Source organism: Oryctolagus cuniculus, chromosome 12 (assembly GCF_964237555.1).
Source record: "Oryctolagus cuniculus chromosome 12, mOryCun1.1, whole genome shotgun sequence".
In the NCBI taxonomy this organism is placed as follows: Eukaryota; Metazoa; Chordata; class Mammalia; order Lagomorpha; family Leporidae; genus Oryctolagus; species Oryctolagus cuniculus.
In genome coordinates this window covers 100,034,020-100,172,946 of record NC_091443.1, presented here as the reverse complement: position 1 = coordinate 100,172,946, position 138,927 = coordinate 100,034,020, and the positions used below count along the sequence as shown (strand labels likewise).

At 56.7% G+C, this 138,927-nt stretch overlaps 2 protein-coding genes across 6 annotated transcripts; one reads left to right on the top strand and one right to left on the bottom strand.

Moving 5' to 3' along the window:
* The first annotated feature begins 50,647 nt into the window (after nucleotides 1–50,647).
* On the top strand, nucleotides 50,648–64,254 carry IDH2 (isocitrate dehydrogenase (NADP(+)) 2). 2 transcript variants are annotated; one of them, XM_002721491.5, is made up of 11 exons: nucleotides 50,648–50,874; nucleotides 57,535–57,626; nucleotides 58,330–58,495; nucleotides 60,659–60,819; nucleotides 60,914–61,057; nucleotides 61,483–61,619; nucleotides 61,787–61,938; nucleotides 63,187–63,299; nucleotides 63,433–63,530; nucleotides 63,657–63,749; nucleotides 63,995–64,254. In XM_002721491.5, the coding sequence occupies exons 1-11, from the start codon at nucleotides 50,760–50,762 to the stop codon at nucleotides 64,080–64,082; spliced, it is 1,359 nt and encodes a 452-aa protein (XP_002721537.1). In that variant the 5' UTR covers nucleotides 50,648–50,759; the 3' UTR covers nucleotides 64,083–64,254. The 2 variants fall into 2 exon arrangements, with proteins under 2 accessions (XP_002721537.1, XP_069910648.1); XM_070054547.1 differs by lacking the exon at nucleotides 57,535–57,626 and having other exon boundaries at nucleotides 50,670–50,915; nucleotides 58,282–58,495.
* On the bottom strand, nucleotides 63,991–127,499 carry ZNF710 (zinc finger protein 710). Of its 4 annotated transcripts, none has more exons than XM_051834308.2 (6): nucleotides 126,750–127,450; nucleotides 125,307–125,390; nucleotides 74,297–75,785; nucleotides 72,516–72,707; nucleotides 71,967–72,141; nucleotides 63,991–69,168 (listed from the first exon to the last, which is right to left on the bottom strand). In XM_051834308.2, the coding sequence occupies exons 3-6, from the start codon at nucleotides 75,755–75,757 to the stop codon at nucleotides 68,999–69,001; spliced, it is 1,998 nt and encodes a 665-aa protein (XP_051690268.1). In that variant the 5' UTR covers nucleotides 75,758–75,785; nucleotides 125,307–125,390; nucleotides 126,750–127,450; the 3' UTR covers nucleotides 63,991–68,998. The 4 variants fall into 4 exon arrangements, with proteins under 4 accessions (XP_051690268.1, XP_051690269.1, XP_051690267.1 ...); XM_051834309.2 differs by lacking the exon at nucleotides 126,750–127,450 and adding an exon at nucleotides 125,745–126,360; XM_051834307.2 differs by lacking the exon at nucleotides 125,307–125,390 and having other exon boundaries at nucleotides 126,750–127,499.
* Nucleotides 127,500–138,927: the final 11,428 nt, after the last annotated feature.

Sequence of the window (138,927 nt, the reverse complement as noted above, 5' to 3'; positions counted from 1 at the left end):
GTTAGCCCAGTGAAATGAGAGGGAAAGAGAGGGACAGGTGTCCCTGCTGGAAGTGTCCTGTGGGGGGATGTCCCGGGGGGGGTGTCCATGGGGCGATCACACACTGGACTCGGCCCCCATGAGCCCCACTGGGGGTGAAGCTCAGGCAGGAAGTCCACTCGTGCTGGTCTAAGCCTCGGAGGTTTGAGATGTCTGTTAGCCCAGCATAACTTAGGCTGCCCTGCCTAGTGGTGTGCCGATGGGGGCGTTTTGTGTCTCCTGCTGAACGTCTCTGTATTTTTCACCTTTTCACAATGAGAAAATGTGCAGTTATAAATTCTTTAAAAAATATTCATCTATTTATTTGAGAAGCAGGAGGAGGGGAGAGCAAGCGAGCTCATTCATTGCTGGTTTACTCCCCAAATGCCCACAATGGCCGCTCCTTGGGGCTGGAACGCAATCCGGGTCTCCTATGTGGGTGCAGGGGCCCATCACTGCCACCTCCCAGGATCTACATTAGCAGGAAGCTGGAGTCAGGAGCTGAGGACTCGAACCCAGACACTTCAATGTGGCAGGCGGGCATTTAAACCAGCACCCTTCCTACTAGGTCATGTGCCTACTCATTTGTAATTTTTAAAATGAGAGTAAGGGGCTGGCGCCATGGCGCAGTAGGTTAATCCTCCGCCTGCAGCGCTGGCATCCCATATGGGTGACGATTCTAGCCCCGGCTGCTCCTCTTCCAGTCCAGCTCTCTCCTGTGGCCTGGGAAAGCAGTAGAAGATGGCCCAAGTCCTTGGGCCCCTGCACCCACATGGGAGACCCGGAAGAAGCTCCTGGCTCCTGGCTTTGACCTGGCCCAGTTCCAGCCACTCAGGCCATTTGGGGGGCGTGAACCAGCAGATGGAAGATCTCTCACTCTCTCTGTGTCTCTCCTCTTCTCTCTGTAACACTGCTTTTCAAATTAAAGACAAATCTTAAAATAAGAGTTATAATAGACATTCACAGAAACAGGAGGGGAGCACACCCACTGCTCTGCAACTTTTCTCTTACCTTTAGGCCTGACTGTTTCCTTCATCACCTTCTGTCGGTCTGACTCACTGTTTCAGCTGTCTCCTATTTTCTCCTCTGGCTCTACCACGATGCCTGAGAACAGACACGTGTGTTGCTTCCGATTCTTCTCTAAGCACTACTTACTGCTAAGCTACAGCCTGCCCGCTGCACCATGTGCGAGACGATGTTTATTTTCCCTTCTTCGGTTCCTATCTGCCAGCTGCAGCCTGATCTTGGCACCCAGGAGGGCCGTGTGCACCCCCCACCCCGCAGCCAGAGCGCCTCCCAGGATCTACGGATGAGGAGGCTGCTAAGGGCCTGGGCTGTGGCTGGGCCGGGCAGGAGCAGGGCTGGGACGCATGTGTACACACAGCCGGCGCTGACTGGGCCTGACTCACGAGCGCGGGCAGGTTAAGTTCACAGTCTGGAAACTCCAGAGCCGTGAGCGCGGGTGACTCTGACTCAGGCACAGTCACCCCTTAAACAAGCATTTTCGCTCTCAATTTCCCTTAAGGGCTTGTGACATCAATCACTGGGGGATCGAAGGAAGCTGAGGCTTGTTTGAAGGGAGTGCCGGGGGCGGGGCGGGGGGATTAGGGTGTCTGTGCCTCACACAGGGGGAGACATCCGCTTGATCCTCATTCATGCCTGGAGTGTGCCCCACGTGCAGGGTCCACGGCAGCTGGCACAGAGTTCCAGCTGCCAACCATCCCAGAGCTCCTGGACCTGGACCGCGAACCCCATCACGTGAGGGTCACAACCTCTCCTCCTCCCTTCTTCCAGTCAGTGGCATTTTCACTTTCTTTTCAAAATGAACTTGGCTTTATTCTCTTTTTTTTTTTCTCTTGGTTATAAAGGAAATGCTTGCTCATTGTATAATAAAGTTTTAGACAATACCGAAAAGAATTAAGAAGAGTGAAAAGTCACCCACAAGTTTATATTTGGAGATGTCCCATGGGCATTTTCCTTTAAAAGATTTATTTATTTATTTAAAGATTTTATTTATTTATTTATTTGACAGGTAGAGTTACAGACAGTGAGAGAGAGAGAGAAAGGTCTTCCTTCCGTTGGTTCACCCCTCAAATGGCTGCCGCGGCCAATGCTGCACCGATCCGAAGCCAGGAGCCAGGTGCTTCCTCCCGATCTTCCATGCGGGTGCAGAGCCCAACCACTTGGGCCATCCTCCACTGCCCTCCCGGGCCACAGCAGAGAGCTGGACTGGAAGAGGAGCAACCAGGACAGAATCCGGTGCCCATATGGGATGCGGGTGCCACCACAGGTGGAGGATTAACCAAGTGAGCCAAGGTGCCAGCCCCGATTTATTTATTTATTTGAAAGGCAGAGTTAGAGACAGAAACATCTTCCATCCATTGGTTGACTCAGCAAGTGGCTGCAATGGCCAGAACTGGACCAAGCCAAAACCAGGAGCCTGGAGCTCCATCTGGGTCTCCCACGTGGGTGGCAGGGGCCCAAGCACTTGGGGGGCATCGCTGGCTGCTTTCCCAGGAGCATTAGCAAGGAGCTGGATCAGAAGTGGAGCAGCTGGGACTCGAACCCACGCTCAAATGGGATGTTGGTGTTGCAGATGGTGGTTTATCCCTCCGTACCACAATGCCAGCCCATACTATTAGCATTTTTTTAAAAAAATATTATTTAGGGGCCGGCACTGTGGCGTAGCTGGTAAAGCCACTGCCTGCAGTGCCAGCATCCCATATGAGAGTCAGTCTGAGACCCACTTGCTTCACTTCTGATCCAGCTCTCTGCTGTGGCCTGGGAAAGCAGTAGAAGATGGCCCAAGTCCTTAGGCCCCTGAACCCACAAGGGAGACCTGGAAGAAGCTCCTGGCTCCTGCCTTTGGATTGGCACAGTTCTGGCCATTGCAGCCAGTTGGGGAGTGAACCAGTGGATAGAAGACCTCTCTCTCTCTCTCTCTCTCTCAGCCTCTCCTTTTCTCTCTGTGTAACTCTGACTTTTTTTAAAAAACAGGTTTATTTTATTTATTTGAAAGACAGAGTTATAGAGTGAGGTAGAGACAGAGACAGAGAGAGAGAGAGAGAGAGAGAAGTCTTCCATCCGCTGGTTCACTCCCAAGATGGCCACAAAGGCCAGAGCTGCGCCAATCTGAAGCCAGGAGCCAGGAGTTTCGTTCAGATCTCCCACGTGGGTGCAGGGGCCCAAGGACCTGGGCCATCTTCTACTGCCTTCCCAGGCCACAGCAGAGAGCTGGATGGAGTTTCATGTCAATCCCTTCCTGACCCCTTTGTGAATTCCCTCGTGGGTTTCTTAGTGGAACCTTTGTGTGTGGGTCCCTCTTGTGCATGGATCCCCTCCTGTGTGGGTCCCTTCATTATCACCAGAAATGTCACAGAAGAAAAGGCCGTGGAAGTCGTGGGGTTCTTGTCTTCATGCAAGAAAGAATTCAGACAGAGAGCGGAGTGAAAAGGCTTTATTGGGGATAGGGCATCCATCAGAATGGAAGAGAGAGAGAGAGCGCCCAGTCGCTGGGACGGGGGGAGGGTGAGGTAACATGGCTGAGTGGAGAGAATACACCTGGGCAGGCCGGGCGGGCGGCTCAGCAGAGAGGCAGAGGGCTGAGCGCAGACTTTCAAATACATAAATAAATCTTTAAAAAGAATCATTATTTCAAACTCAGAGAAAGAGACAAAGAGATAGGTGGAGGGAGATCTACCATCCACTGGTTCATTCCCCCAGTGCCTACAACAGCTGGGCTGGGCTAGGCTGAAGCCAAGAGCCTGGCACTCCATCCAGGTCTCCCATGTGGGTGGCAGATACCAAGCACCCGAACCATCACCGTTATCTTCCAGGGTGTGCATTAGCAGGAAGCTGGATTGGGGGCTGAGTAGCTGGGACTGGAACAAAGCATTCCGATACGGGATGTAGGCATCCCAAGCAATGCCCTTCCCCCTGCGCCACACACCCGCCCCTACCTTTGGCATTTTGAATACTTTCTGGAGACTTCCAAACTTTCCGTGTGCACCTGCACCTCACATAGGAACATATTTACAAACTTCTAATATGCATCAGTTTCTTTTTTTAATTTTAATTTACTTTCATTTCATTTGAAAGAGAGACACAGAGAGACTAAAAGATCTTCCATCCGTTGCTTCACTCCCCAATGCCTGCAACAGTTAGGGCTGGGCCAGGCTGAAGTTAGGAGCCTGGAACTCCATCCAGGCCTCCACGTGGGTGGCAGGGGCCCAACTACTTGGGCCATCCTCTGCCGCTCCCCTGGTGCGTTAGCAGGGAGCTGGATGCAAAGTGGAGCAGCTGGGACTGGAACCTGTGGTGTCTCAACCTCTGTGCCCTCCTGTGCCCCATGCATCGATTTCTGCCCTGTGATCCATCAAGTAGGTGTGGCCAGGAGTCTCTGGTCCCCTCCCTCCCTCACCAAAAGACCTAGCAGAAGGCCATCCAAAGACTCTCTAAGCCCTTAATGAGCATAACACGGTGATCCAAAGGCTGTGTGATGACTTTAACAATTTAGCCAGGAAAAACTTCATTTTCCACGCAGCTGGGAGTGAGTTCACGCCCGCTTGGAGTCAAACTGGCTGGGTTCTAGACCTGCCTCTCTGCCATCACCGTGTGAGGGCAGGCCCCTCTGAACTGCACGTGCAGCTGGTATGTGGGAAGGGGGCGGAGCACACGCTGGCACTGCTGGGATTCCAAGGCAGGAGAACGGGGAACAAAATGGGACTTCGCAGCCCCGGAAGAGGGCAAGAATTTTAGGGAACATTTGTGCAGTCCACCCTCCACATCCACCAGCTTTGCTTCCAAGGATTTAGCTAATCTCAGATCCAGAAGGTAGTTAGCCCTACTGTGGTTACATCTGAACAGGCCCACTTCTTTTCCTGTCATTATCCCCTGAATGATACAATGTAACAACTATTTATACAGCATTGACATTGCGTCAGGTGCTACAAGTAATCTAGAGAGGATTGACAAGAGGAGACTGACAGGACTGAGGAGGAGAGGGTGTTGTGGCACAGCGGGTTAAGTACAGCTTGGGACCTCTACATCCCATATCAGTGCCTGCATCCCATATCCCACATGGTTGAGTCGTGGATACTGGTTCTGATCCAGCACCTGCTAAGGTGCCTGGGAAGCACTGGGCCGGTGCCATCCGTGTGGGAGACCAGGATGGAGTTCCTGGCTCTTGGCTTCAGCATGGCCCAGCTCCAGCTGTTGCAGTCATCTGGAGAGTGAACCAGTGGGTGGAAGATCTCTCTCTCTGTCTCTGTCACTCTGTTCTCTGTTCAAATAAATAAATCATTAAAAAAGATAACAAAGTCTGTGGGAGGAGGAGCAGAGCTTTTTTGCAAACACCACACCATTTTGTGTAAGAGACTTGCGCTTCTGAGGATTTGGGTGACTGCTGGGGTCCTGGGGTGGGGGGCGAAGGCATCCTAGAATCCTAGAAAAATCTGGAGCAAGAAAGAACCTCAGTGACCAGAGGACGCCACCCCCCACCATACAGTGATTCTAAACGTGTTGCATGTCTAAGTCATCACCCACAGAAAGGTGTGGCTTCTGTCCTCGAAGGCAGTCCCCCGTCTGGCTCGGGTCCTGCAAAGAGCTGTCTGACACGGCACCGTCATCCCATAGACGAGTGGGGGTCCCGGCTGCTCCACTTCCAGTCCAGCTCTCTGCTGATAGGCCTGGGAAAACAGCAGAAGATGGCCCAAGTGCTTGGGCTCCTGCACCCACATGGGAGACCCAGATGGAGTTCTAGGCTCTTGGCTTCAGCCTGGCCCAACCCTGCCGGTGGTGGGCATTTGGGAAGTGCACCAGTGAATGGAAGATCTCTCTCCTCTCTTCCTTGCAAATAAATAAATAGATCTCAAAAGCAAGCGAGCCGCCTGAGACGGGCATTCGAGTCTTGGTGTGGCACTGGAGAAGGCAGATGGTGCAAGACAGGCGCTTAAGCCTCTGATGCCTCCACTTGCTTCTCCATGAAGTCGGGTTTATGATCCTGCTCGACTTGTCCCTTGGAGCTGCGAGGTGCAGCGAGGCGCCACACGGGAGAGTGTTTGGGGAACCTCTGGAGCTGCTCCCCCACTCAGAACTGCCCCGTCACAACTGTATCCACTGCAGGGGACAGAGAGGACCCCCGTTCACAGGGGTCACAGGGCCGGCGCCGTGGGGTAGCAGGTGAAGCTGCCATCTGCAGTGCCAGCATCCCATATGGGCACCAGTTCAAGTCCCGGCTGCTCCACTTCTGATCCAGCTCCCTGCTGATGGCCTGGGAAAGCAGTGAAAGGTGGCTCAAGTAGTGGGTCACTGCACTTACGTGGGAGACCCGGATGGAATTCTACGGTTCCTGGCTTCAGCCAGGCTGTTATAACCATTTGGGGAGTGAACCAGCGGATGGGAGATATCTCTCTGTCCCCTGACCCCCACCCCACCTGCAACTCTGCCTTTCAAATAAATAAAATAAAATAAAAAAATAGATCTTAGAAAAAAGAGAGAGATGGGTTGCACAGGGAGGGACACCACCAGGGAGTTTTGGGGGGCACTGCTCTGGACCCTTCGGGCAGCAGGAGCAAAGTCCCTGTCCTCACTCAGCTTAGGATCTGGTGGACGGAGGCAGTACCCCCAAAATGGGGAGCTGTGGGGAGGGGGTTCCTAGGCATGAAACGAAACAGGGATAGGAACACGGGTCAGGGGGTCACCAAGGAAGGCTTCTCTGAGGAGGGGGCACCTGAAGGCAGGGCCTGAGTGACAAGGACATGCAAAGACCTGGAGCGCCAAGTGTTCCGGGACAAGGGGACAGAGAGCTCAAACGCCCCAGACAGGCGCAAACTGCACAAGGAGGGCAAACAGGGCAGGGGGCCGGGAGCAGCGGGGCTGGGGGAGAGGCATGCAGGGGGGCAGGGCTGCTGTTGGGCAAACACGCTCTCAGCTGGGTCTGAAGCTTTGGGTCCTTTAGGTCGTGGCCGGGGGCTTGCCAAGGCTTCATCCGTGGCCAGCACAGGGTTTGCAGCCCAGCACTAGACAGCGACGTGCAGAGACAGCAGGCTTGCCCCAGGCCACCTGCTGCTCCCTTCTGCAACACCAGGTCTTGGGCCCCAGCCTCTGTGCCCTAGCCAAGGCTCTAGGCATGGGTGGGGGTGCTCGGAAGGGGGTTTACAAGGCTACGGGGCAGGAAGGAGGGCCCAGAACGGACCCTCCCCCATATCTCAGGGCTTTCTGCTGCAACAGTGGGCTCCCAAAGGGAAGTGTGTCGCCCAGGCCGGGCCCAACCCTCAGCGCTCAGCTGCCAGGGGCAGGGAGGAGGAGGGGTCAGTTCCAGGAGCCCAGCCAGCCAGGAGCAACCTGAGCCAGCAGGAAACTGGCCCCCCGCCAGGCCAGGCATGACCCAGCACCTGGAGCCTTTGTTCCCTGTGTTGGCCTTGTAGACTTTCCCAGGCACCTGCACTGGGCCCCGGGAGCACCTGGGCCGGGAAGGGGCTCCCACGGGATCTGGTTCTCCTGTCGCAGGGAGTGGCCAACTCGTGACCCTGAGCGAGGCCCCGTGCTGTCATTACAATAGCGTCCACTTACAGATCTGCTGCTGCCGCCAGGGGTGTCATTTCACTTAGCCCTGGGGACCAGCCCGGGAGGCACGTACCACTGTGGTCCCTGTGTCACAGATTACGAAACAGACAGACATGCAGATTTAGGAGAAAACCCCTCCCCCACAGCCGCAGAGAGAAGCCGTGAAGCCCAGGGCCTCCTGTGTTCCGGGGTCCGCAATCCCAGACTGCTTGCCTCTGTGCCGTGGGACATCAGCTTTCCCCAAGCCTGCCCTAAGGGGACCCATGGAGAGCCGCAGGCAACACAGAGATTTCATCTGTATTTATTTGCATTTTATTTGAAAAGCAGAGATCTTCCATCGGCTGGCTGGCTCCCTGAATGCCTGCCAGTCAATAGCCAGGGCTAGACCAGGCCAAAGCCCAGAGCCCGGAACTCCATCTGAGTCTCATATGGTCTCCCATATGAACGCCGGTTCATGTCCTGGCTGTTCCACTTCCAAACCAGCTCTCTGCTGTGGCCTGGGAAAGCAGTAGAAGATGGCCCAAGTCCTTGGGCCCCTGCACTCACATGGGAGATCCCGAAGAAGCACCTGGCTCCTGGCTTTGGATCAGCCCAGATCTGGCCTTTGCAGCCAATTAGGGAGTGAACCAGCAGATGGAAGACCTCTCTCTCTGTGTAACTCTGACTTTCAAATAGCTAAATAATTATTTTTTAAAAAAGTGGAGCTGGGAATTGAACCAGGCACCCTGATGTGGGATGTGTGATGTGGGTACCCCAGCCAGCGGCTCCACTGCTGGGCCAAATACTCAGCCCAGTGCATGGGTCTTGAAGTGGGCTCACTGCTTCCCAAAGCTCTGTGCCTTGGCACGGCCCCACCCCCGAGCCTCAGTTTCCCTGTCTGATAAACAGGTATAGCAGGATCCCCTAACAGGGCTGCGGGAAGCCTGGAGCTCTCTGAGCTGGTCTCAGGAAAGGGGCCGTGCGCCGGAGCCCATCGGAGGGAGATGCCTTTCTTTACAAAGGCGCCCTCTTTGCTTTCTCTACCGAGACAAAGAAGAAACACAAGTAGGAAATCCAGTCTTGGCGCCATTCCCCGTGCCAGCGGCCGGGCTCGGAAGATTTTCCCAGAAGGAAAACCAGCAGTGGCAGCTCAGGTTGAGCACGTCTGCCTGTTTGTAGTGGCAGCGGAGCGGCCGAGAGTCCCGCCTCCTGCCCCCCTGGGCTGTGATATCAGAGATGGACACGACCACCTCGCTCATTCAGTCAACAAACACCAAGTGGGTCCCTACGGGGACTGGGAGGGCCCAGGGACCTGGAGCGTTTCCTATAAAGGGGAACGAGTATGAAGAAGGTGACGGTGACCAGGTCTACATCCATGAGGGCGCTTCCACCCCAGTGCTGGCTGCACCAGGTATTCAGTAGGTGCTCCATGTGTGCCCGAAGAAGCCGACGAATAAAGCACACCGCTCATGTTGTCTTAGGGAAGAGTGGGTCCCGGTCTCACAGTGGCTCCTGCTGAGGTGGGAACACTGAGGCTGACCGTAGACACAGGAGACTGGACTTTGCCTTGACCACGTCACACGGTCCCCACCCCTGCAGGGCTGCTGGCCAGGCTCTGCGTGGCGGCCGCACCCACACACACTCTCTCTCTCGGCCTCACCAGCCAGGCTCCACCCAGCACCCTACCCAGTACCACCGTCTCCCAGGGTCATGCCCCAGACACTCCCACCCTGCTGGCTCCTGGTACAGCCATCAGCACAGCTCTCCCTCCCTGTTTGTCACTTGAACCTGACCTCCCCCAGAGCCTGACCACTGCACTCACGGCCCTCAGCTCTCTTGAGCCCACTGGGAACAGGTCCGTTGTCGCTCCCCCTCTTCGTGGAGGAACGACACAGGACCCTGCGCTGTTCTTTTGTCTGCTCGGCCCTCCCCGGGTTTGCTGCTGGTTCTTCCTGGGTTGGCTACCGACACTTCCACCTCCGTGGAGGGGCGGGACCCCCTGCCACTTTCCCCACTTCCGCGGGGGAGCGGCACACCGCTGGCCGGCTCTCTCGGGGGCTGCTCAGGTGTTCCCCTTAGATGTTCCCCTTAGATGTTCCTGGTGCATGCCGTCTCTCTCCTCCTTTATAGTCCTCTTCCACCAATCCCAACTCTGCTACCCACACGCCGAGTACGCTGCTCTCCTCCAATCAGGAGCAAGTCCTACAGTTTATTGGTTGAACTGGAGGCAGCTGTGTAAAAGCTGTTTTCTCCTCTCCCAGCGCCATATTGTGGGAGAGCAGATGCATAGAATAAGTCTTAATTCCAGTAACTTAGTCTAGTCCCAGTTGCTCCCCACAGTCCGTGGCCTGCTGGTCATAGCTTCAGGGTTGTCCTCCTGGCCCTGCTGTTCTGAGACTGGGGACCGCTGGAGTCCCCAGGCAGCGCCTTCGCCCAGGCCTGGGGAGAACCCGCCCCCTGGTGGCCAGGAGCTGCCCAGCACCTTGGGTGCCTGCAGAGAGAGAATTCGCCTTGGTCATGATTGTTTTAAAAGAAAATCCATTTCTAAAAAGCTGACCAGGTGCATCTCCCAGGGGATCCCATGCCCTTGGAGAAAGCCGTGTTGGATTTTGCAAAGTCAGAGGCACTCTGGATTCTCTTAGCACTGCTGAGTGGGGGAGGGGTGCCTGAAAATGGTGGCTTCAGTGATTGGCAGCTCTGCAAGGCTCTCCCTGGGCACAGTTTCTGTACGTGTGCAACCTGCCTTCTTCCACTCTTTAAATGGATCTAACAGCCCTGTCAGGGCGAATATCGGGCTACTTTGAGCAGGAGGCGGAAAAATGGAATTAAGTTTATTTTAGTCCAAAAAAATTCTAAAACCATGTATTTTCTATGAGCTTTTGGAAGACCCCCCCATATGCACAGGTTCCAAGTTTTTTTTTTTTAATATATATAAAAGCGCTAAATTTTATTCCAGGAATGACTTTGTTACCCTGAACTGGTAATTTAAGATTTCCATCAGCAGCAAGACTGCTTGCTCAGATATTAGGTCAGTCATAATCAAGTCTAAAAGTTGGATTTCAAAAGTTTCTGCGCCAAAATAAGGTTATCTTTTCTTAAGGAAAATATTTATTTATTTATTTGAAATGTAATTGCAGAGAAAGAGTGAGTAAGTGAGAGAGAGAGAGAGAGAGAGAGAGAGAGAATCTTCCATCCACCAGTTCATTCTGCAAATGTCTGCAACAGCTGAGACTGGGCCAGGCCAAAGCCAGGAGCCTGGAACTCCCATGGGGGTGGCTGGAGCCCAAGCCCTTGGGCCGTCTTTTGCTGCTTTCCCAGGCGCATTAGTGGGGGAGCTGGATCGGAAGCAGGGTGGTGAGGATTCGAACTGGCGCTCCGATACGGGATGTCAGAGTTGCAGGTGGCGGCTGTGCTACGATGCTGGCCCCTAACCTCGTCTTTGAGTTCCGTTTTCCATGCATGTTTGGAGTCTCCTCGTGAGCACGTCATCTACTAAATGAATTGTAAACGCAGCGCGCCCGTACTCGCATTCCTCAGCTTTCAGCCCGCACGGTGTTTATTTGTAGTGGGAGCAGAGCTCTGAGTGTCTGCCATGAACTCATTTACAAGCATTTTTGTCCCTGTTATGTAATGCCCTGGATCGGGTGCTGGCTGTTTGGGTGTTACTGGGGGCAGGGGGTGGTTGTGGAGGAGGAGGAAGAAGACTGGAAAAAGACCTGAACCTCCCCGGGAGCCTCTCTCCCGTTCAGACGCAACATACACAGATGACACAACCAGCAAACAATTGCAAAACAGAAAGAGAGTGTAACGAAACAGCCATGTGTTGAGAGCCGCAAGCAGCGTGGGCGGCCGCGGATGGCAGCAAACCGGGTTTGCCAGGAGTCTGGAGGGTCGCCAGGCCCACCGACTTCTAGGGGCTGGGGGTGGGGTGGGGAATGTCAAGGAAGGGGCCGGCATCCGCACCTCCTTGCGGGTACAGCCAGCGTGCCTCCTGCGACGCTGAGACACGTCTGGCAATGACCCTCATGGTGGCAGAGACCCCACTTCTTGTTGCTACCGTGTGGCTGCCACACACCATCACATATAAGCCACGTCCAGGTCCCCCACCTCCCCCGGCCCACTGATGCCTCTTCCTGCCCAAACAGACCTATGTCTTCACCAGGAACCCTTAGGGCATCCCCCACTGGCACAGCCCTGGCTAGGTTCTGCTGGGTAAGTCCTTGTCCTGCCTCTGCCTTTGTCCCCGAAGGGAGAAAGCTGAGCCCTTGGGTCCCTGCAGCCTTGAGGGCTCCGAGTGCCGGAAGCCAGGCGCGCCGTGCAGAGAACGCGGGTGGCTGGTGCAGTTCCTGCCTGCACAGGCTCTGGCCAACTCCAGGGGGCAGCTGTCCACTCGGGATGTGCTGTCCTGCAGGGTTGTTCGTCCTGGTCACTGGGCTGGTTACCGAATGTAGCACCCAAAGCCGGGGGGGTGGGGTGGGGAGGGCTTGAGGGCAGGAGCCGGTTGCTTAGGACAACGAGCGAGGTTCAGAGGGAGGTCCAAGCGGGCCTGTCCATTGCTGGTAATTTTTCAAAAGACAAACAGAACGCAAGCACATTTATTCACAACGGGGTAATGCGATTGCCACACAATCTGGAAATGTTCCGGGATCAGAGAGTTGCTGAGTGAGGGAGAAACGCAGCTGAAGACAACCAGGTGAGTAAAATACCTAGAGAGTTCAGGTTCCAGCTCCCGGGAGCCGCTGTCAGCCGGCTCGCGGCCCCAGGGAGGGCTTCTGCTCTCGGCGCCGTCCTCAGCCTTTGGACTTGAACCTGGCTGTGCGCCGGATGGCCCAGCTACACTCTGTCGTGTGGGCTCGGTGCAGAACCACTGAGCTCCTGGGGCTCGGGCTGGGGCAGCAGGGGCATCCTTTGGATGCTTTGTCTCCCAGGTAAGAGAACCCCGAGCCACAGACGTGCTCAGTGGCGACAGTCCCTGTGTCGCTTGACAGGCGGTGAAGGCGGGCCCCAGGAGCAGCTCCTCAGTGAGGGCTGCAGACCCCAGATCCTGTGTCCATCTGTCCACCCCTTCCCCTTGCTGGGTGTGTGTGTGTGTGTGTGTGTGTGCATGCCCTTCTTTTGAAAAAAAAAAAAAAGTTGACTTATTTATTGATAATTACTTGAAAGGCAGAAAGAGAGGGAGGGAGAGAGAGAGAGAGATCTTCCATTTGCTGGTTCACTCCTCTCCAAATGCCTGCATCAGCCAGGGCTGGGCCGGGCCCAAAGCCAGGAGCCCAGAACTCCATCCAGGTCTCCCACGTCGGTGGCAGGGGCCCAAGGACTTGCGCCATCACCTGCTGTTTTCCGGAGTGTGCATTAGCAGGGAGCTGGATTAGAAGCAGAGCAGGAGGCCGGCACCGCAGCTCACTAGGCTAATCCTCCACCTAGCAGCACCGGCACACCGGGTTCTAGTCCCGGTCAGGGTGCCGGATTCTGTCCTGGTTGCCCCTCTTCCAGGCCAGCTCTCTGCTGTGGCCCGGGAGTACAGTGGAGGATGGCCCAAGTGCTTGCACCCGTTTGTCACTAACCAGGTCCCGGGCCCCTCTCCCTCCCCTGTCTCTTCTAGGGACAGGAAGAGCTCACTTTCCCAGCCTGCCTTGCAGCTAGGAGCAGCCCTGGGACGCGGCCGCGACCAGGGAGATCTAAGGGGACTCTGGGGAAGCTCCAGGTGCCCTAAAGCATCAGGTGTTCTTTCCTCCTGCTCTGTGCGGACAGGTCCCTTGGCACCACGTGACGAAGGCCAGGAGAGTCACAGAGACGCCATCTCACGTGATCCCAGCCACCGACCACGCAGGAACTTGCTCTGACATCACTGAATACCTCTACACCGTGGACGGTGGCTTTCTCCTGGGAGGGAGAAGACTTCTCCCAGGAGTAGCCCTACCCCTGCCCTGGACTTCTCCCCAGGATACGCATGAGATGGGTCCCTGCCCTGGACTTCTCCCCAGGATACGCATGAGATGGGTCCCGAACCCTTTCCTCATTCCCTCACTCTCCAGGGGCAAAGGAGCACCCGTAGGCCAATTACTCAGCTAGACACCTGCTCGGCAACACAGGCAGGTGTTGGTCTGTGCCGGGGGCTGAGGCACCTGTTTTGGTTCCCATGGATTAGTGTTTTTCCGGGGGTTCCCAAATCACCCCTTCCTTCTTGCTCAACCTCACGTCCAATGTTTGCTGTTTCTGTGTGTGTGTTTGTGTGTGTTAAAGACTTATTTATTTTAAAGACAGAGTGACAGAGAGAGGGAGATCTCCCACCTGTTGGTTCATGCCCCAGATGGCTACAATAGACAGGGTTGGGCCAAGCTGAAGCCAGGGGGGCCAGGAACTGCATCTGGGTCTTCCGTGTGGGTGGCAGGGGCCTGCGTACTTGGGTCATCTGCCGCTGCTTTCCCAGGCGCGTTGGCGGGGGCTGGACTAAAGCAGCGAGCCCGGGACTTGCACAGACACTGTGATATGGGGTGCGGGTAGCTCAGCTCCCCGCACCGTGGCCCAGCCTCAGGCCGGTGTTGCAGCTCCTATTTTCTCCTTTCAGAAACTGGAATGGCCTTTAATAGTCTTGTCTTCTGCTCTCTCTCTTTTTAAAGATTTATTTGAAAGTCAGAGTTACACAAAGAGAGAAGGAGAGGCAGAGAGAGAGCGAGAGAGAGAGAGGAGAGGTCTTCCATCCACTGGTTCACTCCCCAGTTGGCTGCAATGACCGGAGCTGCACCGATCCGAGGCCAGGAGCCAGGAGCTTCCTCCGGGTCTCCCACGTGCGTGCAGGGGCCCAAGGACTTGGGCCATCCTTTACTGCTTTCCTAGGCCACAGCAGGGAGCTGGATTGGAAGTTGAGCAGCCGGGACTTGAACCGGTGCCCATATGGGATGCCAGCACTGCAGGTGGCAGCTTTACCCACTATGCCACAGCACCGGCCCCATCACTCTCTCTTTTTTATGATTTGTTTGTTTGACAGGCAGAATGACAGGGGGAGAGAGAGAGAGAAATCTTCCATCTGCTTGTTCACTCCCCAAATGGTCACAACAACCAGGACCAGGCCAGGCCAATGCCAGGAGCCTGGAACTCCATCCCGGACTCCCACATGGGTGGCAGGGCCCCAGTCACTCAGGCCATCTTCTGCTGCTTTCCCAGGAGCACTAGCAGGGAGCTGGATCAGAAGTGGAGCAGCCAGGACTCAAACCCACACCCATATGGGATGCCTGCACTGCAGGTGGCAGCTTTACCCACTACACCACAGTGCGGCCCCCACCCTATTTTTTTTTTTTTTTTTTTGACAGGCAGAGTGGACAGTGAGAGAGAGAGACAGAGAGAAAGGTCTTCCTTTGCTGTTGGTTCACCCTCCAATGGCCGCCGCGGCCGGCGCGCTGCGGCCGGCACACCGCGCTGATCCGATGGCAGGAGCCAGGTGCTTCTCCTGGTCTCCCATGGGGTGCAGGGTCCAAGCACTTGGGCCATCCTCCATTGCACTCCCGGGCCACAGCAGAGAGCTGGCCTGGAAGAGGGGCAACCAGGACAGAATCCGGCGCCCTAACCGGGACTAGAACCCGGTGTGCCGGCGCCGCAAGGCGGAGGATTAGCCTAGTGAGCCGCGGCGCCGGCCCCCCACCCTAGTATTCTGACAGCTGCTTATGTCCCCCACCATACAAGGTAACAGAAGCCCATGAAGGAAGAGGCAGGGGCTCCAGCTAGGCAGGAAGATACAGCAGGAGCAGCAGCCACCAGCCCAGGACCTCAAGTGCGCTTGGCTCTCACGCCTCCCAGGAAGCGGTGCTAACTGTCTCCGTGTCTTTATGTACTTCGCTTCTCACGTTTCCTTTTAGAGCGGGGCTCTGATCATTAACATTTTCTAGAGGCTTCAGCAAAACAGTCCTATGGAATCCTTGTGAACGTGCCCAAAGGTGCCACGCACCAACAGCCCCAGCACCAGGAGCCTGTTTTGTAGGGCATCCGCGTGAACAGGTGCAGGGACAAGGCTGCTCCTGGTAGTAGCTTGTATGGTGGAGGGAGGGGCTTCAGACAATTTCTTAAAAATGTGTATTATTGGGGCCTGCACTGTGGCATGGCAAGTTAGGCCTCTGCCTGCGACACTAGCATCCCATATGGGCACCAGTTCAAGACCTGGCTGCTCCACTTCCAATCCAGCTCCCTGCTAGTGCACCTGGGAAAGCAGTGGAAGATGGCCCCAGTGCTTGGGCCCCTCCACCCACATAGGAGACTCGGAAGAAGCTCCTGGATCCTGGCTTTGGCCTGGCCCAGCCCCAGCTGTTGTGGCCATTTGGGGAGTGAACCAGTGGATGGAAGACCTCTCTCTTCTCTCCCTGTCTCTGTCTCTCTCTCTGTAACTTTGTCTTTCAAATAAATAAATCTTTTTTTAAAAATGTGTATTATCAAAAATTATGCATAGATTCCAAAATCTTATTTTTGCAGCAAAATGAACTTTATTTATTTATTTGAGAAGGACACAGACACATGGGGAGAGAGGGAAAGGGAGAGAGATTCCATTCACTGGTTCACGCCCCAAATATCTGCAAGGGCCAGGGCTGGCCCAGGCTGATGCTGGGAGCTGAGGACTCCATCCAAGTCTCCCACGCGGGTGGCAGAGACCCAAGTACTTGAGCCATCATCTGTTGCCTCCAAGGGACTGTGTTTGCAAGAAGCTGGAATCAGGAGCAGAACTGGGAGTCCCAAGTGGGATGAGAGTGTCCCAGACAGTCTTATCCTCTGCACACAGGCGGGGCATTTGTGTCTTCCTGTCTCCAGCATATCACACACTCATTAAAAACCTGTGCACTCTGGGGCCGGCGCCATGGCTTACTTGGTTAATCCTCCGCCTGCGGTGGCGCCCGCATCCCATATGGGCACTGGGTTCTAGTCCCGGTTGCTCCTCTTCCAGTCCAGCTCTCTGCTGTGGCCCGGGAGAACCAACGGAAGGAAGACCTTTCTCTCTGTCTCTCTCTCTCACTGTCTAACTCTATCTGTCAAATTAAAAAAAAAAAAAAGCCTGTGCACTTATTCATAATATAAAATAAAGCAGCAAGTGATGGACCTGTTTCAGCTGGGCTCCTGCCAGTGCAGAGACTGCCCAGAGAGCAGGAGACAAGGCCAGGCTGGGAGGTGACAGGAAGGCGGGGATCCCTGCACAAGCATCGCCACGACACGGATGCCGGCAAGCAGGGAAGGTGTCCCGGGGGCGGAGGGAGAACAGAGGACCTGGGAGATGAATGTCCTGTGTCCTGTGCTGATGGGAGAGCCCCCCGCAGTCCCTGTGGCCCCAGCACAGCTCCCTTTGGAGCTGAAGCTCATCAAAGTGCAAGAGGGCTGGACCCATGTCTAGCACGGATGAGACTGGCCGGTGTGATGAGAAGACGGAATTGTGGGCGTGTTTGGTACCTGTCCTGGGGTTTTGTTCTTTTCTTAAGATTTATTTATTTATTCGAAAGGCTGAGTGATAGAGATAGAGGGAGACACACACACACACACACACAGAGAGAGAGAGAGAGAGAGAGAGAGAGAGAGAGAGAGATCTTCCAGCTGCTGGTTCACTGCCCAAATGGCTGTAACAAAGTTAAGTTTAGGGACTGGCATTGTAGCAGGGTGGTTTAAGCCACCGCCTGCAGTGTCAGCATCTCATATGAGAGCTGGTCCCTGTCCCCTGCTCCACTTCCGATCCAGCTCCCTGCTGATGCACCTGGGGAGGCAGCAGAAGACGGCCCAGGTGCTTGGGCCCCTGCCACCCACGTGGGAGCCTGGATGGAGTTCCCGGATCCAGGCTTCAGTCTGGCCCATCCCTGGCTGTTGCAGCCTTTTTTTGGGAAGGGAACCAGCAGACGGAACATCTCTATCTCTGTCTCTTCCACCCTCTTTGTCACTCTGCCTCTCAAGTACAAATTTTGAAATCTAGGCTGGCGCCGCGGCTCACTAGGCTAATCCTCCACCTGCGGCGCCGGCACACCGGGTTCTAGTCCCGGTTGGGGCGCCGGATTCTGTCCCGGTTGCCCCTCTTCCAGGCCAGCTCTCTGCTGTGGCCAGGGAGTGCAGTGGAGGATGGCCCAAGTGCTTGGCCCTGCACCCCATGGGAGACCAGGAGAAGCACCTGGCTCCTGCCATTGGATCAGCGCAGCGCACCGGCCGCGGCGGCCATTGGAGGGTGAACCAACGGCAAAGGAAGACCTTTCTCTCTCTCTCTCTCACTCACTGTCCACTCTGCCTGTCAAAAAAAAATTTTTTTGAAATCTATGCAGTTTTCTTTTTTCATAGTGCACAGTTTTGTGAACTTTTTGAAGATGCCTGGGACTCTGTATTTCAGACAATTAAGCAATGGAGAATTAGAGGGTCTTGCCTGCACGTTGAGTTACTAGAAAAAAATAATTTCTGAGAATGTTCATTGCAGGGCAGTTGGTGTTAGTGAAAAGCTGTCCCCACTAGAAGACTGATGAAAGGAATGATGCGGGGCATTTGGCCAAGTGGTTGAGACGGTGGAGAAGGTGCTCATATCCAAAATCGCAGTGCCTGGGGGCCATACTGGGCTCTGGCTCCTGGCTACAGCTTCCTGCTGGTGCAGACCACCGGAGGCAGAGGTGGGGGCTGCCGTGGTCGGACCCCCGACACCCACGCTGGAGACCGCGACTGAGTCTCTGCCTCCCGACTTGGGCCCTGCTCCAGTTCTGGCTGTTGCAGGCATTGGAGAAATAAACCACTGGCTGGGGCTCTCTCTCTCTCTCAAATAAAAATGAAACCACAGGTAATTTTAAAAATGAGAAAAGAGAGAGATGGTATATAAAATGGTGCAGAGAAAGGGAGAGACACACAGAGAGAGACAGAGAGAGAGAAAGATCTTCCATCTGCTGCTTCACTCCCTTAAATGACCACAATGACCAGGGTGGGGCCAGGTCAAAGCCAGGAGCCAGGAGCTCCATCCGGGTTTCCCACATGGGTGCAGGGGTCCAAGAAACGGGGCCGTCTGCTGCTGCTTTCCCAGGTGCATTAGCAGGGAGCTGGATCAGAAGTGGAGCAGCTGGGTCTTGGGACTCAAACCGTTACTCATACGGGGTGCCAACATCACCAGTGGCAGCTCCGCCCACTGCATCACGATGGCGGCCCTTCCTTAAGTGTGGGACACAGGTCGCCACGCCCAGCCTCTTCCTCCCTGGCACACACTTCAGGCAGAAAACGTCACCGATGCTGTCTCCCAAATTTCCACTCCATCTGGATTCAAACCCAGCTGGGCAAACAGCCTTTCGTCTCCCTTCCACAGGCATCGTATGAGCCAGCCGGCAGCCGAGGATTGTGACGGTGATGGCAGGACACAGTGGTCAGCTCCGTGGTTCAGCTCCAGCTTGGCCGTTGCCCTTCTAGGTGATGCTGGGCAAAGTGCTTGAGCCCTGCGGTTCCAATGACCTCGTCCGTAACATGAGGAGGACTGCGGGGTGGCTGTGAGCCCTGAGTGAGCTCACGAACCCGACATGCGTAGCTTGCCTGGTCCGGTGCTGGCGGCCCTCAGTCACAGGTGCCCACGGAGCACTTGGAATGTGAGTTCTTCAAATTGAGATGTAAGTGTGGTTTCACATAGGATTTTGAAGGTTTAATACAAAACCAGGTAAAATAACTCACTGTTAATTTCTTAGAGTGATGACGTGTTGAAATGATGATATTTTGCATCTATTGGGTTATATAAAATATACAAATGGGCACTGATTTGAGTCTCGGATGCTCTACTTCCAATCCAGCTCTCTGCTGTGGCCTGGGAAAGCAGTGGAAGATGGCCCAAGTCCTTAGGCCCCCACACCCACATGGGAGACCCAGAAGAAGCTCCTGGCTCCTGGCTTCCGATTGGTGCAGCTCCAGCCATTGCAACCATTTGAGGAGTGAACCATCAGATGGAAGACCTCTCTCTCTCTCTCTCTCTCTCTCTGCCTCTTGTAACTTTGCCTTTCAAATAAATAAATAAATCTTTAAAAAAGAGAGAGAGATAATTTCAGGGGTGGGTGTTCTGTGCAACTGTTGAGACACCACTTGGGACATCTGCACCCCAGATCGGAGCCTGGTTTGAGCCCTGGTTCTCCTTCCCATCCCAGCTGTCAGCTAACATGCGCTCTGCGAGGCACAAGGCGCTGGCTCTAGTGGCCGAGTCCCTGCCGGCATGTGGGAGATTGGATCGAGTTCCAGGCTCCTGGTTTAACCTGGCCCAGCTATGGCTGTTATGAGCAGGTAGGGAAATAAACCAGAAGGTCTTGTCTCTGCCATTGATATAAAGTGAAAATGGATAAAAATGTAAAAACATATAAGATAAAAGTTGACATGTGGGCATTTGTCCTAGTCGTTCAGGTACCACGGAGCTGCCTGCGTCCCATATTACAGCGCCTGGATTTGGGCACCAGTTCTGCTCCTGCTTCCTGCTTGCTGCTAACGCAATCCCTGGCTGTTGGCTCAATTTCTTGGGTGCCCACCACCCACACGGGAAATCCAGGACGAATCCCCAGCTCCTGTCTTTGCCCTCAGCCCAGCCCCCACCATCATGGAATTAGGAGTTATAAACAAAATAAATAAATAAATTTATAACAAGACAATGTTGGGGACCGATGTTGTGGCATAGTGGGTAAAGCTGCTGCCTGCAGTACCAGCACCCCACCTGGGTACCGGTTCAAGTCCTGGCTGCTCCACTTCCGATCCAGCTTCCTGCTAATGGCCTGGGAAAGCAGTGGAAGAGGGCCCAAGTCCTCGGGCCCCAGAAGAAGCTTCTGTCTCCTGGCTTGGGATCGGCTCAGCTCTGGCCGTTGCGGCTATTTGGAGAGTGAACCAGCGGATAGAAGACCTCTCTCTGTTTCTCTCTCTCATCTCTCTCTCTGCCTCTGCCTTTCCATCTCTGTAACTTTCAAATACGTAAATACACGTTTTAAAAAAATGAAAAAAGAAACTAGGTTCTAAAAAAAACCAAAAAAGTGTATTTTTAAAAAATGGTAACTGTTTTTGTATCAGAGAAAATTAAATTCCATATATTTTTGGTAATATTCATTTTCTGTGAATTTTGTAAAGACTTCTTGAATTATTATAGCTAATTCCCTGTAGGGTTTGTATTAGCTTTTTAAAGCACAGCTACTGGACAGCTTGAAACTCCATCTGTGGCTCGCACCCTGGGCTTATTGGACAGCGGCTGCCTGGAGCGAGGCCTGGCATGGGGCGACGGCCGAGACCGGCAGCTGCCATCGGTGTGGAGCCCCTGGCGTGCGGTGAGCCCTTAGCAAAGGGCAGCCCTGGGTCCTGAGGTCTCCTGGCCACTCCCCTCCACTGCCTACAGGCCTGGTTCACTGTACTCGCCCACGAGAGCCCTCGCTCTTGCCCTTCCCCTCCCTGTCCCCGGAGACCTCTGGGCACTTCCCCACTGTACCCCGACAGATGCAGTATGGGCCCCGGCTGTCCCCTCAGCCTGGCAGGTGCTGGCGAGGAGACCCCAGCCCCAGCGGGGCGTGAGGTCCCATCCATTGCTCAGGAGTCAGCCGTGTGCACCCCAGGCTGCAAGTCGTCCATGCGTCAGGTGGTGGAGGGGGGGCAGTTTTTGTCCAGGAAAACGTCTCGCCAGCTACTTGGGTAGAAGAAGGGCAGGGGCCAAGGGCCTGGGGAGGGGAGATGGTTGAACACACAGGAACTGAACAGTTTCACAGAGAGGGGCAGCCAGACCGGGAACTCGGGGACCCCCAAAGAGAGGAGAAGGCGGGAGAAGATGGTAGAGGTGAAGGCTGGGAAGACCAACGGGCAGGGCCTGAGCCTCGGTGGGGCTGGGGGCCAGGAGAAAACCCGTGGTAATGGCGGGGCCTGGGATGGCTGTTTTATTGTAATAAAACACACATGAGCCAGCGCCGCGGCTCACTAGGCTAATCCTCCACCTTGCGGCGCCGGCACACCGGGTTCTAGTCCCGGTCAGGGCGCAGGATTCTGTCCCGGTTGCCCCTCTTCCAGGCCGGCTCTCTGCTGTGGCCAGGGAGTGCAGTGGAGGATGACCCAGGTGCTTGGACCCTGCACCCCATGGGAGACCAGGAGAAGCACCTGGCTCCTGCCTTTGGATCAGCGCGGTGCACCGGCCGCAGCGCGCCAGCCATTGGAGGGTGAACCAACAGCAAAAGGAAGACTTTTCTCTCTCTCTCTCTCTCTCTCACTGTCCACTCTGCCTGTCAAAAAAAAAAAAAACCCACATGAAATTTACTATCTGCATCATTTTTAAATGTTTATGTTCATCTACTTGAAAAGCAGGAAGAGAGAGAGAGAGAGTCTTCCATCCATTGGTCCACTCCCCAGAGGCCAGACATGAGCTTGAAGTCAGGAGCCTGGAGCTCCATCAGGAGCTGGATCAAAGCAGAGCCAGGACTGCACCAGGCGTCCTTAGCGGCAGCTTGACCCACACAGTCCGACGGTGTTAAGCGCAGCCGTCACCACCATCCACCCCCAGACACCATCTTCCTGGCTTCTCAAACCAAAGCTGTCCGCATCAAAGGCTGGCTCCCCCTCGCCCCCTGCCCAGCCCCTGGCCACCCCGTCCCGGCACTTCTCAGAAGTGGAAGCCTCCAGCGTTTGTCCTTCCTTGCCCGGCCTGTTTTGCTGAATCGGATGCCCGCAAGGTTTGTCCGTGTTGTAGCAGGTGTCGGGATTTCCTTCCTGTCTGAGACAAGGAGGTCTCATTGTATGTGCCGTTGTGGTTTGGCTGTTGGGCGCTGCGCTGCTAAGAGCATAGAACAAAAGCCTTTTCAGGGCCCTGCTTCTGGGTCATTTAGGTACCCTGGAAGAGGCGTGTCTGCGTTGGAGGTAGCTCTGTTTTGGATTTTGTGAGCAGCTTCCAGATTTTTCCACGGGACTGTGTTACTTTTCCTGCCAGCAGTGCACAGGGTTCCAGTTTCTCCACATCCTTCCCAACCCTGATTTTCTGTTTATTTTGTTCTGTGGCTTAGCCAAGGTTCTCCAAAGAAACAGACTCAGTAGGCTCTCCATAGTGTGCGGGCGGTGATGGTGGTGATGGTGGTGGTGGTGGTGGTGGTGGTGGAGAGAATGGGGCTTTATTATAAAGAATTATAAAAGGGAGGTGTTTGGGGGCCAGCACGGTGGCATAGTGTATAAAGCTGTTGCCTACAGTGCCACCATCCCATATGGGCACCAGTTCGAGTCCCAGCTGCTCCACTTCTGATCCAGCTCTCTTCTATGGCCTGAGAAAACAGTGGAAGATGGCTCAAGGGCTTGGGCTCTTGCACCCAAGTGGGAGACTCAGAAGAGGCTTCTGGCTCCTGGCTTCAGATTGGCCCAGCTCTGACCATTGCAGCCAACTGGGGAGTGAACCAGTGGATAGAAGACCTCTCTCTCTCTCTCATTCTGCCTCTGCCTTTCAAATAAACAAATAAATAAATCTTTGGGGCCGGCGCTGTGGCAAAGTGGCTTAACACCCGGCCTGAAGCGCTGGCATCCCATATGGGCACAGGTTCGAGACCTGGCTGCTCTGCTTCCAATCCAGCTCTCTGCTGTGGCCTGGGAAAGCAGTAGAAGATGGCCCAAGTGCTTGGGCCCCTGCACCTGTGTGGGAGACCTTCAGGAAGCTCCTGGCTCCTGGCTTTGGGTTAGCGCAGCTCTGACCATTGTAGCCAACTGGGGAATGAATCAGCAGATGGAAGACCTCTCTCTCTCTCTTGCTCTTGCTCTCTCTCTCTTTGCCTCTCCTCTCTCTGTGTAACTCTGACTTTCAAATAAATAAATAAATCTTTTAAAAATAAATCTTAAGAAAAAAATCAAGGGGAGGTGTTTGGTGCAGAAGGCTTCACCTGGGATGCCGCACCCCTATCAGCGCCCCTGGTTCTGAGTCTGGGCTCCGTTCTTATTCCCCGCTTCCTGCTGAGGTGCACCCTGGGAGGAGCAGGGCATGGCTGCAGGGGCTGGGTGCCTGCCACCCACTGGGGAGACCTGGCTGATAAGGGCATCTGGGGGAACGAACCAGTGGATAGACCATCTCTCTCACTCTCTGTCTCTCAAATTAGAAAGAAAGAAAATTTTAAAAAGATGTGAGGTATGGCACTGGCTTAACAATTATGTTACAAAGAACAGCAGCAAAGAGACCCGGAGGAAGCTCCTGGCTCCTGGCTTTGGAGTGGTGCAGCTCTGTCTGTTGCAGTCATCTGGGGAGTGAACCAGCAGATGGAGGACCCCCCCCCCCCTCTGCCTCTGGCTCTCTGTGCCTTTCAAATATATAAATAAATATTTTTTTAAAAAAAAAGAAGGAAAAAAGATATTTATTTATTTGTAAGGCACAGTTAGAGAGAAAGAGAGAGAGAGAGAGAGAGAGATCTTCCATCTGCTGATTTACTCCCCAGATGGCCACACCTACTGTGTCACAACGCCAGTCGCTCTTGTCTTCTTCTTCTTCTTCTTCTTCTTCTTCTTTTTTTTTTTTTTTTGACAGGCAGAGTGGAGAGTGAGAGAAAGAGAGAGACAGAGAGAAAGGTCTTCCTTTTCCATTGGTTCACCCCACAATGGCCGCCGCGGCCGGTGTGCTGCGGTCAGCGCATCACGCTGATCTGAAGGCAGGAACCAGGTGCTTCTCCTGGTCTCCCATGGGGTGCAGGGCCCAAGCACTTGGGCCATCCTCCACTGCACTCCTGGGCCACAGCAGAGAGCTGGCCTGGAAGAGGGGCAACCGGGACAGAATCCGGTGCCGGCGCCGCAGGCGGAGGATTTGCTCTTGTCTTCTAACATTAAAAAATATCTATTTTTAAAATTTGTGAGTGTGTGTGTATGTGTGTGTGTGTGAGAGAGAGAGAGAGAGAGAGAGAGAGAGAGAGAGAGAGAGAATGTTCCTACCTGTCCCCAGATGCCCACAGTGGCCGGGCTAAGCCAGGTAGAAGCAGGGAGCCAGGCACCCAGTCCAGGTCTCTCGCATGGGTGGAGCCGGGGACGGAGCCCAGCCACTCTTTGGTGAGGGATGTGGGTATCTAAAGCTGCATCTTAACTATTGGCCAAACGCCTGCCCCTGACACTTGTTTTGTCTCTATTTCTGGACTCCTTGATTTGTCAAAAGTCATCAATGAGTGGACAGAAATGAGTATTCATAAAGGAGAAATGGTTAGGGGGTCATGGATCATCATTCAGTGAACTCCCATGGGGCTGGTGCTGTGGCCTAGTGTGACACCAGGATCCCTAGTGTGACACCAGGATTCCTAGTGTGACACCAGGTACCAGTTCAAGTCCCGGCTGCTCTACTTCCGATCCAGCTCCCTGCTAGTGTGCCTGGGAAAGCAGCCGAAGATGGCCCAAGTGCTTGGGCCTCTGCACTCACATGGGGGACCCGGAAGAAGCTCCTGGCTTCAGCCTGGCCCAGCTCCGGCTGTTGTGGCCATCTGGGGAGTGAGCCAGCAGATGGAAGCTGTCTCTCTGTGTCTCTCCCTCTTTCTCTGTAATTGGCAAATCAATGAATCTTTAAAACAAGGGGAACACTCATTTAATCCCACGCAGCTTGGGCTGGGGCACGATGTTCCTGGCGTGGAGATCTGTGTGACATTTTGGGCGTGGTGTCAGGAGGGTCCCTTTTCATTCTCTCTCGAGCGGGACGCCCAGCCAGAAGGTGTGACTCCTGCCCTCTGGCTGTCTCTCAAGACCCTCCTGGTCATGCGGGATCCCTGGAGCTGCCGTGTGAATCCTGGGACAGTTTTCTTTGTGAGGAGGAGCAGGTGGGGGTGGGGGCTGCATGGGGCAGGCAGGGGGGCTCAGGAGGGCAGCAGTGGGGGTCTGGGGCCAGGGGAGGGCGGCTGGGCGGCGGGGGTGGGGGGTCTCCCTGCCGGCGGGGTGGGGGCGGGAGGAGCTTCTGTTTAGAACGCCGTGGTCATCCCCGCAGCTGGGCAGGTGGCCCAGCCTGGGCAGTTGTCACTCTCAGGCCCCGTGTCCCTGCCTGGCCTCACCCAACGGGCAGACCAGCGTGAAGACCAGGCCTGGGGGAAGGGCAGCCGGGCTCTGGCTGTGGGAGGGACGGTGTCCCAGCCTGGGGCCCTGCCTGCTGCCCCTCCCTGGGGAGACACTGCCCCCTTCTGGCTCTTTGTCAACCGACTCCTCCCACCTGCGACAGGCATTCCGGAGAAGGAAACCATGAATGGGACGAGGCTTCCTGTCCCTGCTAACATCCCTGTCTTGTATTTTTTTGTCTGTTTGTTTTCGAGAGGCAGAGAGAGAGAGAGAGAGAGAGAGCACCAGCAGGCACCCATCTGCTGGTTTTGGGGCCAGACTGAAGCCAGACTGGCCTGTTGCTTGTAGCTCAATCCAGGTCTCCAGTGTGGGTGGCAGGAATCCAGTTATTTTCGTCTCCCAGAGTCCACATTAGCAGGGAGCTGAAGCAGGGAATTGAACCCAGGTCTGATGTGGCCAAACTGCTAGGCCAAACACCTGTCCCACGAGTGGATATATTTTCATTTTTCTTTTCCTTTTTTTTTTTAGATTTATTTATTTATTTATTTGAGGGGTAGAATTATAGACAGAGAGAGGGAGAGACAGAGAGAGAGGTCTTCCATCTGCTGATTCACTCCCCGATGGCTGCAACAGCCAGAGATGTGCCGATCCAAAGCCAGGATCCAGGAGCTTCTTCCAGGTCTCCCGGGTGCCCAAGCACTTGGGCCATCTTCTACTGCTTTCCCCGGCCATAGCAGAGAGCTGGATTGGAAGAGGAGCAGCCGGGCTAGAACTGGCACCCATACGGGATGCCGGAGTCACAGGCGGAAGATTAACCTACTGCGCCGGCCCCTATATTTTCATTTTTCCAAAGATTTATTTATTTATTTGAAAGGCTGAGTTACACACACACACACACTCAGAGCTCCCAAGATCTTCCATCCATTGGTTCACTCCCCAAAATGGCTGCAATGGCTGGGACTGGGTCAAACCGAAGCCAGGAACCAGGAGCTTCTTTCGGGTCTCCTACATGGATGGCAGGGGCCCAAGTACTTGGGTCATCTTCTACTGCTTTCCCAGGCCATTCGCAGGGAGTTGGCTGAGAAGTGGAGCAGCCGGGACAGGAATGGGCACCCATATAGGATGTTGGCATTGCACATGGTGGCTTTACTTGCTACACCACAATGCTGGGCCACATATATTTCTTAAATGTTTATTTTTTAAAATCATTTTCATCTGGCCGGCGCCGTGGCTCACTAGGCTAATCCTCTGCCTTGCGGCGCCGGCACACTGGATTCTAGTCCCGGTCGGGGCGCCGGATTCTGTCCCGGTTGCCCCTCTTCCAGGCCAGCTCTCTGCTGTGGCCAGGCAGTGCAGTGGAGGATGGCCCAAGTACTTGGGCCCTGCACCCCATGGGAGACCAGGAGAAGCACCTGGCTCCTGCCATCGGATCAGCGCGATGCGCCAGCCACAGTGCGCTGGCCACGGCGGCCATTGGAGGGTGAACCAATGGCAAAGGAAGACCTTTCTCTCTGTCTCTCTCTCTCACTGTCCACTCTGCCTGACAAAAAATTTTTAAAGATCATTTTCATCTACTTGAAAGGCAGAACACACACACACACGTACACACTCATATGTTCCCCAAATTGCCACAGCAACAGGGTTGGGTCAGAAGCCAGGGGCCAGGAGCAAGGAATTCTATCTGGGTCTCCCATGTGGGAGGCAGGGGCCTGAGCAGGGAGCTGGATAGTAAGCGGAGCAGCCAGGACTCAGCTGGTGCTCCAGTAGCGGGGGCAGCATTACCAGGACAAGAGAACCTGCTGGGCCACATCTCCAGGGTAGCTCTTTTTTTTTTTTTTTTATGATTTATGTATTTGAAAGTCAGAGTTACACAGAGAGGAGAGGCAGAGAGAGAGAAAGAGAGAGAGAGCGAGTGAGAGAGAGAGGTCTTCCATCCGCTGGTTCATTCTCCAGATAGCCACAACGGCTGGAGCTGTGCCGATCCAAAGCCAGGAGCCAGGAGTTTCTTCCAGCAAGGGCTTGGGCCATCTTCCACTGCTTTCCCAGGCCACAGGAGAGAGCTGGATTGGAAGAGGGAGGAGCCGGGACTCGAACTGGTGCCCATATGGGATGCTGGCATTGTCGGTGGCGTCTTTACCCGCTACGCAACAGTGCCAGCCCCCAAGAGTAGCTCTCAAGTAGTCTCAACAACAACAGAAAAGGAGGTGTTGGATGTGATCATTAACTTGATTGTGGTAATTATGTCACAATGTATAATGCATGTATCAAACCGTCACATGGTGTAGACTTCAATAAAGCTGGAAAAAAAAAAAAAAAAAACCCACCCCAGTCTTTTGCCCTCCTGCCACTGGGGTCTTCCCAGGACCATCACTGTTGTAATTCTGAGGGAGCTTTGCCGGTTGGTTCTGGGCAGGGCTCGCTGTGGGCTCCCACTCCCCCAGGACTGTCACTGTGGCTGGTGAGGGAGCATGAAGGGTTAAGCTGCCACTTGCAACACAGACACCACACACCCCTTATGGGAGCACAGGTTCGAGTCCCGGCTGCTGCGCTTCTGATCCAGCTCCCTGCTAACACACCTGGGAAAGCAGTGGAAGATGGCCCAAGTCACCCTGGCCCAGCCTCAGCCATTGTGACCATCTGGGGAGTGAACCAGCAGATGGAAGATCTCTCCGCCTCTCCCTGTCTCTCTCTCTGACTTCCAAATAAATAATGTATCTTTAAAAATAAAGTCATTTGTAAAATCAGGGAGAAAGAGAGAGAAGCTCTCATCCATTGGTTCATTCCCCAAATACCTGCAGTGGCTGGGGCTGGGCCAAGCTGCAGGCAGGAGCTGGGAACTCCATCCAGGTCTCCCACGTGGTGATTTGTTATCTCTCTCTCTCTGAACTGTGGACAGTTTCCAGCCTGGCCTCTGTGAGTCATGAGCCTGAGGGGCTGGGGTTTGGGGTGGGCAGGTGGCGTGGCTCCTTGCCTGCCCACACCCCGCCCCTATAGAAGGCCAGTGGAGCATGCTGAGTTAGTCCCGGTGGGAGCCTACAGCACCAGGCCCTCAAGCCCCAGGCAGGTTTTTGAGCTTGGGTTTGATGAGGAAGAGGTGGCGGAAAGCGAGTGCCCAGGGGGAGGTTGGCCTTAAGGCTTGGAGGGGCACCTGTGCAAGGGCTCTCTGTGTGCCCCCCACCCCCGTACGGGGCTGCATCCCTCTGAAGGGGGGGGGGGTTGTCTCAGGATCTCCCAGCAGACGAGGAAGGCTGAAAATTTCTTCCTTTTCCCTCCTCCCTCCCTCCCTTCCTTTCTTCCTAAGATTTATTTATTTATTTGAGAGTTACAGCAAGAGAGAGAGAGAGGAGAGATCTTCCATCTGCTGCTCTAACTGCCCGCAACACCTCCATCCGGCTCTCCAGGGTGGGTGCAGGGGCCCAGGCACTTGGGCCATGGCCTGCTGGTTTCCCATGCATGTTAGCAGGGAGCTGGATTAAAAGTGGAGCAGCTGTCAGCCGGCACCGCGGCTCACTAGGCTAATCCTCCGCCTTGCAGCACTGGCACACCGGGTTCTAGTCCTGGTCGGGGCACCGGATTCTGTCCCGGTTGCCCCTCTTCCAGGCCAGCTCTCTGCTGTGGCCCGGGAGTGCAGTGGAGGATGGCCCAAGTACTTGGGCCCTGCACCCCATGGGAGACCAGGAGAAGCACCTGGCTCCTGCCATCGGATTAGCGCGGTGCGCCGGCCGCGGCGGCCATTGGAGGGTGAACCAACAGCAAAGGAAGACCTTTCTCTCTGTCTCTCTCTCACTGTCCACTCTGCCTGTTTAAAAAAAAAAAAAAGTGGAGCAGCTGTGTCGCCACAAGCAGTGTCTTTATCCCCTGGGCCACAGCATCTGTTCCCTCCCCCCACCCTGCCCCCACCCCCAGCCAAGAGTTTCTTTGCCACCAGCTCTTGCACCCGGAGAGAGGGAAGGTGAGCGCAGTATTTGCAGGTGTTATGGGTGTGTGTGGGGGCAGGAGGTTCTAGCTTCCAGCACCCACGTGAGGGAAAGGCATTGCAGGGTGTGGCTGGCCTCCTGGGAGAGGAAGGGCAGGGGACGGTCACCCTGAGACTTTACTTCTGAGGCCCCTCCCTTGTCGCAGCAGCAAGCACTCGGCACGCCAGTACTGACTGGGGTACTGATTTCTGAGCCCCCAGCAGGCACCCTGGGGAGACTCAGCTGTTCAGCTCCCCTCCCCACGCGCCAGTCTGGGAGGGCACTGGCTGACCACACTGACTGGCGTCCTGCCTGAGACTCTGGGATCTGTGAGGACAGTGCTCTGCCCTTGTCTGGGGAGGCCCAGGACCCTGCAGGCTCTGCCGGGGTGGGTGGGGTTCCCGGGCGCCCCTGAGACACCGGTCACCCCGTGCTGCTGCTCACCATCCACCCCACGCTGCCCCCTTCCCTGGCTTGAGACCCCCTGATCTGTCGCTGTTCCCTTCCCAGGAAGCTCCCCTCCCACTCCACACAGCAGGCTGACTCCAACATCCGGGTCCTGGGTCCCCACCCCAGCCAACCGTGGCACACGTCTGACCTCCGGCCAGACACCTCAAAGATTACCCTGACCCAGTCGTGGGCTGGCTGAGCAGAGGGCCAGCTCCCCCTCCCACCCCAGCCGTGGCTGTCAGATGTCCTCCTGGAGGCAGGGGGCATCCTCCTGGGGTCCCTGGGGAACCCTTGAACGTGCCTCTTTCCCCTGGATTTTGACCCGGGACTTCCGAAGCTGCTCAGACCCAAGCTTAGCCGTACTGACTCAGGTTCACTTCTTTGCTCCTCTGTGGGGTCCACGTGGGGCCTGGGTGGGGCTTACCAGAGGGTCCTTCATGGGAGAACTTCTATACCCATGGAGCTGGGTGTGCTAGCACCCAGCACACACCCGGAAGTGCTCCCAACCACGTCCTAAGTGAAGCTGAGGCTATCTGCCCACGCCGCTCTCCCATCCCATCCTAAACCCACCTGCTATTCAGAGGCCACGCGGGAGCCCCCAGCCTCCCGCCAGCTCAAGTGTGTACAAGAAGGCAGTGGTCACCTTAGAGACTGCAAGCATTGAGACAGGCACAAAGACCAGATACGGATTTTGGATCTGAACCACAGCGTCAGTCCCATTCAGCCTCAGTTTTCTGGGGGATCTTGGAGGATCTTGGGGATCCCAGGGATCCTGGAGGAGGTGCCCTGAGCACTTCTCGGCTCACCACCCTCTGCACACATCTTCTCCGATCCTGGATTCCAAGCCTGGTTCAGCCCCAGGGCCTTTGCACATCTCCTGTTCTTTCTGCTCAGCACACCCTCCCCCTGGACAAGGGCTGGGGGGGTGGGTTCGGCTCCTTTGTTCTTTGGTTTGCAACTCAAAGGTCACCTCCTGGGGCCCTCATTGGTCCTCCAGCCTGGAGCAGCCTTTAGGGTCCATTCCCAGCTCGATTTTCCCCCTGGAGCCAACAGTTTGGGGTCCTCCACTTGCACAGGCCCCCATCCCGGGGCTCAGGACTGAATTCTGAAACATCCTCTCAGAAAGTGTTAGGTAGGAAGTCAGTTCTGAGCGTATGTGCGTGTGACATAAAGGCCTAAAGAGAAGACGTCTACGTCCAGCACATGCATCTGCTGACAATGTTTCAGGGGCAGCCCGGTATTCACATCCTGCCCTGCCCCCTTCTACCTGATCACCTGCCAGGTGGGGGGTCCCCGCCCCTTCTGCCTGACAAATCTTCCACAATCTCCCAGGTGCAGCCCAGTATCTGCATCTCAAACACCCTGCTCCCGATGCCCATTCTCCAGGGGGTCCTGCTCACCCTTCCTCTGAACCCAGGATGGCGCCAGCTAGGCTTCCTCCTGTCTGATACCTTCAGGGGAAAACTCAGGAGCTTCTTAATATTTACAGCCATAAAATCCTTTGTTTCAGGAGATGTGTGAAGACAGAGACCCATCTCCTTAAAAACCCCCGGCCTCAACCGGACTGCGCGCTCAGCCCTCTGCCTCTCTGCTGAGCCGCCCGCCTGGTCTGGCCAGGTGTACTCTCTCCACTCAACCATGTAACCTTGCTCCTTCCTCCCCCCACCCCCCGAGTCCGAGCAACTGCACTCTTTCCCAGGTCCTGTCTAGAGAGGTGCTCATCCATCCTGATGGATGCCCCTTCCCTAATTTTATTTTTTTATTTTTGACAGGCAGAGTGGACAGTGAGAGAGAGAGACAGAGAGAAAGATCTTCCTTTGCCGTTGGTTCACCTTCCAATGGCCGCCACGGTGCATTGCGCTGATCTGAAGGCAGGAGCCAGGTGCTTCTCCTGGTCTCCCATGTGGGTGCAGGGCCCAAGCACTTCAGCCATCCTCCACTGCACTCCTGGGCCACAGCAGAGAGCTGGCCTGGAAGAGGGGCAACCGGGACAGAATCCGGCGCCCCGACTGGGACTAGAACCCAGTGTGCCAGCACCACAAGGTGGAGGATTAGCCTAGTGAGCCACGGCGCCGGCCGTCCCTTCCCTAATAAACCTTGCTATTTTACCTCCCACTACTCTGTCTCACGCCTGAATTCTTTCTTGCACGAAGACAAGAACCCTGCAATTTCTCCGGTAACAAAAGGACGTCCCTGCCCCACACGGGCCCGCAGAATCCAAATCCACAGGGACCCAGAGCCGCGTTCGGTACACGGTGTGCCTGCCCCTGGCAGGGATACAGACCCAGCATTCTTCCCGCCAGTCCCCTGGCTGCCCCAGCTCCTGGGGTCTGGGTGCCAGGAGGCGGCCTTGCCAGGGAGTCGTGCCCACGGCTGCCGGCGCCTGGCGGGAGGGGACGCGCCACCTGCAGGAGCTCTGCTGAGTGGCTGCTCTCTGGAGCCCACCAAATGGGTACACACAAGCTCAGTGTGAATTGCTCCGCAGGGAGCCCGTAGACCTCATCCCTTTGAAGACTCCAAGGCCAAGTTTCTGTCACCAGCCTGAGCAGAGGGCACACAGGCCCTGGCTCCCCGCGGCCGCTGATCACGGAACTCGCTGCAGGTGGCGTCAGAGGCGGCAGACCAGGGGGCGCACCTGTTAGCTAAGGAGACTCCGGCCCGAACGACTGGAGAGGCAGACCTGCTTCCAGCAGAAAGGGCCGCTGCTGGCAATGAGCTCTTCGGCACAGGCTGGGTGTGGGAGCCCTGATTCCAAGGACGTGGCTTTTATTTGACCAAGCAAGGGGCGGGCTCGGGAGACTTTGTGCGACATCTCGTGACACTGGAAAAAATCACTCACCTGGAACCAGAGGTCAGGCTTGTGTTCTGGCAGAAACAAGAACTTGCTCATCCTGCACGGGGTGGGGGTGGGGGTGGGGGTGGGGGGTGGGGGTGGGTGGGAGGGGGGCAGGTGACTATGAGGCCGCAACTCTCACGAGGAAGGGAAAAAAAAAAAATCCAGACTTGTGGTCTCACAGAGGGCCAGGGTGAGCTGTCCCCAGGGCCTGGGGGGAGGGGAGCGGAGCGCGTCACCCCCAAGGGCGAAGGAAGCAAGAGAGGAGGTGAGGAACAGGCTTGAGGGCTGGAGACACAGTGAATGCAGGGGCGGCTGACCCGGGCGCCCGACCCGGGCGCCCGCATCACTTCCCACCCCTGCTGCTTCTGCAGTTCCAGGGCTCGCTTACTGCTCCCTGCTCCACGCCCCTCTCTGCCTCCTACGCCTAAGAGAAAGCAGAGGCCTCGGGCTTGGCCTTCCTGGGAGAGACACCTGCTCTGGTGTCACCTCCCAGCCTCTCCTGCCCCGGCTGCCAGCGGCTCCCCCCGCCTAGCTCAGCCGCCTCGGCTGTCGTGGCCGCCGACTGCCTCTTGGTCCGTGGCACGTTTGGTGCTCCTTTTCTTGAACTCCTCACAGCCTCCCTGTGGTGGGCCGGCCCCTGCCAGCGTCTCCCCAGGGACATTCTGCGCCTTCTGTGCCAGCATCTTCTGTGCCAGTGGCAGAGTGGCTCCTCTGCCACTCCCTCCCCTGTGGTCCCCTCACAGCCCTCGCGCTCTCTCTCTCTCTCTCTCTCTCTCTCTGTCTCTCTCAGAGCCATGTATGCCGAGACCCTTTGCAGTAAGCGGCACAGTGAGGAATGCAAGACCATCGTGTCTGAGCTGAGCACACCATGTGGCGGAAGTCCCTGGGGGGCGGGACTCAGCATTGGTGTTGTGGCGTGGCTGGGCCACGGCCTCTGATGCCCGCATCTCTCTCTCTCTCTCTCTCTTTTTTTTTTTTTTTTTTTTTTTTGACAGGCAGAGTGGACAGTGTGAGAGAGAGACAGAGAGAAAGGTCTTCCTTTGCCGTTGGTTCACCCTCCAATGGCCGCCGCGGCCGGCGCGCTGTGGCCAGCACACTGCGCTGGTCCGAAGGCAGGAGCCAGGTGCTTCTCCTGGTCTCCCATGGGGTGCAGGGCCCAAGCACTTGGGCCATCCTCCACTGCACTGCCTGGCCACAGCAGAGAGCTGGCCTGGAAGAGGGGCAACCGGGACAGAATCCGGCTCCCCGACCGGGACTAGAACCCGGTGTGCCAGTGTCACAAGGTGGAAGATTAACCTAGTGAGCCGCAGTGCCAGCTGCCCGCATCTCTTATGAGCTCCGATTTGAGACCCGGCTGCTCCACTTCCCATCCAGCTCCCTGCTAATGCACCTGGGAAAGCAGCAGAAGATACCTCAAGTGCTTGAGCCCCTGCCACCCACATGGGAGACCCAGATGGAGCTCCAGGTTCCCTGGCTTCCAACCAGGTCATTTAGGGAGTGAACCAGCAGATAAAAGATCTCTCTCTCTCTCTCTCTGTCCCTATCTCTCTGTAACTCCACATTTTTTTTTTCAAGATTTATTTATTTATTTTAAAGCAGAATTACACACAGAGAGAAGGAAAGGCAGAGAGAGAGAGGTCTTCCATCTGCTGGATCGCTCCTCAGTTGGCAGCAAAGGCCAGAGCTGGGCTGATTTGGAGCCAGGAGCCTCTTCCGGGTCTCCCATGCAGGTGCAGGGGCCCAAGGACTTGGGCCGTCTTCTACTGCTTTCCCAGGCCATAGCAGAGAGCTGGATCAGAAGTGGAGCAGCTGGGATTTGAACCAGCACCTATATGGGATGCCGGCATTGCAGACTTTGGCCATACCCACTATGCCACAGTGCCCCCTCTGTAACTCCACTTTTCAAATAAATAGATACATCTTAAAACAAAACAAAACAAAAAGATAAAGTACTTGGATTTCACAGACCAGGGTTTGGGGTGAGTTGGAGCCCTATCCTGTGCCCCGAGGCTCTCAGCACGGGGGGGGGGGGGGGGGGATGGGGGGGTTGGATAAGAATAGTGCTGGCTTCACAGGCTTGTTAGGAGGATCCGGCGGGGTCATTCCAGAGCGAGCACCTGGTGCAGGCAGCTGTCAACACGGGGCCTGCCCCTGTTCTGATGTGCAGGGGAGAGATACAGTGGAATGAGATTAACCGGAGAACTGGCCTTTGGGACTCCCAAGGGCAGTGGGTGACCTGCTGGGGTCTGGTGCCAAGGGCCTTGCTAACCCAGGAGTGCAGATGGGGCGGGGCTGAGGGTCGAGAAGTCTGGATGACCTTGGGAGCACCTGACGGCCAGGCGGGCGGGCTAGCCGGCCAGCCAGTGGCCACAATGCCCTCTGTGCATGGCCCAGGCGTTCCTGAGGCAGAGGGGGAGGGGCAGAGGGATCACAGTGTTAACGAGCTTGGAGCCCGGAAGGAAAAGGTGACCTTCGGGGCTGTGCCCTGGGGGAGGGGATCCAACCGCCAGGGGAACGCACACCAGCCCTGGTTGCTATGTACCCGTAATTACAGGCTCCAGGAAACTGGTTGTGGCTGGAGCCGGGAGCCGGGAGCTGCTGTTAAGTTGTCAGGAATTTTGCAAGCCTCTGGTTAAACACAGCCATTATGAGAGGATGACTTACACGAGGGTACTTTAAAAGGTTGGGGGTGGGGGGAGTGGAATTCAAGGCTTATTTCGGTGCAGAATAATTTGACATTGGGGTCTTCCAGAACTTTGTGGCGGGATGGGTGTTTGACACAGTGGCTAATACGCTGGTGAAGATGCCCGTATCCCATGCTGGAGTAGCTGGGTTTGATACCCGTGACCAGTTCCTGGCTCCAGCAGGCCCAGGGAGGCAGCGATGATGGCCGAAGTACTCGGGTCCCTGCCTCCCATGTGGGCGACCTGGATGGAGTCCCTGGTTCCCAGCTCTGTCCCCGATCCAGCCCCATCGTGGCAGGCATCTGGGGAGTGAATTAGCAGATGAGAGCTCTCACTCTCTATCTTCTTCTCTTTTTGCCTCTCAAATAAGTAATAAAAATTTAAAAATTTTTAAAGAGAAAAATCTCATGGAAAACCTATGCACAGCCCGACGCAGCGGCTCACTAGGCTAATCCTCCGCCTGTGGTGCCAGCACACCGGGTTCTAGTCCCCGTCAGGGCACCGGATTCTGTCCCAGTTGCCCCTCTTCCAGGTCAGCTCTCTGCTGTGGCCCAGGAGTGCAGTGGAGGATGGCCCAAGTGCTTGGGTCCTGCACCCGCATGGGAGACCAGGAGAGGCACCTGGCTCCTGCCTTCGGATCAGCGCGGTGCGCCGGCCGCAGCACGGTAGCCACGGCGGCCATTGGAGGGTGAACCAACGGCAAAGGAAGACCTTTCTCTCTGTCTCTCTCTCTCTGACTGTCCACTCTGCCTGTCAAAAAAATAAAAAATACAAATAATTAAAAAAGGAAAACCTATGCACAAATTTCAAAATTTTGTTGCACCAAAATAAAATTTTTGGGTCTCCATTTTTCTGTGAACTCTCTCTCTCTCTCTCTCTCTGCCTCTGCCTCTCTATAACTCTGCCTTTCAAATAAAAACAAACAAAAAGAATCAGTTAATGCTGCAAATCAATACACAAAACACACACATGCACCCCCCCACGCACACACACACACGCACACACACACTTGCGTAGGTACAAGCGCTCGTTGTTAAATATTCAGCAGCACTTGGTTGGGTAAACTGACTCTAGCAAGCTTGTCTTTAGCCATTTCTCATGAGTTCCAGTTTCCCCCACCTGCTCCATGGCCCAGTCCAGCCTTGGGTGTCCCCAGTCCAACATCTGGGAAAGCTGCCTCGGAGGGGGGGTCCCAATGTCCCACCAGAGGTGATCATGGCTGATCACTCACCACCTGCTGAGTTCTGGTCTGAAGAAGTGCTCCTCATGCCCTCACAACGTCACCACGGGGTCCCCTGCCTGTTTGCTGATGAACAAGCGCCCTGCAGTGAAGTTGGGCAGCCCTGCCTGCTGGGACAAGGCTGGCACCCTCCCTGCACCACCAGCCCCAGGAGAGGCTGCTAATCTGATAAGGGAGTCAGATTAAGTGGCCACTGGTAGCCATCGTGCCAATGCCGCAGCTGTTGGGTTTTATTGTCTTGGTCACGTGGGCTCACAGAGCCCAACCCAGGTCTTTAGGGGCCTTTCATGGGTGTGTGAGACTGTTCTATGGAGTTAATGATCCACTGTTTCCGTTGATGTAGTGTTTTAGGTCAATCAATTATTAATTAGGAATTGAGATCCCACTGTGTAACCAACTCAGCTCAGGACCTGGCCACCATCCCTGAAGACCAAAGCCGAGAGACTTTTATTTTTTTTTTTTTTAATTTTTATCTTTATTATCTGAAAGGCACACAGAGAGAAAGAGATCTTCCATCTGCTGGTTCACTCCCCAGATGTCCACAATAACTGGCGTGGGGCAGAAGCCAGGGGCCTGGAACTCCACTCGGGTCTCCCATGCCGGGGGCAGAAGGGGATTTAACTCACTGTAGGTCCTTGTCTCACACAAAAACGAACATTCTCAGGGCAGGCATTTATAAGGTACATGACCAGTGAGAGAGAAAATGGCCAAGAGAGCGAGCGAGCGCGCACACCCCAGAGAGCACCCCAGGTCTGCAGTGAAAGACAGCTCTCCTCCCCCAGCTGCTGGGGAGGTAGGAGGTGGCACCTCTGCATTACAAGTGAAGCCACCTGGTGATCTTATGACAATCCCCCACAAATTCCACGTGGAGCATAATACCCGTATTTTCAAAGCGTGTCCCCTCAGGTCCCGGATGTAGCAGGTGCACCCTGGGAAAGGGGGAGTTTTGATTGACCGAAGTAGGAGGATAGAATTACGTTTGGGGCTTTCAGAGGCCTCCAGCTCACGCAGACCCATCTAGCGACCTGGTTTCTGCAAATTCACAAGCACCTGGTGCCGCCCAGAGTGCAAATGAGGGGGAAGCTGTACCCAGGACCTGCGCCCAGGCCCTCTGCCGTTGGATGCAGGCGTTCTAAGCAGTGTCGCAAAACCACCCCAACTGCTGTACTAAGTGCTTGTCCGCATCCAGGAAGTCTAAGTTGCTTGTTGGGGCAGCCAGTGATTGGTGCAATGGTTAAGATGCCCCCCGGGACTCCTGCAGCCTGTATCGGTGTGCCTGGGGTTGAGTCTCAGCTTTGTTCCAGATTCTAGCTTCCTGCTGATGTACACCCCGGGAGACACTGGTGATGGCTTGGGTGCTTGAGTGTCTGCCACCCACACAGAAGACCCGGCTTGAACTCTAGGCTCTTGACTTCGCCATGACCCAGGCCTAGCTGTTGCACATATTTGAGGGAGTGACCCAGCGTCTGGAAAAGTTCTGTCTGTGTTTCTGCCTTTTAAATAAGTAAAAATCAGGGCAGGCATTGCGGTACAGCCGATGAAACTGCTGCTTGGGATGCCCATGTTCCGTATCAAAGTAGCCAGGATTAGGGCCCACGATTTGGTGTAGTGGGTTAGGCTGCTGCCTGCAAAGCCAGCACCCCATATGGGCACTGGTTCGAGTCCCAGCTGCTCTGCTTCTAATCCAGCTCCCTGCTAATGCATCTGAAAGGGCAGAAGAAGATAAGATGGCCCAAGTCCTTGGGCCCCTGCGCCTATGTGGGAGACCTGGAAGAAGCTCCTAGCTCCTGCCTTTGGCCTGGCCCTGCCCTGGCTGTTGTGGTCATTTGGGGAGTAAACCAGTGGATAGAAGACCTGTCTTTCTTTCTCCCTCTCCCTCTCTTCCTCCTGACCTCTGCCCTACAAATAAATAAATCTTTTTTTTTTTTTAATATGTGGGATTGAATCTCCTATCTGCGTCCAGTCCAGCATTTTGCTGGAAAAATGAGGAAAAGTCTTGCAACAGGCAAAAGAGAATAGATAGCAAGCAAATGGAAAGGAATGCGATCCACTGGCCCCCAGGGAAATGCAATCTAAAACCACACTGGGATACCACTGTACCCACCAGCATGACTAAAACTGAAAAGAATGACAACGTCATCTGTTACTGAAGCCATAGCGGAACTGGAAGTCTCACACAGTGCACGTAGACTTATCAATAGACAATCACGTTGGGAGACTGGAATCTTTTTTTTTTTTTTTTTTTTTTTTTTTTGACAGGCAGACTGGACAGTGAGAGAGAGAGACAGAGAGAAAGATCTTCCTTTACCATTAGTTCACCCTCCAACGGCCGCTGCGGCTGGAGGGCTGCGGCCGGTGCACTGAGCTGATCTGAAGCCAGGAGCCAGGTGCCTCTCCTGGTATCCCATGGGGTACAGGGCCCATGGACCTGGGCCATCCTCCACTGCACTCCCGGGCCATAGCAGAGAGCTGGCTTGGAAGAGGGGCAACCGGGACAGAATCTGGGCCCCCAACCGGGACTACTGTGGCGGCCATTGGAGTGTGAACCAATGGCAAAGGAAGACCTTTCTCTCTGTCTCTCTCTCTCTCTCACTGTCCACTCTGCCTGTAAAAGAGAGAGAGAGAGAGAGAGAGAGAGAGAGAGAGAGAGAGAAAGAGAGGCTAGGCTAGGCCCAAGCCAGAAGCCAGGAAGAGGATCTAGGTCTCCCATGCTTCCAAGTAGACATCAGAGATCCAAGTACTTGAGCCACCAACTGCCACCTCCTAGGGTCTGAATTAGCAGAATCTGGAGCTAGAGCCAGGAGTTGAATGTAGACATTTGGATGTGGGACAAGGTGTCCTAACCAACCTCTTAGCTACTGGGTCAAAGGCCCACCCCTACAAACAGATGTTTGTTGAGAGGACTTGGGGGGGGGGGGTCAGTGCTAGGGCATAGTGGAGGGTAAGTTGCCCCCTGCAGCACTGGCATCCTATATGGCTGCTGGTTCAGGTTCTGGCTGCTGCGTTTCCCATCCAGCTCCCTGCCAATGCACCTGGGAAAGCAGTGGAGGATGACCCAAGTGCTTGGGCCCCTAGATCTATGTGGGGGATCTGGATGAAGCTCCTGGCTCCCACTTTGGCCTACCCTAGCTCTGGCTGTTGCAGTCATTTGGGTATTGAACCAGCTGATGGAAGATTCTCAGTCTCTCTCTGAAACTCTGTTTTTCAAATAAAGAAAATAATTTTAAAAAATAAAGACCTGTTCAATGGTGTCCTCCAGTTATTAATCAGAAAATTGAGCAAAAAATTTTTAAAGATTTATTTATTTATTTTAAGGTAGTGTTATAGAGAGGGAGAGATAGAGGTAGAGGTAGAGGTAGAGATAGAGGTAGAGGTAGAGATACAGAGAGAGAGAGAGACCTCTCATCTGCTGGTTCACTCCCTAAACGGCCACAGTGCCCATAGCTGGGCTGATCCAAAGCTAGGAACCAGGAGCTTCCTCCAAATCTCCAATGTGGGTGCAGGGGCCCAAGGACTTGGCCCATCTTCTGCTGCTTTCCCAGGCCACAGCAGAGAGCTGGATCAGAAGTGGAGCAGCCGGAATTCGAACTGGCGCCCGTGTAAGATGCTGGCACTGCAGGCGGTGGCTTTACTTGCTACCCCACAGCACCTCCCCTGCACCGTTTTATAACAGGACCTGGAGTATCCTTGGATTTGGGTATCCATGGGAAGCCCTGGGTATGACTCCCTATCTGGTCTCTAGGGATGATGGGATAGAATAAAATGCTGGAAGTAGACATGTCCATGACCACATTGGGAGACTGCACTTTTTTATTTATTTTTATTTTATTTTATTTTATTTTGACAGGCAGAGTTAGACAGTGAGAAAGAGAGAGACAGAGAGAAAGGTCTTCCTTTTCCATTGGTTCACCCTCCAAATGGATGCTATGGCTGGCGCGCTGCGCCAATCCGAAGCCAGGAGCCAGGTGCCTCCTCCTGGTCTCCCATGTGGGTGCAGGGCCCAAGCACCTGGGCCATCCTCCACTGCACTCCCAGGCCACAGCAGAGAGCTGGACTGGAAGAGGGGCAACCAGGACAGAATCCGGCGCCCCGACCGGGACTAGAACCCGGGGTGCCGGCGCCACAGGTGGAGGATGAGCCTAGTGAGCTGCGGCACCGGCCGAGACTGCACATTTTAAAAATTATTTGTTATGGGCTGGTGCCGTGGCTCACTAGGCTAATCCTCCACCTAGCAGCACCGGCACACTGGGTTCTAGTCCCGGTCGGGGTGCCGGATTCTGTCCCGGTTGCCCCTCTTCCAGGCCAGCTCTCTGCTGTGGCCAGGGAGTGCAGTGGAGGATGGTCCAAGTGCTTGGGTCCTGCACCCCATGGGAGACCAGGATAAGTACCTGGCTCCTGCCATCGGATCAGCGCGGTGCGCCAGCCACAGTGCGCCGGCCACGGCGGCCATTGGAGGGTGAACCAACGGCAAAAGGAAGACCTTTCTCTCTGTCTCTCTCTCTCTCTCTCTCTCTCTTTCTCACTATCCACTCTGCCTGTCAAAAAAAAAAAAAGTTATTTGTTACTTTTCATTTTATTGGAAAGACACACACAAAGAGTGATCTTCCCTCAATTTTTTCATTCCCCAGGTGCCCACAACATCCAAGGTCAGGCCAGGCCAAAGTCGAGAGCCTAGCTTTCCATCTGGGTCTCTCACATGGGTGACTGGGACCCAAGTACTTGAACCCATCACCTGCTGCCTCCCACGGTGCACGTCAGCAGGAAGCCGGATGGGACGGGGAGTAGCCAGGACTCAAGCCAGGTACTCTGAATGGGTTTCCGGCATCTCAAGTGGCGACTTAGCAACTGCACCTGAGACCCTCCGCACTTGGGGTATGGTAACAGCGCCCTCAGAACTTGAGACCAAGCCTGTGGAAGTTCATGAGAGTTTATGAGCGCACGGGTTTGAAGAACTGATTGAAAAGAGGGACTCAAAGGGCGGCAGCGGAGCTCTGCAGCTTTTGCTTCGGGAGCTACCTCTTGTTTTCCTACTTTTTGTGTATTTTGCTTTTAAAGATTTATTTTATTTGTGGAGTGACAGAGAGACAGAGAGACAGGTGGTTCACTCCCCAAATGACTGCAGCAGCAGGGGCTGGGCCATTCAGAGGCCACGAGCCCGGCACTGCATCTGGGTCTCCCACATGGCTGGCAGGAGTCTTGGGCCATCTGCTGCTGCTTGCCCAGGTGCATTAGCAGGGAGCTGGAGGGGCATGGAGCAGCCGGGACTCGGAACTGATACTCTGATAAGAGATGCCGGCGGCCCAGGCAGCAGCTTAACCTGCTACGCCAGAACACTGGGCTCTGCCCTCTTGTTTTCAGGAACACCTGGAACTTACAAGTTCGACCCCGTGTTGGACCGCAGGTGCCAAAGAAGACACATCACAGAGACCGACCAAGACTCTGCCTTGGCCTCGACTCTGGCAGGGCTACTCTGGGTCCTCGACTTCGCTATACCTGACCTTGAACTTCCCTTTCTGGCCTCACAGAGTCCCGGGTGGGTGAGAATCTTGCCGAGTCAGGTGAGTGAAACTCCCCCCGTCTCCGCGTCCTGTCTTCCGCTCAGCCGAAGCCCCTGTATCCAGGAAAGCTCTGTTCCAGGAGCTTTCTGATCACTGCTCCTTGTTTATTTATTTATATTTTTTAAAAGATTTATTTATTTATTTATTTAAAAGGCAGAGTTATAGAGAGGCAGAGGCAGAGAGAGGTCTTCCATCCACTGATTCACTCCCCACATGACTGCAACTGCCAGAGCTACGCCGATCTGAAGCCAGGAGCCAGGAGCTGCTTCCGGGTCTCCCACGCAGGTGCAGGGGCCCAAGGACTCGGGCCATCTTCCACTGCTTTCCCAGGCCACAGCAGAGAGCTGGATCAGAAATGAAGCAGCCAGGACTAGAACCGGTGCCCATGTGGGATGCTGGCACTGCAGGAGGTGGCTTTCCCCGCTATGCTGCAGTGCCGGCCCCTACTCCTTATTTATTAGTTTCCGCTGGCCCTTGCTGGAATCGGAGTTCAATTCAGTCTCTCTCTCCCCAGTTGTAAGACCCCGTGAGCAGCGTCTTTATACCTATTGCCAGGAGCCACCATGATCACAACCCCCTAGGCTGGTGCTGGCTGTAGCGGGTTAAGTCACCACTTGGGACGCCAGCATCCCATACTGGCATCCATCCCAGGCTGGTTTGGTCATCTGGCAAGTGAACCAGTGAATAGGAAGATGTTTCTCTGTCATTCCTCCTTTAAATTTGTAAGTAATATTTTATTTTTATGATTTACTTATTTTATTATTTGAAAAGCAATGTTCAGAGTGAGGAGAGAGAGAGAGAGAGATGTTCCATCCACTGCTTCACTCCCCCATATGACAGGGGCCTGGAACCCCACCCAGGTCTCCCATGTGGGTGGCAGGGACACAGGTACTCAGGCCATCTTCTGCTGCTTTCCCAGGTGCATTAACAGGGAGCTGGATCTTTCCCAAGTACATTAGCATGGAACTGGATCAGAAGTGGAGCAGCAGGGACTAGAATCAGCACTTATGGGATGCCGGCGTCTGCAGGTGGCAGGCTCAAACTACTGTGCTACAAAGCCACCCCCCACCACCCTGCCTTTGCATTTTAAAAAAGGCTGCCTTCCCTTCTTCAACAAGTGCCTTGAATGATTTTTCCTCAACAAGACCTATTGCAATACAATATAAAAGCACTATCAAAAAGGGAGTCCCTAAACCCTATGTGTTTGCAATTTAAAGATATGTTCCTGGGGCCGGCGCTGTGGCATAGCAGGTAAAGCCGCAGCCTGCAGCACCAGTATCCCATATGGGCAGCTGTTCGAGTCCTGGCTTCTTCACTTCTGATCCAGCTCTCTGCTATGGCCTGGGAAAGCAGTAGAAGATGGCCCAAGTCCTTGGGCCCTGCACTCATATGGGAGATCTGGAAGAAGCTCCTGGCTCCTAGCTTCGGATTGGCCCAGCTCTGGCTGTTGTGGTCATTTAGGGAGTGAACCAGCAGATGGAAGACTTCACTCTCTCTCTGTGTCTCCTTCTCTCTCTGTGTAACTCTGACTTTCAAATAAAAACAAAAAAAATCTAAAAAATTTAAAAAATATTTATTATCTTAAAAAGAACTACAGTTTGCAAAATTAAAAAATTCATGGAAAAGTTGCATTGTTTACATTCTTAAAAAGATTTACTTACTTATTTGAAAGTTAGAGAGAGAGAGAGAGAGAGAAAGTTCTCTTGCATCTGTTGGTTCACATGGCTGCTATGGTTGGGGCTAGGCCAAGCTAGGAGCCTGGAGCCCCATCTGGGTCCCCTACATGGATAGCAGGGTTCCAGTCACTTGGGGCACCTTCCACTGTTTTCCTAGATGCATCAGTGAGGAGCTGGATCGGAAGTGAAACAGCCGGGACTCGAACTGGAACTCAGTAGAAGATGGCCCAAGTCCTTGGCATTGCAGGTGGTGGCTTTTAACCCACTGTGCCACAACACCAGACCTATTGTTTACATTTCTGCAAATCTCTTACTAACTGACAATACAAGTAGCAGGATTATTTTTTAAGAAATATATTTATTTATTTGAAAGGTAGAGTTACAGAGAGAAGGGAGAGACAGAGAGAGATCTTCCATCTGCTGGTTCACTCCCCAAATGGCTGCAACAGCCCAGATTGGGCCAGGCCAAAGCCAGGAGCCAGGAGCTTCATGTGGGTCTCCCATGTGAGCAGCAGGGACCCAAGCACTTGGGCTATCTTCTTCTGCTTTCCCAGGTGCATTAGGAGGGAGTGGGATCAGAAGTGGAGCAGCTGGGACTCGAACCAGCACCATATGGGCTGCCTATGTTGTAAGCGGAGGGTTAACCTGCTGTGACACAGCACCAACCCCAAGCGGGATTCTCATATCTGCTTCTGCACGCAGTCTGCAGATATGAAGGTGCTTAATTCCATGGAAAATGGAATAAAAAGATAAGTTTACTTATGGCCAAAAAGTATTGAAATCCACGCATAGCTTTTGCATCACACGTGTTTGGGGGAACTTTTTGAAGACCCCTGGTACACTCTGGGCGGGTGCTAACTTCCCCACCCCCGCCTTTGCACCACCCGTACCAACAGTAGCCCAGCGAGAAGGGAAACGACAGCTCAGCATTGGTGCGACAGCGGCTCTGATTCCAGGATACCGAAGCTCTCACGATCCCACTCCACCAGCGGCTGAGACCCGGTGCCCTCGGTGGAAGCACCTGTCCGGACCTCCGCCCAACTTCTCTTGCTCCTGTCTTCTGTCCTCCTGAGCTGGCTGCAGCACCTGGGGGCTCCCTCTGGCCGGCAGCCCCCGCTCTTGGGAGTGACTGCTCCCGGCAGGTGCAATTCTGGGCGGCAACCACTGGGGTTTGGTGTGGGCCCCTCACCCTCCTTTCCGGTTTTTCCTTTCCTCCTCCGTGTTTCCCCCAGGGATGGAGGTGGTGTGAGGGAGGGGCCTTAAATAGGACAGGCAGGGGGTAAATTGTGCCCCTGGAGGGCTCTGAAAATTTTTAATCAAATTTTACAATTTTATTTTCACTTGTATTTGAAAAGCGGAAAGACAGAGAGAGACACACACACAGAATGACAGATGGAGGAGATCTCGCATTTGCTGGTTTACTCCCTAAATTCCTGCAACAGCCAAGGAGCTTGGAACTCCACTGGGCAGCAGTGGGCCACCATCCCCCGTGGGCCACCATCTGCTGCCTTTCCAGGCAGATTGGCAGGAAGCTGGATCTGAAGTGGACCAGCTCTGATACCGGGTGTGAGCTCCCCAAGCAGTGGCTCAAGCAGCTGTGCTAAATGCCCACTTCTTTTCTTTTCTTTTCTTTTCTTTTCTTTTCTTTTCTTTTCTTTTCTTTTCTTTTCTTTTCTTTTCTTTTCTTTTCTTTTCTCTCTTCTCTTCTCTTCTCTTCTCTTCTCTTCTCTTCTCTTCTCTTCTCTTCTTTTCTAAATTTATTTAACAGAGTTAGTGAGAAAGAGAGACAGAGAGAAAGGTCTTCCTTCCGTTGGTTCACCCCCCAAATGGCCACCGATCCAAAGCCAGGAGCCAGGTACTTCTCCTGGTCTCCCATGCGGGTACAGGGGCCCAAGCACTTGGGCCATCCTCCACTGCACTCCTGGGCCACAGCAGAAAGCTGGCCTGGAAGAGGAGCAACCAGGACTAGAACCCGGCGCCCATATGGGATGCCAGCACTGCAGGTGGAGGATTAACCAAGTGAGCCACAGTGCCGGCCCCAGCCCTTTCTTTTCTTAAAAAAATTGTTTTGGGTGAGCAGTACTGTGGCATAGCAGGTAAAGTCACCGCCTGCAGTGCTGGCATCCATATGGGGCACTGGTTTGGGTCCCGGCTGCTCCACTTCTGATCCAGCTCTCTGCTATGGCCTGGGAAATTAGTAGAAGATGGCCCAACTCCTTGGGACCCCTGCACCCATGTGGGAGACCCAGAGGAAGCTCCTGGCTCCTGGCTCCTGGCTTTGGATTCATGCAGCTTCAGCCGTTGCAGCCAATTTGGGAGTGACCAATGGATGGAAGACCTCTCTCACTGCTTCTCCTTCTCTCTGTGTGACTTTCAAATAAATAAATCTTAACTTTTTTTTTTTTCCATTTTATTTGAAGGACAGAGTGACCAAGTCAGAGGGAGACAGATGAAGAGAGCTCTTTCAACTGTTGATTCCCTTCCCCAAATGCCTACCACAGCCAGAGCTGGACCAGGCTGAAACCGGAAGCCTGGAACTCAGTCCAAATCTCGCATGTGGGTGGCAGGGACCCAAGTCCTTGAGCCATCACCTGCTCCCTTCTAGAGTGTGAAGGAGCACTGGATTGGAAGCGAAGGAGCTAGGACCTGAACCAGGCCCTCTGATATGGAACGTGGGTGTCCCCAGCAGGGACTAGCAGCTATGCCAAACGCCCACCCGCACAGAACACTTTCCCATATCAGTAAATATACAGAAGCTCTATCTCAATATAGCCGACAATGGATGTTTGGGTCGTTCTCAATGCTTATCTATTACAAGCAAAGCCTCAGTAAACACCTTGTACCTCTCTTTCTGCACAATTAGGTGCGTATTTCTGTGATGTTGGTCCCTCAAAGTGAAAGGCCTGAGGCTGCCTCCAACAGTGCATGGATGCCTCAGCATCTCCCTGCAGGGACCAGACTCACCCAACTGTTCCTCAACCACACTCACTGGATTTTAGAATGACCCGATCACACCTCCAGCCCTTCCACATCCCCCATCGGATCCAGGCCCTCTCAGGAAGGGAGTGGACCCTCTTGTCCACCCCAGGACATGCCTGGTGTGTGACCGAGGCTCAGCGAGCTGGTGTGGAGTGCCAGGAATGATGCGACAATATTGCCACTGCCAGCAGCAGGGCCCCCGTGTGTGCACCAGGCTCCGTTCCAAGCATTTTATCAGCATGGGCTTAATCCTCAGAACTACCCTAGGAGTAGACACCGTTATTATCCATGCCCACTTTGCAGAAGCAGAAAGCAAGGCTCAGAGAGTGACAAGCCCAGGCCACGAGATCCTTATGCACACAATGACTTCCACAGACTGGGAGAAACCTCCGTGCCCTGGGAACCGGCTGCCAGTGCGCTAGTGTTGCACATGGTTGTTTTCATGGCTTTGCCGTTTCTCCACGCCTTGCCTCTAGTTCCCTGGCTTTATTTGGAATTTTCAGGATTAACATAAGCTGCATGAGGAAAATTTCTTAAAAAGAAAAAAAAGATTTATTGGGGCCGGCGCTGTGGCGTAGCGGGTAAAGTCGCTGCCTGCAGTGCCAGCATCCCATATGGGGTGCTGGTTTGGGTCCCAGCTGCTTCACTTCCAATCCAGCTCTCTGCTATGGCCTGGGAAAGCGGTGAGGATGGCCCAAGTGCTTGGGACCCTTGCACCCATGTGGGAGACCCAGAAGAAGCTCCTGGCTCTTGGCTTCGGATTGGCGCAGCTCCAGCTGTTGCAGCCAACTGGGGAGTGAACCAGCAGATGGAAGACCCCCCCCCCCCCCGCCTTTCCTTCTCTGTGTAACTGTACTGATCCAAAGCCAGGAGCCAGGAGCTTCTTCCAGGTCTCCTACATGGGTGCAGGGCCCCAAAGACTTGGGCCATCCTCACTGCTTTCCCAGGCACATTTGCAGGGAGCTGGATCAGAAGTGGGGCAGCCAGTACTCGAACCGGCATCCTATAGGATGCTGGTACTGCAGGACAGGGCTTTACCTTGCTAAGCCACAGCGCCGGCCCTGGGGAAAATTTCATGAAATTAAATAGTATTTTAAAACCATACAAATTTGCTTCTGAATCCCCTCGTTGTCAACCTGACAAGGTTAGAATCAGACTGGTATTGTGCTTTTATTGGGGGCTTAGAGGTTGAGTGCCTCACATGCTGTCTCCCCCACCCCTGCCCGGGGAGGCTTGGGACGTCAGTACTTGGACTTGGCCATGGTCTTCATCAGCTTGGGCTGCTTTAGCAGAAATGTCATAGACCGGGTGGTTTAAGCAACCACTCAGAAACTGCTTCCCTTACAGGGCTGGAGTCTGTGGGGTCCGAGGGCAAGGTGCCAGTGAACTTCGTTCCTGGGGAGGGCCTCGTGGTGGAGAGACAAATCGTCTCTCTCAGGTCTCTTCTTTTAAAATCTATTCATTTGTATATATTAGAAAGGCAGAGCGAGAGCGAGATATGTATCTCTCATTGACGGGTTCCCTGTCCAAATGCCTGCACCCAGGCCAAAGCCGGGAACTCCATCTGGGTCTCCCACGTGGGTGGCAGGGACCCAAGTCCTGAGCCATCACCTGCTGCCTCCCAGCATTAGCAGGACGCTGGACCGGAAGTGGGGGTGGGGCTTGATCTCGTGCCCTCTGATATGGGAGGCTTAACCCACGCCTGGCGCCTCACCTCTCTTCTCATATGGGGGCCAACCCCACCTCGAGGGCTCCTCCTTCTGCCCTAAATACCGCCCACGGACCCGCCTCCAAAAACCACCATATCAGGGGCCAGGGCTTCAACATGCGGATTTGGGGTACACACCCATTCGGTTCAGAGCAGCCACCACCAGCGAGTGCAGTCTGGCTGTGGGGGGGGGGCACCTCGTGAGAGGAAGGGACAGTGGCAGGGCCTCCTCCCAGGAATGTGGGGTTCTTGGGGAGAGGGAATAGTGGAAGAGAGGGGTGGTGGGGGAGGAGAAGGCCATGGAATGTTCCTAGTAGTTCTGATTGTGTTGCCCCAGGCAGTAGGGAGCTACTACAGGTGCAGAGCGACTGCCCAGGGCACTGCCCAGGGCCTGTGTGCCCGGCGTCAGCGGGCGGGGGAGGGGAGGTGCGCGGGCTGCTGGCCGGGAAATCACTTTGGAGGTGACCATAAATAGCTCTGTTGTCATCACATCCCCCACGGCCCTCTCCTCCTCCTCTGTTCCCACTTCTAATCATGGCATTGCCGAGGGATGGGCGCCTGCGTCATCGACCCCTCCCCTCGCCCCGCCCCGTGCCCGGGCGGCTGAGCTCCTGAAGATTCCATCCCCTCCACGCCCCTCTCTGAAGTCCTGCCCCTCGGGAGGGTCCCGGGAGGCCAGCGCAGGGCCAATACCATGCCGCGTGTCCCCACATCCCCTCTGCGCTGTCGCCTGGCTGAAGCTCCGCCTGGCAGGTCTCTCCCCTCCCAGCCTGCTGTCTGCGTGTCCCCACGGAGAACTTACTAGACTCGGCGCCGAGCAGATCGGGACTCTGGGCGGCGCTGCCTCTTGCCACGACTCTGAGACTGGGGTCCCCCATGGAGAGGAACTGGGGAGCCCACACGGGCAGCGGCAGAGCCTGCTGCAACCGCAAAACTGAATCTGCCTCTTCGAACCCGAAGGGTCCTCAGCCCCATTCTCCAAGTGTAGGGGTGTGGACCCTGAATTCCAGGGATACCTGGCTGGCCTGAGAGCCAAATGCCAGATGCTTCCACCGTCTCTGTTAGTGTTTTATCCGGCGACCCAGTGTAGGGGTCGATCTGGAACAGGCTGGCCCCCTGGAGGGTTTTGACTGAGGCACCGGGTTTGGGGGGGGGGTGTGTGTGTGTGTGCTGGCACAGCTTGCCGCATCCCAGGGCTCTGCAGGGCTGGTGCTGGGGAGGGAACCGTCAACATCAATAGTTCAAGGTGGCTTTCCTGGCGCAGCTCCACCTGGCAACGCTGACCACGGAGCCGCGGAGGGGGACAGCTGGGCTCCTGGGCCCGGACGCCTGCTCGCGGTTGCAGGGAACTGGTGATTGGGAAAGTGAGAGTGGCGGAAGGGGGCAGGAGGTCAGCGATTTCCAAGGAAAACCCAGCCCTGCTCTGGTATCTCATTTCAAGAAAAATGGGCGAAGAGAGAGGCTTTGTTTGTGGCAAAACCAATCCCCACGATCCTTTGCACGCAAATAGACAAAAATGGACCCGTGGATCCGTGGCTGTGCTGCGCGCTGCCCTGTGGAATGCAGGGAACACCTGCAGTGGCCATGGGCACCGAGTGCGCCCCCGGCCCTGGATTTCCGTAATCTCCTAGCAGCCCTGTTATTGCTCCAATTCCCGTTGGTCCACTCGGTTCAGGCTCCCCGAGGTGGATTCCAGGGTGAGCCTGCCGGGAGCCTGGGTGCCGGCGCTCCGAACGCAAGGACGCAGACCCCACGCTGGGCTGCTGCGCCTCGGGTCCAGGGCCTTGCTCAGGTTTGCCACTGGGTTTAGATGGATGGGTGGGCAGCCGACGCCTGGTTGATACAGGGCATCCCGGAGCGGCTGGCCTCTCGCAGGCCGGGGCCGGCCTCACACTCTCTCGGAGGAGAGCAGGCCGCGGTGCGCTAGGAGGCACCGGCCCGGCCCGGCGGCGGCGGCGGCGGCGGGGCCGGGTTCCCGCGAGGCCCTCAGTGGGGTCGGGCGCGCCAGGCTCCGCCCCTGCCCCGCCGAGGCCCAATGGGGCGGCGGGCGCCGGCAGCCCCGCCCCGGCGGTGTGCGGCGGACCGCGGCGGCAGCGGGAGGCTTGGTGCGCGCTTGGAGCTCGCCGGTTCCCACCGTGCGCTCGCCTGCTCGGGATGGCCGGCTACCTGCGGGTCGTGCGCTCGCTCTGCAGAGCCCAGGGCTCCGGGCCGACCTGGGCACCGGCGGCCCTGGCGACCCCCACCTTGCAAGAGCAGCCACGGCGCCACTGTGAGTGCCGCGCGGGGGGTCCGGGCGGGCGCGCGCCTGGAGTCGCGACGTGGCGACTGGGCCGGAGGCGGGGGCTGGGGAGCGCGGCACGCGAGCCCGGGGGCGGCTGGGGTGAGCGGAAGCCTGGGGGGCAGCCTCGCTGAACGCGCCCCACGCCGGGCGCTTCCGGGCCGCCCCGGGAGCAGGGGGTGGCGAATTGAAGGACAGGGGCAACTGGTGGCCCGGGTGTTTGCTGGCCCAGCAGAGGCGCGGGCTCGGGGCTGCCCTGCGCCCGCGGGGATTCCGGGAGTGGGGTCTCTGGAGTGTCCCGGGCTCGCCCGGCGGGAGGCGCGCAGCCGAGGGGGCCGGAGCGCCCCGCTGGCTCCCGGGGCAAGAGGAGGGTCGCGGCGCGGCCTCGCATAGACAAAGGCGGGCGCGGGAGGCGTCGACTTCCCCTTCCTTTTCTGGCGCGCTCTGAGCCCTCCTCGCCGCCACCAGGCCCACGTCAGCTATTTTTGGAGCCCTTGCTCGACAGCTGGAGGAGAGAGCTTTGCGTTTTCCCCTTTGTTTGGCCGCCACCCCCTTTTCGCCTCGCTGGCTGCACTGGCGGCTCTATCCAGAGCTGTTGCCGCCGGCTCTAGCCCGCCCCCGCCCCCGCCCCCCGCCCCCCGCCCCGGCCCCTGCCCCGGCCCCGCCGCGGAGACCTGGCAGCCCGCGCGCCAATGCTATTTTCTCCAGTGGTTCCCACAGTCTCTGGGGGAATTTTAGGTCCCTGTTGGGCGGGAAGACGTGGTCGGGGCATCCCCAGTGGGACGTAGGCCGAGCTCCCCTTCCCAGGGCGAGTTGCCCTTCTGCGTGTGGGCATCCAGCTGCTCCTGGCCCGGGCTGCCCAATGCCAGGCACAAAAGGCGGGGGACACTGTGGGACTCTTGGCACCCGTCTGATGCCTGTTGCTGGGGAAACTCCCATTCAGACCCTGGCAGGAGTCCTTGGGGTGCGCCCTGGGGGGTGGGCAAGGGAGAGGGGGTAGGGCCCAGGCCTGGCCTGGCTCCGGTAGGGGTAATCTTTAACAACCAAGCGTGGGAGCAGCTGACCAGAGCAGTGGGTGGAGAGGAGGGGAGGGGCTTGGCCCCCAGCCCGGCGCCCCCCTCCCTCCACACCCCTGCCTGCCAAGGAGAAAGGGTGATTTCTGCTTTTGTACTCCTGGGATCTGCCTCAAAGGAAACCGGGCCTTCAAGATCCCAGCATGTTCAGCAAAGTATGAGAGAGGCTAGTTACTGCCTCCAGCTCTCCCTGTTCACAAGAGAAAAAGGAAAGCGAACAGAAAACAAGAAAGCAGAGCCCCTTTGGGGCCTGAGCTTGGATGCCCTGGAAGACAGCAGTCCCTGCGTGAGCTGGTTTATTAATGGAGAGAATGCCCGGTGTTGGAGCTGGACACGGGGCCATACAGTCGACAGCCCTGCCAGCACGTCACCCAGCAACACTGCTGGAAACAGAGTTCTTGGCATTCCCCCCATGACAAGGACAAAATACTTTTTGGCTAAAATAGCCTTGCATCTCTGCTGCCTGGTGATTCCCGCCTGCGCCTCCAACTGCAGCCCCGCAGGCCTGTAGCGACTGCTGCTGGCGGATCTGCCGAGTTGCATCCTGGAGGAGGGAGGGCGCGGGAATGGCTCCTCTAGCCTGCCTGTCTTCCACGGCCAGCCCAGCTCTGCATTTCTTTGCCAGCCTGGCCCCTTAAGTTTTCAGATCTTGGTAGCTTGCTTGTGTGCTGCGCTCTCCAAGTTCAAAGTTTTGCAGACTCACCAGGAGAAAGTTTTTATCTGTTCCCTGCTGAGTCTTGTTCAAGCCTGTCAGATAAGACACCCCCCACCCCACCCTTGCTTTCCCCAGAGCTGTTCTGGGTGCCTCTGTTTGGGTTCAGTTGGTATTGAAGGCAGATCTCTCTGGAAAGCCTGGGGCTGCTCCCCAATCTCTCTGAGGTTGAGGCCTCTTAGGCCAAGTCGGTTCAGGGCAGCAGGTGCTGCTAGCAGCTCTCTGGTGTGCCCTGAGGATTATTCTCTATAAAGCCACCTTACAAGTGCTAGCAGAGGGCCAGGGCTTTGAGGCAGCTGTTTTAGGATGCTCGCGTCCTACGTTGGAGAGCCTGGGTTCCAGTCCCAGCGCCACACTCTGATTCCAGCTTTCTGCCAGCGCACACCCTGAGAGGCAGTGGCGATGGCTCAAGGTGTTGGGTCCCTGCCCACCGTGTGGGAGACCCAGATTGAGTTCCAGGCTCCTGGCTTTAGCCTGGCCCAGCCCTGGCTGTTGTGGGTATTTGAGGGGTGAACCAGCAGATGTGAGCTCTCCGGGGCAGGTGCGTGTGGCCTGGCTGGGACGCGCCCTGTGCCTCTGGTGCAGTATGCCAGTAAGAACACACCGCCAGAGAGTGGGCCAGGAGGGCAGCCCTGACCGCAGACCCATTTGTCCTTCATACGACCTTTATCCATGCCTAAGACAAACCCTGTGCTCCTACAGTGTGCCAAACACCTTGCAGGGTGTGAGGACTGAGCTGGGGCCAGGCCAGCAAAGATTCCTGACCTTAGGGCTCTGACATCCCAGTGCAGGAGGGGCAGGTGATAAGCAGGAGGTGGTACTGGGCTCTGTGGGCTGGGAGCGGGAGAAGGAACCAGCAGGGAAGGGGTGTGAGTGAGTGCTGGGACAGGGCTGTCAGCCAGCCAGGGCCCCAGGGAATGAACTGCTGAGGGGCAGAGGCAAGGGAAGAGGGACCTACAGGTTTTCAAGGTGTGCACCGTGGAGAGTGACGGGAGAGGGGGTGAGCGGGTGCGGTTCCGAGGCCGTGTTTGGGCACCTGGAGCGCCTGGCCTCACCCTGAGTGGAAGGGGCAGTGCTGGGTTGTGAGATGACTGCTGGGATCCTGTCACTTGTTCCCAAGGGCACCCTGACCTCAGGGACCTGGGGAAGAGGGTGGCTCTAGCCTGGGTGGTGGCGCTCCGGGTCCTGAACCCTGGTTGGGTTCGAAGTGTTTTGCAGCAAGAGCCAGTAGGGTTTTTTGATGGCTTGGATGTGGGTGTGGGAGAAAGGGGGGACCAAGGGTGCTGCCAAGGAGCATCCTGGAGTCGCTAACAGCACTGCTGCCCCGAGAACTGGGGGCTTCCTCACCGGGCCGTGCTGGCCGGGCAGGCCCTCTCGGAGAGCAGCGGGGCTGGCACGCGGCTTCTGCTTAGACCACTGCCTCCCTCTGGGAGCCGCGTGCAGATCCTGAAAGCAGGGGTGGGCTCAGAACCCTTCCTCAGAGTGGGGGCGGGGAGGCGCTGCCCGGTGGCCCTCCTGGGCTGCACTGATTCTGTCCCACCCTCTGGCCAGGAGGGCTGTGCTGGTCATCTCCGTAGACGCGTGGTGGCCGCTGCTCCCGCATCTCAGGTCCCTTGTCCCCACTTGTCTCCCTGGAGAGGGGCAGGTGGTGGCTGCCCCATACAGGAACAACGGGCAAGGCTCTCATACTCTGGGTCAGTCCAGGGGGCACACGGTGGGTGGGCGTGAAGGAGGAGGTGCCCCCAACCCCCCGGGGAGGGGGTGGTGGTTATACGGGCAGCTTCTTCTTTAAGAAGCAGTACAGCCGGAGTCTTATGTTCCTGCTTTCTTTCTTGTTTGGCTCGTTGATTTTTTTTTTTTTTTGGTAACCTAAAAAGGTAACCTACAATTGACCCAGTAGTGCTAAGCACTGGTGGGCAGCCATGGCTCCCTCCCTCTCATCTTGCAGAGGGGAGCCCCTGAGGCTGTTAACCGCAGCTTCCTCCTCCCTGGGAACACCCCTCCCCCCCATCGCCTTCACCTACTCTGGGCGCCCCGTGAGTAGAATCCTCTGGTGTTTGTCGGTTCATCCTCTGATGGGCACACAGGTAGCTTCCAACCTTTGGGCTGTCACGAAGCCCGCCGCCTGTGGACAGCGGGATAGATCCCCGAAGTGGCTCTGCCGGCCCACTGGGCGTTTTCTGTATTTACTTGTTCCCACCAGCAGAGTCCCAGTTTCTCCACATCCTTGCTGGCACTTGCTGGCTTCTGATTCTTTTTCTTTTTCTTTTTTTTTTTTTATAAACAGTGCCATTCGAAATGCGTGTGAGGACAAGGCGAGGAGTTATCTCATTTTTGCTTTTGATTTGCGTTTCCCTAATGAGGAGCAGTGTTGTGCATCTTTTCATGGCTTTCTTAGCCCTTTGGAGAGGCGTCGATTCAAGTGTTTCGCTCGTTTATTGGGTGTATTGAGGTTTTTTTTTTTTTTTTTTTAATCTAATTTTTAAACTTTGGTCATCAGTGAAGATTTTTTTTTTAAGTGACTACCTGGGCCCCACCAAATGAGCCTGCAGTTGGCTGGGCTCCCGTGGCTGTGAGCTTTTCTGCTTTGGGTGCTTTGCTGGGATTGGGGGGTGGGCGCAGCACCCTGGCTTGGACCCCTGGGCTTTCCCTTCCACACTCACTCCCCCATGGTGCTTAACACCTGGCTGTTGAGTAAATAAGTAGGCCCTGTGATCTTGACCTTGAAACTCCCCAGAGAAGAGGTGTGGTGTCCCCAGTCTACAGGTGGCTGTGCCTGGCTCAAGGGACCGATGGGGTGCCCAGGTGGAGGCTGGAACCTGTGGAACCAGCCCCGGCCGGTCTCTCCTTAGGCTTCCTGATGAGGCTGATTCTGGCCTTGATTCGATTCCTAGATGCACCTGAAAAGCAGAAAGCCAGCTCCGCAGCTCAAGGTCAAGGCCAGAAAAATTTGCAATTTGGGGAAGGGTGGAGGTCCAGCAGTGTCCACCTTTTGTTCCCCAGGGGATGGGACATTTCCAGTCCGGGTCTGCTCTGACCCAGGGCTTCCCGGGGCTGCACTGGAGCCGGGGACCTGTGTGCTTCGGGTCCTGCCTCCGACATCGCCATCGCCCTGGGTCTCATTTTCCTTCCTGAGTGATCTCCACACTCCTGATGGATTAAAAAAAGAAATCTGTTTGCCTTTGTGTGGGAAGTAGTTTTGCTACACGTGATTTAATGTTTGTCTTAGCGGTCAGAGATGTCCCTGTGAGTCATGGCTTGGGGTGTCGTAGGAAGATGACATGTTTGAGATATGTTAGGCTTTGGTTGCTTTTTGTTTTTAGTGTGCCTAGGAGATCATGCCGAGTTTCTGTCTCTCGCTGTCAGGTGCTCAGTTGTCACTTCCTGTGACTGTTTTCTCTCTCTTTGTTTCCAAGATTTATTTGTTTATTTGAAAGGCAGAGTTACAGAGAAGAAGGGAAAGAGAGAGATGAGACAGAGAGGTCTCCCTCTGCTGGTTCATTCCCCAACCAGCCACAACGGCTGGGGCTGGGCCAGGCTGAATCAGGAGCCAGGAGCTTCTTCCTGGTCTCCCATGAGGGTGCAGGGGCCCAAGCTCGCGGGCCATCTTCCGATGCTTCCTCATCAGCAGGGAGCTGGATTGGAAGTGGAGCAGCCGGGGTGGGGGTCTTGAATAGGTGCAGGTGTTACCTGCTCCACCACAGCACCGACCCCCGACTCGGTTTTCAAGTGGGCATCTTGCCTGTCTCTGATGTGCTGCGTATTGGGGTGGGAAGACGCGTAGCCACACCTGTGAGGACCCGGCATAGCCTGAGCGCTCAGGGGCTCTGAGAGCCAGAGGAGTGCCCTGGCCTTCCTGCCCCGGCTGCGCTGCCGGCTGGTGAGGGTCGTGATGGCCCAGGCTCTGTTTTATTTCCTACCTTCCGTGCTGCTGTGTCTCAGGTTTGGGTACTCGGGCTCCACCTGCTGCAGGCCAGGGTCCAGCAACCTTGTCCCACGCAACCTGCACACTGATTAACTAGACCTTGAGCTTTCTTTGGAGTTCACGTCCCAGAACCTTGGTTTTCCCCATGCACTGAGACTTTTCCCTAAAGAACTCCCTCCGTTTCCCATCACTGTCTCCCTGGACCCTGGTTAGCCACTGGTCCAGTCCTCTGATGCTTCTTCGGGGTGGGAGGGCTGACCTTCCCGAGCCGGTGTGGCCTGGGGACTCCGACCCCCCCACCCACAGGGGCCGTCTCCTGGCCTTCATGGCTGAGGTCCGGGTCAACCTGGCTCTGCTGATTTCAAGGGGGGGGGGGTAAAACCGAGCCTCAGTTTTCCTACCTTTAAAATGGGGATGATGATCCCTCCCTTGGGGGTAGTTCTGGGAATTCAGTGGAATCGCAGGTGATGGGTGCTCAGGCACATAGCGGGCCCTCGCTCTGGTTGGGGCGCTCGGGTTGCAAGCAACAAAGTTTGTGACTGAAGGACCTTGGAAGGATTTTGTTGGAAAGGCAAAAGGTCACTCAGAGTCCCGGGGGACACGAGAGAGTTGAGTCTGGGACAGCTGGCTGGCAGGAGCCCATGGGCAAGGCGGCCCCAGCTGCTGTCACTCATCTCTGTGCTGCTCTCTGCCTTCAGATTCCAGGCGAGAGGATCAGACGGGTGAGGCTGGCCTCAGCCCCCTGGCCAGGGGTGGGATGTGCCTCCTCCTGGCTGGGCCTACCTGGCCATACCCACAGGGCCCCGGGCAGGCAGGACACCGCTTCTGTGGAAGGCAGAGGGGACGCCGAGCAGCCGGAGCCCTGGCTGTCCTCCACTCCCTCCCTGGTGAGCGGTGGGGCTGGCCGGGAGGCTGATGGCGCTGGCTGTGCCTGGTTCCAGATGCCGACAAGAGGATCAAGGTGTCAAAGCCGGTGGTGGAGATGGACGGGGATGAGATGACGCGGATCATCTGGCAGTTCATCAAGGAGAAGGTAGAGCCCCCTCCCGTGGCAGCTGGCGCTCAGCTCCACAGGGTCCCAGGGTCACCTGTCACCCTGGCGCGCCTGTCTCTCCTCTTCCGTCCAACCTTGGTTCACGCCTGCACTGGTAGGGGTGAAGTCCTCGGGCCAGTGCCTGCTCGCTTTCCTGGACGTGGGCAGTTGCAAAGCTCAGCCTGAGTCACAACATCTCGCTCCCTCTGCATCTGCTGTGTTTCCTCGAGAACACACGAAAGGGACCGGGGCTGGTGTGCAGGGAGGTCCCCCGGGGTGGCTGCGTGGCCTTTCCCGAGTAGCCGTGGCGTGGGTGTGCCCGAGGGAGTGTGCTGTCCACGTGAAGCCACCGCCCTGCGTTGTGTGTGCCTCCAGCAGGGAAAGGTTGGGATTGGCCACTTCCACCTGTGAAGGTCTCAGCACAGTTGGAGGACAAAGCGGGAGCCCATTGTGTAGAGAAATCCGGGTGGTCTTGGAGTTGCTGGGCCGCGGCCTGCTCTGCCTACCCCTCCCCAGAGCCCCGGCCTCCTGTGGGCCTTGGCCAGGTCGCACTGACGAAGGACTGACCCTAACCCTGCGGGGCGCCCCCTCCGCCGGCTTCCCTGCCCCTGCCCTGGCTGCCGAGCCCTGCCATGGTCTAGAGACTTCTGCTCAGTCACCGCCTTCTGGGCCGGCTGGCGCCTCACTCTGGCTCCGTCCCCAGCTCATCCTGCCCCACGTGGACGTCCAGCTCAAGTATTTTGACCTCGGGCTCCCGAACCGTGACAAGACGGATGACCAGGTCACCATCGACTCCGCCTTGGCCACCCAGAAGTACAGCGTGGCTGTCAAGTGTGCCACCATCACCCCCGACGAGGCCCGCGTGGAAGGTGCGAGGTGTGGGGGCAGCACTGGGGAGGCGTACGGGCACTGCCGGCTCCCCACGTCGGGGTGGGAGGCGGTTTGGTTGTCCTCTGGCTCATCTTGGGACCGAGAGGTAGGGAGTGCTTGGAGCTGGGGCTTTCCTGGGGCTGGCAGCACGTGGGGCTGGGGTGGTGGGGACAGGCAGGGGACCCCAGTCTCCCCGGGAGGGCCTGGAGGTCAGTGGGACTCTGAGGTTTCTGGAGGAGAGACTGGCAGAGGCGTGGTAAGGGGTTGGCCTTCGGGTTCGTGTCTGGAAGCAGCCGAGCTCCACGTGCCCTGGCTCTGGGCCACTGCTCCGTGGCTGTGGCAGGTGTTACACGGAGGGACGGCGAGGACAGTGCTGGCCGATACTTGAGGCTGTTTTGCAGGCAGTTTCCGGAGAGAGCTGGGAGTCAGGAGCCCCCAGGAATCTGGGGACTTGCGGGGGCCCTCCCATCAGACTCACACTTGGGTGTCCCCGCCCCGTGCTCCCCCAGTCCCCTCAATGAGGTGTCCCCCCCCCAGCCTGACTGCCTGTCCTTGCCTCTCAAGGGTGCCAGGAAATGGCCTCAGTGATAGTTCAAGAAAGGGTGGTGTAGGGTGGGCACTGTGGCCCGGTGGGCATATCCCAGGGACTGGCGTTGTGGTGTAGCAGCTGACATCCCATATGGGTGTGGGTTCGAGTCCCGGCTGCTCCACTTCCAATCCAGCTCCCTACTAATGTGCCTGGGAAAGCAGTGAGAAGATGGCCCAAGTGCTTGGGCCCCCGTAGCCCAGCCCCATGGGAGACCCGGAAGAAGCTCCTGGCTCCTGGCTTTGGCTTGGCCTAGTCCTGGCCATTTGGGAGAGTGAACCAGTGGATGGAAGATCTCTCTCTCTCTGTAACTCTGCCTTTCAAATAAACAAATAAATATTTAAAAAAAAAATACACATATCCCATATCAAAGTGCCATGTGAGTCCTGGCTGTTCCGCTTCTGGTCCAGCTCCCTGCTGATGCATCCTGGGAGGCAGCAGATGAGGGCCCAAGTGCCCAGGCCCCTTCTACCCAAGGGGAACCCCGCTGGAGTTCCCACCCCCTGGCTTTGGCCTTTCCCAAGCAGCTGGGGAGTAAACCTGTGGATGGAAGATCTCTCGTTCTGTTTCTGTCTCTCTTGCTCTACATTTCAAGTAAATGGGGAAAAAGAAATAAAGGGTGGTTTTGGAGCTTCCGGGTTCTTTCTCCCTGTCCCTGCAGCTGGGCTGGCTGGAAGGATGCAAGCTCTCTAGGGCCCTGGTTCGACCTGGCCATGCAGGATTGTGGTCGTGTGGCGCTGGGCTCTTTTGGGGGTGTTTGAGTCCTCTTGAACTCTGGAAACTTATGGATCTCCACCATAAGGGCAGTGGTCATGTGATCACCCCTGAGCCAATCACTGAGAGCAGGGTGGGATGAGGGCTCTGATTGGCTAAACCGGGATACACACAGCCAATCACAGTGACTTGGGCAGTGGCAGTGCCGGTGCCCGCGCTGGGGCTCTGGCGGGAGGCAGTGTGCAGTCGGGGTTCAGAGACAAGCCTTACTTCCACATAGTACACAGGAATGAAAATGGCCTTGGGCGCGCACCACGGGCCAGGTACGGAAATCATTTAGCCCTCACGATGAGCCAGGAGGCTGGGCGTGTTATCCACCCTTTGACTTCACAGCTCAGCCCGAGCCTCTTGTATAAGCCTCACCGACTGGGCAGCGGGTTGAGCCACTGAACTTGCTGGCAGCCCGCGTCAGAGCAGTGGTTCAAGTCCCAGCTGCTCTGCTTCTGACCCAGCTCCCTGCATGTGCACCTGAAAGGCGTGGGTGAGGGACCAAGTGCTTGGGGTCTCTGCTGCTTGCTTGAGACAGCCCCAGATGGAGTCTGCACTCCTGCTTTGTAGCTGTTTGGGGAGTGGCCCAGCGGATGGAAGCTCTCTCTGTCTCTGTCTCACCAGTAAATAGATAAATCTTAAAAAAAAAAAAAAAAAATAGTGATCGGCGGAGTCCAGAGCCCACGCATTTGCACTCTGGGTGCTGCTGTCCCTCCGATGACTTTCAGGGCCCCTGCCTGGCCGCGTGTTCGCCTGAGCATTCTGGTTGGCAGCTGGGGGCTGGAGAGAGCCCACTTCCTCTCCGTCCTCACAGAGTTCAAGCTGAAGAAGATGTGGAAGAGTCCCAATGGGACCATCCGGAACATCCTCGGGGGCACCGTCTTCCGCGAGCCCATCATCTGCAAAAACATCCCCCGCCTCGTCCCCGGCTGGACCAAGCCCATCACCATTGGCAGGCACGCCCACGGCGACCAGGTAGGGCTGGCCTGGAGACGGAGCCCGCCACCTGGGTGCCCCCCTGCCCGCTGCCACCAGAGCCCCGGGCCTGAGCCACCTCTTGTCCCTGCAGTACAAAGCCACAGACTTCGTGGTGGACCGGGCGGGCACCTTCAAGTTGGTCTTCAGCCCGAAGGATGGCAGCAGCGCCAAGGAGTGGGAGGTGTACAACTTCCCTGGAGGCGGCGTGGGCATGGGCATGTACAACACCGACGAGGTGCGTCCCGTTCGGGGTTCTGGGCTCCCACTCCAGCCTCCAGTCTCGGGCCGGGAAGCGGCAGGGATGGCCGCTGGCGGCTCCAGGCTCCGCCCTGCCAGCCTTGCGGGTCACATGATCACCTCTGAGCCAATTACTGAGAGCAGGGTGGGGGTGGGGGCCTCTGATTGGCTAAACCGGGATACACACAGCCAATCCTAGAAGAAGGAAGAATTAGCCCCACCCAGCCGCTTGGTCTAGGAATTGGGGATGGGGCAGTGGCTTTGCAAAGCGACGTTGGGTGGGAGGTGCAGTGTCGCTAGGGCTAGTAGTGTGGTGGAGGCCGGGATGCTGTTGCTGGAGGTCTGGGCCTGCTGGCCCGGGAGCCACGGCCGAGCTGGCAGTCCCCAGGCCGGGGACCCAGCCAGGCCTTCTCTCCCCTGCAGTCCATCTCGGGTTTCGCGCACAGCTGCTTCCAGTACGCCATCCAGAAGAAGTGGCCGCTGTACATGAGCACCAAGAACACCATCCTGAAGGCCTACGACGGGCGCTTCAAGGACATCTTCCAGGAGATCTTTGACAAGTAACAGCCTCCCGGGGACCCCGCTGCCTTCTGTGTTGCCTTAATATGGAGGCGGGGGTGGGGGAGTGTGGTCCCAGGACCTCTGGCTCAGCCCTGGTGCTCAGGGAGAGGCACCCAGGCCTGCCAGCCTCCCGCCTTGCCCCCGCAACGCACCCTTGCTCTCCCAGGCACTATAAAACTGACTTCGACAAGAACAAGATCTGGTACGAACACCGGCTCATTGACGACATGGTGGCTCAGGTCCTCAAGTCTTCCGGCGGATTCGTGTGGGCCTGCAAGAACTACGATGGCGATGTGCAGTCGGACATCCTGGCGCAGGGTGCGCTGGCCGGGCCCTGCTCCCTGACGGGGGGTGGGGCGGCACGGGCTGGGTGGGTGGGCTCTGCAGTCCCCTTAGGTAGAACGGAGAGACTGTAGTGGCGTGGGACTCGCTGCAGCCCCCCTGTGGACAGCAGGGCCAGGTGCTCCCTTGGCATCCACGGGAGAGAGGATCACAAACGAGGCTTGTACTGGTGCATCGCCAAGGCTGCCCTTACAGGGAGTCACGTCCCAAAGACCTGGGGTCCTTCCTGTCTGTGGTGGGCGGGGCCAGGGGACCCAGGCGGGACGGGATCAGGCAGGACCGCCTTCCTCTTCCCATCACGGGGAGGACTTTTTGTACAGCAAACATTAGCAAACTCCCCATATTCAGCTGCGCACCCCCATCAGAGTGCCTGGGCTCCACCCCAGCTTTGCCCCTGGCCCCCAGCCATTATGGGCATTTGGGGACTGAACCAATAGATGGGAATGCTCTCTTCCTCTCAAATAGAGAATAAGAGTGTAAAAAAAAAAAGGCAAGAGCAGGGAAGATGGTGAGAGGGGCCCCCGTGCAAGGCCCAGACAGGGAGGAGCAGCTGGGAGTGGGGAGGTGGGCGAGGCTTAGCCTGTGCAGAGGAGGCAGGGGGCTCAGCGCGTTGTGACGCGTCGGGCTTTGCTGGGCAAAGTTCGCCAGAGCAGTGCCCCTGGGCCGTGCAGGGACCAGTGAGGCTGGAGTTGGCCTTGAGTGCATGGGCAGTGGTGAGGGTAAAGGCCCCCCGCTCCGGAGGGGCACTGCCCCAGCGGAAGTGAAGCAGCCGCTTCCCTTTGGAGCCGTCACCACTCTTGCCTTGGCAGAGGTGGGGGGTGCATCTGAAGCCCCCCCCCCGAGTCCTTGACGCCAGAACAGGTCACCCAGGTGGACCTCGGCCTTTGGGAACATTTGGAAGTAGATCTGAAAGCTTGAAAGGGGCTGAAAAAGCCCAGCAGAGAGAGCGGTGATTGGGAAAGCGCTCACAGCGGGGTTCTCTGCTTGGATGAGCGTTCTGGCCCTGAGCCAGGCGGGGTGGGCAGCCTTGGGGGACGCAGCCTGGAGGCAGGATGCTGATGGGTGTTGACATGCTCACGAGTGGCCCCTGGAGACCCACAAGGGGTGAGGGGCTGGGCTGTCCGCACAGTTACAGCCAGGGAGGGCGGGTGGAGACAGCTGCAGACTGCCCAGGGGGCAGGGCTGAGGCGCTGACACTGAGTGGAGGGTCTTTCTGCCCTCCAGGCTTTGGCTCTCTGGGCCTGATGACCTCTGTGCTGGTCTGCCCGGACGGGAAGACCATCGAGGCCGAGGCTGCCCACGGCACGGTCACCCGTCACTACCGGGAGCACCAGAAGGTGAGTTAGGGCCAGGTGTATGTGTGCTGCCCGTCTCCGCCAGGGGCCCACACCTGCTGATGGCCCCAAGGGCCGGGGCGAGGGGAGGAGGGCTGAGCCTCGCTTCCTCATCGCCTGCGACCCCTGCGCACAGGGCCGGCCTACCAGTACCAACCCTATCGCCAGCATCTTTGCCTGGACTCGGGGCCTGGAGCACCGGGGGAAGCTGGATGGTAACCAGGACCTCATCAGGTGTGTGCAGAGGGCGGGGCCTCAGCTGCTCCCCCCCACCCCCCGCTAATTCGCCTCCGGGTGGGCTCTGGATCTTGGCCAGGGGTGGGGGCCCAGCCAGGGCCTCATTCTGCCTGTGCCCTGCAGGTTTGCCCAGACCCTGGAGAAGGTGTGCGTGGAGACGGTAGAGAGCGGTGCCATGACGAAGGACCTGGCCGGCTGCATCCACGGCCTTAGCAAGTAGGAGATGGGGTTGGGGGTGGATGGGGGCCAGTGGGTGGCAATGGAGGGGCCCCCTGCAGCTCCCCTGTGGGCTGGCTGGGGCGGGTCCGCAGCCATGAGGGGCGGCTCCGGCCCAGCCCCTGTCCCGGCCCCTCCCGCCCCACCTGCCCCGGTCTCCCCGCGCCGGCCTGGGGCGCCTGTGCCCAGCTCCCTGTGCCTCAGGGAGCCGCGCAGGCCTGACGAGGGCGCTGTTCTCTCGGCAGCGTGAAGCTGAACGAGCACTTCCTGAACACCACGGATTTTCTGGACACCATCAAGAGCAACCTGGACAGAGCCCTGGGCAAGCAGTAGGGGCGCCCCCGGGGGGACGCTCTTCTAACGGGCGTGCGTGTGCGTCTCCCTCACGGCGACGTGCGCGGGAGCAGCGTGTCTTACCTCAGCCAGCCGTCTTTGGCACACTGTAATTTATATCACCCTGGGGACACTTGGTGCCACATTTAGCTACTAAAGCGCTCTTCGTAAAGCCGTCTGCGTGTGTGTCCCTGCTGGTGGCGGTGGCCCTCCTCCCGGCACCGGGGGCGGGGCGGCGATCTGACCTGTGCCATTCCCTGGCACCACCGTGGCGTTCCTCTGCCTGTTGTCGGGGTCAGGGTCTGCTGTTTTTCTGGGTCACTTGTGTTTTGGTTTTACCCTAAACAGCTCCAGGCCTTTCTTTGCTTTCTCTCTACCAAGCACGGGGTTTAGAAGGGGTGTGTGTGTGTGTGTGAGTGGGGCTCCCTCGTGGTCTTGCTCGGTGGTTCCCACACTTGGGCCCGTTTCGGCCACATGAAGGCAAAACTGAAAAGTCAGGTTGTAGAGCGTTGCTCTAACACTACTTCTGCGTCCAACGCCATCCTCTACGCAGCGACTGAATTTCTACTCCGAATCTAAATGACCTGGGGGAGCGTTGCGTAACCCTTAGAAAATGGTTCGTTTTCTCATTTACTTTATTTGAAAAGCAGAGGCAGACAGCGCCCAGCTGCTGGGTCAGTCCCCAAATGTGCAACAGCCAGGGCTGGGCCAGGCCAAAGCCAGGGGCCCAGGACTCAGTCCAGGTCTCCCACGTGCGCCGCAGAGCCATCGCCACCGCCTCCCTGGTGCACGTCAGCAGAGTGCTGGATCACAAGCAGAAGCTGCGGCTCCAGCCCGGGCCCCGTGATACGGCACACGGGCGTCCCGAGTGGCGTCTTAAGCTGTGGGCCGAACACCTGCCGCATCCGTCTCTGATAAACGAGGTCGGCCCTCTGGGTCTGCAAGCTTTGCCTCCGTGGACTCCACCAGCTGCAGACTGCGACTGACTGCAGCCCAGCCAGGGCAGGCATGTGAAGACGGCACGTGGGACAGCTGCATCCCACATCAAAGGGCTCCGCTTCCTGCTGCTGCGCGGTCTGGAAGGTGGCAGGTGCCGGCTCACACACTTGGGCCCCTGCCACCCACGTGGGAGACCCACATGGAGTTGTTGGCTCTTGGCTTTGACCTGGCCTCGTCCAGGCTGCTGTGGGCATTTGAGGAATGAACCAGAAGATGGAAAGTTTGTCTCTACCTTTCAAATAAAAGAACCGCCCGCCCCCAACTGTGTATGCACTTAACATGGACAGACTTTTTCCTGTCTCTCTTCCCTAAATAATATAACTGCTTGTTAGCACTCACACTGTGCGAGGTGTTACTGAGGTTTGTAGGTGATTCGATGCACACGAGATGTGTGTAGGTGACGCAGGGACACTACGGGAACGCTGGAGGGAAGAGAGCTCAAAGGTGAGTTTGTTCTGGTGCAAATACATTTTAAATCCACGCAGAAAGTTCATGGAAAAAAACTGCATGTGGATTTCAAATATTTTATATTTTTTATACCAAAACAAACTTACCTTTCGGTTCCATTTATTCATGAACTTTTTTTAAAAAGAAAGATGTATTTATTTGAAAGGCAGAGTCACAGAGGAAGGGAGAGACCGAGAGGTCCTCCGTCTGCTGGTTCGCTCCCCAGATGCACTGCAGTGGCTGGGGCCGGGGCGGGGCCAGGCTGAAACCAGAGCCAGGAGCCGCCTCCAGGTCTCCCACATGGGTGCAGGGGCCCAAACACTTGGGCCGTCCTCTGCTGCTTTCCCAGGTACATTAGCAATGAGCTAGATCAGAAGTAGAACAGGGGCCGGCACTGTGGCATAGCAGGTAAAGCCAACACCTGCAGTGCTGGCATCCCATATAGGCACTGGTTCAAGTCCCAGCTGCTCCACTTCGATCCAGCTCTCTGATGTGGCCTGAGAAAGCAGCAGAAGATGGCTCAAGTCCTTGGGCCCCTGCACTCACATGGGAGACCCAGAAGGAGCTCCTGGCTCCTGGCTTCGGATCAGCCCAGCTCTGACCATTGAGGCCATTTAGGGAGTGAACCAGTGAATGGAAGACCTCTCTCTCTGCCTCTCTGTAACTCTACCTTTCAAATAAATTAATAAATCTTTAACCAAAAAAAAAAAAAAAAAAAAAAAGTAGAACAGCCAGGACTTGAACTGGTACCCTCATGGGATGCTGGTGCTGCAGGCGGTAGCTTAAGCCAGCACGCCCTGCTGCCGGCCCCTATCCATGACCTTCCTGAAGTGCCCTCCTCTGAAAATGACAGCACCACTGAGCATCCGCGGACTTTGGGATCCAGGGTACGACTGTACCAGCGTCTTCAGTACGAGGGGCTTCAAACAGTCCGTGGAAAAATGTGTGTCAGGACAACAGCGTTGTCCAATTTCCAAATGTTTCTGCAGCAAAATGAGCTTCCCTTTTAATTCTGCTTTTCCCATGACCTAGTTGAAGCGCCCTCATTTCCATGGGGCTCTTAATTGGTTGGCTCCTGAACCCCAGTGGCTGGGAACCACTGCCATCCACGCTCTGTGGCTTGGAGGTGGGCTGGCCCTGCCCCGCCCCCGCCCTCCCTGCCCCCACCACGGGCAAGGGCCCTGGCTCCTGGTGGAGAGCAGCCCAGCTCCTGCGAGGAAGCCCGAGGCTGCAGGCCTCTGCTTTTCCTTTTTAAAGATTTATTCTATTTACTTGAAAGGCAGAGTTAGAGAGCGAGCACGCACTTCCATTTGCTGGCTCACTCCCCAAGGGCTAGGCGGGCCAGAGCTAGGAGCCCAGAACCACAACCAGCTGGGCCAGGTGGGCGGCAGGGGTCAAGTACCTGGGTCAGGCCAAAACAGTCCCTGAGGCCCAGGCTGGTGTCCACCGTGGGGCCCCTCTGCACGTGGTGGGAATCGTGGGGTGGTGGCCCACACCCCTCCCCCCGGGCTTGGAGCTGGAGGTCCTAGCCAAGAGGACGGCCCCCTCCCCACCAGTGCCAGTGCAAGGGCCCTGCTGGGGGCCCCTCCCAGGGGAGTGGGGCGTGGCTGGTGAGGGGGGCAGGTTCCCAAGAGCTGTGGAAAGAACTCTGCAGTCGCCTTGCTAAAGAATATCCATTTATTTATAATTATTGCTAAGTAAACTCTCTGAAACAGGAACATAGAAACACAGTAGGGCTCTGCACACGTGAGTGTCTAAACGGTTGGTTTGTACACACGGCAAAATAAGTTAGAGTGGGTTCGCCAGGAGCTGCCCGGTCACCCGAGTCGTCCGGAGGGGGCTGGGAAGGGGTGGGGGGAGTGTTGCCGAGGCCGCCGCGGTGCGCGGGGGTCGTGCGCATCCTCCTCCTAGTTTTTCCCGGGGAGGGGGCGTTCAAGTATCCCATCTTGCAGAGGGCGGTGCCGCTGGGGGCGGGGCGGGGGCGGGGGAGGAGACCCCGGCCTGGGGCGAGTCCAAGACCAAGGCCACTGCGCTGGCAGCAGGAGGAGGAGGAAGAGGAGGAGGAGGTACAGGGTTCTTTTTTGGTACCAGGGGGAAAGATGTGGGAAGAGGTAGTTTGCAGGGGATGGTGCCTTCTGCCCAGCAGGAGAAGTGTCTTCTGCAGCGACAGGCTCACTGCCACCTGACGGTCCGCATGGCAGGCACCTGGGAGGCCACCCTTGGGCCACCTTGTCCACCCCTCCGTCCTGATCGCGGTCGCCCTGAGGCCCGGCCGTGGGGGTCGCTGCCTTACAGACGGGTTCCCCCCACGCCGGCTGCTTTCCCCTCCTGGTTTCTGGCTGAAGCTGCCGGCTCCACCTGTGCCTGCCGGGGCCGGCCCTGCCCGTCTCTCCCCACCAAGGCCTCAGGAGGTGAGAGGTGGAGGCCGTGGGCCCGGGCGTTCCTGAATGTGCTAGCTCAGTGCCCCGAGCCACAGGCCCGGGGCTGGGGCCAGGAACCGTGGGCCGAGCTGGGCGAGGGGCTGGGCGGGAGGGCAGGCCCCGCTGAGCGCGAGCCCTGTCCAGCCAGGCTGCCGCAGGGTCGGGGGGCGCACAGCACGCGCGGCACACGAGAAAGCTCACGTCTGGAAAAGGAACGGCGTCTCCATCCGACAAGGTAACAGGCGACACGGAGTTGGAAAGAAAAAATAATAAATTACCTTCAAAACACCCCCGTGTGCGCGCCAAGATTTGTTTGCCCGTGCAGTCTTCGTCTTCGGTTTCACTCTGGTGCTCGGTGGGGAGCCCGCGCCTCCCGTCCTGCAGCGCGTCCTTGCTCAGCCCCTCCCACCCCGCCCTGGTGCTGGGGCCGCCATCTCCAGGTGTCCTGCCTGGGTCATGCTGGGGGCAGGACGGGTGGGGGACCCTGGGGAGCCCATGTTGGGGGCTGGGGGCCGGGGGCCTTCCGGGGGCGGGCCCTGGTTGTGCTCCCGCTTCCGTGCACTCCTGGCTGCAGCACCAGGGAGCCCCAGGAGGTAGAAGGCAGGGGGCCCTGCCTGGCTGGCGGCGACTCTCGGGCCTGGTGGGCTGGGGGTGGACTGTGCAGAGCAGCAGGCGCTCAGCGGTCCCTGGAGGCAGCGGCTGGTCAGAGAGGACCGAGGCCTGCAGGGTCAGGAGCCCTGAAGAGCAATGCCGGGCCTGGGGAGGCCACTGGGCCCGGGCCTTGTGCTTCCTCGGCCTTCCTGCACTCCTCCCACGGCAGCAGGCCGACGAGACCCAGGCCTGGGCCTCCTGCGCTACGCTTCCCTGGCCACAACGCCAGGGGCCGGCGCCTGGCTCTGACCAGGCCAGTAGTACTGAATCCATTTGGTCTACAGGTCCCTAGTGGTGCAAACGCCTGGGGCGGGGGGTGGGGTGGGGCCGGTGGGGCAGTAGTTTGCTTCTCAGCTGCGGGGTGGGGTGGGGGGGCGGCCGCAGCCCCGCCCCTCCTCGCTATAGCACGTTGTAGTAGGCCATCTCTTTCATGGCCTGCTCCGTGAGCACGCTGGCCTCGGCGCCGCCGTCCACGCCCGCGTAGGGGTAAGCATTGTCCTCGAAGTCCTCCAGCTCCTGCTGGCCGTCCAGCTCCGAGGGCTCGGGGCCTGTCAGCTCCATCATGGGGTCTGCAAGAGAGGGGCGTGTCTGTCACCAGGCCGGCCTTGCCCGCTCGCTGCCGGGAGCGTCCCCCCGTTAGGATAACCAAAGATGTCTGCGGGGGCCGGTGCTCTGGCACAGCGGGTTAGGCCACGCCTGCGTCCCATGTGGGCTCCGGTTCAGGTCCCCGCTGCCGCACCTCTGAGCCCAGCCTGATGCGCCTGGGAAAGCAGCGGTGATGGCTCGAGTAGTTGGGCCCCTGCACCCCTGTGCGAGGCCCACATGGAGTTCCTGGCTCCAGGCTTTGGCCTGGCCCAGCCATGGTGGTTGTAGGTATTTGGGGAGTGAACCAGCGGATGGAAGATTCCCTCTGTCTCTGTCTCCCTATCTATTGCTCTGCCTTCCAAATAAGTAAATCCTAGAAATAAAGTGAAATCTTTGTCATTAAAAAACACATCTGCAGACATGTCCAGATGTCCGCTGACAGCAGACCCCGCCCCTCCCCCCGCCCCACTGACACCGCTTGGGTAGGGGTAATCCCATTCCTTGCCAACAGGGGTTCAGAAACATGACCCTCCCACGAGATGTGAATAAGGAAGCATAGTGCCTGGCTGGGCACCGGCAGCCATCTTGTGGCCACAAGGAGAATCCCAGCCGATGCTGTGGCAGGGGCACAGGGAGCCTGACCCTGGTGTCATCAACAAGGAGCTGAATCAGCCAGCTCTGAAGGCCACCTGGACTTCAAGTCAGCTCTTTAACCCGCTCCCTTCTTATCGAAGCCAGGCTGAGTGGGCGTGTTACACCCCACACACTGCTCCCAATCCTGGAGCCACAGCCTTGCATGGTACGGCTGGCTGTAGGAACAGGCTAAAAACAGCACCCTGGGAAATCGGCACCTCCACGCCCCAGACGTCCCCATGTTACCAAACTGCTGCCCTGTCCAGCGGGCCCCCGGGAACAGTCTGGGCTTCTAGTTACGGGGATGTGCGCCCACCTCCCCGGATCCCGGCCCCTTAGGTTTCTGGGTAGAACCACCCAGGATGTATGGGAGCCATGGCAGGTGCATAGCAGCCCCCGGCCTCTGGGGCCAGGCTCGGCCGCCATCTGTCACCCGCCGGAGTCGGGAGGAAGTTCGGACGCCCCTGGATCCCAACCCCACAGGGAAGGCGCCCGCCCCCGCACCGTGCCTGGGTCGGGGTCTGCAGGCCCCTCTGATGGCCCCAGTTACTTCCCAGAGGCCTGGTCAGCCAGCCACAGGGCAGGGCTCTGGAGTGGCAGCCCTGAAAGCAGTGCGCACGGAACCACCCGGCCACTTCCCGGGTCAATGACATTTGAGCTGCTGCTGTCCCTGGAAAAAACAGGCTCAGGTGACTCCCGCAGCTGCCCTGAGAACACGGCCCCGGCGGGGCTGGACGGAAGGTTCTCAGGGAGGTCCTGAGCCCCAGCTGGCTGGGGAGGGCCAATCCCCTGACTGCCCCCACCCCCGACCTGCTGAACCCCAGGCTCTGGGGGAGGGTCCTGTGGTTTAACAAGCCCCTCCCCACCCAGGTGATCCCCGGCCCTGCCCTGGGGATCTGTGAATGGCAGATTCCGGCCTGCAGGGCAGGGCTGTGGGCTGAGAGCCTGTGTCCGGCAAGGTGCAGGTGCTGCCCAGGCTGCTGGCCTCATTTGGCTGGCACAAGGCCCCAGGGCTCTCCTGGCCGCAGCTGGCACTTGCGGAAGCAGCTGTGACAGACAACTGAGAGTCAACAGCCCAAGCGAGACACCAGGCCGGGCACTGGGCGGCGGCTCGCAGGGCCCCCTCTGCAGACTCGTGCCCGCCGCGGCTGTCCCGCAACGCCCGGCCGGCTTCCAGGGAATCATCACACGCAGCCATCTCACCGGGAGAGCGCAGAGGCCCAGGCCCGGTTAGTTTGCCCTGGGAGGACTAGAAGAAGCTCGGAGCTGTGTCGGGAGGCTTCCTGAAGTCCCCGGCTCCCTCTCCCCTGCTCAAAGACCCTCTCTGTGTGGGACTGGAAAGCCTGGCAATCCTGCTGGGGCCCAGAAGTGCTGTCACTCAGGAGCAGCTAGTGCTGAGAGTAGGGGATGATTTCTAGCCAGTGGCCTTTGAAAGTCTAACTCAATCCAGATTGGTGTGGGATCCTCTCTGGAAATTTCTCCCGGATCCTAACGGTGGGACCATGTGGCCCTCTCCTGAGTGTGTGGGTTGCAGTCTCTTGGGCAGCCCCTGTGAAGAGTGACCGATTGGGTTTCACTCTTTGCGTTGGCTGCCAGGAAGCTCATCGCTCTCCTCTGCATATCCACAGGCTCTCCCCCAGTGTACCTAGAGTTGTGACCCGCCCTGGCTCTTCCTTATCTTTCCAGCTGCCATTTCTCCTCTTGTTTCTTAATTCCCCATGCACTTATGCTAACGGCTGTCTCGTGGTGATGAGATCAACTGTCCGTCACCTCCTAAGCGTTGTGATCCTGTGTGCAGTGCCAGTGTCTCTGCCCTCCAGTGGCTGCGTCTGTGTGGAATGGGGATGGTCTCCCAGCCAACCTCGCTGTGCGGATCTCGGGAGATAATAAAGGCCTGGCACACGGCACTCAGCGAAGGTCACTCATTGCCTTTATTAGCGTTTACGTGAGCGCATTTAAGTCCTTTGAAGGAGACATAAGTGCCCATCACCACGGCCACGATGACTCTCCAGGGTTCCCCCTCTGCAGACCTGAGCCCTCTCCAGGGGCGTCACGGCCTTGGCCAGTGCCCCCGCCGCCCTCACGGAAGCTCCTGTGTGCGCCACGCCGGCATCGCTCCCGCTCTGTCTGCTGCGCACAGCCCACCCACCTTGGCTGTCCAGGCCGATGTCCATGACGCCGTGCTTGACCTTCATGTGCCGGCTCAGGTTGCCCTTGAGGTTGAACTTGCTGGAGCAGTAGGGGCACTTGAAGGGCTTGCTGCCCGCGTGCAGGTGCATGTGGCCCAGCAGGTTGTACATGCGGTTGAAGGACTTCCCGCACACCTAGGACACACCCATGCGCCCCGTCAGCCGGGGGAGCCCGCTGCACAGCGCCAGCCTGCTCCCACCTCCACGGCTGGGCCAGAACTCCCGCCCCGTGCCCCCGGAGGCCGAGAAGCAAGCCAGAGCTTCCGGTCACTTCCAGGGGCTCTGCCGCGCCCTCCCCCCCCCGACTGAGCTGGCACCCTCAAGGCACCCAGTACCGAGCCTGGGCCTTTCTCGTGGCCACACCTTGACCTGCGTGCGGCTCACAAGAAACACGACTGCCCAGCTCCTAGGCTCCGGGCCGCACCTGCCCGTCTCAACCCTGAGCCCCAGCAAGGCCTCGGGCAGCCAGGCCGCGACCCCCCCGCCCCGCCCCGCGCCCCAGGCGGTACCTTGCACTTGAATGGCTTCACGGGCGAGTGTACAATCATGTGGGTCTTGAGGGTCTGCTTCTGCACGAAGGTCTTGAAGCAGATGTGGCACTGGTAGGGCCGGACGCTGGTGTGGATCAGCATGTGTCGCTTCATGTTCGCCTGCAGGGTGAACTCCCGGCCACACACCTCGCACTTGAACTCCTTCACGCCCTGGGGTGGGGGAAGGGCAGCGGTCAGGGCCACACAACGTCCGGGCACAGCGTCCGGGCGGAACCCAGTGGGGCAGGTGTCAGAGCTGTGGCATCACACAGGCCCCGCCTCTGGGGGTATCCAACCAGGTACCGCCTCTTACTCCAGGAAGTCCTCCAGTGATGGCAGAAATCATGTCTTCCTGTTGCTATCCGGTGTGCACTGAGGCCAATGTGTGTGCATTCATTCAATCAGTCATTCATTCCTTCACTCAGCAACACTTCCCAGGCACCCGCTACAGGCCAGTACCACGCTGGGTCTGTGATCAGGATCCGAGGTCGGGGGCCCGTCCTTCTCCTCGGTGCTAACTCTTGGGGTCTCCGTGAATATGATCATGGCTGTGGCCCCCCGAGGAAAATGGCTGACGCTCACCAGCCCTGTGAGAGGGTGTTTTCCAAGAGCCGCCTGCACTTGTTGGACCACACGCGGTTTCTCAGTGGGGCCCAGGAGGGACCCTGGGACACGGATTCCCCCCAGGCCTCCCTGGCAGCTCTTGTCTCAGCCCCGGGAGACAGGTCGGGGGCGCCCTGGTCGTCTCCGGTCTGGAGCTGACTTCTGGAGTGGTTCAGGGTGCTGGGTGCACAGGGGGTCCCAGGTGTTGCCCGTGGAGGCAACTCAGGCTACCAGGTTTGTAAATCACTTAGGAGGGACCCGGATGGACAGCCGCGTGCTGGGCTGGTGCAAAGTTTCCTCTTGGAATTCCCCACTTCCCTGTGTGTGTCACGGCTGACGCGTGGGGCGGAGCCTGCAGAGGTGCAGCCCAGGGACGCGCCGCAGGGGCGTGTGGCCAGCAGGGGGCCCTGCTTATAAACCCATTCATGCCACATTCTAGAACCCTTTGCACTCTCTACAGCAAATACTCTTCCTTCCATTTCCTTCCCGTTTACAACTAAATACACTCAGCCTCTGCCTACAGGGAGGTCGCCCACTTGGATCCACCGCCTCCGCGGCCCTGGCCTCTGTCCAAAAAGCAGGAGGCCAGACTCCCTCGGCAGTGCTCAAATTCGGTCTTGTGGGGCCCTGCAGGGTTCGAGTCCCAGCTGCTCCACTTCCCATCCAGCTCTCTGCTATGGCCTGGGAAAGCAGCAGAGGACAACCCAAGTCCTTGGGCCCCTGCACCCGCATGGGAGACCCAGAGAAAGCTCCTGGCTTTGGATTGGCACAGCTCCAGCCGCTGCGGCCATTTGGGGAGTGAACCAGCAGGTAAAAGACCTGTCTCTCTCTCTTTGTAATTCTGCCCTTCAAATAAATAAATATTTTTTTAAAGTTTCATTCCATTTAAATAAGAAAGGTTTTCTGGTGAAGAATATGAATTGCAACTCTATTTCTTCCTAGATCTCGTCCAAAACAAATACACAAGTATAAAGGTAAGAGGGGTGTCTGTCTGTCCAGCCCCTGCATGACGTCATCCAGGGGTGGGGGGGCGGGAAGTGAGGAGGACAAGGGCTCCGGGGCGGGGGCCAGGGGGCGGGGCCATGGGCTGGGGGCGGGGCCGGGGCCATGGGCCGGGGGCGGGGCCATGGGCCGGGGGCGGGGCGGGGCGGCCTTACCTTGTGGGTGAGTGAGTGCTGCTTCAGGTGGTGGATCTGGCTGAACTCCATGCCGCACTCGGTGCACACGAAGGGCCGCACGTTCTGGTGCTTGAGCATGTGGTTCTGCAGCTGGCTGCGGTAGTGGAAGGACTTGTCGCACTCCAGGCACTGGTAGAGGGTGGGGCCCTGGTGGGAGGCCAGGTGGCGCTTGAGCTGCGTCAGGGTGGAGAAGTCCAGGCCGCACTCGACGCACACGTGGCAGCGGCCGCTCTCGTGCTTCACCTCGTGGGCCTTGAGCTCGCTGGGGTAGGCGAAGCCGCGGCCGCAGAAGTGGCAGCTGTAGGGCTTGACCTCCGAGTGCAGCAGCATGTGGCGCTTCAGGTGGCTGGTCTGCGTGAAGGCCTTGTGGCACACCTGGCACTTGTGGGGCCGCGTGCCCTGGTGCGTGAGCAGGTGCGTCTGCAGGTGGCTGGGCTGCTTGAAGAGCTTGCTGCAGTGCGGGCACGAGTGCGGCTTGATGCCGTTGTGGCCCAGGATGTGCGTCACCAGGTTGTACTTGGACGTGTAGGACTTCTCGCACATGCGGCACTGCCAGCGCTTCTGCCGGTCGCCCGCCTCCACCAGGTATGAGTCGTCGATCTGCACGTTGATGTCCAGCCGGTCCAGCTGCGCCTTCTTGTGCCGCTCCGCCGTGGAGCCGGCCGCGTCCGCCTCGAACTCGCCCGCCTCCTGCCACACAAAGCCCTGCTCCGGCTTCACGGGCTCCGGTGACGCCAGGGCGGGCGGCTCGGGGTCACTCAGGGGGGCCAGGTGTGCCGGTGGCTCGAAGCCACACTCGGCGGGCAAGGCCTCCGGCCCGGGCAGCGCCAGGCTGGGCTCGGGGAAGCCGTCCCGGGCCGGCTCCGGGAAGTGAGGCTCGTAGGGGGCCACGTCCAGCTCGGGCCTGGGGGTCCGCGGCAGGTGCCGGAGCGTCCGGGGCTTGCGGCTGAAGGCGCTGAGGTCGATCATCTTGACGGCACTGCTCTGCACCAGGGTCTCGCAGCCGCCACCTGCTGCCTCGGCAGGGGCCTCGGCCGGGCCTGCATCCTTGTCCCCAGGCACAGAGACCTCGTACACCTCCTGCTCCTCCTCCTCCTCCACCTTCTCGAACTTGACCTTGGGCACCAGCCGCACCGGGGGCCGCGTCTTCCGCCGGGTGTGCTTCTCGCAGGCCGCCTCCACCTCCAGCACCTCCTCCTCGGCTGGTTCCTCCAGGGCCCGCCCGTTGCAGGCCAGCTGGTAGACCTCGGGGCCCGGCGGCCCCGGCTCGCCCAGGGCCGTCCCCGGCAGCTCAGGGCCCAGGTCCTGGTAGAAGGCCTGGGCGCTTATGGTGGCTCCGAAGAGCTCATTTTCCGAGACCAGGCCCAGCACGGCGGCCTGTGCCAAGGACAGCACCACCACAGCGTCCGTCTGTGTCCCTGAGTCCATGAAGCCCTCCATCCCGCGGCGGCCGGCTAGGCGGGCATGGCTGTGGGAGGGAGAGAAACGTGAGTGTCCGCGGCTCAGGGCAGCACAGACACAGCTGAGGGCCGCAGCTACCGCTGGGTGTGTCTGGCCCTGACGTCTGTCTCCTGCTTTGGAGACAGCACACACTAGTAATTAATTATGGAGTGCAATGATACCCTCTGTGTATCAATCCATCTCCTCCATCTCCCTGTGGCACCCTGGGTGAGCCCTGCCCGCCCCCGGCCGGCCTCAGTCTTCCCATCTGTAAAACGGGGTGGTTGGATTTTCTCAAACCGTGCCCTGCAGGTCCTTGCATACTTCCTCAAAAATCTGACTGGAACTGAAGACTATTCTCAGAACGGACTTTCCAAATTCCCCTTCTCCAATGCAGTGCGTGCTGCACGCCCACACACTGCACGCCCCGCTGGCTTGGCTGCCAGGGTGATTAATTGTGCAGACTCTGAGACTGCCTGGTGGGTGCGGTGCCAGACAGCTCTTTCTCTCTCTCTCTCTCTTTTTCTTTTTTTTTATTGGGCTGGTGCTGTGGTGCAGCCGCCTGCAGTGCTGGCATCCCATGTGGGCACTGGTTCCTGTCCCGGCTGCTCCACTTCCGATCCAGCTCCCTGCTAAGGCACCTTCGAAAGCAGTGGAAGATGGCCCTCCATCCATACGAGAGACCTGGATAAAGTTCCTTGCTCCTGGCTTCTGCCTGTCCCAGCCCTGGCCATTGTAGTCATTTGGGGAGCGAATCAGGGGATGGAAGATCTCTCTCTGTCTCTCATTCTCTAACTCTGCCTTTAAAATAAATAAGTAAATTTTTAAAAATGTATTTATTTATTTGAAAGGCAGAGGGAGAGACAGAGACATATGTTGGTTCACTCCCCCAAATGGCCACCATGGCCAGGGCTAAAGCCAGGAACTTCTTCCGGCTCCTCTTGTGGGTGCAGGGACCCAAGCACTTGAGCCATCTTCTGCGGCTTTCCCAGATACGTTAGCAGGGAGCTGGGCCGGGAAGCGGAGCAGAACAGCTGGAACATGAACCAGTGCCCATAAGGGATGCCGGCACCGTGGCTGGTGGCCAGCTGTCACCATTTGTAATGGCGTGGCTGTAGGAATGAAGGAACTTTAAAGAGGTTGTGCAAAGTGGAATTAAAAGCTAAGTTTGTTTATCTTGGTGTTAGAAACAAAAATCTATAGGGGGCTGGCGCTGTGGTGAGTAGATTAAGCCTTTGCCTGCAGCGCCGGCATCCCATATGGGTGTAACTCTGCCTCTCAAATAAATCAATCTTTTAAAAAAAAATAAATCTAGGCGAGGTTTTTCACAATATGCATTTTCCATGAACTTTCTGAAGGCCCCCATAGACAAGGCACCGGCAGCCTGGACACCCAGCGCCTCCGACATCACTACGGCCCCCTGCGTCCCTTGATTCTAAAGGTTCCATACATAAATACGTGAATGGATACGGGTACAAGTATGGCTTTTATCTGGCTTCCATGCTGGGGTTCCCCGGCAGACCTGGTGTGAGACAAGGGCACCCTGACCGCCTCCCACGACGGCGCCCATGGTTGGCCCTGAACGCCAAAACCAGCTGCGGGGCTCGAGGTCAAGGTTTCGGTTTTAATATGTTCTTCTGTTGGACCCCTGGGCGCCCACATGCCCAGGTGCCCATGGCTGCAGTGCTTCCTCCCTCCCCAGGGGCCCTGCCCCCTCCTCTGGACAACCAGGAGGTCCTCAAGGTCCCCCTCCCCCGGCCCAGACTCTCCAGGCTCCCCCAGGACTGTGCAGCGCCCAGCTGCGCCCGTGGGGGCCTGGCGCTGCCTCTGGGCCTCGGAAGCTCCTGCCTGTCCCCCTGGCCCTGGCTCAGTGCCCAGCCCGTCAGAGGAAGGGGCTGGCATTCCTGGGGCGACTCCTGCCTGTCCCTCGGGCTCTCCTCCCAGGCCAGGGCCAGGGCCTGCTGGACGTTCCTCAGGAAATGGCCTGGCCTGGTTCCGCCCTCCCCCAGCGCCCAGTGGAGCTTCCCTTTCCTGAGGCTAAAAATACCCCAGACAGGAATTCGGCCTCCTTGAAGCGGACAGTACAGATTAAATTATTAAGCCGGGAGTGAGCTCTCGTGGATGGGAGCAATAGGAGGAAACCTGCGGTGGGGGCTGGGGACTCAGCGTGCCCCTGGGAAGCCTGGGGGTGGGGGCTGTTTCAGAACCTGCCCCCTCCCCACACACAAGCATCAGTCACTGCCACGTCATTCAGATGCACCCAGGAGCCTGGCCCCTGGCCTGGAGCCTTGGCTTGATCACTGAGAAGGGATTAAGTCAAGTCACGTCACAGTCCCATGTGCCCCCTAAAGGGACGATGGGTGAGAGACAAACCCCACGGGCCCAGGAGGCCTCAGGCCAGGGTGCAGCCGACTCCTGCAGGGTGCACAGCTGGGAGATTTCCCCAACCTCGGGCCCCACTTCGTGCGACGCTTCTGCGAGTCTAAGGCTGGCCGCCTGGGACTGATAACTCATCCGTTCACCTGTGCAGCCAAGATTTGCCAAATGCGGGGGCTGGAGGCACCAGGTGAGGGGTGAGGCCCGGTCCCAACCTTCTGGGCCTGGCCCAGCCACGCTGGGAGCCTCCCCTCCCCCGCCTCCCCCAAGCTGGCCCCCGCCGCCTCCTGCTTCGGCAGCCCCCATGTCTGCGGGCTGGCAGTGGGCTGATCCACTCAGCGGTTTTTCCCCCGGACTTTCCCAAGGCAGGGCCCGCGGGAGCAAGTGCTGACAAGCAGGGGTACAGCGAGGGCACGGCCCACGCCTCCGTGTCCTCTTCTTGCGTGGGGATGAGGTGCCCATCCCAGGCCCCGCCTCCTCTCGGAACAGGTGCAGAGATGCAAACAGGCCAAGCAACACCTGCCCGGGGAGCAGGTGCATGGGTCCGTGGGCCCTGACTGTCCACTCATGGTCACCAGCTACAGACCACACCTGCCAGGCGTGGGCGGGTGGTTTGATGTGAGAGTCCCAAAGCCCTGGGCTCCTGTGGCCACAGAGGGGTGCAAACAACGAAACACAAATACGGAGGCGGAGCCATGGCTCTCGTGTGGGACAGGTCCCAGGTGAGCCGGATCATCCCCAGATCAACCCCATGGGGTGTGTGTATGTTGTGAGCGCGCGACAGTCTGTTCCCCCATTTCTCAGCCTTGCTCGGCGTGGGGGAGGGGGCGTGAGCTGGGTCTGCACCCAGGCCTCTTGGGCCTCACCTGGGCCCAGGGCCAGCTCTGAGGGTGACCAGAGCCCCTCCTGGGGTATCCGCTTCTGCCAGAAGCCTTCTCCCGCCCACTGGGTGGGACTTGCCTGGACAGAACGAAGGCCACCGGGCAGGGCCGATCAGTGGGGCTCCTGGGGCTCCTGGGGCAGGCTGTGTGGGTACGAAGAGGCTCACTGGCCCGCTGCCTGCTCGTCATCTGAGTCGGGGCCGGGGACTCTGACCCTGTCCACTCCCCTCCACCCCACCCTTGGCTTTCCGATTCACTTCTCCCAGGCCTGGGCCTGCTCCTTCCCACAGGCCACGCCCTCTGCTTTATGCCCTGCAGGCCAGGTGCATGGCACCTGTCTGCCAGGGTCCCCTCCCCACCCCACCGTAGAGCCCTCTGTCCCTGTTGGGGTGAGGGGCACCCCCATTCTCAGGCTTCTCCCCTCCACTCGTGCAGAGGACTTAACAAAAGCTCTGGGCTCTCGCAGGGCCTGGCTCAGGAGACTAGGGGTGGCCAGAGGGGCTGCAGTGTGGCCTCCTCCCAGGGCACCCCCGGTCCCCAGAGCGGGCAGAAGGCAAGGACGAGAGAAACGGAGCAGCTGCCAGACTGTAGTTGTGCTGGGAGTGGGGGAGGGGAGGCAGGGAGGGAGAGAAAGAGAGAGAGAGGGAGGAATGGAGACACAAGGAAGAGGAGGAGCCTGGGGGAGGGTGAGAAAGAGGCTGTGCAGGCCTAGACACAAAGCAGGGGAGGAGGAGGGGCAGGGACCCTGCCCTGTTTCCCAGGGTGCAGCGCTTCCCCACCACCTCCCAGCCTGAGGGCCAGGCCAGGCCAGGCCAGCCCCTAAGCAGGGCGGGAATGAAGTCTCATCCCCAGGCCAGGCCAGCAGGAGTCCTTCCCCACCCAAGCAGGGACCCAGGCCCCCAGGCCCCCAGCGTCTCTCACTGCTGCTCCGTCTACTGCCAGGCGACTGGGCCAGTCACCAGGTCCTTCAGGGTCTCTGCTCATCTCTAAGATGGGCACGGCGGCGGGGGAGGCTGTCTACAGTGTGGGTTCGAGTCCCGGGTGCTCCACTTCTGATCCAGCTCCCTGCTGATGCGCCTGGGAAAGCAAGTGCTTGGGCCCCTGCACCCACGTGGGAGACCCGGAAGAAGCTCCTGGCTTCAGTCCTGGCTGCTGCAGCCATTAGGGGAGCAACAAGCAGATGGAAGATCTCTCTCTCTCTGCATCTTCCCTCCTCTCTGTAACTCTGCCTTGCAATAACTAACTAAATACATATATATTTTTTAAAGACGGGCACTGGGTAGACAGGGAACCCCGAGGGCAGGTTCATCCTTGGTCTACCTGTCTGTCACACAGGGTCCCCTCCCCAAGATGTGATGGCATGTCCTGTCAAATCCACACTGCTCTCAGATCTTTTCCTCTCGGGACAGCCCCTTCCCACACCCCTCCTCTGAGGGCAGGGGAGATGTGGGCGGGATCAGGGTGGCCAGTGACCCCTGGGGCAGAGCACAGAGGAGGAAGGCACCCAAGGCCTGGTTTTGCTTAAACCACAGGACCCGCTGACCATCTGAGTCCCATCTCCACACTCTGCGGCTCCTGCCAGCCCAGGCGTGCACATCACCTGTGACCAACTCGATGGCCATTCCTGAGGGCCTAGTAGGTCCCCACTCCCCGGTACAACCTCAGCAAGGACCAGTGCTTATGCTGTGAGCACAGCTCTGCCCCTTGGCCTCCAATGGCCACTGAATCACTGACCCAACACCCACGCACTGAGTGCCTAGCAGGTGTCAGCTGCTGTCCTTGGTGGCGGGGACACAGCAGGGAGCTGCCCCAGCAGTTGAAGCGCCGAGATCTTGGGAGAGAGCAGGTGCTGTGCCAGGGTCCACTGGAGGGGAGAGTCTTGCTCCCCCTTCTCGGCACCTGCCCCTCACTGGGCCCTCTGCCCCAGGGGAGGGGAGGGGCAAGGAAGTGGCAGGCAGGTATGCAGCTATAGACAGCCTCCTGGGACTTCACCTCCTGGTGAAACAGCCCTGTTCGCATCCCCTTCCTTCCTCCTGCTCTGCACACAGCCCCAGGAAGGAAGAGGAAGTGAAAGCCGGGGCTTGTGCAAGGCTCGGGGATCCCGGCTGCAGTCTCACTTCTGCCCAGCCCACAAGGCCTTGACTCAGCAGCGAGCGGCCAGCAGGTGCTGGGGCGGCTGGGGGGCGGGGAGAGCATGGGGAAGTGTGCGCCCCTTCCTTCTGGGATCCTCTCTCTGCCTCAGCTTCCCCTTTCCTCTGCAGACAGACGGGCAGAGCCCCGCGTCTAGGGTCAGAGCAGCGGGGTCACTGACCCAGAGACCACCAAGGCTAGGACGTGAGTCTCCAGCCCAGAAGCCGGACCTTGGCCACGTGGCCTGCGGCCTCAGTGTGTGTCCCCAGTCAGGCTCTACCACGCTGATGTGTCTACCCCAGGGCCTTTGCACAGGCCGTCTCCTCTGCACTGGCTGAAGTTCCCCTCAGTCTTTAGGATTCGGTACGGGCCCTGGCCCTGGGGAAGGGTTCTAGGGGCAGGACAAGGGCCTGAGAATGTCACTTTGCCATGTCACCGTGGCTAAACCTGGTTTGGGAGGTCAGACGCGAGGGCAGACGCTGCCGTCCAAGTATCCTGCAGGTGTGATGAGTGTTTGCAAGTGGTCGGCTGACAGCCAGCACGGAGCTTCCCGAGGACACACAGGCCTCAGGTCTCCGAGCCCCCCTCTCCTTGGAAGAAATCTGCTCAGATGCAACCATGCTGACTCAGAACTGGGTCTGTCCCCGGTCATCTTCCCCTGCAAATGGCCCGGCCCCAGGGGACAATGGCGGCGGGGGCACAGAGAGAGCCTGGGAAGGGAGTGTTCTGCAAGACCACAGCGGAGGGAAAGAAGTCAACAGTCAGGCCCAAGAACGAAAGAATGAACGGGGCCTGCGGCTACGCTCTGGGGTGGCCGTGCTGCCTCCAAGCTGAAGTCCCCGGGCCCTGGAGCTGGCCTGACAGCCCCACACCTGCTGGGCAGGCACATTCCTACAGCAGAGGAGGGACGCCAGGTGCTCCCACGTCTCTGGTTGTCCCCCCTGTCCCCCCATGCCTTGGCCACCTCGGCTGTGCAACCTCAAGGCAGGTCTTGGAATCTTCACCGGCAAGGCTGGAAGAAACTAAGGGACTCTCCAGGCAAGCCAGGCCCTACCCCACCACGGAGACTAGACCGACACAGCACCCCTCCCCGATAGGGGACCTCTGCCTGGGCCCCTGCCTTCCAAGGTCTGGGGGCATGGTGGGAGCAAGCATTTCCCCCATTCCACCCCGCTGCAGGAGTGGCTTTAGCTCTCACGAGTTCTGCCACGTGGCTGGCTCTGGCCCTCAAAGGCTCCAACAGTCGGTCAAGGGACAGAGAACCGAAACAAGCCTCGTGCTGGTACCCGTCAGCCACCACAGCCCGCCCGCCACAGAACCCCAGTCACTTCCCGACGTCTCGCAACCCAGGCCAAACCCCACCGAGGACCCATGAAACTGGCCTGTCTGGTTCCTGCCTTGTGCTTGAAAGTCACAGTTTCTATCTCTCTCTCTCTCTCTCTCTCTCTCTCACACACACACACACACACACACACACAGATCTTCCATCCTCTGGTTCACTCTCCAGATGGCTGCAACAACCAGGGCTGGGCCAGACCGAAGCCAGGAGCCAGGAACTCCATCCGGGCCTCCCACGCAGGTGGCAGGGACCCAAAGACCTGAGCCGCCTCCCACGGCTCTCCCAGGGGCATTAGCAGGGAACTGGATCGGAAGTGGAGCAGCTGGGACTCGAACCAGCGCTCTGACACTGCTGCATCCTGAAGTCTGCCCCCATTCATTTTCCCGTCAGAGACCTTGTCTGCACTCTGCCTCCTCATGTATGCTGTTCCCAGTGCCTGGAATGTGCTTCCTCACTCCTCATCCTCCCCTGACCCCCAAACCAGGCTGGGTCCCCGTGTCCTCAGCAGCTCCTTGGTGGACTTGAGCATCATTGTTAAGCTGTGTTAACAACTCAATCACTTACAAGTAGCTGGCATCTCAGCTCCATTCCAGACCCCTTCCCACCCCGAGGGCTGAGCCCTGGCTGCCCCCTCTGCACCCCTAGCCCGGGACACACACAGGATGCAGCTGCCCTTCTGAGACCACCATGTTCAAGTGACAAACAAGCCGACTTTGAAACCAAGCCGCGTGCTGAGCCCAGCTCTGGATGGGAACCCGGGTGTGTGTGGGGGTCTGGACTGCCTGTGCCTGGCTGGGCTTCTGGTCCAGTGCCTGACCGCCCTCCAATTCCAGAAGAAAACAGCACCTCCGCCTCCTCCAACAGGCACACTCTGCTGGACCCGAACACGGCCGGCTTGGGGCAACGGGGGAAAACACTCCCAGAACCATGGCTCCCAGGTTCAAGGCACAAAGACAAGAGTCGTGTGAGCGCCATTTTTGTCACACGGAGGCGGAAACTGAGGCAGGCTCGGGCAGGCAGGGAGGAGCAGGCGCCCGCTCTCCCCGCCCGTGGGGCGCTCGGCAGGGCTGGGCTTCCTGCGCCAAGTCTTCCTCTCTGGCCAGCCTCGGTGTCCTCACACACAACCTGATCCAGACCTGGGGGCCCCAGTGGGCCCCCTCCCCCCTCCTCAGCCGGCTCTGCGCCTTCTCCATTCCCTCTTCCTCTCCCTCCGTTCCTCCTCTTCCGTTTCCGTGGCAACCCCACCCTGCGCTCTGCCACTTGGTCCTGCGTTCCCATCTCATCTCTCTCTTTCCTTTCATCCCCCGCTCATGGCGGCGCTGGGGCCACATCCCCTCTGTCCTTAGCGTCTGGTCTCTCGCTCCCTTTTACTCTCCTTTTATCTCCCTCAGTGTTCTTGGAGTCATCTCAGGGCGGCATTTATTTATCTCTTGCTCAAAAATAAAGAAAAAAGGAAGGAGAGAGAGCGAGCGAGCAGTGGTCCCGGCGGCTCTCTGAGGGCTGCGCTCTCTCCCCGCCTCACCTGTGGAGGGAAGGTGGGCAGCAGGCGAGGCCCCAGGGGAGGAGAAGCCCAGGGAGCCGGGCCTGCTGCGGACCAAGCAGGGTCAGCACCTGGAACCTGGGGCGACCCAGGCCCAGAACCCCTCGACGAGGGCGCTGCCCAGGGACCTCCACCCCTGCCCACGGTGCTCCCCTCCCCCCAGGCCGAGGCACCAAGCAGATGCTCAATGCACGAGGCTGCCCTGCATCCCAAACAGGGCGGGGCTTCCGGACCCGCTCATGCCTGCGCTCCTGCCGCCTCTTAGAGGCCGCAGGCAGGGACTCGTCCACCCCCACACACCCCACTTCCTGGGCGTCAGGGAGAACCCACTGCGGTCCACGCACACCGCGGTCCTCTCAGCCGCCCTGTCCTGAGCTCCCACGAGGGCAGGTCAAAAAGTCCGTGGAAAGCGGAACCACAAGACGCTTCTTCGGGTGCGCGACATTCGGAGATACGCGCAGTTCCGGTGTAACACAGGGAGTCCCGTGCGGAACCGCCGGGGCACGCGGGCCAGGCTGTGCGGGGAGAAGGCTGTTTAACAGTCACCGAGGCTCAGGGAAGGCGCCGTGCCCTGCCTACAAGGCACAGCAGACCGCGTCTCTCCTCCTGTGCTCCCAGGAAGGGCCGGGTCTCCGCCATCCCGGCTTCTCCGCGGCAGTGGTGCGCGTGGAGTGATGGGAAATGAGGGGGCCAGCCAAAGTTCCGGAAGAGAGATCGGCCCCAGAAGAAAAGAGCAAGCCGATTACAGCGTGGCCCCTGCGTCTGGAAGGCACAGAGAGAGCAAGGCCCCAGGTCTCCAGGAGGCCCCAGGCGGCTCCAGGCTACCTGAGCCTCTGGTCCTGGGCTCCACAGGCCCAGCGAGAGTGGCTGCCCGGCCTGTGCCCATGGCAAGGCCCTGCCGCGGGATGCAGCAAGTCCTGGGGTCTGTGACCCACAGAGGTGACAATGACGGGTCAGCGGCGCTCGTCCCCTCCCAGGCTGGCCCCAGGAGGAAGTGAGGGCAAGCGGAAGGAGCCCAGGAAGTCGGCCTTCCCTCTGCAGACGGCGGAAGGCAGCCCAGCCCTGTGTCCCACCCCCAGCTCTGCACACTTGGACAGGTTCCTTAGCCTCCTCGGGATTTGGGCTCCTTGTCTGTAATGGGGACAGTGACAACAGAGAGCCCTTCCGGCAGGCCAGGCCTTGTTGCCTGGTATGATCATGTGACAAGACCCATTTCACAGAGGAGGAGAGCAAGGCTCAGAAGAGCTGAGAGACAGCCAAGGTCACCGGTCTCATCAGAGGTGGAGATTAGGCCCACCTTCAGTGCCTGTGCTTTGAGAACCAGAGAGATAAGGGAAATAAATCAATGTCTGGGAACCAGGCCAGTGTGTGTCGGGACTCAGTGGGAGCCACAGCTACTGGCCTCGGGGGCCTCAGAGTTTGGTGAGAGATGAGACAGGTGCAAAACAGACAGGAGACGGGCACTTCTGTGTTGTCCCTCCACAGCCCCCAACTTAAGGAATCAGGAATGTTTTCCATGGAAACTGGCACTCTGGGAGCTGTCAGCCCCTGGCTGGGCCGAGGGGTCTGGGGAGGTCTCAAGGTGGCGGAGCCAATCGGGCAGGCGGATCCGGCGAGCGATGCCGAGGGGCTTGCCCAGACGGTGGGCATGGGGGAGGAGCACGAGAACAGAAGAGCAGGGGGCAGGGGAGTTGCACACCTGTAGGGGGCAGGCGAGCGAGGTCTGGCCCCGAGCCCTTTCCTCCCTCCCAGCCAGCCAGCCACGTGGCTCCTCTGTGGCCTTCGGCCCGGCAGAGCCCCTGGCAGTGCTGCCTCCGAAGCTGGCGGCGCAGTCCCCGTTTATTTTGCAGTCACCCACGCACCCGACTCGAGCCCGGACTCGTGCCAGGAGAGGAGTGGAGAATGGCACTCTCATTCACGTAATGCCTCTCTGGCTCTCCGAGGGGAGGGACGGCTGGCGGAACATTTTGGCTGGCAGTGCACGAGTGCGCGCGCACACACACACACACACACAGGCGGCCGTGCACACAGGATGTCACCATCGCCTGGCAAGGAGGACCTACACGCAGTGAGCGCAGGGGCAGGACCTGCAGACGGGGTGGAAACTGCGCATCCACACACGACTCTCGGTGTAGCTGGGAAGGGCAGATGCGTGCCTGAGATACGAGGTTCGGACAAGGCAGGAGCCGCAGACGGGGGCAGCCCAGCCAGGCGCCTGGGGTCTGTTATCAGGGACCTGCGGGGGGGGGGGGCATTTGAGGAGAGGCAGATCCCTGGACGGCAGAGGGGATGGCGCCCAAGGTGGCTGCGGCTGTATCCTCTTCAATCTGGGTCCCAAGGGCCGGCCTCCAGGGCTTCAGAAGTGCCGGCGGGTAGGGGGCTTTCATGCAACCCAAGGGTTAAAAGGTGACCCTCGCACAGCAAGCCAGTGCCGGGGGCTTCTCCCTGCGGTGGGTCCCTGGAGGCAGCGGGCTGCTTCCTGACTGCCCAGGTGACTTCTCAGAGCCTCAGTTTTTTCACCTGTAACGTAGGGACTTCAGCCCCCTCTGCCCCGGAACGCTGGAGAAGATGAAAGACGGCAACGAGACGGACACCCCTGGCACGCGGGCTGGCGGGTGGTAAATGGCCATGGCCAGCCTTCACTGTGGCAGCCCACGTGTGTCTTCTGTGTTGGGCACGTTCTGATCGCTACTAAACATATCTGAACCCCGAGAAGGAGCGGGGAGAGGATGCGCCCGTGAAAAAGCCACCAAATGAGGCCCAGGGAGGGAGTGAGATGCTAGCAGCCTCCACTTCCAGTTTTTTTGCCCGTGGGACTGGCAGGGTCCCTTGTGCCCCAGGAGCCAGAGGGGACCCTAGTGAGCCGGAACCCCTTATCATGGACGCCGACTCTTTTCCCAAATCCCCCAACTCAACGAGGCAGAGCAAAGGATCCACTGCTGCCTGAATTTCCAAGCCCACTTCCCCTCCTCTCCCGTCTGCGTCTGAGCCCTGCTGTGCTGTGGGGCGGGATCGCCCAGATCCCCTGGGCCAAGGAAACGCAAGCTCTTCTGTGACTCAGAGCGAGCGCCGGCCTCTGGCCGGGCGCAGCACTTCTCACGCATGACATCACCGAGCCTCCTGCCAGGCTCCGTGTGGGTTCTTCTCCCAGGGCAAAATCCGTGTCAGCAGGCTGGCCAGGAACCCTGTGTTATGGTGCCAGCCTGGGCCACCTCTGAGCTCCTTATCTCACTCCTGTGGCTGGCATGAGTCCTATCACCCCGTTTTGCAACTATGGAAACTGAGGTACAGAAACCTCACGAACTGGGTCAGAGCATTGGTCTTCAAAGCTAGAGAGTTGAGGGGGCCTCCGGCTGCCTGCATAGTGGGGAAGGCATTTGGTGCAATGGGTAAAGCCACCGCTTGGCATTCCCGTATCCCAGTTTGGAGGGCCTGGTTTGAGTCCTGGCTCCTCTGCCCTATTTAAAAAAAAAAAAAAAAAAGATTTATTTATTTGAAAAGCAGCATTATAGAGAAGGAGAGACAGAAAGAGAGAGAATCTCATCTGCTGCCTCACTCCCCAGTTGGCTACACTGGTAGGCTGGGCCAGGCTGAAGCCAGGAGTTAGGAGCTTCCTCTGAGTCTCCCACATGGGTGCAGGGGCCCAAGCACTTGGACCATCTTCTGCTGCCTTCCCAGGCGCATCAGCAGGGAGCTGGATCAGAAGTGGAGCAGCCGGGACTTGGACCAGCGCCCATATGGGATGCCGGTGCTGCAGGCAGCTGCTTTACCCACTATCCACAGCACCGGCCCCTCCTCTGCTTCTGACCGGGCTTCCTGCTAACGCACACCCTGGGCGGCAGGCGGCGATTGGATCGCTGCCGTCCATCGGGGAGGCCTGGCCCAGCCGCACTCTTGTTAGCATCTGGGGCAGGGAACCAGGGATAGATCTCTGCCTCAGATGAATGATGAGTAAGGGAAGGCTGCTTAGCCACCGGGCAGTGCTGAGACATCAGGTGGACTGACCAGGCTGGGGGTGCTGAGCCGTTGCCGAGGTGCGCTGTGCAGGCAGGCCTGTGATGGCCGGCTCACACATCTGCCGAGGTTCCGGGCACGCCCCATGCCCTTTCTACAGGAGCCCTGGAACCAACAGCCCAGGCCATGCCCCGCCTCTGCTGCTTCTCAGAGGTGTGTGACGGCTTCTCCTGGCTTACCAGGTAAAGCCTGCACAGCGGACAGCAGAGCCTGGCCGCTCCCGTGACTGCACTCCAATTGCCTGGGCGCGCACAGCCAGTTCCTGGAGGAGCCCACCCCGCAATGCCAGTCCTGGGACCCCGGAAACACATCTGTCTCTAAAGCCGGCTCCCAGACACAGACTTGCAGCCCTTCCCCCACTCCTATCCCCAGCCAGGGCAGAGAGAGACAGAAGGGTGTGCCTTCATGGGGTGGAAGGCGCTGTCCTCGCCCAAACTGGAAAAACCTGCTGGCCAGCCAGGGCAGTGAAGGCCCTGCCCACCGGGCCCCCCCCTGCTATGGGTGGGGGCTGCCCCAGCCTTCCCCACCCCTTTCCTGGAGCGCCCCTGCCCACTGCTCACTGCCACGGGTGGGGGGGGGCGGGGCTCAGGCATCTTCCCAGCCCTCTTGGGCCCCAGGCTCCCCTCCTGGGAAGTCTCCAGCACACCTGCACTCGCCATGGCCAGGGCTCCAAGGGAGTCTCCTGACAGCCCACCCTCCCCGGGGTTCAGCATCCCACCGTCCCTGGTGGCCCCAGAGAGACCTGTGCACGTGTCCCCCTCCTCCAGCTAGGGGTCTGGCCTTGGTCATTTCCTGCTCTTGTGTGCTTTCACAGCTGGCCATGACTTGGGGGCGAGGTGGGGAGTGACAGGCCACCAGCTTGGATGTCTTGCAGGAGGCTTAATGATTGCACAGCGCTGGGCTGTATCCATTCTGATTTCCACAAACACTGATGGGGGCTGGCACTGTGGCACAGCAGGTTCAAGTCCCGGCTGCTCCACTTCCCATCCAGCTCCCTGCTACTGTGCCTAAGAAAGCAGCAGCAGATGGCTCAAGTGGCCACACCCCTTCTTCCAGGAACTCAGTATGGTCCCTGCCCTCAAGGAGCTGCGGGGAAGGGAGGGTGAGCCTTAGAGAGCTGGTGGCTGGCACACCATCAAGTCTCAGAAGACGTGTTTGACTCGGGGTTGGAAATGTTCAAAGGGGCACCTGAGCAGGGTTCTGTAGGACGTGCAGGAGTTCGGTGGGCTCCAAGGGAGGGAGCAGGAAACCATGGCTGTGTGAGGCAGTGTGAGGGTTTGAGCCGAAGCCCACACAGGCACCAACACACCTGGATGCAGTCAGGGCGACTCCGGCCCCCAGTGGGGGTGGCCCTGCCCACTGCCCCCACCACACAAGACAGGAGCCGCCATGCACGAGAAACAGAAGGGGTTAAGCAGGCAGGTGCATGCGCCTGGTGGACAGGCCGTCAGCCCCCAGAGGAAGCTCCCCTCCTGGGCTTTAAAGAACCAAGAGGCTTCCTGAGAAAGAGCCGAACTGTTCTGATGGATAATTCCGGAGAACCTAAGCGGGCGCGCCCGGCCGCTCCCAGGCGAGCACTGCAGATCTGAGGTTCAGGGCCGCTCCACGGAGGAGAGCATGCGGCCCGAGCCCTGCCCAGGGAGACCCTGCAGGGCTCCTCTTCCTGGGCTCCAGGCTGAGCTGAGGCCGGGCCCACACCCGGCAGGCAGGTGTCTTCACACTGCACCAGGGGCGGGGCATGGAGGAGCCATAGCCACCTCTGACCTCTGACCTTTACCCTCCCATCGAGCCCCACCCCGGGGCCAGGCCGACTTGGTGTGTGATCCCACACCCACCGGCCAGCTCCAGGCCTGCAGTCACCTCCCGTCCTCCCCTCCCCCCAGGCGCTCCCACGGAAACAGAAGCACTATTGACAAGGAGGAAGAAAAACGGAATGAAAAAGAGGGAGAGGCAAAAGGCAAGGGACTGAATAGAAGAAAAGGGGAAAGAGAGAGAGAGAGAGAGGGAGAGGGAGAGGGAGGAGAGCGTCCCCAAGGAGGCAAGCTGGGAATGAAAGGGAGAGGGGAGGGGGGAGGGGAGAGAGGCACAAAGCGGGGGGCCAGGAGCCATCAGAGAACCTCCCGGGTTCCTCTGCACAGGGGCCAATCACGCGACAGCTTGGGCCCTTTCTTGCCTCCTTTCGGGGGCAGGGGGAGGCTGGGAAGGGCACCCCCAAGAGAAGAGCTCCCACCCAGGGGCGCCGCCCCAGGCCAGAAGCCATGGCCTTTATTTTGGGGTCAGCAGCCAACTCCAAGTGGCTGCCTCCCACATGGCCCTGGGTGAGGCTCCCCCTCCCCTGGCCGTGATGCCTTCTGGGTGGGCCCCCAGGGCTGCTGCAGGAGCCCAGGGTCCCTGGGCACGAGGGCTTTCGGGCCACTGTCCTGGCTTGGAGGCGCGCCCAGGGCTCCCGCCACCGTGTCCATGTGCGGGATGAGTGCCCAGCTCCAAGGCAGCCCGGCCACCCAGGCTCAGGAGGGCGTGGCGGCTCCTGCACAGCATCCTCTGAGGACGGCGCTTCCCGCGTGGTCAAGACCCAAAGGCTACAGGAAATGGAACTGCATCAGCCTGGCCTTGGGCTGCCAGTCCTCCGCTTCTACCGGCCCCGACACACCACGCCGTCCAGGCCAGGGCCAGGTCAGAGCTCAGCCTCACTCGGCCTCCCAGAAGGTCCCTCAGATCCAGGTGAACGGCCAGGTCCCCCTTTCCCGCCTTGCCTTCGTGGGGTTCCCGAGTGTGGATAAGGGGCGCGCCACGGCAAAGCCGACACGGGGGTCACCTTTCCTCACAGGCTTCCTTCTGCCTCTGCTCAGCTGCCAGCTGGGGAGTGAAACGCCCGGGAGGCCGCGTGGAGGAAGACGGATGGGTTTATTGATTGATGGATTGTGCGAGTCTCAGCCTCACTCCCCGACCGCCAGTGAGTCTTGCACTAAGCTCGGCGGTGTGGGCAGGGACCGGGGGAGTGACAGGGACAAATCGGGGGCTCGAATGTGCTCCAGGCTGATCGAGTGCGTGTGTGCATGTGTGGTGTGAGCACTGCGTGTGTGTGTGTGTAGTGTGTGGGTAGTATGTATGGTGTGTGGTGTGTGCGCGCTCAGGGCACAGTGGATTGGGGGAGAAAGCCCTGCCTTTGTTATCTGCATCTGGGAGACTGTGATTAAGTCAGAACAGGCCCCATACGGGCCTCCAGGTCCAACCAGCAGGCTCAAGACAAGGCCCCAGAGAATACAGGGGAGCAGGCGTACCCCCGAGCCGCTGAAGAAACGCAAATCATCGCAAATCCTACTATGCACCAGGCAGGCCAGGCAGCTCCTGCGGCCGCCCAGGGAGACAGCAAGCAGTGAGCACGACCCAGCCCCTGGCCCTGTCCCCGGGAACCTGCAATGCAGTAGGAGCCACAAGCGAGGAACCCGGCAATTAAAGGGCAGCGTGAGGAGGGCTGGGGGGGGGGGTCCCCTGGGCGGGGCAGCCTGCAGGGCGTGGGGCTGCGGGCTTTCACAGAGGAGCAGCGTTGCGTTATAGTAAATTCTAAGAGAGAGAGCCAGCCTTGTGGCGCAGTGGGTTAATCCCCCTCTTGTCGGCACCCCACATTAGAGCACGGGTTACAGTGCCAGCCGCTGCTCTGTTTCTGATCCAGCTCCCTGCTAATGAGCCCTGGGGAAGCAGCAGAGGGCGGCCCCAGTGCTCGGGCCCCTGCACCCACGTGGGACTCCCCAGCGGAGCTCCTGGCTCCTGGCTTTGGCCTGGTCCAGCCTGGCTGTTGTGGCCAGTTGGGGAGTGAATCAGTGAATGCCAAATTGCTCGCTCTCTCTCTCCTCCTCTGTCATTCTGCCTTTCAAATAAAATAAATACATAAATAATTTAGAAATAGAATGAAATATAAAAGTGAACTAAATTTTCATACATTTTGAAAGCTTTGGAGAATGTTGATAGTCCAGTGTCTAGCAAAAAAAAAAAAATGGAATTGATTGATGCATACATAGATAAGCCATGACCTCCTGTTGGTGCGCAGGGAGGTGTCAGAAATAGGCTCAAAGCGACCCCGGCGTGACTACAGACAACTGTTAGCTCTTCAAAAATAAGTGATTGTAGCTCAGTGCCGGGCTCAACAGGGAACATCAGTTATATTCGTGGACCTCACCCAAAATGGCGATTTAATATTAATAAGGGCAACGACAGGGCGGTGGAGTGAGAAACTCCCGCCTGCAGGACACGGAGGGACGGATGTGTCCAGAGTGGGTAAATCAAGAACACAGCGGCGAGAAGCAGATTCTCTCGAAACAGGCAGGTAGCAGAAAGGCAGGCAGAGCTGGGGCTGGCACTGGGGGAGAGGGGCGGGCTCCGGTGGTCCGGCATGTGTCCGGCATGTGTATTATTGTCATTAAAAAAGCACTGCTCCGAAAGATGCATGTGTATTATTGTCATTAAAAAAAAAAAAAAAACACAACTGACGCTAAGCAAACAAGCAAAACAGGCTTGGTGAGAGTCTGTGCTGAAGCTAAAGGGATCACCGTGAACTCCTTGGGGCACCACGCCAGGAAGACAGAAGGGTGGCACACTTAGAATTTATGAGTAGAAATTCCCTCAAGAAGGAAGAGAAGGCAGGGAGCTCCTACCCCAGGGAACGTGACGACAGACTGGAAGTGAGCACCCTGGGGCAAAGTGCACAGGCCAGGCCCAGGGCTTCACCCACAAGTCCCGGGCACAGGGAGCCCAGGGAGGCCCCTCAGGTAGGGGCCTGTGCAATGTCGGGGAAGGGGTTACTTATGAACCCAGCTGCCCTCCTTGGCCGTGACAGCAGCACTGCACGCAGGGGAGGCCCCCTAGTCACAGGAAGCTCTGGGTTGCTCCCTCCCAAGCCCCAGCCACGCTGTGTGGTCACTCAGCTGTGCGGTCGCCACGCCCCGTGTCTCCATGCTCTGGCACTCCCATGCACGCGTGCATGCGCACGCACACACACACATTCTCTCCTCACCTACATCCTGCATCTCTGGCAACCTCAAACCCCACATAGAGCAGAGCCGGCAGAGCACCCTGCCCCCAAGGCTCAGGAAGCCGTAATTTCATCCGATGTGGTCGCCTCGCCAAATGTGGGTCCCAAGCACTTTTCCCTTCAGGGGATGGAGCCCTTCCCTGGGGCCTGCAGACTGTCTCAACAAGTGTGGACGCTGGCTTCTCACCCACCTGCAGAGGGGCAGCTGCCAATGAGAGGGGGGCAGGGAGGCAGATGGGTGCCACTCACTCCCAGGGTGGAAGGCAGCCAGGGGCAGGGTGGGACGGTGGCGCTGTAACACCAGGGGACCTCAGCGCTGTAACTAAAGCCTGGAACCAGGATGCGTGGTCAGCAGGGCGGTCGCACAACACCCAAACTCTCGGCACCGATGTCAGGGAGGTGTGCACTGTGGGACCATCACGTGACTGACCCCATCCTGGGGCGATTCTGCCCCAGCAGCGTCCCGCCATGGGCCCCAGGGCCGGGTTCTTCCAGCCAGCCAGAAAGCAGGTTCTCTAAATATCCACCAGTGTCACTGGGGCCACTTCCTGTCCACCTTCGAGGCCAATGTCACACCACCCCCCCACACACTCAGGGGACTGTCCCAGTCTACAGAAACCCAACAACCACACGTAATGCACTCAGCTTTCTGGACCAGGAAGCAAGCCACGGGAAGTGTCTCCGGAGGACAACAGGGGAACCCTGGTTAGGGCCGAAGAGGGGAGACTGCCACTGATCGGTGGCCTCGTGGCTGCACGGGGGACATCCTTGCTCCTCAAGGCACCTGCTGACGCACTGAGGGGCGGAGCATCCGCGGCTCACTTTCAGATGACGCAGCAAAGATGCCTCAGAGAGCAAGAGGAAGCAAAGGTGGCCGAGTGGTAACCGTGGGGGAGTGCGGGCGAGGGGGCTTACCTCTTTAGATTTGGATACTTCATAAAAAAAGTCACAAGGAACCAAGGCACGCAGGCTGGGGGCTGGGCCAGGCCCGCTGCCGGGTGCATGTGGGCAGGGCGCACGGGGAGCCCAGCACATGGACTGCACCCAGGGTAAACAGCCCAGGGCTACACCGCACTGGCCGTGGGCAGCAGCTGCCCCAGGGAAGGGAACTCACCATCTGGGCCCAGCATGGTGCCTGGTGCTCAGCGGGGTGCCCTGCGCTTGGTCCATCGGGCCAGCAGGAAGGTCAGGCCAGCAGGGCAGACACCACACCCTCTCTCACCTCTGCATCTTCCTGGAGCCTTGCGATGGGGGAGGGGGGGTCCTCTCCTCCCTCAAGCCTGTCTCCTATAGCCCAGAAGCACAGGGCCCACGTTTTGTTATTTTTATTTATTTGAAAAACAAAGCAAGATAGATATAGATAGATAGATAGATAGATAGATAGATAGATAGATAGATAATCTTCCATCTACTGCTTCACTGTCAACAGCCAGGGCTAGGCCAGGCACCATCTGGGTCCCCCATGGGTGGCAGCAGCCCACCCTCTCCTGTCTTCCCTGGCGCATCTGATATGGAATGCGGGTTTCCCAAGCAGGTGCTGTGCCATGCACCTGCCCCAGGGTCCACACCCGCCCTCCCCCGCCCCCCTCCGGAGGCCCTGACTTCTCCGAGGGCAGTCTCCAGTCACCCCACTCGCCTGCAGTGCGGAGCCATCCCCCCCGCAGCGCCCAGCTCAGCGGTTCTTTGGTCCCAGCTGGGTGATGAAGGCTGAACAGCGGGTGCCCAGGCCTCAGGGTCCCCTCCTGACCAGGTCCCCTCTAGCTGACTGTGCAGGAGCCCACCTCTGCTGAGTGCTTCCTGGGTTCCTTCTGCCCAGGGGCCCGGGACCGACTGAGCAAGGCAGGCACCCTTCAAGCAGAGAGAAACCCCAGGGCACCCGGGCTGTGGGCAGACCAGCAGTTCCCGCAGGACTCCAGGCACTGCGGGCCCCCAAGGGCAAACACTGTAAGGCCGGGTCCACCCTCAGGGACTCTGAAAGCCTTTTAGGTGGTTTGAAAGTACACCAGAGGGGCCGGTGTCACGGCTCAGTGAGTTAAGCCTGTGACACCAGCTCCAGTCTCAGGAGCTCCACTTCCAATCCAGCTCCCTGCTAATGCGTCTGGCAAGGCAGCAGGGGATGGACCAAGTGCTTGGGGTCCCTGCCACCCATATGGGAGACCCACATGGAGCTCCAGGCTCCTGGCTTTGGCCTGACCCAGCCTTGGCCATTGCAGCCATCTGGGGAGTGAACCAGAGGGTGGAAGATCTGTTCTCTCTCTCTCTCTCTCTCTCTCTCTCTCTCTCTCTCTAACTCTGCCTTTCGAATAAATAAGTCTTAAAAAAAAGAAAAAAGAAAGTGTATCAGACTCCAGAGCCCCCACGCAAGGGGCCAGGTCCTTTTGGCTGAGGAGGCTTTGACTTGGCCCCGCTCCTGCCCCTGCCCCTCCAGCCCCCTTCCTCCCAGGGGGCCCCTCCACCTCTCCGCCTTCCCAGAGCTGCCGGGTGTGGCTTGAGTGTCTCATGGGCAGCTGGGCCCCTCCAGGGGGGTAGATGGGGGGACCAGTTCAGAGAGAGCAGGGGGGCTCTGGGCAAGGCAGTGCCGAGGGTCTCCCTGGACTGGCCATGTCCAGGATGCGGGACAGCCTCAGTGAGCTCGGGGAGGGGGCAGGGGGCTCGTGTTTCCCGTGGAGGAGGACCTGCAAGATGATCCTTGAAGATCCTCCTGCAGAGAGGAAGACACGGAGGCCAGGACCCTCCTGGGCTGCTCTCTTCACCCTTTCACACGCCCTGCCCCCCTTCCTCCCCTAGCTCAAGGCAGCGAGGGCCAGGTCTGTCACCAGGGCTCGGGGTGGGCGGGCAGTGATGACAGCTGGCAATGAGAGTGATTCCAGGCTCCCAGTGGGCAGAGACCATCTGGACAGAGCCGGAGCCGCTAAAGGGCCGTCCCTGTCCCCTCCTCCCCTCCCCCACAGTGGGGAGGACGTGGCTCCTCTGGAAGCCTATGGCGCACTGGCCTTGCGGGAAACACTGTGGGGCAAATCAGCAAAGGGTTTGCACCCAGGTCAAAGCAAGGGAGCAAGGGAGGGAGAAAGGGGAGGGGGTGGCTGGGTGGGGGAGGGGAGAGGGAGGGAGTTCCCAGGCAAAGAAAGGGAAAACCAGCTAGAGGGAAGCGGAAGCTAATTTTTGCTTCCACGTGAAGGTCTCTCCAGCCACGCGGAAGCCTAGAGTTGCCGCCTTGGCAGCATCATCAAGTTGGGAAACACGGACCTCCAGGCTGCTCCGGGGACCCCCGGGGACTCAGAAGGGCGGTTCTCGGCTTCAGGCCGTCTTGAAATTCTTACTAATTTTCTAATGCGGGGCCTATGCTTTTATTGTGCACCTGTCCCTGCAAATTACACGGCTGGGCCTGGCTGACCTTTGCAGAGGACATTTGTGCTAGGGAGGCGGGAGCAGGGCGGCAGGGGGCCGGCTCCGGCGGCTGCTCCGTGTTTGCTATCTAAACACGCGTCTTCCCCGCCGTGTTGACTCAGCCTCGGTGCTGGGAGGTACAGGGCTTCCCACCCCAGCTGGAGGGCTCGGCCTGATGATGCCGAGCTGGGTGCACACTGGGAAGCACCAGCGGCAAGATGCGGCGAGCGGCTGCCGGCCACAAGGCACAAAGGGGTCCGGACCCGGTCCCCAGCTCAGCAAGAGGCATGAGTGACGTCGAGGACCCAAAACCACAGCCCAGGAGCCGGCCTGACACGGTGATGGTGAGCTCGCCGCAGAGGCAGAAGCAAGCATGGAGCCAGCCCACATCTGGGAGCCCACGGGAGGGAGAGGTCACTTCTCAGGGCAGCGATGCCACGCCACGCAGGAAGCCACGAGCCGGCGCACTCGACCACAGCCTCGTGTCTCAGCCCCTACACCCCCCCACCAGGCCTCACGTGGGGTCACCGAGTCCCCACGTGTCCCACTGGTCTCTTCGGCCACAGGCCAGCCTCTCCCACTTCCCCTTCACAGTTCTCTGTCTGCTCCTTCACTCAAGGGCCAAGAGGCAGGCCAGGGACCCAGAAACCCAGCACCGGCCTCTTCCCCCTGCCAGACCTTCCCTCCTAGGAGAGGAGTGCCCCGATCACCAGCAGGGAAAGCCAAAGCCGGCACCCTGCCACCAGGCCTCCTTCTCCGGCAGCCAGGGGCCCTGCCAGCATCGCTTTCAAGGGCTTGCAATTCAAACGATCCGGCTCGCTCAGGCCCAACCGGGGCTGACTTGGCAGAGGCCTGTCCTGCCACAGGTGCCAGGTGTGCACTGGAGACGCACCTGCAGGCAAAACCCGAGGGAGCTAGAAGCTGGGGGGCCCCACCCGGGCGCCAGAACAAAGCCAGCTCAGAAGCTGTGAGGGCGTCCGGGAGGGCAGGCGGGCCTCTTAAAAGGACAAGCAGGGGTGAGGCCCGGCCAGGCCTTGGGCTTCCCTCATTGCCAGGGACAGCCCTCCTGGGGCCCAGCTAATCAGCAGGAAACCAGTGGCTGTTTCCCGACAATTGCTGCTGCCGCCACCATGGGCACACACATGGACGAGCACACCCGGGGAGCTTGGAACCGGGGAGCTTGGAACAGGGACGGCAGCTGGGCACCTCCTGGGGCCCCACAATGCAATCCACGTTTTCAAATGCAGATGAACACCCAGCCCCCTCCTGTCCTGGGCATGGCTGGCCACTCAAGGGCCCCCGCACATGTCACCTCACCCTTGTGCAGGGACTCCTCCAGGAGGAACCACCATTCCTGGTTTCTAGACCCCAGGGCACAGATAAGCAAAGTCGGTGGCCCAAGGTCACACAGCTGGTAGTGGCTGTGTTGTCACACCAGGCCTGGCAGGGCTGGAACATGACTCTCTCTCCCAGCCTCTGTGACGAGGGTTCAAACCCATCCTATGAGATGGGAGAGGGGGGCTCCACCCGGGGGTCGGCCAACCCCCCTTCCGTATGTACTGCACCGTGAGGCTTGAAGGGTTGGGAAGTCCCCTGCCTGGCCCAACTCTTCTCCGCTTCTTAAAAAAACTACGGCATTTATAGTCTATTGGAAAGGCAGACAGACAGACAGACAGCACAGATCTCCCATGCCTTCAACAACCAGGTCTGGGCCAGGTTGAAGCCAGGGGCCAGACACCCCATCCGGGTCTCCCATGTGGGTGGTAGGTACCAAGCATTTAGGCCATCCCCATCACCTCCCAGAGTGCGCATTAGCAGGAAGCTCGAATCAAAAGTGGAGCCAGGACTTGCACTCACACACCGTGGTCCGGGACGGGGGTCTCACTCACTGTGGCAAATGCCCACTCCTCACTTCCCAGTACGCATGCTTAAAAGAACCTTTCCCACTGCCAACAGCCTCACTGCTTCTCAAATGCTCTCCAGCACACACCAGCTGTCTTGGTCCCTCACCAACGACGCCAGCAGGCCAGCTGGCCTGGTGCCGAGACCTGGGGACCACGGATCCCCACGCCGGCTCCTCCCAGTTAACGATGTGGCCACTGCTCGCCCACTTGGATGTCACTGAGGCAGTGGCAAGCTATAAAGGGTTCCAAACATCATCCTCGCCTCTGTGCGTTCTTCCTCTTGGTTGGGTCACTGCACAGAACAGCCCTGGCCCACGGCCTGCACTAGGGAACTTCTGAAAATTCTTTTCGAAGATTTGTCACATGCATGGATTTCCAAAAAAAAATTTTTTTGCACCCAAACAAACTTATCTTTTAATTCCATTTCGATGAACTTTTTGAGGTCCCCTCGCACTTGTGTGGCACTGGCCTAAGAATGTGTGACCGCAGAAAACAGAAAAGCATACGGGTAAGTTTCTTAAGTGTCTGGAATTTCCATTCAACTCCATGAGGCCTGCTAGCCCCACGGAGCTGGGGCTGAAGAGAACGCTCCGTCCACGAGAAACGCACCAGTGTTCAGAACACGGCTCGCAATCTGCAGGCCCGAGCCACGCTCACAGCTCTGCTGGGTCCTCCGAAGAAAACGGGCTTTGGTTGACACCAGCTCAGACCCGGCAGATTTACTGGCAGAAGCAGTCCCTGGATGCTCCTGGTTGGTCCAAGCTGGCCACGACTCCAGCACCCGGAGCCACGGCAGGAGGGTATTTTAAGATGCAGACGCTTGGGTTTGGGGCTGGGCCCAGGCAGCTGCATTTGAGCAGCTCCTGGATGGGAAATGCTCAATGTCACGGCCACGGCAGGAGGGACAGGAGGGACAGACGCCTCCAGTGCCTGGGAAGATTCGGTCTTTTTTTTTTTTTTTTTTTTGACAGGCAGAGTGGACAGTGAGAGAGAGAGAGAGACAGACAGAGAAAGGTCTTCCTTTGCCGTTGGTTCACCCTCCAATGGCTGCTGCGGCCGGCGCACTGCGCTGATCCGAAGCCAGGAGCCAGGTGCTTCTCCTGGTCTCCCATGTGGGTGCAGGCCCAAGCACTTGGGCCATCTCCACTGCCTTCCCAGGCCAAGCGGGTGAGGAAAGAGTCCTGGTGTCGAGAAACCACGTCTGACTTTCTAGAACTGTCTGCACCCTTGGGTGTGAATCACTTAACCTCTTTGATCTGATTTCCTCAAAGCAGGTAGGATGGAGAAATCACCCTGGAATCTTGTTAAAGTGCAGATTCTGGCCCAGCACGTCTGGGGCTGCACTTTTTTTGCCTTTTTTTTTTTTAAAGATTTATTTTATTTATTTGAAAGACACAGTTACAGAGAGAGGTAGAGACACAGAGAGAGGTCTTCCATCCACTGGTTCACTCCCCAGATGGCCGCAACGTCTGGAACTGCGCCAATCCAAAGGCAGGAGCCAGGAGCTTCCGCCTGGTCTCCCATGGGGTGCAGGGCCCAAGCACTTGGGCCATCCTCCACTGTACTCCCGGACCACAGCAGAGAGCTGGACTGGAAGAGGGGCAACCAGGACAGAATCCGGCGCCCCAACCGGAACTAGAACCCGGAGTGCCGGTGCTGCAGGCGGAGGATTAGCCCAGTGAGCCGCGGCGCCGGCCCCCCTCAAGCAATTTTTAAGATTCTGGCACACAGCCCCCTCCGCAGCCCCTAGCCCTGTAAGGGATACTCCCCTCCCCTGCCGGCCACGTGGGCTCATTCCCTGGGAAGGTGGCTTCACCTTCGGCCCTCTTGGGACCTGCGTGGGGCCCCCCACCCCCTCATGCTCTGGGAATTTGTGTTCAGAGTCTGCAGCCAGAGCCCAGCACATAGCAAGCGCTCAACTAACATCCGCTGTCATTGGTCATGGACGAGGAATTGATCTGCTCCAAGCCAAGTTCTCGGCAGGACCAAGGTCTGCCTTGGAACCCAGCCTCTGCTCTGTGCCGCAGAGTCCTCGTGGCTCTTGTGGCTGTGAGAACAGAATGAGGGGGCGCCTGGAGAGGCACCCAGCCTGTGGTCTGATCAACACAGAGCTGCTCCCACGGTCACGACTGCCAAGTCTGAAGATCCGAGAGTGACATCAAACCCAGCCCCGTCTGTGCTGCAGACTCTCTGTTCCCCACGGGTGATGCCGGATGGCCAGGGTGGGCCTTACTGGACCAGGGGTGCTGACTACCCTGCAAACATGCCGCCCCGTGACACCCCAGGCCTGCACTTGCCAGTATGTCAGGCAGGGGGCTGTGTGCCGGGAAATAAGGGGCCGTCGGTGAGCAGAGCTCACTCCACTGGAAAGTGCGTATAACTACGAGGGGACTTCAGAAAGCCTGGGGAAAATGGGATGAAAAGGTGAGTTTACTTTAAAAAAATTCTGACTTTCACGCATATGTTCATGGAAAAAAATGCATGGATTTCGCAAGGTTTCTTTGCACCAAGATAAACTTATCTTTTAATTCCATTTTTCTACACACTTCATGGCTTTTTAATGTTTAAAATTTCTTTAAAAAGATTTATTTATTTATTTGAAACAGTCACAGAGAGAAAGGGAGAGACGGAGAGCTAGAGTGAGAGAGTGGGAGAGAGAGATCTTCCATCTGCTGGTTCACTCCCCAGATGGCTACAGCAGCCTGGGCTGGGTCGGCTGGGCCAGGTTGAAGGGAGGAGCGAGGAGCATGGAATTCCATCCAGGTCTCCCAGGTGGGTGCAGGGACCCGAGTACTGGGACCTCTTCTGCTGCTTCCCCAGGCGCACTATCAAGGAGCTGGATGGGAAATGGAGCAGCAGAGACCAGAACTGGCGCCCATATGGGATGCTGCTGTCACAGGGGTGGCTTAGCCTGCTGTACCACAGCCATGGCTCCCATAATTTTAAAATTAAAGATTTTGGGGCCGGTGCTGTGGCGCAGTGGTGTTAAAGTCCCAGCCTGCAGTGCCGGCATCCCATATGGGCCCCAGTTCGAGACCCGGCTGCTCCACTTCCTGTCCAGCTCTCTGCTATGGCCCGGGATAGAAGTAAAGATGGTCCAATCCTTGGGCCTATGCACCCATGTGGGAGACCCGGAAGAAGCTCCTGGCTCCTAGCTACAGATCGGCCCAGCCCTGGCCGTTGCGGCCATCTGGGGTGTGAACCAGCGTATGGAAGATCTCTCTCTCTCTCTCTCTTCCTCTCTGTAACTCTGCCTTTTAAATTAAAAAAAGATGTCACTTGGGATGCCCACCTTCCTGGGTTTGAGTCCTGGCTGTAGCTTTCTTTTTTCTTTTTTTTTTTTTTAATAAAGATTTATTTATTTATTTGAAAGTCACAGTTACACAGACAGAGGAGAGGCAAAGAGAGGTCTTCCATCCACTGGTTCACTCCCCAGGTGGCCGCAACGGCCGGAGCTGTGCCGATCCGAAGCCAGGAGCCAGGAGCTTCTTCCGGGTCTCCCACATGGGTGCAGGGGCCCAAGGACTTGGACCATCTTTACTGCTATCCCAGGCCATAGCAGAGAGCTGGACAAGAAGTGGAGCAGCCAGGTCTTGAACTGGCACCCATATGGGATGCCGGCGCTTCAGGCCAGGGCATTAACCCATTGCGCCACAGCGCCTGGCTGTAGCTTCGATCCCAGCTTCCTGGCAACATGCGCCCTGGAAAAGCAGCAGGTGGCGGCTCAGGCAGTTGGGTCCCTGCCACTCACAGGAAAGCCCTGGACTGAGTTCTCAGTTGCCGGCCCCAGTACTTGCCACTGCAGGCACGTGGGGAGTGGACCAGTGAGTGGAAGATCTCTCTCTCTCTCTGCGTGTCTGCCATTCAAATCAATGACAGAAACCAACAACAACAGTAAAAGGTTCAGGGAAAAACATACGCACGTACAGGGAAGTAACGGCGGCAAACAGCTGCACCTGCTGCACCCGGCCCCAGGCCTGCGGATACTTAGACCAATATGATTTCAACTTTTCTATATCTTAAAGCTTTTTCATACTAAGACCTTGAAAAAAAAAAACTTGCTAATTTAAAAGGTAAAAATGGTATCACACTTTAAAAATTATCTATTAATGCAATTATGTATCATTCCACTATTATTTAATCTAATTATTAGTTTATCAATTATTAATAATTCATTAACTCTGTCCACACGGCATCTGGCATGGCCCTGGCCTCAGGCAGCGGACCACGAGCATTTTGTGTTGGTTTCGGGCATTGACTGTCTGGTTATGTTATCTTCAAGTTTAAATCTTGATTTTTTTAAAAACATAAAACCATATAGGATATTGATAGAATTAAAATATTATCCCTTTATGTATTTTATGATAAAATCTACCTTTTTCTTCCCAGGCTCTCAAATTGTTTTATAGCCTACATACGGGATTCATAGTTTTTCATATAGTCAAATCTGTTGAATTTTAGGGGATGACTTTCTCTATTAGAGCTAAACTCCGAAATCAGCCCCTCGCCCAAGACTAGATTGTATGAAAGTCTTCCAAAGGCTCACAGGAAATGCATATTATGAAAAAAAAAACTGTGCATGGATGGATTTCAATTTTTTGGACACCAAAATAAACTCAACTTTTAATTCTACATTTCCACAAACTTTGTGAAGGAATAAAATATAACAGTAAGTAATATCTACATATTTCTGTCCCAGTATTACCGGGTTGACCAAAATTCAAAATCAATGTGACACAGTGTGGGAGCAGGCCTCCTTGTTTTGTCTCTGATTTCAACAGGAATGCCTCGTTTTATTGGTTATTTATGACATTGGCTATTGATTTAAAACGGATATTCTTGATCATGCTAAGAAGGCGGCCTTTTGTTCCTTTTTCTGGCGTATCGATCAGGCAGAAATCGCTGCTTGATGTAATCAATTTCTCCCTGCATATATTGGGCGTGATGCAGTTTTATTTCTTCAGCTCATTACCATGATGCGGTTACTATATTAAGCTTTCCTAATATTGACTGGTCTTCCCTCGCTGCCCCACTGGCTACGGGGCGGATGGCTTGTTTAATATATTATTGAATTCTATTTCCTACCTAGCATTTTCATCCTTTAATACGGTCTCTCTGCCATGTTTAATGTCAGGCTATTTTGCTTTGTAGAAAGGACTGGCGAGCTGGCTCTCTCTCTCTCTCTCTAAGCCGGGAAGGCTCAATGTTATCAGCATTATCAGATTGGAAATTAACTACCAAGGACACTTGGGACCAGTGTCATCTTTGGGCCCAGGGGGCACTGCTTTGATAAAAATTGCCAATTTTTCCTCAATTAGCTATGTATACATCTCCCTGGGATTTTCAGATTCAAGCTTATTGTTGTGCCTACATTTCCTCCGATTTTAAAATCTCTCTAAGTATTGCAAGCTCTCCTTTCTCATTCTTTTATTTTTTCCTTTTCTTTCATTTCTACCATAGGTTTGCTGGAGGTTACTCTACTTTATTGTTTGTTTAAAAACAGAATCAGCTCTTGGGTATATTTGCTAATTTCGCCGTGTTTCCATTCCCTAATTCATGTATTTCCGCCTTTATCTTTACTATTTTTTTCTCTCCCCTTTTCTGTAGGGGCTGGTTTCATTTTACTTTCTAAGCTCTCCGGCTGAAGGTCTGGTTTATTCTTTCTCTCTTTCTCTTTTTAATAATAAAAGTATTTAACAGCACCAGCTGTCTCCCTTAGGTCTAGCCAGTGAGACTGGTTTTCACTGTTTCCTAAAGGCTGATTTATTAATTTGAAAGGCAGAGGACAGAGAGAAGGAGGGACAGAGAACTGTTCCACCCGCGGGTTCACTCTCCAAACGGCCGCAATACCCAGGGCCTGGCGAGGCTGAAGCCAGGAGCCCAGAACCCCACCCGGGTCTCCACAAGCGTAGCAGAGGCCCAAGCACTTGGGCCATCTTCTGCTTTCCCAGGCGCATTAGCATTAGCAGGGAGCGGGACTGCAAGTGGTGCGGCCAGGACGCACACCGGCACCGGGAAGGGTGCTGGTGTCACAATCCACGGTCTGACCCACTGACCCTTGCCTCTGCATCGGTTACATCTTCCTGACCCAGCTGCAACTTCAGTGACTGCCTTCCATGTTTTTAAGTGGTTGGGTTTTAGTTGTAGTTTGTATACATTTGCAACGGTTCTGCTACGTTTACTCCCCCAACCGGCACAATTGCTGTTTGGTGACTGGGAGCAGACAGAAATGCGTGGCAGGGCCCTCTCACTTGCAAAGCCCACGTGGTTTGTCAAAGCTCCTGCTCGCCACATGTTATGTCCAAAGGACTCGAAGGTTACGGTGCTTGTGACCACATTATTTCTTTGTTCCCTTTTAAAAAAATTACTCTGAAAGGGGCCAGTGCTGTGGCATAGCGGATAAAGCTGCCGCCTGCAGTGCCAGCATCCCACATGGGTGCCGGTTTGAGACCCGGATGCTCCACTTCCCATCCAGCTCTCTGCTGTGGCCTGGGAAAGCAGTAGAAGATGGCCCAAGTCCTTGGGTCCCTGCACTCACGTGGGACACCTGGAAGAAGCTCTTGGCTCCTGACTTCAGATCAGCCCAGCTCCAGCCATTTCAGCCATTTGGGGAGTGAACCAGGGGATGGAAGACCTCTCTCTCTTTCTCTCTCTCTCTAACTATGCCTTTCAAATCAATCAATCAAAAATTACTTGAAAGACAGAGAGACAGATATAAAGAAAGCTCTCTCATCTGCCGGTTCACTCCCCAAATGCTCACAACAGCTAGGACTGGGCCACGCTGAAGCCAGGATCCCGGAACTCCATCCAGGTCTCCCACGTGGGTGGCAGGAGCCCAGGGACTTGAGCCATCACCACTGCCCACCACCAGGGCGCACATCAGCAGGAAGCTGGATTGTTCATAAGCAGGACCTGAGCCCAGGCATTCTGATACAGCAGGCAGGCGTCTCAACTACTGCAGCAAATGCCCGCCCCATGACCATATTTAAAATACAGTCCATTGCATACATGCACTGAAAAAGAAACGCGTTAGAGGATCCGATGGTGGTGGGGCTCTCGAGTCTGTGAGACTATGAAGAACTCTTCCCTTCTTGAAGGATTCTCTGTATTTATCAAATTTTCTGTATGCTCACTTCATAACGAGATTCCCTGACACGCTGATTTGCCTAAGCCGGTGAAAACAGGGTTTCTCCAAAGGCTCCCCCAGCCAGCAGGCTGTCAAGAAAGCACCAAGAATAAGCAGATTTGGACCCCAAAGTCCATTGCCATCTGAAGTCGGGGGTCCCGTGAGGAACCCCTCAGGCCCCTCGGGCTCTGCAGGAGGAGATCCACTCCGCGGGCGCCCAGGAGAGCTCCCCGAAGCCCTGCACACTCCCCACTCTCCAGGACTGGCTGAGCTACCCAGAGGAACGGCAATTACCACCAGGGACCACGCAGCCTCCGTCTTTCCTTCCTCCTGCTGGTGACCTTGACGGCCCGCTCAAGACACTGCACTTGCAGCCCACAGTCAGCTGCCAGACTGCAAGTGGACTCCGAGGACCTCCACCAGCAGCCAGGTCTGGGCCCTGCAACAGCAAAGGTGGCCAAAATCTCCAGGGCGATCCCTGGGCGGGGGGTGGGGGGGTCCTGGCACTTCCCATGCATGTGGCCAGCAAGGGCACCGCCTGGCGGGTGCCACAGCCCCTCTTCTCTGCTCTCTGCCCTGCATCCTTTTAGCAGACAGGGGCAGAGGCATACCCAGGAGGAAGGGGCTCGGGTGGGCTACCATGAGCCTCTGCCCAGTCTAGTGAGGCGTCCGGGTCCATCGGGGTCAGAGGTCAGGAAGACACTCCTAGAACATCAAGGGAGCAGAACCCTGGCCCAGGTGCCCTTTTCTGCCTATATTAAGACAGTCAGGGGCCGGCGCTGTGGCATAGCGGGTAATGCTGCCGCCTGCAGTGCCGGCATCCCACATGGATGCCGGTTCAAGTCCCGGCTGCTCCACTTTCCATTCAGCTTTCTGCTATGGCCTGGGAAAGAAAGCATTGGAAGTTGGCCCAAGTCCTTGGGCCCCTGTACCTGCATGGGAGACTGGAAGAAGCTCCTGGCTTTGGATGGGCCCAGCTCTGGCCATTGGGGCCATCTGGGGAGTGAACCAGCAGATAGAAGACTCCTTGCCCTCTGCCTCTGCCTCTGTAACTCTGCCTTTCAAATAAATAAATACATCTTTAAAAAAATACAGTCAACGAAATATGGCTAAGGCCAGACAGAAGCACTGGGACAAGCAGGCGTACAGCAGCGGGCCCAGTGCCCTGGGGGTTGCTCAGTGTCTGAGTGGGATTTAGGTGGGGGGCATGACAGGAGAAAGAGCTCCAGGCAGCTTTTTCTTTCTGAACATTTATTTATTTATTTGAAAGGCAGAGTGGCAGATAAAGTGAGAGATAGACAGAGAGAAGGAGAGATGGACCTTTCATCCCCTGGCCCACTCCCCAAACACCTGCAACAGCCAGGGTTGGGCCGATTGAAACCAGGAGCCAGGAACTCCATCTGGGTCTGCCATGCAGGTGGCAGGGACCAAGCACCTGAGCCGTCATTTGCTGCCTCCCAGGCACGTTAGCAGGAAACTGTTTAGGAAGCGGAGCAGCCGGGACTCCAGCAACCAGAGCTCCCATGTGGGATGGGGGTGTCCCAAGTGGCGGCTTCCCCCGCTGTGCCATGTCGTCCGAATCGGTGAGTTTTAAGAAACGCAGCCAAGCACAGAAAATGCGCTTCTGTGAAAGACGGACCTGCACACCACGGATACGGAGCAGAAATGCTAGGAGGAATGGGAAGAGTTCAAGCAAATGGCGCCTCGGAGCGCCTTCTTCACTCTCCGGCAACATCTCCAAGGGGGCTCCCCGCACGGGTTTAACACAAGTCCCCGGTTCATGCCGGAATGACCCACAGGGCTCCTTCTCTGCTCAGACCCCACTGCCGGCTCCCAGGCCTCGAGGAAGCAAAGCCTTGGCCACATCCTCAGCCGGGCCCTGCCCTTCTCCGCTCGCCCTCCGAGCCACACCAACCCACTGTCTCCCCGGATGTGTCCCTCTGCCTGCAGGGACTCCGCTGAACACCACCTCCACCAAGCAGCCCTCCCTACACCCCGCCGGCCCCAGCACCCCTGCAGATCTGACTTCCTGTGCAGTATCTGGCCTGGGAACTTCCTTTCTATCCCACAGCATGGCAGGTTCTTGGCAAACGTTTGCTGATTGAATGAAAGGAGATGACGAAGGTGGGTTTTACAAGGACAGAGGATTCAGGCCTCTCTCCCAGCTGTGCAGCCCTGTGGTCCACAGGTAACAGTGACAACCACGCAGACACGAGCACGGGCCACGAACCCGAGGCTCCGAAGGCTGTGGTGTGTCGGGGCTGGTGGACCATGAGGCAGCTCTTCCGATCCTGAGGCCCTGCCTTGAAGAAGCGGGGCGGGGGTCTCCCCTCGCCTTTGTGGGGGTCCTTCAGATTTGGCCCTGGCACACACGTAACCCAGGCAGCCCACTGACACAGCCCACCGTGGAGGGACATGCGTCATTGTCTCTTGGCCTCTCCCAGGACGCCACAGCTGCCACTCTTCCTGCCCCTGGTGGGTCACACTGACCCCTGCCTTCCCAGGACCTCCACTGGTTGGAGAAAGTGACACGGGTCACCAGCTCCCAGATTGCGGTTGGGGTCCCCACGGTGTCACAGATGGTGGCCGGGGAGCAGGAGGCCGGCCTTGGAGAGTGAGGAAGAGCCTATTAAAATTTCAACAAAGCCCACCCCCAGGGAGCCCACGGCCTCCCTCTCCCATCCTGCACCACTCACTCCCAGCACAAGAGCAGTCAGGAGCCCTCATCTCCAGGGGCCGGGGCTTGCGTTTCTGTTTTCTGTAACCCATCCAGGCAGCAGGTGGCACGCTGCATCCCCTGGGGGAGGCAGCCTGGACCCCCGCGAGCCCCTGCGGCCCACCTGGCCAGCCTGGGAGGGGAGCTCGGGAGGGCGCAGGCGTGGGCACAGCGGTGACCAGCACGGTTGCGGCCAGTAGTGGAGGGCAGCAAGGGACAAAAGAAGCTGGCAGTTAGGGGAGGCCCCGCCGAGGAGGAAGAGGGCGGACAAGGAGGAAGAGCCGGCGGCGACGGGAACAGGAAGGCCCAATTTAGCCAGCGCGGATGTGACTTCCTCAGCAGTTCTGTCCCGTCCAGGGCTCGGCTGCGGGAGGGCTGGGCAGAGGCGGGCTCCCCGGCAGTGGCGGCCAGCACAGGAAATCCTCGGCTCCCCCAACCGCCCGGGGGTCCCCCGAGACACGGCAGGATGTTTGCCTCACCAAGGACCGCCTGGTTCCCTGACAGACGGTGGTGTCCGCAGGCCAGCCCTGCGCCAGCACCCTAAGCGAGGGCGCCTGGAGAGGAGACCCCTCCTGGGGAGCCACGGGTGGGCGAGGATGGGTCAGTGCCTCTCATAGCTGCACCCTGGACTCTCGGGCCTCCTGCCGGCACTGGCTCTCAACCCACATGTGTGGCACAGGCCAACAGCTCCCTGCTAACGCACCTGGGACAGCAGCAGAAGGTGGCTGAAGTGCTTGGGCACCTGCCACCTACGTGAGAGACCCAGATGAAGCTCCTGGCTTCAGCCTGGCTCAGCCCTGGCTGTTGCAGCCATTTGGGGAGTGACCCAGCCCATGGAACATCTCTCTCTCTGTAACTCTTTCAGATAAATAAATCTTGGAAAAAAACAAAAATTCACAACTATGTTTTGAAAGCAGAAGTCTTAGTGTGGGTGTTTGGCACTGTGACTGCTGTGTCAGCTGGGATACCAGCATCCCTATCGGAGGCCCTGGTTCAATCCCTGGCTCCGGCTCCCTGCTAACGTGCACCCTGGGAGGCAGCAGACAGGGCATAAGTGACTGGGTCCCCGCCACCCACATGGGAGACCCGGATGGAGTTCCTGGCTCCTGGCTTCAGCCTGGCCCAGCCCTGGCTATTGCAAGCATTTGGGGAGTTCACATATCTCTTGTCTATAAATAAATCTTAAAAAAAAAAAAAGAAGAAGAAGAAGAAGAAAGTAGGGCTTGGCGTTCGGTTAAAAGGAATCAGCATACTAAGGTACTTGAAAAAGTTCCCAGAAAGTGGAATTAAAAGATAAGTTGGGGTGGGCATTGTGGCACAGTGGATACCCACATCCCATAGTGACATTTCTATTTCCTGCTGGATGTCTCTCTCACCCTGCCTTTTGAATAAGTAAAGAAATCTTTCCCCCAAAATGATGTTTATTTGGTTATAAAAAGAACAAATTCATGCGGTTTCTTCATAATATGCATCTTCCAGAACTTTCTGAAGACCCCACGTGTGCATGGGTCTCAAAGCTTTTGCACCAGTAAAGGCATCTTTTAATTCCAGTCATTCTTTTTTTATTAAGATTTATTTATTTTATTTGAAAGGCAGAGTTACAGAGAGGCAGAGGCAGAGAGAGAGAGAGAGAGAGAGAGAGAGAGAGAGAGGTCTTCCATCCGCTGGTTCCCTCCCCAGATGGCTGCAATGTTCAGAACTGTGCTGATCTGAAGCCAGGAGCCAGGAGCTTCTTCTGGGTCTCCCACGTGGGTGCAAGGGCCCAAGGACTTGGGCCATCTTCTACTGCTTTCCCAGGCCATAGCAGAGAGCTGGGTTGGAAGTGGAGCATCCGGGTCTCAAACCAGTGCCCATATGGGATGCCGGCACTGCAGGCAGCAGCTTTACTTGCTACACTATAGCACCGGCCCTCTATCATCCTTTATTTACTTATCTGAAAGTCAGTGACAGAGAGGAGACACACACACACAAGAGAGAGAGAGAGAGAGAGAAGGAAAGAGAGGTCTTCCATTCACTGGTTCACTCCCCAAAATGCCCACAACCTCCGGGGCTGAAGCCAGGAGTCAGGAGCTTCATCTGGGTCTCTGGCGTGGCTGGCAGGGCCACCTTCCATTCTTCCCAGGAGCACTGGCAGGGAGCTGGGTTGGAAGTGGAGCAGCCAGTACTCCACTTTGCACAGACTTTTTGAAGTCGTATTACCCATTTCTGGAGGGCAGCTTAACGTCTAAATCAAGAGGCTTTAGAAGCTGTCCTTGGCCAAAGGATTGCCTTCTAGAAACTGATCCCAAGGAAGAGACCAAGGCTGCAGGCAAAAATACCCAAAGCTGTTCACCCCAGCACCAGCATGCTTTGTAAGAGAAAAGGAGGAAGGCCAGCGCCACGGCTCACTAGGCTAATCCTCCACCTGCGGCGCCAGCACCCCAGGCTCTAGTCCTGGTCGGGGTGCTGGATTCTGTCCCGGTTGCTCCTCTTCCAGTTCAGCTCTCTGCTGTGGCCCAGGAGTGCAGTGGAGGATGGCCCAAGTGCTTGGGCCCTGCACCCCATGGGAGACCAGGATAAGTACCTGGTTCCTGGCTTCAGATCAGCGCGGTGCGCCGGCCGCAGCGCGCCACCACCGGATCCAGGAGACTGCCTAACGAGACCATTTGGATCTGATCACACAACTCTTACAGTGAACTGGAGGATTAACGCTGGAAATTTTGATAATGTCTGAAGTAAAGGCAACAAGAAAAAATACTAAGGTGGTAGATAGATCTACAAGATACTAAATATTCAGAACTGTTAGTGGCTTTGGTTTATTTAGTAATTTATTGCTAAATTCTCTGCGATGACCAGAAATCTCATTGGAAGAGGACAGAAAAATGCATCAACATCAGCCTTCGAGGGATTAAAAAACAGACACAGGCAGTGATGTCCAAAAATCCCATGAGCACCTGGGGTCTGCAGTAAGAGGAGCTGGAAGGCCCCAGAACCCTGGTGGGTGCTGAAGTGTGGGCACCCCCAGCAGGAAGCCTGGCTCTTCAGAACCGCCAGGCAATTCCCACGGCCCAACGGCCCCGTGGCTCGAGGTTCCGCTGCTCCGCTTCTGATCCAGCTCCCTGCTATTGCACCTGGGAAAGTGGTAGAACACGGCCCGAGTGCTTGGCGCCCTGCTATCCATGTGGGAGACCCAGACCCAGACCCAGACCTGGGGAGGGAGCCAGCGGATGGAAGACCTCTCTGTGTCTCCCTCTTTCTCTCTCTCTCTCTTTTTTTTTTTTTTTTTTTTTTTTTTTTGACAGGTAGAGTTAGACAATGAGAGAGAGAGACAGAGAGAAAGGTCTTCCTTCTGATGGTTCACCCCCTAAATGGCCGCTACGGCCAGCGTGCTGCACCGATCTGAAGCCAGGAGCCAGGTGCTTCCTCCTGGTCTCCCATGGGGTGCAGGGCCCAACCACTTGTGCCATCCTCTATTGCCCTCCCAGGCCACAGCAGAGAGCTAGACTGGAAGAGGAGCAACCGGGACAGAACCGGCGTCCCAAACGGGACTAGAACTCGGTGTGCTGGCGCTGCAGGCGGAGGATTAGCCTAGTGAGCCGCGGCACCAGCCCCCCTCTTAGTCTCTCTCTGTGTCACTCTGCCTTTCAAATAAGTAAATGTTTTCCTTACATACACACACACACACACCCAAAAGCTTTAAAATCCTTCTTAGTGCACCCATCTGGGAAATGATTCCTGGGTACCTACTCTCCATTCACACACAGCCCTGCTGGGCAGGAACGTGACAATCCAGGCACTGCCACCTCCACCACCCAAGCAAACAAAACAGGGTGAGCTGGGTGGTGGTCTGTGTCCCCTGGAACGAGGCCTCGCGGCACAGTGGCAGCGTGTTGGACACGCCGGCTCGGGCCCTCAGATCCACCGCTGTACACCTTGCCCAGCCCGAAGGGACCTGGTCTCCCTCAGGATCGATGCCTCCGACTTAGAAAATAAATACAACCCGGCCAGGAGGGCCGCTGGCGCGGGATGACCCTGTAACTCTTGAAGACGCTCACTCTTCCCCCGGGGCGAGCTGTAGCCTATAAATTACAGCCTCCCATTACTACAGCGGCATCTTTAGCTTTTTTCTCCACATAGCATTTCTACGCCAAGGGGGAGCAGCCGCGGCTCTACTTTGAAAAGCAGTGCAGGTGTTTTGGAGACAAATTAAGCAACGCGCCTCTCCTCCCGCCAATTAATGAGACGCCAGCCAGTTGCACCTTAGGAGAGCATAATCTTTTACGAAGTTATTCTGCCCGAATATTCCAAGTACCAAGTGGCCATTGCCCTGAAAACCTCCGTGCTGTAGAACAGTGACGGCACCAGCGTAGGGCACCGGGAAGCGCTCCTTCGACACCTGGCAGCAGCTGGTAGCCACCTGAGGCCAGTTCACAGACAGTAATAAAAGCTCCCTTGAAATAACACGAAGGTTCAGACACTCTGATAAAAGCCAACAACTTCAAAGGCAGGGCTGCAGAGCCCATTCCTAACCCTCCTCATTGTCTCATGCCAGGGCTGGCTTCTGGGCTTCCCCTCCCCACCTTCTCTGCCCTGGCTTTGCCCATAGGCCTCAACCAGCCAGGAGGAGGGAGTCCAATGTCACACTCATTCACTCCCTTGGGAGGAAGGGGCCTAGGTCACCGTGTATGGACCTGGTGTGATGCCACCAGCCCTGGACCAATGAGAAGGCAGTTCTGACACAGAGGAGAGAGCATCTGGTCTTGCAGGTAGGATGCCCAAGTCTCACATCAGAGTACATGGGTTCAATTCCCGGCTCCGGCTCCGGCTTCCAACTTCCTGATAATGCACACCCTGGGAGACAGCAGATGATGGCTCAAGTACTTGGGTTCCTGCCACCCATAAGGGAGACCTGGATGCAGATCTGGGCTCCTGGCTTTTAGCCTGGCCCTGCCCTGGCTACTGTGGACATCTGGGGAATGAACCATTGGATGGGAGGTTCTCTGTCTCTCAAACAAAAAATATTTCAAGAAAAAAAAGTAGTAATTAAAAAAAATGCAGAGTGAAAGGTCTCCCATTCACAGGTTCACCCCAAATGACTGCAATGGCCGGAGTTGGGCCTTTCTGAAGCCAGGAGCCAGGAGGTTGCTCCCGGTCTCCCACATGGGTGCAGGGGCCCAAGGACTTGGGCCATCTTCTACTGCTTTCCCAGGCCACAGCAGAGAGCTGGATGGGAAGAGGAGCAGCTGGGACTCAAACCGGTGCCTATATGAGATGCCGGCATTGCACGTGGCGGATTAACCTACTGGACTACAGCTCTGGCCCCACTTCTGAAAAGTCAGCCAAGCACAGGAAGCCACTGTTTCCAGTGTCCCCTTACTTGCTCACTTAGAACAGACTGTAGGGCCGGTGCCGCGGCCATTGGAGGGTGAACCAACGGCAAAGGAAGATCTTTCTCTCTGTCAATCTCTCTCTCACTGCTGTCCACTCTGCCTGTATCTTAGCCAGATGGAGCGCGTATGGACATGTGGGCCCATATTTTGTTTTGTTTTGTTTTTTAATATCTATTTGGAAGGCAGAGTTAGAGACAGAGATGGAGAAAGATCTTCCATCAGCTGGTTCACTCCCCAAATGGCTGGAATGGCTGGAGCTCCTCAGCCAGGAGCCTGGAACTCCATCTGAGTTTCCCACGTGGGTGCAGGAGCCCAAGCACTTGAGCCATCTTCTGCTGCTTTCCCAGGCGCATTAGCAGGGAATTGGATTGGAGGTGGACCAGCCTGGACACGAATCGGTGCCTTTATGGGATGCAGGCGCCGCAGGCAGTGGGGCCCTAACTGGCTGTGTCACAACACCGGCCCCCCTCCTGTGCTTTCTTACAGATAAAGCTGCAATGAATGGTGGTGGACAATCTATTTACCAACTCTCTACTCGTGGACATTTTGGTTTTGTTCTTTTTTTGCTGCAAGCAATGATGCAATGAACTATCTAAAAAAAAAAAATGCATCATTGCACATGTAGGCACATATCTGTATAAGAAATTCCCAGACGTGGAACTGCTTGTGCACTTTTAATTTTAATAAATATAGTCAGGATCTTCCCTGATTTACACTTCCATCAACAATGATGAGAGCATTGTTCCTAGCTGTCACATCTCCAGAGTAAATTTGCATTTCTCTCTTTGCCAGTGGGCTGAACACCTTCTCATATCGTTTGGATTTCCTTTTCTGTGTATGGTCCATCTGTTTAGCCCTCCTTTACAAATTGTGTTGATTGTCTTTTTCTTTTACTTTTTAAAAAAGATGTATTTATTTGAAAGGCAGGGTGAGACAGAGGGAGAGAGAGATCTTCCATCCACTGATTCATTCCCCAAATGGCTGCAACAGCTGGGGCTGGGCCGGGCCAAAGGTAGAAACCAGGAACTCTATATGGGTCTACCACATGAGTGGCAGGCGCCCAAGTCCTTGGGGCTTTCCAAGCGCATTAGCAGGAGGCTAGATCAGAATTGGAGCAGCCAGAACTCTGACATAGGGCGCCAGCTTCACTAGCAGTGGCCTCATGCACTGTGTCACAATGCCAGCCACGATGACCTTTTTCTCATTGATTTACAGCAGCTTTTTAGATGGTAAGGGAACGAGTTCAATCTGAAATATGTTGCAAAAAATGTCTTTCTAGCTGTAAGAACTGGAGACCTTTTTGGCTTTGTTAGTGACAATTTTGCCACACAGAAATTCTGTACTTGTGTAGGGCCAAATTTATTACATTTTTCATGGCTTCTGGGTTTGAAGTCATATTTAGAAAGTATTTCTCCAAGTGTACTTTTGAACAAAATAATTATCGTCTTTAATCATCTGCAATTAACTTTTTCATAATTTATTCATTTTTGAAGATAGCTGTCTAATTGTCTCAAGACACAAAAAGCCATCTTTAGTTTATCTCCTCTCTGCCAGCTCAGGCCTGGTTATCTCAGAACCAAACTCTTTTTTTTTTTTTTTTTTTTTTTTGACAGGCAGAGTGGACAGTGAGAGAGAGAGACAGAGAGAAAGGTCTTCCTTTGCCGTTGGGTCACACTCCAATGGCCGCCGCGGCCAGCGCGCTGCGGTCGGCGCACCACGCTGATCCGATGGCAGGAGCCACGTGCTTCTCCTGGTCTCCCATGGGGTGCAGGGCCCAAGCACTTGGGCCATCCTCCACTGCACTCCCTGGCCACAGCAGAGAGCTGGCCTGGAAGAGGGGCAACCGGAAAAGAATCCGGCGCTCCGACCGAGACTAGAACCCTATGTGCCGGCACCGCTAGGCGGAGGATTAGCCTAGTGAGCCGCGGCGCCGGCCAGAACCAAACTCTTTCTCTCCACTGCCCTCCCACTTGTGAGCCAAGAGTTGCTCCCTAGTACCAAGCTTGACAGTCACACAAGCTGTACTGCACCTCAGTAACAGTGCAGAGACCTCTCACATCACAGCTAAGGACGCTGGGATCCCAGACTTGCTATGACCACGGACAGAGCAGCTTAGCGTTTAGAATTTCTTTTTATTACTATTCAAGGAGAAGCATCGATTTTGCCAGAAATTCTGTTCAATCAATGGATACTTATTAAACAGGCACTCTGCCCAATAGCAAGGCAGGCTCTCCAGAAGTAAATGACACAGCTGAGTTGTCAGCAAGCTCAACAGAGTAAGCAAGAGGAGGCAAGAGGCGCCTGGGCTTGTGCAAAGCCTGGTTCCTCCTGCAGGGCGTGGTGTGTGCAGGGATCAGAGATGCCTGGTTTGCAGCTGGGCCTCACACCAGCGCTACTTGGACCAAAAATCAAGTGCGAGCGTTCAGCAGTGAGGCAACGATGGGACGAGGCAGCGTGTCTGGCAGAAAGGAAGTGAAGTGACTCAGTGCTGGCTGTGGGCAGAGTTTTAAAAGAAGCAGGCTTCTCTGAAAATCTGTGGTCACTGGCAGGCCTTCATGTGGGTTTGGGTTCTGGGCCCCAAACGGCGAGCTGAGAATTACGAGGAAGAAGATCCACCCGTAGGACCTTCGGGTATCCGGCAGAATGAAGGAAACACAAGCCCATCCTGGGAGAAGGTGCCCTCATCCCATCCCTCAAAGGATTCTCACAGATGGAAGTCTAACGCACAGTCGAAAATCAGAAATACCCGCGAACTGCTTATCTTCTTAGAACTGTATCTGTGAAATCTGTTCTCTTCATTTTAATAAAAAAAATTTTTTTAAAAAGACACACGTAATTTTTTTTGTACTAAAATACTCTTACCTTTTCATTCTCATGTGAGAGTCAACAGAGACACCCAACAGAACCACACCTGCAAACACTTCACATCTTGGAATTATTGGGACGAGAATACAAAATAAATGCTCAGTACAATTAAATATAGAATCTCTATTAAACTCACTGGATAAGCATAAAAAATAACTACAATGGATTAAAATGCGTCAAATATATTAAATCTGTGAGTTAATATTGGTACTGAAACACTTCACTGGAAGGGCTAACCAGAAGACAAGAGGTAGCTAGAGGGAGAATTAGTGAACTGGAAGACATTACCATGAAAACATCCAAAGTTAAGAAAAAGATGAGAAGTGAAAAAGAAGAGACAAAAAGGACAGCATGGAACTGCACACACACTGAATGGAAGGTCCCAAGACAGAGACTGTAGAGAGAAACCAGTGTGGTGTCAGGAATCCCAGATAGGATACAATTTGCTCCTCACGATACTAAATGGCAAAGCTCGACACATGAACACACACACACACACACACACACACACACCCCAAGCTGAAGAATTTACCCAAGAGGACAGTAACTGGGCTACTGGCTTCTCACTATCGAAAATGAAAGCCAGAACACGGTGGCATTCCGCTTGCCAGTACTGGACAGAGCCAACGTCTCATACCTGGTGAGACCATCTCGCGAGAAAAAGGATGAAATAAATGCAAGTTCAGCTAAGCAGAAACTGAAAGCTTAGTACTCTAAGACCTTCCCACATGATGTTCTGAGATGAAAAGTGAGTAAACCAAATGGAAATGTGTAGAAAATCAAGGCAAAAATGAGCCACTCACAAAGATAAAACAGCACCCAATTTGTGGGATTTACGAGAGAAACAAGATAAAGCTAACCCACTGTATGACAACTGAATGTGAGCAGGGACAGAGGTGACTTTATGACCAGCTTTGTTTGAAAAAAAAATAGAGAGAGAGAGAGAGACACCGGTGAACTTTAAATCTTATGCAGGCTGCATGCATCAAAAGAATGAAATCAAGTATACAAGTTCCAAAGTAGTAAAGAGAACGGAATGACCAAAAGAAAAAATTCAATCAATTTAAAAGAACAAACAGAAGAATCAGAAAAAGAACACACAGAAAGCACAAAACAGGATGGCAGGGCAGTTGCTATGGCACAGTAGGTTAATCCTCTGCCTGCAGTACCAGTATCCCATATGGGTACCAGTTCTAGTCCCGGTGCTCCACTTCTGATCCAGCTCTCTGTTATGGTCTGGGAAAGCAGTAGAAGATGGCCCAAGTCTTTGGGCCCCTGCACCCGCGTGGGAGACTGGGAGGAAGCTCCTGGCTCCTAGCTTGGGATCGGCACAGTTCTGACTGTTGTGGCCATTTGGAGAGTGAAGCAGAGGATGGAAGATCTCTCTCTCTGTGTCTCTCCTTCTCACTGCCTGTAACTCTACCACTCAAATAAATAAAATCTTAAAAAAAAAAAAAAAAAGGTAGGAAGAAATGTGTATGTATACAAAACTACAACAAATGTAAATGGCCTAAGCTCTCCAGTTAAACCACATAGATGTCAGACTAGATTTAAAAACAAAAGGAAACTCAGCTCTAGTCTATCTATAGGGGACAGGAGGACAGGGACATAGGCTAAGAGACCTCACCAGGCAGGCAAAAGCAAGTGGTAGAGAACCATAGCCAAGGCACCGGAGTATGGCAAGGAGAGGAGGGACCCAGAGAGATGGCCAGCTCCAAAGGGGACAAGACTATCCATGACAATAGCTACTGCAGAGTACTTAGGGAAAGTCACAAAATGGATGTGACTGGGAGGTGGCTCTCTCCTCTGGGAGAGCCCGGAGTGGGTGTGCATGGGGAAAATACTCTCCACTATTGTTGAGGAGGAGATGGGGAGAAAGAGAAAGGGTGGACTCTCCTGAAGTCCTTGGAGGAGAAGGGATGCAGGAGACAAGTCTACAGCTGTCATGGGGAACTGGGGTGCGGGGAGAGGTGGGACAGGACAGGACCCGGAAGAACAAGGGTGGGACTGGCAGTGGGCATTGGAGAATGGCCCAGGGCCAGCACAGGTTTTGCAGCTCAAGGTGGGGGTGGGCAGGGCTGTTTCAAGGACAGTGGCTAAGCTGTTTCTGAGTAATGGTTGTCTCCTAGTGGCCAGTGCTCTACAGCTGGAGGAGGCCCTGAGGGGAGGTGAGCCCAGGATCCCAGCATCAGCACCAGCAGCCATCAGGGGGTACCTGGTCCTTCCCGAGGGGATGGCTTGCACACACGGCTCCTGTGTGACATGTGCAGGACGGCCACCCCAATCTGCAAGCCCAAGAGGTGGGGTCCACAGCGGCGTCTGGCACCACCCAAAAACCAAACCACACACCCCCAGGAGTCGCCACCAAAGCGGTGTGGAGCTTGGAGGGTGGCTTCCTGCTTTCTGTAGCAATTATTCTCACTGACTCCACACGTAGGAAGGGTTTTCAAAAGGTTCCCAGAAAATGCATATTATGAAAGAACTATGCAGGATTCCTCCTTTTTTTTGCACCAAAATACTCTTACCTTTTCATTCCATTTCCCACAAATATTCAAAGTACTCTTGTTCCCACATATGTAAGAGGTAGGGAAGAAGAAAAATTGGGCCACTGTGTGATCCCTTATCCTCAGCTTCTGACTGCACTGCAAACCCTCCCGTGTCCATCAGTTCTGAGTACCTCCAGAAGTACACACAATAGAATCCACGTCCAATACCAGAGACCCCTGGGACAGTGGTGGCTGTCAAAGACCCAGGCAAAACCAACACATTTCTAATAGGCTTCTACTGTGTTTACAAATAAGTATATTCATATGCAGTCAAAATAATGCATAGTCAGGGGCCCGCACTGTGGTGTAACAGATAAAGCCACCAGCTGCAGTGCCAGCATCCCATATGGGCACCGGTTTGAGTTACAGCTGCTCCACTTCCAATCCAGCTCTCTGCTATGGCCTGGGAAAGCAGTGGAAGATGGCCCAAGTCCTGCACCCATGTGGGAGACCCGGAAGAAGCTCCTGGCTCCTGGCTTCGGATTGGCACAGCTCTGGCTGTTGCAGCCATGTGGGGAGTGAACCAGCGGAAGGAAGACCTCTCTCTCTCTGACTCTCCTTCTCTCTCTGTGTAACTCTTTCAAATAAATAAATAAATAAATCTTAAAAACAAAACAAAACAAAAAGCATGGTCAGAGAAACCCAATAGCACAGAAATGAATGAAGGAAAGACCTCTGTACCTGGGGTAAGGCATTAGGGATAGGGGAAAGGGAAGGTCTCAGAGCCACGCACGTTAATTAGCAGGCCGTTTGAAGCTGCTGCTTTTACATAGACTTGGCACCGCCTTGGTTCTAACACCCTTTAATCCCTCCCTTTCAGAACTACCCCGACTTCCTGTTATCCTCACACTTCCCCCTAATTGAAGGATGCGGCTCTTCAAGTGCCTTCTTCCCGATTCTAGAACCTTTAACTTAGCCTTTGGTGTGGCAGCAACCTTGTTTTCGACTTCTTTGCGTTGCAAATGTGCATGAGCCGGGTCCAACTGTGATAGACGCTTTCCTGGGCTGGCCTGGCAACCTGGCACTTGGCAACAGGTTTCTTTGGGAAAATCCTTCCTGGTTTACACATGGGCAACTGGAGACAGCTGCAAAAGAGCCCACAGCTTGCCCCTAGTCCTGCCCACCCTGCTACTAAGGTAGGGACCTGGCTGCCTGGGATTCCAATCCGGGCTCTGACACTTGCTAGGTGTGTGACCTCAGGAAAGGTATTCAAGCTAAATCAGATAAAGTGAGACACCTTTAACAGGTTCCTGGGGAGGGGTGGGGGAGGGGAACAGGTGTTTGGCAAATTGGTTAAAATGCTCACATCGCGTATCAGGAGGGCCTGATCCCAGCTCCAATCCAGTTTCTTGCTAATGCACACCCTGGGAGGTGATGGCTCAAGTATTTGGGTCCCTGCCACCCACATGGGTAACCTGCATTGAGTTCTGGCCTGGCTTCAGCCTGGCTCAGCTCTGGCTGTTACAGGTATTTGGGGAGTAGATGAATGATCTCTACGTCTCTGCCTTTCAAATCAAATGAAAATCAATAAATCAATAAATAATTTCCTGGAGGGGCTGGCATTTGGCTTAGCAGTTACTGGTGTAGAGGCCTGTGTCATCCATGGGCGTGCCTGGCTCTGGTACCTGCCTCTGGTCTCTGACTCCAGCTTCCTCCCTCCAAAACAAACAATTACATTTTAAGAGTTCATGGAGCCGGCGCTGCGGCTCACTAGGCTAATCCTCTGCCTTGCGGCACCGGCACACCGGGTTCTAGTCCCGGTCAGGGCACCGGATTCTGTCCCGGTTGCCCCTCTTCCAGGCCAGCTCTCTGCTGTGGCCAGGGAGTGCAGTGGAGGATGGCCCAGGTGCTTGGGCCCTGCACCCCATGGGAGACCAGGAAAAGCACCTGGATCCTGGCTCCTGCCATCGGATCAGCGCGGTGCGCCGGCCACAGCGCGCCGGCGGCCGCGGCAAACATTGGAGGGTGAACCAACGGCAAAGGAAGACCTTTCGCTCTGTCTCTCTCTCTCACTGTCCACTCTGCCTGTCAAAAAATAAAAATAAAAAAATAAGAAATAAAAAAAAAGAGTTCATGGAAAAATGAAATTAAAAGATAATTTTATTTTGGTACAGTGGTTTAGATGCTGCTTGGGATCCACAATCCTTCCCAGAGTGCCTGGGTCTGAGTCCTGGCTCTGGCCTTGAACTCCAGCTTCCTGCCACTGCAGACCCTGGGAGGCAGGGGTGACGGTTCAGGCAGCTGGCTTCTTGCCACCCACGTGAGAGATGTAGACTGAGTTCTTAGCTCTGGCTTGGGCCGCAGCCCAACCCTAGTCACCGTAGGTGTTTGGAGAGTGAACCAGTGGAGAGGAGATCTAGCTTTCTCTTCCTGAGTGCCTCTCAAATACATAAATGAAACACAGGACTTTCAGAACGGCTCAGTGGCGCAGTGGGTGAAGCCGCCACCTGCAATGCTGGCACCCCCTGGGAGTCCCTGCTGCTCCTCTTCCAATCCAGCTCCCTGCTAATGCGCCTGGGAGAGGAGCAGACGATGGTCCAAGTACTTGGGTCTCTGCACCCACATGGGAGCCCCAGATGGAGTTTTTGGCTCCTGGCTTTGGCCCAGCCCAGCCCAGGCCATTGAGGCCATCCAGCAGGTGGAAGATCTCTCTCGCTCTCTCTCTGCCTTTCACATAAATAAAATAAATCTTTTTTTAAAAAAGTTTGCAGCAAAACAAATGCATGTTTGAACTCCACTTTCCCAGGAACTTTCGCAGCACCCTGGTTTATTTACACTAGAATCCTGCCTGGCTGCTTAACCAAAGAGCTGGGCAACTCTAGGCTTTAAGGGCCCAGACCCCTTTGAAGCTGACAAGCCCCCCCAAGAGTGCACACACAGAACCCGGGCACTGTTCTGTGCCCTGGAGCCCAGCATCCCCCCACACACCGCCTCTCCTCAGGGATCTGAGGCTCTCAGGGACGGGGCCCGGGACAGCTCTCTGCCCTGGCTGTGGGTTTTTTTTTTTTTTGGCAGAAAAATTACCGTTCTTCCCCAAAGCCTCTGACCCTTCCCGGTTTTCTCTTACTGAACCCTCCCAGGGGCAGAACTCCACATGCGTTTTGGGAATGACCCGATTCTCTGGAGAAGCTCCGGGGCCCGGCTCCTCTTCGTTACTGCCTGAAGTGGGACCCCAGTCTGGATGAGAGCTGCCGGGCCCCTGCCCCTAAGTCAAGGCTGTGCAGGCCCCGGTCCTCACCCTAACAAGCACCACCCACGAAAAGTCAGGAGGCATCTGTGGGATGACTCCAGCTGGCTGAGCAAGGCCTTGCCTGAGGTCACCCCACAGGCTGCACTTCCGGGTTCACGTCACCTTGCACAGGGTTCTTGCGAAAATGCACATTCAGCAAGTCTGGGGGTGGGGGTGAGGTTCTGCATTGGTAACAAGGGCCAAAGACTGCTGATGCTGCCAGCCAGGGACCACCCGCAGACAGCGGGTTTACGGCTGTACCCCCCTGGCTAGGGCGACTTCCCCCCACCGTTCAGGTCACTGTTTGTCCCTCACCCTGCCCTGACCATGCCTCTGTACTTCTTCCTTTGAAGCCTGGGTAACAACATAATTAAAGAGTGCTTGTGTAATTATTAGTTCCCTTCCTGCCTCCCAGGGAGGCTGCCCGCCCCAGGAGGGCTGGACCTGCAAGGTATCTAGTGTATCACACTGCAGTCCACAGGTGAGGGTCTGCACACCTGGGGAGCATCTTCCGGAGGCACAAGGCCAACAGGAAGGCTTCTTAGCATTAAAATGTCCCCAAGTTCCAACTACAAGGGCACTTCGAAAAGTTCACGGGAAACAGAACTAAAAGATAAGCTTATTTTGGTACAAAAATCTTTGACATCCACGCATACATACATGCCAACCAACATTGAAGACCTTTTGCAATCAAAAGGTCTCCTAAACCTTTATCAAGTACAAAATCAGGTTCTAGCCACTCTGCCAGGGGAACAGTTAGGCACCCCCAAAATAAGCATTCCCTTGTACACCCACTGCATCCGCCAGCCCCCGGCACCAGGAGTATATTGGCAAAGGAGGCCGGACGTCTGTCCCTGGCCTGCCTCCCTCTGCTACAGACCAACCACTGTTGTCTAGTTTTTCTTTTCTTTTTATTGTTTGAAAGACAGAGTGACAAGGGCTGGCGCTGTGGTGTAGTAGGTTAAGCCTCTGCTCGCCAACACCAGCATCCCATAAAGGTGCCAGTTCAAGTCCCGGCTGCTCCACTTCTGACCCAGCTCCCTGCTTATGGCCTGGGAAAGCAGCGGAAGATGGTTCAAGTGCTTGGGTCCCTGCACTCACTTGGGAGACCCGGAAGAGGCTCCTGACCTCGGATTCACCCAACACTGGCTGTTGTGGTGCTCGGATACACGATGCTGGCACCCCGGCCCCCACCTTTCTGGAACCCCAAAGCTCCCTGGCATGCGCAGAGAGACACCGTCTGCCATCAGCCCATCTGGGTGTCAGAGACCAGCTCTGTGGCCCTGGACAAGTTACTTAACTCTTCTGTGCTGCTTCCCAGTCTGCCAGATGAGAACAGCAGGACTGCAGGGGATGGCGGGCAGGAAGCCCTTCGCATAATCGTGGCCCAGAATGTCATCGTTAGTGTCATCTTCCTCCTCGTTCCTGAGTCCAGCTCAAAACCTCTCCTTTGTCGCCTGCAAGGCTCCACCCCAGGCAGGCTCCACTCCTCCCAGCCCCCTCCTGCCTCACCTGCCTGGAGCCGGTTTGAGGCAGTGACTCACAGCACAGCTCTGCAGCTCCCATCAATCACCTGCAGGTCCCCGCCTCTGTGTGTGTCATTCATGGGTTTCTTCAATTCTCACGTCCAGGGCCCACTAGGCACCAGCCCTACAGGGCGTGTGGGCCCGGGTCTTGCCGGCACTGAGCAAGGCAAAGCCCACGGACAGAGATGGGTTCAGGTCTCCGACCCTCCTGGGTGTCCTCACCTTTCCTCCTGACCTATCTGAGACAAACCACATCCAAGTACACAGGAAGTCCTTGGGGATTCTGGAACACCCTGACAACTCAGCTGCACTTTGGAACAGCTGGACTTTGAGGAAGTCAGCGCCTGAACAGGCAGAAGCAGCCAGGTCCCCCTGGTAGTCCCACTGGCCACAGAATCCTCCAGAGCAGTGAGTGTACCGCACCTGGAAACAGCACCTTCACCCCGCCCAGGCACGCAGAGCACGGCACGGCACGAGCCCAGGTTTCACGCTCTCATAGCGGAGCCGCCCACGGGGGAAACTGACCCCGGAAGCTCAGGTTTCAGTGGCCACGCTGCCACTGACTGTGTGGTCCCAGGCGTGGGACCTGCCTCTTCCAGTTTCTTTCAGACCCGTCTCTAGGGTCCTCTCTGCCAGCTTTGATGTTTTAGGGCTGGCCCAACCCCCTGACGTGAGACTCAGCAGGTGGATTCCTGAATCCCACAGACGGAGCCCCTGCTCTGGCCAGGCCCTGGCTAGGCTGAGGCGTCCGGGGGTGAACAGTGCCCGGTGAGGACCTGCCCCCAGCTTCAACACTGGGCACAGGGTCTCCTCTGCAATGCACCAGACTCTTCCTTGTACTCACTCCCTCCCTCTAGAAACAAGTGGTGCTTCCTGACAACCCCACAACCTTGCTGGGGATATCCCGGGCCACCTGGCAAGCCGAGGCACAATCTCCGGTGGTCCCGCTAATCGTCCTTCTTCCAACTCCAGCACCATTCCAGACCCTGGCCGTCTCCTCGCCTCTACACAGAGAGCCTAAAAGAAGTTTCTCTGTGGCTGGACTGGAAGTGACCCTCTCCTCCCCCCAGCAAGAAGAATGGTCTGCTGGCCACTTATCATGGGATGGGGGCTCCCGCAGGAACCAGCCTGGAGACCAGCAAAAGGCGCTAGGGGCTCCCCACTCCAGGCACCCTGAGTATGACCCAAATGTCCAACGCCCCTTACCCAAAACAAACAGCTCTATCCCACTGCCCAACACACAGGAAAGCCAAGAGCACCAGCCGGGCGGGAGCTGTAGGTGATGAATGACAGGTACTCCTTCCCCGCCACCCCATGGAACCACCAGGAAAGTTCTAGAAAATACTCGCTTTGGCCATAGTAGGTCTCAGAAACCAAACCAGACAGGCCCATCAGTTTCGACGGCAACCAGGAATACATGTCCTAACACCTAATGATGGCCAAGGACCCTTCCTCCCCTGTCCCCAGGGGGCCCCACTGGGTCTGTGAGAAGCCCCTGGTGAGGACGCCATGGAGAGGCAGGGCCCCCGGCCCCACATTCGGCAGAAAAGAACTTTGGCTGTTTCTACTTACACTTGTACAACCGCCGGCCCGCGAGAGCAGCTTCAGAGCTGGCTGGGTAACCCCCCAGGAGCCAAAGTCCTTCTCGGCACACACCTGTGGGGGAGTTTTGTGAATTTCCCAAGTGCCCAGGGGGACTGGTTCCGACCCCTCCAGATGGCCGACTGGCAGGGAGGCTCCATCACCGAACTGAAGACGCTCAAGGGTGGGCCCCCAGGGCGCCGGGAGGGGCCGGCCCCGGGCTGTGGCCCCGACAACGCAGCCGGCCTACTGTGGCCGCGTTGGCCCACTCGGCGCTGGCCAAGCAACACACAGGCACCTCCCTGGCCTCTTCAATCTTCCCAAACTACAGTTCAGACCGGAGGCAAACAGCTGCAGCGACCATAAAAGTCATCTTAAAAGGCAAGTTGAAAACACACACACACACACACACACACACCCAATACGCACTAGTTAGCAAGTCCGCGGTTTAGGGGGGCGGTGGCACCAGGGCCAGACCCGACGGATCTGCGCGCCCCGGGTGGGAACAGCGGAGCTGCCCGGTCGGTTCCCAGCCTCTGGGTCCACCCGGCAGCCGGGAGGGGGCCCAGATCTGACGCCGCCGATCACGCCCCGCAGCTCCGTCCAATTAGGAAAATGACCGCAAGGAGACGGGGAGAGGGCGTCCAGGAGAGGAGATGAACCCTGGGAGGCTGAAGAGCTGCCGCGGGGACACCCCCCCCCGAGCCCCCCACCCCCCGGAGCCGGCGAGCCGGAGCCTTCAACAGGTCTGGGCCGGGGGCGCCCCGCCGCGGCCGGGTTTGGGGAGGGGGTCGGGGGGGTCCCCGCGGTGCCCAGAGCGCAGCGGCGTCCGCGGTCCTCCCGGGCGCCCCGACCCCCGCAGCGGCCGGCGGGGGAACGCGCAGCCACCCCACCCGGCTGCAGAATAAAGTTTGCGGGCGGCCGCAGGGGCGGGGCGGCGAGGGGGTGAAACTTCGCGTCCCGGGCCCGGCGCGGGGGGAGCGCAGCCAGCGCGGGACACCCACGTGCGGCCCCGGCGTCGCCGCCGCCGCCGCCACCCCGGCCTCCCGCGCCGCGGCCGCCGCCGCCGCCGCCACCGCCGCGGCGCTCTCCTTTCATTTTTGCTTCTCTCTCTCCCTCTCCCTCGCTCCTTCGCGCGCTCTCCCCGCTCGCGCCCTCCCCCCTTCCCTTCCCCCTCTCCCTCTCCCCCTCCCCCCCGCTCAGACGCCATCTCTCGCTCTTTCCCCGGCTCTCCCGCTCTCCCTCCAGCTCGCCGGCATGAGGGAATGTGGAAGTGAAAGGAAAAGACGACATGTTTGCAGCGCGGCGCGGGCCTGCGCGCCGCCGTCCCCGGGGAGAGGCGGGGGGCGGGCCGGCCGCGACCCACCCCCGCGCCCCCCGCGCCCCCCGCCGGCGCGCAGCCCCGGGGGCTGCGGGGCCGCGCGGGACACTCACCCCGGTCCGGGCGCGGCTCCTGCGCTGGGGCCCGCGGCGGGCCGGGCCGGGCGGGCCGGGCCGGGGGGCTCCTGGCTGCCCACGGCCGGGGCTGCTGCTGCGCGCCCGCCTCCACGCGCGCCCGCCGCCGCTCCGCCGCCCTCCCTCCGGCTCCTCTTTCTCTCTCTCTCTCTCTCTCTGCCCCCCCTCCTCTCTCTCTCTCTCTCTCTCCTCTATCCTCGCTCTCTCGCTCGCGCTCTCCCTCCCTGGAAGAAGGGAGCGAGGCAGGGCTGACGTGAAGGGATGCAAAAGAGCTCCTCCTAAGCCAGTTCGCAGAGGAAGAGAGACAGAAAAGCAGCCCTTTTATCTCTCTTTTGTTTTCTCACTTCCTTCCACCCCCAGCACCCCCGCCTGTCAGCCCAAGTTTTCTCTTTCCACCGCAGCGAGGATTTTTTCTGCCTTTTCTTTCTCTCCCTTTCGGCTCAACTCTGCCACTCGAACCGAAAGCCTGCAGGGCTCGCTCGCTCTCTCAGCCCCCTTCCCCTCTTTTCTTCCTCCTTCCTCCTTTCTTATTTCTCTAAAAGGGTTTTGTTTGCTGTGGGAGTTTCGTTTGAAAATCAAGTCACGCCTTTTTTCCTTCTTTTCTTTCTTTCTCTTTCTGTTTTTTTTTTTCCTTCTCTCAGCAGAAAAGGGGAACAAAGATTAACTGAAGCGGGGGAGAGAGAGCGAGCGTCGGAAGCTTGCCTGGAAGCTGGGGGCCCTGCACAAAGGGGGCCGGGGCCCCGCCCCCCTGGAGGCCCTGGGGCGCCCTCCCCGGAGGCCCGTCCGGGGCTGGGGCGTGGGTGCCGGCCTCCTTGGCGAGCGCGGGCTGGGGGGCGCCGCGGCCGCCCCCTCCCAGAGGTGCGTTGTTGACTTAGAGGTTTTTGAAAGTAGGCAGATGGGCTTGCAAACAAACGTCCCCGCAGAGCCTCGAGCGGCCAGCCTGCAACAGCTGTCGGCCGGGCCCTGGACGGCCAGACTCGAGGGAGCGGCGCGGGCCCGGGCGCGGTCGGGGCCCCTCGCCGGCTCCCCGGGCCCAGAGGCTGGGCCCGGGCGCGCGGGCGCACCGCTGGGGGGGCGCCGAGGCGTGGCCGCGGCCTCGCCTCCTCCCGGCTCCCGGGGCAGCCCGGGCACCCGCCGCTCCGAGCCGCTGCTGGCCTCGGCCGTGGGGCGGGCCGGCGCGCAGAGCCGCCCACGGAAGGGTCAATTATTCATGGGGCGCCTGGGCGTGCTCCCAAGACCTGCTCTGTCCTCGGCTTCTCTGGAGGAGTGGAGCGAAGACTGGGTGGTAGAGGGGAGGGAAGGGGGAGGGGGGGACGAAAAAGTTCCCAGAGCAAAGTTGGTCGCATTTCTCGTTTTTTCCCAAGTCAGCATTGAGCACCTGCTGGATGCCTGGCCCTCGCACTGGCGCTGCAGCCAGGGAAGAAAACGTGGGGCTTTGGGTGGCCCCCGAGAGTTTCCGCAGGAAACAATGGGGGGAGGGGGTTGCAGCAGCGCAGGACCGGGTCACGGAGGAGAAGGAACGCCTGGATCCCCTCCCCGCCCTGTCTTCCTTCCCCTTCCTCCCTTCCTTCCTCCCTCCCTCCCTCCCGGCTGCATCTCCCGGCTCCGCCCCTTCTCTTCATCAATTCCTCCCACACTTCCCTGCTCTCCCTGGCTGTTCGCTGGAGGGTCCCTTCTCCCAGCGAGAAGCAGATGCCGAGCCCCATTGTCTGTCCCCCAGTGGCTGCAGCCTTCTGGGGACGGGACCTGCCTGTCCTCACCCCTCCCCCAGCGCGGAGCCCCAAGGCCTCGGCCCCCCACCCCACCCTCCACCAGCTCCCTGTGCTGTGAGCCATGATGACTCCAGTCACTCAGAACATGATTTGTTTCTGGCTGGAGGTAAGAGAGCAGTAGGCTGACAGTTGGTTCAGAAGGAGGCACACCGTGGCACGAAGCCCCCAGTGGAAGCCCCTGGTTGCTCAACACACTTGAGCTGTGATCTCCAGCAAGGAAAAATGCAGCATCAAGTATTCATTCAGCACATACTGGCTACCTACTCGGCGCCGGCTAAGGATCCAGCCGTCATCACAGCACGGCCTTTGCGAGATGAGCCAGGCCACCATGGTGCTGCGTGCCCAGGGTGGAGGGTGCTTTGCATTTCAAGTGTTCAAGGGTGACTCCCTGGAGGAGCAGGCCGGTGCCAGCCCAGGGCATGGGAGGGAACAGCCTGTCCAAGGGCCCCAGGCCAAGAAAACACATTCCCAGAGGTTCTTGGAAGTGTCTGTCAAGAGTTCAAGTGCTTGCAAGTGGAGAGTGAGGGTGGCGGCGGGGCCAAGGTGAGCGGGGTCAGGTGTGAGGTTCCGTGTCCAAGCACCAGTTCGTGGGAGGTTTTAGTGGCTGTGCCCGTCTGTGAGGGAGTGACAGGGAGGTGCCCCTGTAACCTGAAAATGAGATGATGGGTTGAAACCAAGAGTGACTCACCCAGAAACCCAGTGAGCTGGTGCCTGCGTCCCAGGGAGTGGATGGCCTGGGGAACACCCATGTCTGGTCCTCATGGCTGGGGTGTCCTCTCACCAGCACGGCCGGACATAGCAGCTGTGGCTGAAGAAGATACCCATCAGAGGAGGGTGGCCCTTGGGAGCGGGCTCAGGGGAGACCAGAGGCCCAGAAGTCCACACAGGGCAGTGCCGGTGGGGGGGTGTCACACGCTCCTCCACGGCTCCATGGGCATCAGCAGCGTGCCTCCGGATCCAGGCAAATGCCAGTGTTCCCATCCCTGCCTTGTAAACAATTCACACCACTATTATGTTTATTTAAGATTTATTTAGGGGAAAGCGCTGTGGCGCAGCAGGTTAACGCCCTGGCCTGAAACCGCGGCATCCCATATGGGCACTGGTTCGAGACCCAGCTGCTCCACCTCCGATCCAGCTCTCTGTTGTGGCCTGGGAAAGCAGTAGAAGATGGCCCAATTCTGTGGGCCCCTGCACCTGGGTCTCCCATGCAGGTGAGACCCATCTCCTGGCTTCGGATCGGCACAGCTCCGACCATTGCAGCCAATTGTGGAGTGAACCATTGACGGAAGACACTCACTCTCTCTCTCTCTCTCTCTCTCTCTCCTCTCTCTGTGTAACTCTTACTTTCAAGTAAATAAATAAATCTTAAAAAAAAAAAAAGAGAGAGAGAGAGATTTATGTATTTGAGTGGCAGAATTACAGAGAGAGAGAGGTCTTCCATTCACTGATTCACTCCCCAGATAGCCACAATGGCTGGAGCTATGCCAATCCAAAGCTAGGAGCCAGAAGCTTCCTCTGGGTCTCCCACAAGGGTACAGGGCCCCAAAGTTTTGGGCCATCTTTTACTGCTTTCCCAGGCCACAGCGGAGAGCTGGATCAGAAGTGGACCAGCCAAGACTTGAACTGGTGCCCACATGGGATTCTGGCACTGCAGCCGGCAGCTTTACCCGCTATACCACAGTGCTAGCCCCTATTATTTTTTCTATTATGTTACCGGAGAAATTGCAGGGTTCTTGGCTTCACACAAGAAAGAATTCAGGCATGAGACAGAGTAGCGGGAGGTAAAAGTAGCAAAGTTTATTAAGGAAGGGACATCCGTAAGGGCGGATGGGCACCTCTCTAGACAGGACCTGAGAGAGAGTGCCATCGCTCGGAAGGGGGGGGGGGGACAAGGTTACAGGCGGGCGGCTCAGCAGAGAGTCAGAGGGCTGATCGCACAGTCCGGTTGAGGCCTGAGGTTTTTAAGGAGCTGGGTCTTGCTTCCCCACCTCTGCTCCTCTTGGAACAAAGGGCTTTTTGGATGTCAATAGAAAAACTTCTCTCTTGAAGGTCTGAAACAAAAGACTTTATGGATGCAAATGTTATCAGACTGGAGGAAAGGAGCAGGGTGTTTGAGATGCAGATATTGGGATTCGTCAGGCAGAAGGGGTGGGGACCCCTACCTGGCAGGTGATCAGGTGGCAGGGGGCAGGGCAGGGCAGGATGTGAATACCGGGCTGCCCCTGAAACACCATCTGGATGGCCTTGAGATGCAGCATATGCTGGACATAGATGTCTTCTCTTTAGGCCTTTATGTCACACACACATAAGCTCATAACTGACTTCCTAACTAACAATTATACTGCTTTTTGCTAAAGAATTTGAAAATCAACCAAGCAAACCTGAAAAAGAACCCCACTCAAGTGCCTCTATGTTTTGGTGTATGATCTTGGATGTTTTATAGCCTCTACATCTGTGTGCACAAAACAATGCAAATAAATATTGTTGAGCAACTGACTTTACATGTAGATATGTTATATGTTCAAAATTAAAAATTAACAAAAATAGTATAACACCATAGCCACCCAGTTGCAACCACTTTCCCCCAATAATATGTCCAAAACATCTTTTCCTATATATAAATATCCCCATTTTCTTTTTTTTTTTTTTTTGAAAAGTGGAGGGACAGAGACCTTGCATTCACCGGTTCACTGCCCAGATGGTCGCAACAGCTGGGGCTGGGGCTGGGCCAGGCCAAAGCCAGGAGTCTGGAACACTATGCTGCCTCCTACACGGGCAGCGGGGACTTGGGCCATCCTCTGCTGCTTTCCCAGGTTCCTTAGCAGGGAGCTGGATCAGAAGCTGAGCAGCTGGGACTGAACTGGGGCTCCCAAGGGACGTCGGCGTCACAAGTAGAAGTTTAACCCATTGTGTCACGGGGCAGCCACCCCGACTTCATTCTAAATGGATGTTATTCCGCAGCACGTGTGTTTAAATGGTTGGCATTTGTGGGTTTTTTTTTGTTTGTTTGTTTTTTTGTTTTGTTTTTGGTTTTTTTTTTTTTGCTTTTATAGATGTGATTGTGAGGACCAGGCTTGGGCTAGCACTTCCAGTAAGGGAGATGTCCTGTTCTGATGGTCATTTGGTGGCTGAGGAGACAGGCACAGAAAAACCTGAAAATTCCCTGGAGCCACAAGTCACAGCAGGGCTTCTGGGTGGGAGCTGTTTTACAGCGTATTTCCCCATATTTCCCCTTTTGTGTCCAGAGCCTTTGCCCCAGGCGCCTCTGGGTTGTCTGTAACACATTGTTTCTCTCTGACGACCTGTCTGGGCAGTGGTTCACTTCCTTCTCCCAACACCTTAAATATTTTTGAAGATCTTTCCTCTGCTGGTTCACCCGGTAGATGGCTGCAACAGCCAGGGCTGGGCCAGGCTGAAGCCGGGAGTCCAGGACTCTTCCTGGTCTCCTGCATGGATGGGAGGGGCTCAGGCGCTTGAGCCTTTCTCTGCCACCTCCTGGGTGTGCATTAGCAGGAAGCTGGATCGGAAGCAGAGGAGGGACTGTCACGCACACCCCGATACAGGATGCTGGCTGTGGCTGCCACGCAACGCGCACCCCTCCCTCACCTCTTTAACCTCTGTGCGGCCGCCTCCTGGGGTTGCCGGGAGGCTGGGAAGGAGGTAACCTACAACACGGAGTACAATACAGATGCACACTGGACCGAGAGAAATCAGCTGGTTCTGATGGGAGGCAGCAAATGCAGGCCTCCTCCCCTGGGCATTCGGGGCCCGGCAGTTACCCCGCTTAGAACTGGGATATGAAGCTGGTTTGTGACAAGGTCGGTTAATCCTCAAGATCTCCCTGAGAGAGGATGCATTCATGCCAGACCTTCCAGAATGTTCCTAGACATCTCTGAGAATCTGAGGAATCTCGTAACCTGAGGAAGGGCCTGGAACACAGCCCTCCAGTGTGTGAGCTCACCTGTTCCCGGCAGGTGAGGCCGAACATCTGCTTCTTTCTTTGGCACAGCAAGCACGCCTTTTAAGAGGGAGTGGTGGCTTTGCAATAGCTAACAGTTGATTTCTCATGTAAGTGTCCCAATTGGAATAATCCAGCCTGCGACAGGGCTGAATTAGGTGCTGCAGGTGGATCGGGGACCCCTGAAGGGACCAGCTTGTCCGAGACCCGCAGGGGCAGCTGGGGACTGTAGGGAGTCACTGAGGATTAAGGTCGTGACCATTGCGGCAAGACGTGTTGGGCAGCAAAATCCAGAATCGTCCGAAGTTTTCTAACAGTGCACTTAGAGTTTTCAGGGAAAACTTCCAAGAGAGCAAAAAGTCTGCATGGATAGATGGAGCTTGCAAATTATTTTCCCAGAAGTAACATGGGATGCACCAAAATGCCCGCCTCCTCTGACGGCGTCCAGGGTGCGTATTTACGTAGCTTCATTCCCATCCTGGCTTGAACTGATACGTTAACTGGGCTTACGCACCTGAACGTAAGAACAAAACCATGCCCCAAGATATATGGGCCACTGACCAATAATAGGAAGCTGGGATTTGCCAGCTTCCCCAAATATTAAAACTGTACACACCACAGTGGTGACACTTTTGACCATGGAAGGAAAAATTGGTTCAAAGCTTGGAAAGTAATTTGACACTGTAGATCGAGTGCAAAAGTTTCTTTTGACATTTTTTTTTTAAAAGATATATTTGAAATACAGAATTGCAGAGAGAAAGAAGGAGAGAGAGAGAGAGAGAGAGATCCTCCATCCACTGGTTCACTTCCCAAAATGACTGCAATGGCCAGGGCTGGGCCAAGCAGAACCCAGGAGCCAGGAGCTTCATCCAGGTCTCCCACATGGGTGCAAGGACTGAAGCACTTGGGCCATCTTCTGCTGCTTTCCCCGGCACATTAGCAAGGAGCTGGATCAGAAGTGGAGCAGCCGGGGCTTGAACCTGTGTCCATGTGGGATGCCAGCATTTCAGGCAGCAGCTTAATACTCTGTACCACAATGCTGGCTCTGTTTTTTCCTTTTTTTAATAAATTATTTTCATTTTATCTGAGAGAGAGTGAGACAGAGACAGAAGACGGACCTCCCATCTGCTGGTCCACTCTCTTAAACACCTGCAACAGCCAGGGCCGGGCCAGGTCAAAGCCAGAAGCCAGGAACTCGGGTCTCCCGCGTGGGTGGCGGGGACCCACATACTAGGGCCATCATCTGCCACCTCCCAGGGTGCAGAGAGGCAGAAAGTTGGATTGGAAGCAGAGCTAGGACTTGAGTCCATGTGCTCTGATTTGGGGTGAAGGCGCCCCAAGTAGCACTTTAACTGCCCCACCAAATGCCCGCCAAAAGAACTCAAAATGTTTCTGGCCTTTGATCCATCGCCTTTGGTTCTAGACGTCTGTCGGAGAGAAATCACCAGCAGTGTGAACAAAGATGTGTGTGCGGGGTGCTTATCACCAGGTCATTTATATCAGTACAGTGAAACACAGCGAACACGAGGGCTAGAGGGAGATCACCGGAGCAGCCAGCGGCAAGGACATCCTGAGACATCACGGCCTGCCCGCCTGTGGAGCGCTGTGGAGCTTATAGAAGCTGCTCAGGTGATGTGTTTGACAAATGTTCTGTGATTTGGGAAATAACTGTAATATGCTGAGTGAAATATGAAGTTGCATGTGCATCAGAATTCTATTTTTCTAAAATGTGTGTGTGTGTGTGTGTATATATATATATACACATACATATATACATTCTGTATGTATTTGGACAGAAAAAGATTTATAAAATACCTGGAAGTAATACAGTAAGTTAAAAAGTTTTTTGTCTGTTTGTTTGTTGGAATTCTAGGTGATTTTTTAAAATCACTTCATTTATTTTTGCAGATATTCTGAAGACAACAATATCAAAGCACACAGTATGAGGATTATCTTGAGTTGTTTGGGTTTTTGTAACACAATGAAGTCTTAGTCTTAAGTTTTTTTTTTTTTTTTTAAGATTTATTTTATTTATTTGAAAAGCAGAGTTACAGAGAGGCAGAGGCAGAGAGAGAGGTCTTCCATCTGCTGGTTCACTGCCCAGATGGCTGCAAGTGCCGATCCAAAGCCAAGAGCCAGGTGATTCCTCCAGTCTCCCATGTGGGTGCAGGGGCCCAAGGACTTGGGCCATCTTCCACTGCTTCCCCAGGCCATAGCAGAGAGCTGGATCATTTGCTGGTTCACTCCCCAAATGGCTGCAACAGCCAGATATGGGCCAGCAGAAGCCAGGAGCTTCTTCCAGGTCTCCCACTGGATGCAGGGGCCCAAATACTTGGGCCGTGTTCCTCTGCCTCCCAGACGCACATCAGCAGGGGCAGTTGTATCAGCAGCGGAGCAGCCTGGACTTGAACGGGCTCTCTGATACAGGATGCTGGTATCGCAAGCAGTGGTTTAATCTACTGCACCACAATGCCCACTTCAAGCTGTATTCTTAAAAAATATTTATTTATTTTTACTTATTTTGAAAATAAAGTGCAGAGAGAGAGTGAGAGAGAGATCTTCCGTTGGTTCACTTCCCAAATGCCTGCAACAACTGGGGCCAGGCGTGGCCAAAGCAGGAGCCCACAGCTGGGTCTGGGTGTCCCATGTGGGGACCTGAGCCCTTGAGCCATCATCTTCTGCCTCCCAGGATGTGCGTTAGCCTGGAGCTGGGTCAGGAGCAGAGTAGCTGGGACTCGAACTGTCACTCTGTTAAGAGTGTGTGGCATCCCAAGCCGCAGCTTAACCCCCCGCACCATAACACCCACCCAGAGAAAGCCATGTTTATTGTTTCATTTCCAGCTTTATTAAGGTATAATTGATATACAAAAAGTTGCACATTAGGCCCAGCGCTGTGGTGTAGGGGGTTAAGCTGCTGCCTGCCGTGCTGGCATCTCATGTGGGCGCTGGTTCGTGACCCAGCTGCTCCACTTCCAATCCAGCTCTCTGCTGTGGCCTGGGAAAGCAGTAGAAGATAGCCCAAGTGCTTGGGTCCCTGCACCCATGTGGGAAGACTTGAAAGAAGCTCCTGGCTCCTGGCTTCAGATTGGCACAGCTCGGGCTGTTGTGGTCATGTGGGGGAGTGAACCAGAGGATGGAAGACCTCTCTCTCTCTCTCTCTCTGGCTCTGCCTTTCTATAACTCTGCCTTTCAGATAAATAAATAAATCTTTAAAAAAAAAACAAAAAACTTCACATAATTCAAGGCCAGTGTTGTGGCACACCGAGTTAAGCCATTGCCTCTCCAGCATCCCATATGAGCACTGGTTCAAGTCCTGGCTGCTCCACTTCAATCCAGCTCTCTGTTAATGTGCCTGGGAAAGCAGCAGAAGATGGCCCAAGTGCTGGGCCCCTGCCTCCATGTGGGATCCCCACTCTGGCAGCTGCAGCTATTTTAGGTGTGTACCAATGGATGGAATCTCTTCTCTCTCTCACACTCTCTCTATAACTCTTTCAAATAAATAAATAAATATTTAAAAATTGCACACAATTTGGTGAATTTGAACCTACAAGTGCACACGTTTCAACCTCCACGGTCAAGGTGCCCACAATATCCGTGAACTCCTTTAGTGCTTTGTTTTGTGTGCAAAGAATGGTTGTGTTATTTCTACACACTAACGTACATTTAGAGAGCAAGGTCTCCGCTTCTCCCGCATCCCACAGTCCATGGGGAGCAGACCCAGGCCAAGGAGGGGTGGGGGGCTTCCTTCCGGTCTCACCCTCGCTGCAGACGGCGGTTACTTCCTGCCCCTTGGACGGGCTGGGAGCCCCGGAGGAAAGAGGAACCGGCGCTTTGGCTGCTGCTGATTTGGGCGCTGGGTCGAAAAGGCCATCTATTGTGAAAGTGCATTGTGCAAACAGAGAATAGCGCTTTTTGTGAAGGGAGAGAAAGGGAGTGTGGGGTGGGAACGGGGAGGAGGAGGCTGGGCGGGAAGCTCCTGTCCCGTGGATGGGCTGAGGCTCCTCCCCAGCCTACACCTGGGTCTCCGTGTCCGGGCTTGGCGCTGCACTCACACAGGGCTCCGCAAACACTGTCCATCCAAATCGACAAATCAATGGGCAGGTGGCCTCAGGGCTCACTCTCAGGCCTTTCCTCTAAGGCACGAGCTAAGCAGCCTGAAAAAGACTTTATTGTGAGGCTGGGGCGATGGGAAGGCAGGAGGGACAATTTACAGTCTCCCCCAGGCAGCAGGTGCAGGTGGGTGGTGTGTCCGCATCAGAGTCAGGAGAGACCTGGCCTCAAGTTCGCATATGGCCGTGATGGAGTTGGCCTCGGTGACCTTGGCCAAACTCGGGCTCTGAATGTGTTCACCGCTGGTGAAATGGGCTAGGACGTGGAAGGAGCCTTTAACATCAGTGGTATCCCGGCAAAGGAGCCGTTGATGTCAGTGCTAATCCGGCAGGCAAGCCGCACCTTCTCCGTGGGAGGCCGGCCCAGGTGTATCACTCTCAGGAGGGCTTGGCTGTGATCCCTGCTCTTTCTAGCCTCCCCCCTTTGCCTGATTTGTTTTTCTTAAAAAGGGGCTGGTGCTGTGGTGCAGCAGGTTAATACCCTGGCCTGAAGCGCCGGCATCCCATATGGGCACCGGTTTGAGACCCGGCTGCTCCACTTCCAGTCCAGCTCTCTGCTGTGGCCTGAGAAAGCAGTAGAAGAGGCCCAAGTCCTTGGGCCCCTGCACCCACGTGGGAGACCTGGGAGAAGCTCCTGGCTCCTGGCTTCAGATCTGCGCAGCTCCAGCTGTTGTGCCCAAATGGGAGTGAACCAGCGGATGGAAGACCTCTCTCTCACTCTCTCCCAACCTTTCCTCTCTCTATGTAACTCTGACTTTCAAATAAATAAATAAATCTAAAAAAAAAAAAAGTTGTGTTCGAAAGGCAGAGCCACACACACACACACACACACACACACACACACACAGATCTTCTATCTGCTCGTTCACTCCCCAAATGCCCACAACAGCTGGGGCTGGGCCAGGCTGAAGGCAGGAGCCAGACACTCCATCTGCAGGGGCTAAAGTAGCCAGGCCATCCTCCTCTACCTTCCAGGCGCATTGGCAAGAAGCCGGATGGGAAGCAGAGGTGGAATTCAATTCCAGACCCTCCAAGCCAGGTCGTGGGCGTCCCAAGTGGTTGCTCTGCCTTAATGCCCACTTTTTTTTTTTTTTAATTGAGCACCCACAGCATGTGTGTCACCTTCAGGGGTCTCCCAGGCAACCCAGGATGATGGCCAGAAAGAAAACAGCTGACTCTGGGAGAGCAGAAAAGGCAACCCAGCTCTTCTCATGGGAAGCCTACCTGTAGGAGGTGATGATTCAACTGCGTCTTGGACGAGTGACTTCCCAGCACAGCAAGGGGGGACACAAGGGGCCGACCTCAGACTGGCATGGCTGAGCCTGTTTCCTGCTTGGAGAATCAGCCCTGCTTACGGAAGCCCGGGGAAAAAATCCCATTCTTTGCCATGGAAATCATTTCCTCTTTGAAACTTATTTCCTGGTCACATTTCCTTCTCTCCCCTGGAGATCTGGACATGGGGTTGAGCCCTTAAAGTTATGCAGAGAGTTTTCCAGAATCTGCAAAAATAATGTTAAGCCCGGGTCCTATTTTCCATCACAAGGAAAATCCCAATAAATGTGAACGCAGAGATGTCATCTGGACCACGTTCCCTGCTTGCAGAATGCTAAAACTAGACGTTGATGCTATGAATCAGCTACTTAAAATTCTCCACCAGGGCTTTCCGATGAAGGAGGGAAATAAAGTGTTAATTTAGGAAGAACCGCACCTATGGAAACTGACAGAACACACGCAAAAATGTCAATTTTGAAAGGAGTTTATTCTTGAACTAAAAAGCCGAACAGAAGAATCATTCCTGAAATCATTTGAAAATTAAAAAAAAAAAAAAAAAAAAAACAAATAAAGGCGAGGAAGGAAAAAATAAGAGAAAAGCATAAATTAGAATAAATTAGAGAAAAGAAAAACAGTAGAAGGAACACATATGTCTTGATTTGGTTCTTTTCTGTAAAAACGTCTAAACAGCACAACACATAAATATAAGGAAGAAAAAACCCACCAGAAACAAACGCAGGATCGGCTGAAATGGTGGAGATGACAACAGAAATAGAGGGCTATTAAAATATAAAAGGATATGGGGTGAAATTGTTGACAAATTTGAAAGCTTCAACGAAATAGATAATTTTCTGGAAAAGATAATAGAGAAGTTTCTACATTTGACAGAACTGGAACTGAAATATCTACACCATCCCCTTCAGTTTCTGCTCAGATGTTTGAGTACAGGCTCGTGGAAAATGGAAATAAAAGAGAAGTTTAAAACATTTGAAATCCGTGCAAAGGAGTCTGGGAAGCCCAAGGGAGGGGTGGGTGTTGTGACACAG

Excerpts from the sequence above, each read along its gene's own strand:
- ZNF710 (XM_051834307.2), bottom strand. The coding sequence starts at position 75,757 with ATGGAGGGCTTCATGGACTCAGGGACACAGACGGACGCTGTGGTGGTG. Across the intron at positions 72,142-72,515 it reads TGAAGCCATTCAAGTGCAAG|GTGTGCGGGAAGTCCTTCAA; the intron begins GTACCGCCTGGG and ends GGTGTGTCCTAG. Across the intron at positions 69,169-71,966 it reads CATCGGCCTGGACAGCCAAG|ACCCCATGATGGAGCTGACA; the intron begins GTGGGTGGGCTG and ends CCTCTCTTGCAG.
- IDH2 (XM_002721491.5), top strand. The coding sequence starts at position 50,760 with ATGGCCGGCTACCTGCGGGTCGTGCGCTCGCTCTGCAGAGCCCAGGGC. Across the intron at positions 58,496-60,658 it reads CGACGAGGCCCGCGTGGAAG|AGTTCAAGCTGAAGAAGATG; the intron begins GTGCGAGGTGTG and ends CCGTCCTCACAG. Across the intron at positions 63,750-63,994 it reads TGCATCCACGGCCTTAGCAA|CGTGAAGCTGAACGAGCACT; the intron begins GTAGGAGATGGG and ends TTCTCTCGGCAG.